Below are 114,768 nucleotides of genomic sequence, written 5' to 3'. Positions count from 1 at the left end.
TTGCCAAGTAGCAAAGGCCGGGGGAAACCACGCCGCAAAGAGCAGGCACCGGCTATATGCCGGGCGACCCTGGCAGAAGTTAGCAGTTGATCTGGTGGGACCGATGCCAGAGACAGACCGGGGGAATAAGTGGATCCTCATAATTAGTGATCACTTTTCCAGATGGCAAAATGCCATAGCGATTCCGGATGCAACTGCCCCGGTAGTAGCCGCGACCCTGGATGAAAGGGTGTTCTGCTATTTTGGCCTACCAGAGGAGTTGCATTCGGACCAAGGGGCCCAGTTTGAGTCCAAGCTCATGAGCGAGTTAAGTGGGCTATGGAACGTCAGCAAGACGCGGACCACCCCGTACCACCCCCAAGGGAATGGGACCGTAGAGAGAAATAACAGGAGCCTAGGGGACTCTTTGAGAGCTCTACTTCTCTACCGAGGACCGACCGAATGGGATCTGTTGCTACCCCAAATCATGAGGGCATTCTGAGGCATTCCGCCACGGGAGAAACCGCCAATTTTATGATGATGGGTAGGGAGCTACGATTGCCCGACCAACTCTCCGAACCGGCTGCCACGGACAGCCAGGCCATACAGCCCTACGTTTTGAAATTGGCCAATCGACTGGAAGAGACGTACGAGATCCTTCGGGAATGACAGATGAAGGTCAGGATCGAGGATGAGGAGGAGCCACCACTGTTTGAGGTGGGGGATCTGGTATGGCTGGTAAATAAGAGGCGAAGAAGGGGTGAGAACCCCAAGCTGCAGCCCAAATATGTAGGGTCGTATACAATCACCAAATGCCACACCAACAATACCTACTAAGTGGAGAGACAGGGTCAGGTGTCCGTGCAGAACGAAGAACGCCTGAAGCCGTATTTTGCGTGCCCAGAAGCAGATGGTAGGGCCCCGGCCACCAAGGAGCCTGCTCGACGACCCAATATGCGGGGGGGGGGCCTACCGGAAATAGGAGAAGGAGGGAAGAGCTGATGGAGCTGCCGCCCACCATAGAGTTCCGCGAAAGAGAAACTCTTCCCCAACCACCCCTGCAGCGCGGAGACATAGACCTTCTCCCCGCCACGATTAATAAGGAGATGCTCCAGAGACGGGTGCTGGAGGCCCTGACGGAAGGAGAAAGCCCTCTTCCAGTAGACAGCGGTATTAGGGGAGAGCACGACGACGCCCCTGACCCAACAGATCCCTCGGAAATAGAGCGGATGACCCAGAACACGAGTCCGACCCAATAGCCCCCATTGAACCTACAAGGCCAGGTTCGATAGGAGATGAGATGGGGGAGACATCAACATCAGGGCCCCAGGTCATCAGAGGACCCAAGCGAGTGGATCCCGACACCCTCCATTGACTCTAGACCGGTTCCGGCCGGGGGAGAGACTCAGTTGGAGCCGGAACTAGCCAGTACAGAGAGGCCCGTGGAAATCAGGAGAGACGGAAGACCCCGACGAACAACAGGACCGCCCGTACGGTATGGGCAAGCAGTGTGCCACCAGATTGATCCCGAGAATGGAGGCCTGGGCAACTCACGGCTTTCTGAAGAGGTTAGGAGCAACATAGCGGCCAAAGAGAGATACGAGGCGCTAAGAATCCGGGTGGGAGAAATAGAGAGGCTGCTCGAGGGAGGAAGTATTAGCCTCGACAAGGAAGGAAAATTACAATACCAAACGCTGAAGGACTCGATGGTGGAGTTAGAAAACGCGTTGACCACCAAAAGCCAAACCACAAGGGAGATAAAAGAAGAACAAAAGATCCTGGAAGAGGGGCGAAGATCACGGAGGCCGGGGAAATCTCGGAAATAGAGAGACTTTCCGGCCAGGTACGATCTGGGCCGGGGAACACCGGCGACGGAGCTGACCGGGGTCAAGGACGAGATTCCACCGGAAACATGCCACCATTACCCGCATTCAAACTTAGCGCTGCTCATGGACAGTACCTTCGCACTTCACTCCGAGATAGTCAACTGCCTCAGCCAGTCCGCAATTATCTCAGCCACATGGATAATAGAAGCATAACCCACGAGGACAAAGAATTACAGCAATTGTTGGCCGAAATCGATGGCATATTGGAAGAGAAAAGAGCCTACGCAGCCGGAGAAGGCGGAGAACCATGAACCGGAAATCGCTTTAGCCAATACGAGTAGGCCCCCTTCTACTCCACCTCTCTTAATTGTTAACCCCGGGTTGAACAATTGGGGGAGGGGGAGAGTGTGGAGGACTGGACAAACGTATTAACTATGCTCTTATCCTTAGATATCAATGTTCTTTATTACAACCTTATGTGTGCTTTTCTATTATACCCTATTATGTAACACTGCATATCTAGGCCTGCCTCACAGGCCTGCCGCAACACAATTAGGTGTTATGTAATCATTATGTAAGTGGGCGGAGTAAGACCCATATATAAGGAGGAGGCGCAAGCCACCTCATTGGGATAATTATTGCGAGCTTGATGCTGTTTGACACTGTGTTATATGTATTCATGATTATATATAATAAATAGACTAAATTCACTCACACGGACTGATCACGTTTATGCCTGCCTGGGTGGTTTAGTCAGGACCATTCTACCAGAACTGATCTAGCTTCAAGTAAGGACTGCTTGGGAGATACCTAAGGAAGGCTAGGGGTTAGCTACGCTACAACTGGACCTGATCAGAAATGCGATAGCATTAGAGATCAGGCCCTACAGTAAGCTAGCCCGGGACCTAGAATAGCCAAGATAAGGTCTCAGAGAGCAGGCTGTGTTAGCGTCACAAGTGAGCCTGAAATTGGGGCAACCAGCCGCGGCCTGATCAGACCACTAGGTGTGTCAGGCAGGCCGACGAGGGGAAGGCCCAGAGTTCAGGCTGCACCGGCTTGTTAGGAAAGTAAGGCTGGCTCAGCTACCGGGGCCAGACCTTTACAATATGTATAATACAGTTCTGTAAAATATGGAATAAACTACTGCAACAACTAAACGAAAATTAAACACAGTTGTAATAGAGGATAATCAAAATAATGCAAACAAGGAAATGCAGGCATTAGTGTAATCAAATGATTAAACTTATACATACACGTCACAAAAAATGTGTAAAAGGAGATTCGTATACTACTGAATATTGAGCCAAGGTGCATCAGAGTTTCTTAGAACTAAATCAGATTAAAAATAACAGCACAACAACAGCTACAGATAAATATTACAGTGATTAAATTGTTACTGGCCTTTAAAAAGTACTACTTTAGCATTTTATGCTACAAAGATGCACCTTCAGTTTGAATGTAGGATTTTAGCATAATGATGCTGTCGGAGATCATAAACCGACTGAAAAAGGTTTTTCATCAATGACGCAGTGGTTGGATATGCCATCTGCCGTGTCCGTAAGGTGTTTCCCAAGGCAAAGCACATCACTACATCCTACACTACTGATAACATACACCACACAATGAAGCGGATCTGGCTTTGCATTAATACGAAAGTATCGACCTGCAACTAGCATGATCCTTTGGACACCGTTTGATGAACGCACCAATCCTCCATTGTTTTGTAGCTCGAGTAAAGTATAGAGATCTCGGTACTGGACACTTGACTTAGTGGTAACCAGCGACTGACAGCCAATATCACGACAGCACTTTAGTTAGCTTTTGCACAATGTAGCCAGCTATATAGACTAAACTGTTACCTACAACAGAAATTTGACATCTGAAATCATTGTGAGCTCTACAAACTGATCAACTTCTTGAGTAGCCGGCATGATGAGAATCTCGTTTTGAGCAGTAACATTACCTGTCTTACCAGCATCTGATTTTGCACCACATATGCTGATAAGTTTGCGAAAGGTAGCCTTAAACTGAGTAACAGTAGGATTATTGTTCCAACCACCTAAACAAAAGCATCAATTATAACAATTACATAAAATTAGCAAAAATGAATGTCTTATTCACATAAACATAGTACCCTTAAAATACAACAATACAACTAATAAAATAAGCGAAAATAAAACAGGTCAAAATGCTACCATATCGCTATGTAAAATGAAAATGTGGCAATTTTAACTGAAAGTCATTCACACACATCTTAGACATAAAGCTTAATGGAAATTCCTTAATCAAGCATGACTCAAAAATGGATTGCATCCATGAGATTATTTCAATAGAAATGACAACAAACCAATTGCAGAAATACTGCAAAGATGTACTAACCATTGCCACAGATTCATAACTAGAGAAATTCACATCAACAACTTCTGAACTGCAGACATATTCATAAGCACGTGCTGTGGCAGCAGTCACTGTTTTGCGTGCTGTTTGAGGTTTCTGAGTTTTTTTTAGATATATATACTTTAAGTTGAACAACCTTGCAGCACTGTGCTTGACAATATTGTTTTGAATTCAATCATTGAAAAGCACCATTCAACATTGAAAAATATTACCTTTAAAATCACTTCAGTCGAACATTTTAACCTGTTCTGTCAAAACATGGATCATTGAAATGTTCGTTGCAGATATGTGCCCAAGGATCAGGCTTATTCACTCTTCTGCGGTTGCGATACCATGCTGTAAATAACGAGAGTACTCAGTTGCTTTGTTTGGAAATCTAAAAATTAAAATTAAACTGTAGTAGTTAGTTAGCAACAGTAGTAATAACAATAGTATTATTACTCTTATCTCCTCACTGCTAGCTATATCCAGGTACAACAATAAATAATATTATAGGCACTACAAACATTTTTTTTAAATACAGTCAAACATGAATAACTCGAACTTCACGGGACCGAGCGAAGGTGTTCGAATTATCAGAGCGTCCAAGTCATAGAGTTATCTCCCCCTAGAGTGATAACTACACGAGCGTTTCCGGTGCCAACAAGGAACGTTTAGGCCACGCCTCTTTTTTGTGCTAGTCAGTCGTAGTGATTGACTAGATCAATAACATCAGCCATGAGAAGGGTTAAACAAGGATCATGAATTCCAGTTGAGATAGTAATTAATGCTCAGATTAAAGAAATGATGATTATAGTTTATTACTCTAATATATGCTTATTATTTAAAGCAATTCAATACCTACCAGGGATTGCTAAACATATTATGGAAATGTTTACTTTTTCATTTCCATAAACATAAATATTTCCATAATTTTAGGGAAATGGATATGGAAATTTTATTTTACAAGTATGGAAATGGTATGAAAATGAAAATAATATGGAAATGAATTATGGAAATGCTATGGAAATGGAATTAATATGGAAATGAATTATGGAACTTTTATGGAAATGGAAATAATATGGAAATGAATTATGGAAATGGAAATAATATGGAAATGGAAATAATATGGATATGAATTATGGAAATGGAATTAATATGGAAATGAATTATGGAAATGGAAATAATATGGAAATGGAAATAATATGGAAATGAATTATGGAAATGGAATTAATATGGAAATGAATTATGGAAATGGAAATAACATGGAAATGGAAATAATATGGAAATGAATTATGGAAATGAATTATGGAAATGGAAATAATATGGAAATGAATTATGAAAATGGAAATTGTGACATACACGTAATCCCTGATACCTACATGACTTGCCAAGGCACTGAATAGATAGTGAGTGAAAGTGAAGGTAATGCAAGCAGTTACTCATAGATAAGATAGATAGTCATACTGGGGTTGTATTACATTGGTGTGATGGGAAGCTAATCAACTGCCATCAACTATGAGCTGTACTACCCGGTGTTGCCTGAGTAATAAAAAAGTCTTTGGACAGAAAATTTCTTTTTTATATAACATTTACTATTCTAACTTTTAAACTTCATATCATAAGAAAATATTTTTAAGCAGTTTAAATGAATTAAGAGGAAAAAGAAAACAACTCTAAAGGTTTGCAAGCTTTTTCAAACAACTACAACTTTTAAATTTAATATTATGAAAGAAGTGTTTTGTTGAAATAAATTAGGAAAAAAATAAAACTGTAAATGTGTTTAAATGTAAAATAATTAGCAAGTAATGGCTAAATATAATCTGTTTAGCTATGATTACAATGAAAAATTATTTAATAAATAAGGTAATAAAAAAGTATATTTTATTTTTATATAATTATAGTTAGTAGAATTAAATATTTATTTATTTATTAATTTATTTTTATTTAATATATAACAACATTTGCCACTTTAACTTTCAAACAACATATTATGAAAAGTGTTTTGTGTAATTGAAATAAATGAAGAGAAGAGAGAAAATAAAAACAACTGTAAATGTTTTCAAGCTTATTCAAACAACTACCACTTTTAAATTTCATATCATGAAAGAAGTTTTTTGTTGAAATGAGTTAGGAAGAAAAATGAAACTGCAAATGTGTTTAAATGTAAATTAATTAGCAAGTAATGCTAATCATAATCTGTTTAGCTATGATTACAATAAAAAATTATTGTAATCATAGCTAATTTTTATTACTTTATTTAATAAATAAAGTAATAAAAAGTCTATTTTATTTTTAAATAGTTATAATTTAGTATAATTAAGTATAATTTATTTTTATCTAACATATAACAACATTTGCCAATTTAACTTTCAAACTTTTTGCTTGCTTACATCAAGCAAAGATGTCCACTAACTAGTGGACATTTTTGCTTCAAGCTAGTCTATGTATATGATTGATATGTATTGAAATCTAAGATTACATGCAAGGGCTGTTTGTGAACTGAGGTGACAATGAATCACTCTATCACCATACAATGTCAATACTTTCAGTTGATGGCAGTCGATTAGCTTCCCATCACACCAATGTAATACAACCCCAGTATGACTATCTATCTTATCTATGAATAACCAATGGTATACAGCCCCTCATGTGTGGGGGCTGTATATCATTGGAGTAACTGATTGCATTAACTCACTTACTTAACACCATCTATTCAGTGCCTTTTCAATGCATGTAGGTATTGAATTGCTTTAAATAATAAGCATATATTAGAGTAATAAACTATAATCATCATTTCTTTAATATGAGCAATAATTACTATCTTAACTGGAAATTTATGATCATTCTCATGGCTGACGTTATTGTTCTGTCGATCACTACGATTGACGAGCACAAAAAAGGGGCGTGGCCTAAACGCTCCTTGTTGGCACCGGAAACGCTAGTGTTGTTGAATGCACAGTTATCACTCTAGGGGGAGATAACTCTATGGTCCAAGTTATCAGAGCACTGTCACAAGTCCATGTATTTACTAATTTATTAGTAAATACATGTACATATACAAACTATAATATAAATCAAAAGCACAAATGGCTTGTTTCAAATTAAATGCTTCTAATGTAAAGTTTAAAACGTTTTTATCAAAAAGTATAGATTTTTCTATCACTTGAGATTGGTTTGTTGTTTGAGGTGATGTTATTGCCAGGACGTTTTTAGATGGACATTGGCAAAACTTGATCGTTGTTGAAATGCTCAAAATAAAAGACATCTTTTTCTTTTGAGTGTTTTACCCACGATCAATTTTGCCGATTTTTCTTGAAGTTTATGCAAAGATTATCTCACTTTACCTTGCTTCCGAAGGGCGATCGCTAAGCGGATGTTTGGTATAAATCAAATTTCACCAAACCTTTAGAAAAGTCATTGAAAAAAATATTTTGCCGATGGTGGTAATAACGGCGCTTATGAATTACGAAAAGTTGAGGTTTACCTCTATGGCTTGGAATAAAGTGATTTTCTAAAGCAATAACAACCATTTCGGTAGCCGTTGGGAAAAAACAGTTCGAGTTAACAGTGTTGAATTCGAGTTATCTATAGCAATTTATCATTACGTGGGAACGGACCAAAGAAACCGTTCGAAATAATCATGTGTTTGAGCTATCCGTGGGCGAGTTATCCATGTTTGACTGTATAAATATTTAGAAATAACCTTTAGTAGTTGCAAAACATTAATATAATAAAAAATTCCAAATTTAAATAATAGAAAACCTTCGTTCTGAAGGAAGAAAATTTCACTAGCTTATAAATTTATCTAATTACCGACAACATACAGTCACACTCGTACACTCAGTAGTGACACTGATCGACTCTCACTCACCCGGTGACTAGTGTAGTAGAACTAACTAGTGGCAGTACTAACTAGTAGTAGCACAACTAATAGTAGTCGTAGACTTTAACAATAGTAATAGAACTAGTAGTAGAACTCACTTGTGAAATGTCATGCCCAGACCTTACAACCCAAGAGTGGGCAATGCGTGAGATTCGGTTTTGGGGCAATTGATGTATCAATGATAGTATACATAAATTTGTGGAAATTGGGGCAAAAATCTCACACATTTTCATTTTTTCTTTGGGGTGATTGCGTGAGTCTCACGCCTAATGCATGAGTGTTGGCAGGTATGGTCATGCCCTTTCCTTTGAAAGTCCATTCCAGACCTGCCAACCCTGGAGTGGGGAAAGGAGTGAGAGTCTATTTTAGGGGCAATGAAAACACGAGGATTTGATAAGTGGGGCAAATTTTCATAGCGTATAAAAACACGACAGCAAAAGATAATATAACTCCATATGGAAATCACATGTCGTGGAGGTGGAGGTTATTGATAGATGAGACAGCCACAAATATGTTTATACATAGTTGTTTATTAGTAGCAAGTATATGATTACTATGTTTATACATAGTTGTTTATTAGTAGCAAGTATATGATGACTATGTTTATACATACATGTAGTTGTTTATTAGTAGCAAGTATATGATTACTATGTTTATACATAGTTGTTTATTAGTAGCAAGTATATGATTACTATGTTTATACATAGTTGTTTATTAGTAGCAAGTATATGATGACTATGTTTATACATACATGTAGTTGTTTATTAGTAGCAAGTATATGATTACTATGTTTATACATAGTTGTTTATTAGTAGCAAGTATATGATTACTATGTTTATACATACATGTAGTTGTTTATTAGTAGCAAGTATATGATTACTATGTTTATACATAGTTGTTTATTAGTAGCAAGTATATGATTACTATGTTTATACATACATGTAGTTGTTTATTAGTAGCAAGTATATGATTAATCCTAACTCTCTGAACCTGTCTACATTTATAATGAGATGAGATAGTATTATACACTAGAGTATGAGTATAGTAGTATAATAGTATGATAGATTATTTATAATGAGATGAGATAGTATTATACACTAGGGTATGAGTATAGTAGTATAATAGTATGATAGATTATTTCAACAAACTAAGGCGAGTAGCTGCCTTCGCCTTTTTGAGTAATGTTTCCGATGGACTGAAATCCACTGGAAGGATTGGCACACTTAACAATCATAATGTTGTTGAGCGTGGTGTCCTTTTTCATGGATTTCCTTTGGTCTGTAAGTGCTTGCCCTATTAAATTAAAGACCCTTTCTGCAATCGCATTAGAATGAGGTATAAGGCACATTGACAAGGCAAGCTGGCTGAGAAGCTGGAACTTACCTTGTTCAATGTGCCCTACCTCATTCTAATAGGCAACAGGATCATATTGATCTGCAATAATATTATCTTTTCTTGATGAGAATAACAGCACATCATCTTGGAGAACATCAAGTTACTCATCAGTATAATTGAAGATCTTTCTATACCTAAAATTAACCAAGAAACTCACCATCAGGATTTGAAGGATGACCAATTTACTGAAGTGATTATAGGTGGTGAAATCAATCAAATCAATTGCAATATAAATAACCTTGTTGTGCATTCCATTACGCATTCCATTATGCCATCCACTGAGTGTATTTCCTGCGGGTCTAACCATTGGAGGCATCTTAAAAAGTCATCATCGGGTGGCAAGTGTGTGAGCAGGTAATTAATGACGCCGTCTATGTAAACTCTGATGCTTGCATAAAATTTATCTGCAGCCCTCTCGCTGACCTCACCAGAGGATATGAGTTGCCTCAAGAGATGCTTGGTGGCCATTCCAATACCAAGAGTAGAATCTAAGTATAAAACGTGAAGTCATGATATGCTTGGAGAAGGCTATTTGAATGCAGAGCTCCAATAAATTTGTGCCGTAATACAAGACAAACATTTTACTTCCAAGGAAAACGTATACTACATATTCAAACATATACTATATGTATATACTAAATATACTACAATTTAAAGTGAAGCTATCTATTTGACATAGGTTATCTGGTAGGTGAATTAGATTGTCCAAATCCAAACCAACTAGCTCTGATGCTTCTAAATTCATGATATTATAAGCCCTTCCTAAACAAATCCTAAGCACCAAATCTCCACAGTCTCTAAGAAGGTGGTGGATCCTGGGTTTGTTGGCTTGAAGTTCTCTGTTTTACATAATTTAGATGTCAAGGAGTGTAAGGCCATTAACCTAACTTCCGTCATAGGGTCTTGAAAGGCTTTCTTCTTAATTCTCTTAGTAGTGACATCTTGAAGATCTGTAAACCAGATTAGAAAAAATAACTGATAAATTACATGAATTAGGTGAATAGAAGGTATTCATGGTTATTGTGTAAATCCATGTCAACATGTATCATACTGACAGACTTCACAATTTTTTAATCTTCTAAGCCGACAAATCCTTGTGTCTAAATTATACATATAATACAATTAATGTGGATTAAAAGGCCTGCTGTATTGATTGCTTAGTTATAACATTGTTGAGTTTGGTTCTTGTAATGTTGTTTTCTGCATACCAGTTGAGGCAAAGTAGCTGACCAGTGCCTTGTATTGTCTCAGCATCCTCTCTATAACTTTGTTTAGTAATAGTCTGGTCTATACGTGTAGAATCAGGGCACGATACTCGATCTCAACAAACTCACAGAAATCAGCTAAAGCCCGCTTTCTTATTGCGGAGTTATTAAAGTGTGAATACATGTTGGACAGCAAACTCTCTACATCAAAATTCATCTTCTGTATAAAACAGATTATTAGCATGACCTTACTGAGTCAAAGAGAGCATTTATTGCTATTTCTACTCTTTGAAAACAGCTAAAGCTGCAATAATACTAAATAAATAACCTGTCTGCAACCATGATAATAGTCAGCTCCAGCTTGTGGTCCAAATGCTCAAAAGTCTTGATATACATGTGTATATATATATATATATAATTATTATTATATTATAGATATATATATATATATTGGTATGGTCCATTCCTGCGTTTTTTGCAGTTCATAGAATAGCAATAGCACTGTGCACCCACCGTGACCTACACCCTTCTTCTGTCTCTTACATAAATTATTAGTAGTAATCTCAGTAGTCTGTTCCTTTGATTTAGCGGTGTATTCGTGATCTTCCATAGCTGTTAAATCTGAAATTTCAAGATTTTTTATAGTAAAACCCAATTTTATGATCATACTTACCATACAGTTACTATATGCTTAATTGTTCGAATTTAGCTTTTGGCGGACAAAAAAAGCTTTCCTTGACCCATCCTTATCCGCTTCCGACTACGCAAGCTCAGTTTTGTGAGTCAACTTGCACGCAGAGAGAAGGCAACTCCTGTTGGGAGAAAGGGTGGGTCTATAGTAACTGTATGGTAAGTATGATCATAAAATTGGAATTTACTATAAAAAATCTTGAATTTTATTTCACATACTTCCATACAGTTACTATATGCTTAATAGAATCCCACAGACACAGGTGGCTAGGCAGGAGTTGTCTTGTACGGCATTCAGTAAGCGGATTAAAATGTAAGGGTCAATGGAGGGGATAGTAAAGGATATCACCCCGAACCCTTTTCTTCATAAGGCGTGATAGGAGGGGAAAACTTCTCACCCAAGGAATTTATCTACTCGTAGAGTGTCTGGTAGTATGCACAAGAGGACCCAATCATCATGGTAGGGGTTTTGGGTATAAAGCGATAAGGGTGTAGATTAGAGCTTCAACACTTTATTAACAACCACCAGTGACTTAAATTGGGACAGGTCCCACGATATATCTCTTTTAGAGTGCCCCAGAAAGGACCACTTGCTTGACCATAGGCCAGTGGCTAAAATTTCATCAACATTATTATCATCTGAAATGAACATAGAGGCAGCTATAGCCCTAACCTAATGGGCATTGGTTTCTGGTAGAGAAGTCATATCTAAAACTTTATAAGTGTCTCTAATAGCACAACAAATCCATCTTGACGCAGAATCTTGAGTGATGGGTTTATGAGGTCTGATATAAGACAGAAACAGATTACCATTATTGTCACATAAATCATTAGTGACTGTCAGGTATTCTAGTAATGTCAGATAAGGACACAGGTCTGGATTTCCTGGGTTAGCTTTAACGAGGATTTTCAGTTCTGGATCGCTTGCCTTCCGTGTCTTGGCCATAAAGCCGCGATTAACTCTGAGTTGGATGGTATCTTCAGAGATATTGATGGACTCTCTAGTGAGGGCATGGATCTCTGATCTCCTCCTCCCAGTGCTCAGGGCTAGAAGAAACACACATTTCAGGGATAGCGACTTGAAAAATAATACAAGTTATAACTTGTTTTGTCAGCACCAAGTTAATACAAGAGTTGTAACAAGCTGATAGAAAGCAACAAGCACGCAGGATTAGTGTGTAGTGTGTACAACAAGCGTTGTAACATACTGATAGAAAGCAGCAAGCAAGCAGGATTAGTCAGTAAGGCAACTAGAATTACCTCAAATCTGTGCTTGACTTAGAGAGGTGGTGGAGGATGACCACCTCTCTAAGTTAAGAGAGGTGGCCATCCTCTACCAAAGTGGGATCACTACCAAAGTGATCCCACATTGGTAGTTATCTTCTGATGGTCTTATGAGGGCAAGCGGCAAAGCCTTTCAGCATCTCCCTGATTATGTCCTCGATCCCTGTTGGGAAAGATCTACCTAGAGAATTGACCAGTGCCGCCTTGTAGCCTTTAATTGTACTCACTGACAGCTTTCTCTCCTCTAGCAGATAGAGAAGGAAGTCAGTTACGTCATAGATAGTGGGCTCAAGCAGATTTCTCTCCTCTATAAAGCTCTCAATCGATCTGATGGCTGCATCTGTATCACCCTGTTGCAAAAGCGCAACAGAGCTGCCAAGGACCCAATCTGAATGGCTAGCAACAAGCATCAACTGCCTTGTAAGGGTCTCCATCTCCTCGATATATTTGCATGGAATGAGGGCTTTGTTAGATGCCTTACCCAGAAGTGCAGCGTCGTCATCAATGCGGCTGTAAGATGATTTGAGAGTGTACCCCTGTACTTGGTAGTTGATACATGGAACCCTTTTATTCTGGGATATTTTGATGTGAAGGCTTATTTCTGGTGTTTAACCTCTTCTATGGCTGAAGTCATGACCTGAGACAAGGGCAGACTATAGTCTGTATCGTCATCATCTTGTGGTCTGTCTTGAGATAGCATCTGTTCGACGATAGTCTTGGCTCTACGAGAACAGAAAATGTTGTTATGTACTCATAAATATGTATTCATCTAGATATATATCATGTATATCTATAAGACAATGTAACTACTATACCTATCATGATATCAACATGGAAAATAACCAATATCAACTAGATATACATAGAAGCTACCATACCTCTTTACTTTGTGATTTGGAGGGGGTAGTATGGAATCCGGGAGTACTTCAAAGATCTTCTTTTTCAGCTCCCTCAAGGACATGTCTTTGCCATCTTCCCCCGTCCCGTTCTCATCATCAATGGTTACTGGTTGAGGCTGGTCTTCTTTTTCTTGATTGTCTGTCAAAGAGAAGATAAGGACCTGACATATTTGATAACAACAAAGTAACGACCCCCTTCTCAAGTTTCAAGACACAGCGGTACGGAAACTTGATCCAGGAGAGCCCTGACAACCCATTATAAACAGAGACCTTTCAGTTAGGTATTTCTGATATAACAGATATGCCACCGATAGCTCTTAAGGAGGCTTAATCATGTGCTCCGAGCTAAAAAGGGTGAGACAAGGAGATTCTGACCTGGGTATCCTCCTTCCGAAAGGACAGGGCGAAGGTTAGGTCGGGTGCAAATCAACTGAGTCAAGTCAAGGTAAGAGATTGTCAATTTCGGAGTATAAAAGAACTCGTCCATCGACTACCCCTTGACAGAAAGGCAAGGGGTATGCTGTCCCTCTCGAGGAGGGACAAACATGATACGTACCTGCTATTTTCAGAGCTGGAAACTGAAGAGAGAGAATTCTGTGAAACAGTGCATGCTCCAACTTCAGTTAAAGAACAAAAACTGAGCTTGCGTAGTCGGAAGCGGATAAGGATGGGTCAAGGAAAGCTTTTTTTGTCTGCCAAAAGCTAAATTCGAACAATTAAGCATATAGTAACTGGATGGAAGTATGTGAATTAAAATAGATTTCTTTCTCACATTGAACACAATGAAATTAACTCAAACGCTAACCGAACATGGTGTCGGCCGGATTTCCGTACTCGTGATTGACCTCTGCCATTCGGTCAGATCTAAAAAAGATAACGATTTGTGAGTTTCTAGCCCACAGTTCCTAACTCGGTTTGAAAACTGTGTTGGCGATTATATGTGATCAGTAGTACCATGGATGTAAGAAAATGGTTTTGTAAAGCTTTTAAAGGAAACATTTGGCATCAGTGTTAAACGTCCTGCTCTAGCGGGCAATATTTGTTTCTTTTTTGCATTTCTAAAACAAGCGGCATCGTGGGGCCAGCACCGTGCTGCATGCTTGCAGTCAAAACTCTTCTTGAAAATTAAGAATGATTACTGGCATTAAAGAATGGTTACTGGTGTTTTGCTGGTGCTGGAAATGCCGAGATATATTCTAGATACTAGAAATATAAGGTATATATATAAAAGAGTGATGAAAACATAATACATTGAAAAAATACCAAAAAGGTTTACTGCTCTTAATAAAATGTTACGCTGCTAAAATAGATCCTAGACATATGTTTTATAAGCAACTATGTTCTTGATGACAGTTTGTGTTGCAACAGTGTCTTCTAGTGCAGTCTGTTAAATTTCTAATTGTAATTTTTCTTCGAAATATTCGACTAAGTTTTAGATTTTATTTCACTTATTTTAGGTGGTAGATGTTGGCATGAAACTGGCGATTTCCAAGTCGAAATCAACAATCAAGGTATGTCTTTCTGAGGTTGGGATCTAAAGTTGATGTGACATGATGCTGCCAAAATATCTCTATTACATTTAATCAGCGGTAAAAGTTCATCATGGAATTCATTTTATCATAATTTTTGTTACATCAACTGTAAGCTACTAAGCGAAGATTACGCAGTACCAGACTGCCAGCCGTGACACTCCGAAACCTCCCCTTATGTCACCCTTACTCCACCTGTACGTTTTACTAGAAAACACCGTAGTGCCAGACTACACCAGTAGGTTTGGTTTACTCACGAGTCCCCAAGACTCGGACAGACTCTTATTAATCCTTTCTAGTATGACTCAACACACGACGAGCACAGAGTCACAAGCTACACGAATGGAGCTCGGATTCCCAATGACAACATGGCCGTTTTTTTGCTCGTCCAGTGGCACATGCCCACGAGCCCTTCCGAGCTACCGTCGGGCACCACGTGACTACTAACTCACATTTCCTTCAGCTTTTAAGAAGCTACCAGCTATCCCTCATAGTCATCCAAATACCGGGGACGCCGTCGCTCCCGCTGCGACCGCCTGAGCATTGACGGTTGAAGCTCAGGCTCACCAGGATCTAAATCCCCGGATGGAGCCCCAGCAGTCTGAGGCTCACCATCCATGTTTTGAACTTCATCCTCGGCAGTCTGAGGACCGTCCTCCACATCCCCCTCCGAGACCTCAGCTACCTCACAGGGATGCAGCTGAGGCAGTGGGGGAGCAACAGAACTGCGTAATCTATCTAGATTAAGCTGGCCGTCTTCGGCCAGTTCACGGACTACGGTCAGTGCCAAACCACCGCTTGCGGACATCCCTCACATGCCTCGGCATGCCATCCACGCACATGTTGTGCTTGGAAACGACTCCGGTTATCACTCCCGGTGCCCACTGCTTAGTGCACAATGGAGTCGAAGGTTTTACCCACATCTCATCGCCGACAGCAAATTTGTCTTGACTGACCTCATCTAACACGCGTAGATTGACGTCAAAAGGCACTCGCCATGAATATCGATACAGATTATTCGAGGGTACCAAACCCCCATCTGTACCCTTCTCTGTACCCCATCTGTACTCCGAGGCGTGACGTTATACCAAAACGTCGCCTCCTCGGGGCTAATTCTTCCTCTCTCGGCAATCCTCTTGATTGTCCGGTGATTCCTCTCGACGATTCCGTTGCCACTCGGAGCCTAAGCGGCACAAAATCTCAGAGAAATCCCCCACTCGTCAGCAAACTGCGCAACAGTTGCTGACCTAAACGCCATTGAATGGTCCATTAACAATTCGTCACACAGCCCTCGCTCAATTACGACCGTGCATAACTGAGCCACGATGTGCGCTGCCGTTTCACTTGGCAAGCGGCGCCAGATAGCGAAACGTGACGGCCTGCAATCAACCATGGACAGGAACACATGGCCGCCATAGTGAGTCACGTCTATGGCCACCCGGCACCAGTTCCCCTCGACATCCAAGCTGCCTGTTTCTACGAGGTTCTGACCTCTCGGAGCCAGGTCAACGCGCTGACAGGCCTCACAGCCAGCCAGCTCGCGTTTGACCTGCTCCCGTGTCAAGTCACTGTGTACTTGCTGAGCAAGGTACAGTGTTCTTTCGACACCCAGATAATGAGGCAAATGAGCTGCTCACACAGCATCCCCGAGGCTCTTGCCGGTGAAGATGGCAGCAGCCATGCTCTTGGCCTCGCCTCCACTCATTCCTCGATGCTCAAGCTACTTCTTGGGCACCTAGTCATTCTATCCGCCTTGTTCTCCACATTAGGTACAAGACGCATAGTGACCGATAAGTCGTACTCGGTGATCGTGTCCCGGATCACCCCCAGCCGACACTTCATCAGCATCTCTGCAGCACCTTTCTTGCAAACACGATTGCGCCCGTCAATTGTATTTGACATCCAATTGACAACTGTGAGAGAGTCATCCGCCAAGGTGAAAGTTTTGAACCCCCACGCGATAGCCAGGTTAACACCTCGTCCCACAGCTTCCAGCTTGGCAACATTGATGTGTGAATGGTCTGACTCCTTCCTCAGTCACGACGCATCTTCACAATGCTGCCATCAACCTCAACTGCCACACCGAGACTCAGAGAGCTTGCATCTGTCCACACAATGACCGGACCGTTCGGTCTTACGTGCCACGGACCCCTAACAGGGTCCTCCTGACATACTCTCGTGTAAAGCTCACTAACCAGCGAGCTGACCTCCTTTTCAACAGGGGCATCCCAGGCTCCGTTGCATTCCAGCGGCTTCAAGAAGCTGCAATAGGGCCGCAACCACCTAGCCACTGAGTAATGACCGACAAATCAGCCACAAAACGAGAAAAGCTCTCTCTTAAGCCTGGTTTCCATATGACAGCGCAATGATCGTGCGCGGCGTGATGATTGTGCGCAATGCATTGCGTCAGGTGCGATGCAGTGTTTCATAGCGCCCGCGTAGGCGTCATGCTTTTAGGAAAATGTGGGGTTTTCCAGCTAAACGTTTTCGCTTTCGTCATTTCCGATTTACTCTTTCGTATGGGAGACAGAATTCTTCGCGATATAAACATCATGGCGACACGCAGGCGAAGGCTTCTACTTTTGCTGTACCTCAGGAGAATGATGTGCCGTAAAATCAACGCACTCAGAAGAATGCCCAGGAAACATGCATTTTGAATACGTGGTTCACTCAAAAAAAGGAAACAGCTTGGCCAGTACCATACTCTTTTTAAAGAGTTGAGGGAAGGAGATCGGGAAACCTTTTTCAGGTGAGTTGCGTGCGTCAGTCAGTACGTGTGTGTTTTCTTCTTTTTCATACACGCACGTAATAATAATAATGGTAATAATCACATTATCAATGCTGACGTACATACATACTCTAGTATCAGTTAAAAATCTGCGATGTGCTCATTGTTGCTTATCATCGTTGCTCAATTTGAAGATATATGAGGATGACACCTGAGCGATTTGACCACCTGCTCAGCTGTGTCTCACCATATATGAAAGCAAGATTCTGCCAGAGTCGTGAAGCTATCTCCCACGAGGAACACTTAGCAATTAAACTTCGATACCTTGCAACTAGTAAGCTGGAACATGATGCCTTTGATGTATTTGTATTTTATATTTATGTATTTCACTGCGGCCTAACAGACTACAATCGACAAATCTCGGCCATTTCGTGCAAAATTGGATTTAGTAGACCTGATTGTCCAGGCTTGTGTTTGCCTCCATAACTACCTGATGCTCACCGATAATGCTAGCTACAAGCCAACAGGTTTCATTGATAGCTACAGCAATACGGGCGACTTGATCGAAGGCGATTGGAGAAAAGGAGTAACAGAGGGTGGTGGTGCCTTAGGCAGACTCAGACCATGACCCCTCAACCATACATATACTGCAAAGGAGATCAGGGAATGCCTCACAAGATATGTCAACTCGCCAGAAGCAGCACTTCCATGGCAAGTACAGCTTGTCACAAGCACTGGGAAGCGGCAACATGGTGATACTGTGCAATGAGTTCATATTTCTTGTTCACTTAATTCAATCTGCGTGTAAAGTTATTTTTTATTCTATATGTTTCTGAACTATCGTGTGACACTATATTATGATGTAAAACAAGTTGAAACAATACACCACAATGAATTCATCACAATACACAAAGTCACCACACTCAGACTAACTCTATTAGGATGTATATACATATTTATATATGTGTGTGTGTGTATATGTATATGTACATATATATATTTATATGTACATATATATATGTACATATATTTATATATATAGTTATATGTACATACATACATGTATATATATATATATATATATATATACATATATATATATATATATGCATAAACTATAAATTCCTAAGAATTATAAACTAGTATTACTAAAATTAGAGTGCTCAACAATATATTGGAGCAGCTATATACTAATAAATTATTTAAAAGCAATACTTATCTCTTTTTCTCAGCTACTGTCAGTTTCATGACTTTCTCATTCATCAGGCTGTGTTGAATGAGCATGTTGAATGAGCAAATGTTTCAACACAGCCTGATGAATGAGAAAGTCATGAAACTGTCAGTAACTGAGAAAAAGAGATGAGTATTGCTTTTAAATAATTTATATGTATATATATACATATGTATATTATCACACATAAGCATTATATAGAAGCTCTAATATTATATATATGCTTCTAAAGCATTTGAATGAACTGGCTGGTTTCTCTACTCCACTGCTGCTGCTCTTGCTGTTGGTACGTAGGCTCCGACCACTCAGCGTCATCCAAAATTCTCAGGGTGTCGAGTTGTGCACAGCTTTTCACTCGTCCTTTGAGACGTCGAAGCTTTGGCACAATGCTCATAGCAAACAATTTATCCTCATCTTCCTCATCATCTGGTTTTTCAAGAGCCTTCAGGATTTGTTTATCAATCTACAACAATGAACCTCAAATAATACATAAGAAACATAAACAAATAATAAACATATAAAATAAATAAGAAACATAGATTAATGAGTACAATTTAGCAGTAACAGATATTTCAATATGGACTACCTCATCTGCCTCACTCTCCAACTTGCTACCCTTTGACCATGGTTGTTTTCTAGTAAAGGTATCTTTAGGTTTAGCAACTGGACCAGATGACGGAACAGGTGATGGAGCTGATGATTTGAACAGGTGATGGAGTAGATGATGGAACAGGTGATGAAGTGGAGGATGGGTGAGGGGATAGAATAGGTGATGGAGCAGGTGACTCAGATTGTGCTGAAGATGTCACAACTCGTCTTTGTTTAATGTGTGTGAAGAGCCATCGATATTGCTCATACTCAGAATCTTCACATATATCTTTTAGTTCAGACCCAGAAGGCCCTGCTCTTGCTCCGACATATCTATAGAAAAGAAAATAGTAACAAGTTACCACAACCATACTTCAAATACATATACTTTTATTTTACTACATTCACTAACACACTTAGCTTATACACTTCCCTACCGTACGTGAACGCCTTATTTATTATTAGTATTACCAAATAAAAATACATATACACAAGTGAAAATGAAAATAATTATTTTGAATCATTATCACGCTTTTTTCGCATCGATATTGTTGTCAACAATTCCTAGTAATCACCCAGCATACCCTGTGCTAGTGTAAACATATCAGAGTTCATGTCATCATCTTTCACTACGAAATTTTAATAATTTTCTTGGTCTCACTTTCCAATCCTCGTTCGGAACGAACGACAGCACTTCTGGCACATTGCCACCGATAATTTCATTCTCTCTGCCACTTTGTTCCACGCATTTAATTTTAGTCTTGGGTTTCGAAAGCACTGGCTAGCTTTATCGTATATAGCCGGATATTCTCGAATTATTGAGAGCGGTTCAGATGTATTAATTACTGCCCCGCTTTTTTCTCCAATGTCTACGCTTTCCTTCTCCATTTTTACTGCTGCGTATTCCGCCATGCTGATTTCTCGTAACCAATAACACTCCACCGTTTGCATTATGGGATAAGTTGAAAAGGTCGCGCGGTGTATTGCGGGATATCTCATCGCACGCACCCATCGCAAGGATCCATTCCGTTGGATCCTTGCGATCAGCGTGGGCACATCGCGCGATCGTCGTGCGTTGACGTTTCCATATCACAACTGGCCTACGCACGACGCCGTGCGCCTTGTTGCGCGCCTTGCGCTGGCATATGGAAACTAGGCTTTAATCAGCCCAGCTGGCTTATGATGTATTTCGGAGAGTGCAGTTCCCCTCGACATTTGCAAATGTCCACAAGTATTTCCCTTCAGAGTGAGGCAGTCTGAAGGGAACAACCGACAACCCGGCCCAACAACTGACCTCAGTCAAGGCCCTCCAGCTCTTTCTTCGCCAGTCCATACTTAGCAAGGTGCTTCCTCAGCTCCTTCACGCCAAACACAGACTCCTGCACTACTATATCGCCGATATAGTGGTCAGTCCCTTGTCCGACCCGCTTGTCGAGCGAGAGAACCTTGCCTAGGATTTTGGTCATGATCCTAGGTGCACACGAAAGCCCAAAGCCTAAACATGTCAGCGCATAAGGGACCCCCTTATACTTTACGACCTGGTATTTCCACAGGTCCTTCGAAACATGGATCTGTAGGTACGCGGACTTGAGGTCGACTACCCCAAGTTCGCCATGCAACTGTCTCCACTTCCAGATTTTCTCGCCGCACACAGCGACCGCGTCACTTCCCGTGTGACTCTTGACATACGCGTTCAGTTCACGGTAGTCCATGACTGATCGCACTTTGTCCATCGTTGGTTGAAACACAGCCAAAAGGGGGATAATACCCTCAATGGGCCGCCTCCACCTTTTCAACCAACCTTTTGAGATACAGCTCTCAATCTCAGCACAGTACCGCTCATGCAAGTTAGGTGCCCGAGTACACTTGTACTCCGCGACCCGGGTCTGCAATCCTTTCGGAGATTCGCAAGCAGTCAACCCCAAGATTGCACAACTTGTACATAACAAGTGCCGTAACGCCGAAACAGTGTCCCTGTACACCGACGACCACCCGACACTGACCCTTCACATGAGTCGCCTTACCATCCGCTGTCAACAGCGGGTGGCTCGGCCTAAGTCGGGTTGAGCCTGTCAACACCTGCTGACTTACCAGCGTCCTCTCGCTTCCAGTGTCAACCAGACACTGAAAACCGCGACCATTCAGAATTGCTCAAACGACCGGCATACGACTGCTCGTCGTAGGCGCGCCAGTCGCCCCGGACAGCCAAGGACTGTCCCGCAGTACATTCTTACTGCTTGCATGTGACCTCCAGCCTCCCCCTGTTACGCCAACGCCACCTCGGGTCCCCCTGATGTTATGGGACCCCTCGTAAGCCTGGCTTACACGGTGTCCATATGAGAGGATGCGGCGCCCCGAGTTGCATCCTCCTGATGAAAACCCGGCTCATCCTCTGTGAGCCCTGCCGCCACCCCAGGCGGTGGCCGTACAGGACAGTCCCGTACAAAGTGCTCCATGCCACAGCACCGGAAACACCCGATCCTCTTGCCAGAAGAGGTCTTTTTCGCCCCGTACCAGACGAAGTCCGCTTAATACGTGGGCAGTCCTTCACCCGGTGTGGACTCCCACATCGAAAGCAACTATATTTGCTTTGCGGCTGCTTGCTAGAAGCAGCCTCAAACTGCTTGCCAGAAGCAGTCGCTGGCCGGTTACCAGAATTGGCCGCTGAGCTAATTGTTGAGGGGTGACCCTCAATAGCTCCCCGGGAAACCAACTTTCCCCTCACTCGGTTCAGCACCGAACCAAAATCAGCAGTATACGCCTGATCGTGCGTAACTGCTCACTCGTAGACTGACTCGGGCAGCCCTTCATAGAACTTGGTTCTAAGCACCATGTCTTCCAGCACCACCCCCAGTCTACCGCCAAGCCGCTCCAAACGGTCCAGGTACACGTCAACTGTCTCCCCGGATTTGAGTCGACAGCTGACAAAGCGATGCCATGCCTGGACGCCATGGCATACTCGGCAGTCAGCACTGCCTTCAGGACATCCCACCGGGATGCCTCGCTACCCTCATGCGTCCATGCACTCTGGCAGCAGTGCCAGTGAGCATGTACGCAATCAGCGTGCATGAAGCAATGTGCTCCAACTCACAGTCGCTCGTACTGCGAGAGCCATGTGGTTACCTCAACCACACCATCACCGGTAAATGGCTGCATCTGCCGGCTCAGCCTTTCTAGAATAGGCCCTCGTGCCTGGTTCATCAGATTCGCTAAAAAGCGGCATCTAGAACCAGCGGCACCGTTCCAGCGCTCGCGGCGCCCTCGGTCGGCTGACCACCTCCGCCGTTGGTAGATTGCTCAGCCTTTTGGCTGCTCCTGGGCTCACTCATGGCCCGCTCGTGCTCACCTCAGCCCAGCTGAGTGGCACCACTTAACAAAAAGGCAAAAAATACAATATATAAGCCAAAATAGCTTGTAAGCTACTAAGCAAAGATTACGCAGTACCAGACTGCCAGCCGGGACACTCCAAAACCCCCCCTTATGTCACCCTTACTCCACCTGTACGTTTTACCAGAAAACACCGTAGTGCCAGACTAAACCAGTAGGTTTGATTTACTCACGAGTCACCAAAACTCAAACAGACTCTTATTAATCCTTTCTAGTATGACTCAACACACGACGAGCACAGAGTCACAATCTACGCAAACGGAGCTCGGATTCCCAATAACAACATGGCCATTTTTTGCTCGTTCGGTGGCGCATGCCCATGAACCCTTCCGAGCTACCGTCGGGCACCACGTGACTACTAACTCACATCAACAAAATATATATTTTATAAACTTAATATGCAACGCTTGACGAAGCAGAAAAGATCTTGCCATATTGTAATATTCGTTAACTTTTTTTTATCTTTATCAAATGTTTATTTTCAGTTTCATGCTCTACTAATCCATGATAGTCTCACTAATGCATTAGACTAGCCTGTTGACATTGTTATAGTATCAACACATGATTCTGAGCGAAGTCACTACTCCGTAATGGTTAGTATTCTTATGCTGCACTTTTATACTAAAAGACTATGTCAAGATATTAATTTTGAGAACAATTAGTGTTGCATGGCTGTGCATAGTTATTATAATTGTTTTAAAAATTTAAAACAGCACATCTTTTATATAGCGTGTAACTTGATTAAGATAATTGTTTTGTAGGCACAGGAATACTTGCTCTGCATGTATCTATAACATGCAACTTGCATTAGCTTGCATAGCTTTATATTAGAGCTGCACAATGATCGCGTTAATTAAACGATAAACGTGACCAATACAAATAAACGATTAACTGAGTTGGGTCAATTAATCTTCAATTAAAATGCAACCGAGGTCATGATCTTGATGTGTTTCCTTTCCTTTCCTTACCATACGTCAGGAATACTAACGTAGCGGGTTACTACCATTTAATTTACTAGCAAATAAATATTATGACATGCAACACTTGCTAACCAATAAATTAAACCACAATTATTTTGCACTGATTATGAAAACACAGTGAGCCGCTAACATTAAACTTGTTTATGCAATACAATGCACAAGCGCCGTGCTGATCTAGCCGTAAGCGGCCATGCTGTTAGATGTTTGAACATTTTTCTAGGTAATAGCAACAAAAGTGATTTCAGTATTATTTACTATCTTACAGTTTGTTTTTGTTTATTTTTAAAAACTTTTTAAAGTAAATTATACATGCATTTTCATTTTTCAAAAGAATCACAATCATATTTCAGCTTCAGAATATTAGTAATATAAGATTGACACTTTATTGGAACATGAAAGCAGAAAAATGTCTTCCACCCTAGATAGCGCATTTCTGTAAGTTGTTGGAAGCGTAAACAAGAAAGCGGTGTGCAGTATATGCCAGAAAGAATTTGCTTACCACCACAGCACATCATCATTAAGATATATTTTAACTAATTCTCATCCTACCGCGCGGAATTCATCACCAGCTGTCGCAGACAATAACTAATACTACTGACTACTGGCACTACTTTCCCCTGTGAGCCGCTATTCTCTAAAGCTGGCAATATTGTATGTAGGACGTGGGCATCTTTTTATTCAGATAATGTGAATAAACTGTGCTGCCTCAACTCTTGGCTGACTTAATTATAGACTTTCATAGACAGTTTTCATACTCATAATAATTATTACATTGTAAATTATGTACATTGTACATAACATGTACTACTGCTAACAATTGTTTAAAATATAGTTATTCTATATGTAGCTGTCTTATTTTTTTGAGAATGCAGGTTTTTGCTAGATTAATTCTAAGATTAATCGAAGATTAACTGGTTCAGACAAGTTATTAATCACGATCAATTTTTATAATCGTTGTGCAGCTCTACTTTATATACAAGTTGTATATGGTACTCTGTTTGCAGCTGGTAGATAGGAAACTTAGGAAAATTCATTTAATGGACTCTCTTTCTCACAAAGGACAACAGACCATTGGAAAAAGGTGAGCATGAAATACTTCACTAGGTTTGTCGGTAAATCTTACAAAAAGCAGCAGTTATTGCCTTTGCATTCTAGCATAAATGGTTTAATCTAAGAACTCACTGTTAGCAACAATATTTGCAGGAAGCTTGTTTTTGTTGATGAGAGGTTTGCTGATTATGCTGTGACAGATAGTGAGATGGCGGCTATGCAACAGAAGGATTGTGTAAGCTGTGGACTGTATGTTATCAAGGTGAGTGACACTCTCACTCGTAGAGGTCTCAAAACTTCAACAATTATCAGTAGGAAACATCTGGTTGGATTATTTATCTACACATTAACTATTACTAAGGAACCTAGTCCTATTCTGTCAATTTTCACTGTTAACCACAATGTTTTTTCAGCAAAATTAGTGTGATTCCTTGTAGGGGGTTATGCAATAATCTTGTACTTTCTAGATATTCGGCACATTTTTTGTTGTTGTAAACTTATTAAAGAATAATTCTAAGAATCTCTATTTTCTATAATGTTATTATTATTTTCAGCATGCGCAACGATATGTTGAATCGTTTGATCTAGAAAATAGAAAATATGGTGATATGTCTTTAAATCCTTCCACATACCGAAAAGAATTATTGGCACGTATAAAGGTATGTGAAACAATAATTATTCCCAGCAGATTTAGCACATCTGTATATCTTGCAAATATATGTTAAAATACTTCCTCACTTATTTAGTTTAATTTTCTTAACCTGAACTAACAACTTTTTAATATTTTTGCATTGAATTTTGTTTTTAACCAGTTGTCTGTATTTATGTTAGGAAGATGGTCGAGCATTGGCGGATATCAAGCTCTCTATTGAAGCAGGTAGGTTGAAGATGTAAGCCACATACAGGCTAACAAGTTTTATATTTGTATCATGTTATTACATAAAAATTATTTACTGTGTTCACCAATCTAGAGCATGAGAATACTATTCTGATATCTTTAAATAGTATAGTGTTGGTATCTACAGACATTACCAGCTTTATATATATCTAATGCATGTTCTTAACCCTTTGGCTACGGTGCGCTTACGGCCGGGAAAATACCAGCGTTTGGAGGCAATCACTAGGGCGAATTGAGCCTTCGACATGACTGCATAAAAACTGCAGTAACTTACATCATAATTCTGGTAGTTACTGTTAGCAATATAACGAGGATATTTCTGCACAGCACCAAGCTGCTACAATGACACACCAACCTCCCCTTTGCCACCAGCCTTCACCACCACGGTGATACACGCCCACAGCAGAATGCTGTCACCGATCTCACGGCAGTACAAATCTGCCAACCCGTAGGCAACCAAATCAGCAGCCTCACTGCTACCCAATGGACTCTCAAGTCCGATCTCCACAGCGCAAATTACTTGTCAGTAGAAGCACGGCAATGCAGATGATCAGCTCACTTGCTCTCCACTGAGCCTTCGGCCAAGCATCTGTTTAACGCCTGCTTATACAGCGAGAGCTGTTAGTCCCCCAGCTTTTCCTTGCTTTAAGCTGGCGGTTTTCGTGAGAAGCCAGCTTTTCTATAGCCCTGGCTTCCCAGGATAGCCAGCCCTTGCATTACCAGCTAATCACTGAAAAGCCTCGAATATTTACATAATATCCCACAGTTACATAAATAAGTATGCATAGGAAAGCTGAGAAATTTCTCTACAAGCTGATAATTTTTCTATGCAAATAGCTTGCAAATGCTTTCCAGCAAGTCTCAATTTGTTGAAGCTATTAATTTTTTTATACGCCATTTTCGATTGTATTTTCCTAATTGATAAAGGTAATTGACAATGTTGTATAAATAATACTTGCACGGATTCATAGGTTCTCAACAATTTGCAAGAGAAATTGGTCGTCAAAGAGCATTGAAAGTGGAGTTATGAGCTCCGATGCATTGCGGGAGCGCCACTCGAAATTCTCAGTGCATGACCACAAAGACCAACGAAAAATGGAGGCCTGACAATGTCGCCTAAACTTCGCTATAACTTATATGCAAATTGGGATAGAGCTATAAATGAATATGCATATGAAAGCTTAGAAATTTCTCAACAGGCAGCCATTTATTCCCTGCAAATCGTTCCTGCAAATTTATTCGTCTGTGAATATTTCTATCAACATTGTGATGTGTCGAAGTTGCCAATTTTCTATCATAAAACATCGATATCAAATACATTTTTGGAAGCAATAACTCTGTGAAAATGGTTTATGATCAGCATCTGCACGGTGTCATATGTTTGCAAGAGTTTGCAAAGAAACTGGTTGTCCAAGTCGTCCTTTCCAAGCCAGCAAGCTTTCATCTACAGATATGAATTTACCACGCAGCGAAACAAAATATAACCAGTCGCATATCATGGCAAAAGCTCTAACTTGAAAAATTTATTGCTAGCAAGCTATTCAAAATTGTCAGCAAAATGCACAGTAGAAAGTAAACTTGCTTCTATTTGTCTTTCTATTTTTAGTTTGATTAAAAATCAGCGTAGATAATAAAAGATTGTGGACCAGTAGGACAACAGAGTAGGCTTTTTGAAAATACTTATATGCAAAACTAAATAAGTAACTCGCCAAATATCTTTACCATCAACAGGCTCCGAAGCATCGCAATGTTTTGGAGGCATATTTATTCGTTTCGTTAAATATAACAGTTATAATGGCCGATGTTATAAAAAGCTTTAAATATTAAAAATACTTGACTGTTTAAAAATTCGAACTTACTCCTGCCAAGCTGTCAGCAGAATGTAATTTTTTTGGTGTCAAGTCAGCTCCTCTTTGAAATCCGTGTAGTTTGCATCATATTATGTAATGTATTATGTAACACCCTCTTTGTCATGTAGCTAGAACTAATCCCTCAAGCCAGCATTAATGAGAATACATGCATAGTGTCAAGGTGTACATTTTGTGATTGCTCTAATAAACCACAAGCTATTTCGGCTCGAAACTTCACTAGAAATGTCAGTGAAGGTATCCGAGCTTATCAAGACATGAGGATGGTAAAAGCGGTGACTTCAGTGTCTGGGTGGACAAGCTAGAGTTAGTGGCCAAGCTTCAAAGTGGACGATCTCACAACCTTCTTACCATTATTCTTGTCAGGAGCAGCATTTGCCGTGTATAAACATTTAGAAGATGATATCAAGGAAGACTACCCTAAACTAAAGGCAGCTTTGTTGACAGCTTTTAGTGTAGACAGGTTCAGTGCTTATATTCAGCTGCAAAACCGAGCTTTAAGAGATGGTGAAGCTGTAGATGTATATCTGGCAGATCTCAAACGTTTAACAACTTTGATGGGACAATCAGAACCTGACCCATTGCTTAAATGTGCATTCATGGCAGGATTACCTACAGAAGTGGCTACACAACTAAAATCTATTGCTTCTGTAGAAGACATGGGTCTTTTGGAGTTAGTGAACAGGGCCCGCATGATGATAACTGCAGGAAATGGCGAAACGACCTCATGTGCTGCTGAGAAAAGGAGGCAGCATTGGCAGCGCCGTGAGGTCAGGTGCTACCGGTGTAATAAACTTGGTCACATCCAGAAAAACTGTTTTCAGATGCAGGGAAATGCCAGTGGGGAAGTGTATGCACCGGCTCTTCCCCCAATGTAAAAAATTCGGTGCTACCCTTTGTTTATGTATGGATAAAAGGCACAAAAATAAAAGCATTGGTGGATAGTGGATGTGAGCAATCAATTATACAACAACAGTGGGAACAGCAGTTAGGATTGCTGCCGAAAGGTCCTCAGCGACAAATAATGATGTTAAATGGACATATCACTACATGCAAGGGTGAGACAACTCTTGATATAGAACTGGATCACTCTTGTAAAATTACAGTTCAGTGTATGATTGCTCCGAAGCTAGTAAGCGGTTGCCAGATGATACTGGGAATGGATGGCATTGCAAAGCTAGGCGGGGTATCTATAGATAAAAATAGAGGTGTACTCTTTGGAGCAAGACAGTTAAGAACAGTTGGCGTGATGCTATGTAACAAAGCTAGTCCTGTCAGTCATAATGATGACCAGCAGCCGCCGATAGTTATAGATGATAGAGACTTTAAAGCACAATTTGATGGTCACAAGTGGACAGTTGCTTGGAAGTGGTTAAGTAGAGAGCCTATATTGTCCAATACATGTGGAGAATACGCTATAAATGATGCCGTCAGAGAAGAATATGAAAAACAGGTTATGCAATGGATAGAAAACGGATGGCTGCAGCCACACCGAGAAGCGCTTCATGGACCTGTAACTGGCATTATTCCATTGTTGGCAGCTACACAACCTAATAAAGAGACAAAGGTACGACCTGTAATGGATTATAGCAGAGAACTGAATGGGTATGTCAGCAGTCATCCTGGTTTGGACACCGCAGTATGCCAAGACAAACTCCGCAAGTGGCGTAAGTTAGGCAGTGATGCTTGCATGTTAGACTTAAAGAAAGCATATTTACAACTGCATGTGGATGGTAGTTTGCAGAGATTTCAAGCTGTTATGTTCCATGGAACATTGTATGTCATGACTAGACTAGGTTTTGGTCTCAATGCAGCGCCTAAGATTATGTCAAAAATATTGTCAACAGTGTTGCCACTTGGTCCTACGGTTGCTGCTGGTACTGATCATTATATCGATGATATTTTAGTAAATAAGTCAGTAGTGCCAGTCGAAGTTGTGCGCAGCCATTTGTTAAAGTTTGGTCTAGTCACAAAAGAGCCTGTCGATTTACGTGAAGCGCGTGTTCTAGGGCTTCGCGTGACAATCAGTAAAAAAGGTACATGTACATGGCAACGTGACTCAGCTGTGCCAACAGTAGAAAGCATTCGTACAAAAAGAGATTTGTTTTCTGTGTGTGGTAAACTGATTGGTCACTACCCAGTAGCTGGCTGGCTACGAGTCGCATGCAGCTACATGAAGCGGTGTGCTGCTGATGGCAAGTGGGATGATGCAATAGCAAAAGAAGTGCAGCATATGTTAGATGAAACACTAAATAGGGTAACAAGACATGACCCAGTGCAAGGCAAATGGTCTGTGAATAGAGATGAGTGTTGCAAGGTCTGGTGTGATGCGAGCTCTATAGCTATTGGTGTGTGCATAGAAATGGAAGGTAGCATCGTAGAAGATGCATCATGGCTAAGGAAAATTGATGACAGTATGCATATAAATGTAGCTGAACTTGAAGCCGTACTTAAAGGATTAAATCTTGCAATAAAGTTGGGAGTAAAACAAGCTACGATTGTCACTGACTCATTATCAGTGTATAACTGGGTTAATTCCATTATCACAGAAAGCCATCGCCCCAAAGTCAGTGGATTTTCAGAAATGATAGTCAAAAGGCGGTTTGGGGTTATTGCGCAATTGGTAGAAGAATATGGCATCACTCTACAAATGTCCTTGGTCAAGTCAGCGGACAATCGTGCTGACGTTTTAACGAGGGTGAACAAAAAGTGGCTGAAACCACTAGTATCATGTGTGGGCATAGCAGCGGAGGAAGTTTCAAGTATTGATGAAGAAATGTATAACATGCATCAAGTTCACCATTTAGGAGTTGACAAGATGAGTTACTTAGCTAATCAGAGGTTTGGTGACAGAGCCTCAAAAGATGTGATTGAAAGGGTTGTGAAAGAGTGTCAAATCTGCAAACAAATTGATCCTTCACCTGTGAGATGGGAGAGAGGAAATTTGGAAGTCGAAAAGGTGTGGCATAGACTTGCTGTTGACATCACACATGTGGGCCGAATACCTTATTTGACCATCTTGGATTGCGGCCCTAGCAGATTTGCAATATGGTTAAAACTGAGAGATGAGACAGCCAACTCTGTAATAGCACAGTTGGTACGCATATTTGAGGAGCGGGGTCCCCCACAAGAGTTGCTTTCTGACAACGGTCCATGCTTCAGAAGCGCAGTTGTCTAGCATCCTAAAAACATGGAACGTAAATCATTTGTTAAGTTGCGCTTACAGGCCATCTGGTAATGGCATTGTCGAACGTAACCATAGGACAATTAAAAGAATGACTGCGCGTTCAGGAAATGAGGTTAACAGAATGGTATTTTGGTACAACAATACCCCAAACAGGCGAGGTATTGTACCTTCGCAAATGCTATACTCCTACGCAGTAAGAAATCCTGACGTCGTTGCAGAGCCACAAAGATTTTCACGTGGAGCGTTAAGAAACCCGTACAAAATTGGTGACGCAGTATATGTTAAGCCAGTGCATGCTAAATGTACTACTGTATGGGCAAAAGGAACAGTAACTGCGTTGGTATCTGATGTAGTCTTAGAGGTTGATGGCACAAACAGGCACATTTCAGAAATACGGTTAGCTGATTGTAATGACGAGGATACGGGCAGTGATAGGGTGTTAAGTGACGATGCTGTGGAAGTTGAATTTGATAATCTCAACATCTGTAAAAATGACAATAGTTCCGTAGACTCAGATACTGAGAGTGACAGTGATCATGACAACGAAAATACTGCAGTGGGCAATACCAGACCAATTAGAGACAGGCGACCTCCAGAAAGATATGGAGAATTTTATGAACACTAGAGCCATGTTTGGGTTGTGACGATTTGTATTGTCAGTTCAGATATACATGTATGTTATGCTAGTATGTAATCTATTAATATTTTCTGATTACCCTGGTTGTGATTTATAAATCAAGGGGTGATGTAGTTTGCATCATATTATGTAATGTATTATGTAACACCCTCTTTGTCATGTAGCTAGAACTAATCCCTCAAGCCAGCATTAATGAGAATACATGCATAGTGTCAAGGTGTACATTTTGTGATTGCTCTAATAAACCACAATCTGTAAATACTCCCGGTTTTATCGCCGGCCGTTTCACTCTCACTTTCGCAATTCAATTCACCCTGTTGATTTTATTTTTTACTTTCACCGTCTACCCCACATTCTTCTGACCTGATATCCTTTTCTTCACTTCCAAACCAGTCGATGTCTTCCTCTAAACAAACTTTTTTAGCAGAGCTTGAACAACCGCGTGCGTTCATGATGAATAGATTTCTATAAAACATCACATCTTTGCAAAGTGTATTGCTTGCACATGCATATTAGGGACTATTTATAATCTCAAAACAGTATTACAAAGCTAGCGGAAATTGATCAAATTACTCATATTAATGCTGTTTTTTTAATAAATAATATATTTTTAAAAAAGGTCTATCGAAGGCCGAATTATTTCGGGATCCATACGCTGAGACAATACTAGTATTCCGAGATGTTACAGATTTTGTAAACAAAGGGTTAACTAGATCAAAACTTTGTGAAGTAGTCTGTAACGTTTTCTATTTATTTATTTGTGTAATAGCCAAGGAAGAATTCACCAGAGAAGGAGCAGTGAAGTGTTTCATGACAACAGAAGATCATGAAGTTACTAACTGGAATGGCAAGGAGCTTACAGAAAACCCTGTGGAATTTCCTGCTGTCTCACTAGATGCTCAGCTTATGTATTATAAAATCAAGTACCTGAAGCGCTATAAAACACACCATACTAGTTATGGTGTATTTAACACAGGTGTCCTTTAGTGGGATATTGCCGAGGCTGGGCCGTAGTCTACACACACAAAAAAACAACAAAGGCCCACGTAGTTATGAGCAAAAACAAAAGTATCCACCCAAATATCTCACCAATCCGATAAGCAGCACACACAAAAACTAAACCAATCGACAGAGCCAACCATCATATCAACATATTCCAAGTTTCAAGTTTCTCAAAACTTGTCCCAAAGTCCCTATTAATTTGAGACTGTCCAATTGCTGTTTTAGAAATGGTCACCGCTAGCCTAGCCTAACGTCCTAATTCAACATCTCAGTAACTATCGGGGCATTGCTGAATGCTCCCGGACTTTTTGATTCCCTCTTTTAGCAATGCCCCGATAGTTATGAGATGTTGAATCAGGACGCAATTAGGTTACACTAGCGGCGACCATTTCTAAAACAGCAATCGGACAGTCTCAAATTAGTAGGGACTTTGAGACAAGTTTTGAGAAACCATAAGGTGAGTTGTGCAAGACATGACTTGAAACTTGAAATATGTTGACATGAGGGGTGGCTCTGTTGATTGGTTTAGTTTTTGTGTGTGCTGCTTATCGGATTGGGGAGATTTTTGGGTGGATACTTTTGTTGTTGCTCATAACTACGTGGACCTTTGTTGTTTTTTTTGTGTGTGTAGACTACGGCCTGGCTTCAGCAATATCCTGCTAAAGGACACCTGTAGTATTTAATGTAGTTCCAGCCGAAGATTATGAACATTGTCGACAGGAGCATATATCTGGAATGTATGATGGTATTCAGATGGTAAATGAGACCATTTTATATTATCTTAAAGAGAGTAGCTCTGACTATCAGGTCATTAGTCGGCAACTTATTAGACTGAGTCCAGCTGTACCAGAAGCTTACGAGTCATGGTGTAAGAAGTTGACTCCAGAAGATGACAATAGGAGGCCATCTCCAACATATTATGGTATGGAAAAATCCATTACGCATAGCTAAACATATTCTTCCTGTTATGCTTTCCAATGTACACATGTATGCGGATAACACACCGGACTATTATAGTGTATTACCTGTTATTTGATGCCCTGATCCAGTAGTAACTACTGTTTTATTAACATTTATGTTGCATACATTTATATAGTTTAGCCATCCTGTATTTCTAGTCAGTTTGTTTGCATTAGTGGAATATGCATCAAGGCAGTGTGTACTCAGCTGTACTCAGTGTGTACTTTATACAATTTTGCAACTTGGTGTATTCAACTTTTTCAATGGTTTTTCTATTTGTTACATATTATATTTCGTTGAGAGATGCTATGTAAATATGAACAATATATAACCTTTACATACAACATACAATGATAATACCTTCTCATAACTCTAAGCTTGAGTTTGTATGAAGTCATAAAACTTTAATGTAGCCAGGCAAATACTCACTGTTCAAGTCCATGAAGTTGAAATAAGATAACTGTTTTGTAGCTAGGCTAATATTTGCTGAAAAATCAGGTTCCAATATGTATTTAATAAAAATATAACCGCTTTGTAGCTGGGCTAATAATTGCTGAAAAGTCAGGTTCCAATATTTATTTAATAGAAATATAACTGTTTGGTAGCTGGTAAAACGTGTTTGGGTTAATGGCTGCTTACTATCTAAAGGCTGACCAACAGGATTTTGAACATTACCCTTCGGACAGTATTTTGGGGGCCATGTTTTGTCACCAAGCAGGAAACCAAAAAGCCACGCCTGCGTGACTCTTATATTTGTATTTGGTGTGGCCAAAAGCAAAACAATAGCACGTGCGTAGCACCGGTAAAACCAATACCATGAAGTCTGTGACTACGCATGTGGACATACAGCTAAAACATGTAACATCCCCTCTTTTCTAAAACAAAAAAAACATACAGATTGTCCCAATCGCATTAAAGCTAAAGCACCAAACCAAAGTGACTAAACCTAATAAACCATGGTAATATAACTCAAAATAGAGTCTATAAGAGACAAACACTATCTCAGTATCTTAATGACTAACTTTGATCATAGTCATTCAGCCAAGCTGGTTCTCGACAAACTCGGAGAGGGCGGTTCTGCAGAGCCATGTTCTCTGCAACCTCACATGGCTGCCTAACCGGATCAGGCTGGTTGTTGTCTAGAACTTGTAATTTTGGCCGAAGATCACGTCGATTTCTCCTAAACATTTCACCATCACACACTACTGCATACGACCTATCTGAAAGCGTCTTGTGCACTTGAGCCTCTTTCCAGCTTCTCTGGTGTGCTCGATAATCCCGCAACATCACTGGTTCACCAATTTTTAAAGGTGATAAATTTTTAGACGACTTGTTGCACTGTGTTGTGGTTCGTTGCCTCTTAGCTCGCTTCTCTTCAGAACTGAGCTGCTCTGCTCTTGACAACTTCACCTTGGCATCAGAAGGAAGTGTGGAACGAGTTGACCTGCCGAGAAGACGCTCTATGGGACTGGTGGTCATGTTCTCTGTTGTAGTGTTACGGAATTCTAGCAATGCTAACTCTGGGTCAGCACATCTCCTCAGAATTCTTTTGGCTATTTTCACAGCAGACTCTACTTTGCCATTAGATTGAGGGTAGTGCAGGCTGCTTGTAGTGTGAGTGAAACACCATTCTTTGGCAAAATGAACAAACTGTTGAGATGTAAACTGGGGACCGTTATCACTCTGGACTTGCACTGGAATACCCCATCTGACAAAGATCTTCTTCAGTGCTGTGATCACATCACAAGTGTCCTGACTGCTTATACGTTCATGCTCCCAATAATCAGAGGTGTAGTCTACAGCCATAACATAATGTTTCCTTTGCTGTTCAAACAGATCAACCCCTACTTTGTTCCATACCTTGAGTGGGACGTTATGGGCCTAGTATTCTTCTCTGGGTTGTTTTGGGACATCTTTCAAGCAGACCAAACATGCTTGACAATGTTTGGTAAGTTCCTCAGCCATTCCTTTCCAATACACAGACCGTCTTGCGCGGCGGAGTGTGGCTTGCACTCCTTGGTGACTGGCAACTAGTTTGTCTAACATACTTCTTTGAAGAACTCTAGGCACCAATACACGCAGTCCTTTAAATATGAGTCCTTTTTCTACTGCTAGCTCATCTCGAAATGACCAGTACTTCTTCATTGGTTCCTGAACTGCACTTGGATCATTAGGCCAGCCTTCCAACACCCATCTCATCAACATTTGCAACTCTTGATCTTGTTCTGTAGCAGCTTGTAGATCTTCATAGATCTGGTCTGGCAATGCCATATTACAGGGAACCTCGCACACAGCAAAGACATGCGACCTCTCTGGTGTCCCGGAAGGCTTCTCCATATAGCTATGTCGAGAAAGGAAGTCTGCTGAGAGCTGCTCCTTACTAGGTTTACAAACCAGCTTAACTCCCGCATATCTCTGGAGAGAGAGTAACATTGACTGCATACGATGAGGAGCCTTAAATACTGGTTTTTTGGGGATGGAGACTAAGGGCTTATGATCTGTGTGAACGGTGACATCCGAGTGGCCGAAAACATACTGGTCCAACCTTGACAGAGCATAAACCACTGCTAACATTTCCAACTCGATAGGGGCATAGTTTGTCTCACTAGCCGTCAGAGATCTAGAAATATAAGTAAGTGGATTTCCTCCCTGAAGTAGCGTAGCTCCCAAGCTTGCTGTAGAAGCATCAGTTTGAACAACTATCGGGGCATTTGTGTCAAAGAACTGGAGTGTCTCAGCATTAGTCAAACTTTTCTTAATCATCATAAAAGCATCTTGTTAACTCGACTCCCAAACAAACTTTGTACCTTTCTTTGTCTGTAACAACCTACGAAGAGGTTCTGCCTCAGCTGATAAGTTTGGAATAAACTTGGCCATATATGACACATGACCTAAAAACCTCTTTACTGCCTCAGCCGAAGTTGGTGGTTGCATTTTCTGAATAGCCTTTATCTTTCGTGGATCCGGTTTTAGACCTTTGGATGTCAGGATATGACCTATATATGGAAGATCTGAGTGAAGAAATTTGCATTTGTCTTTGTTTAGCTTAAGGCCAGACATCCTAGCCTTTTCAAGTAACTTCCTGAGATTTCTGTTATGATCCTGCCGATCTTTTCCGAATACTAGTATGTCGTCTGCAACCACAGCTATTCCTTCCAATCCCTCTAACGCATTTGCTAGCCTTCTTTGGAAACCTTCAGGGGCCGAAGAAATTCCGAATGGCATTCTAACATACTTGTAGCGTGATTCCAGAGTCCAAAAAGTGGTGAGATCTGTCGACTCTTCTGCTAACTTGACTTGCTGAAACCACTCTTTGCATCACAGAGAGAAAAACATGTCGCAGCATTCAGCTGTGGGAGTATGTCTTCTAAAGTTGGCATTTCCACATGATTGCGTAGAATTGCTCGGTTTAAGTTCTGGGGGTCAATACATATCCTAATGTCTCCGTTTGGTTTCCTGATAGGAATCATATGACTAATCCATGCTGTTGGCATGTCAACTTTCTCAATAATTCCTTGTTTCTCAAGTGACCTGATCTCCTTCTCTACTTCTGCTTTCATTGTCAATGGCACCTTTCGTGGGCGAACTTGCACTGGCCTTACTGACGACTCCAACTCAATGCGATATTCTCCTGGCAGCTCACCCAAACCACCAAATACATCCTCATACTCAAGCAGCATACCTTGAATATCTGTATCGGATACAAAATTCACTGGCTCAGACAAATGTAAGAGCTCCATTTCCAAGCAAGCAACACCTGATAGTAAACTATGTTGGCGACTTTTCATCACAAGAAAACGTAGCTTTATCTCTTTACCCCCTTGGTCCTTCACTTTCAGGTAGCACCATCCATGTGGCGTGCAAGATGTTTGATCATACATGTTGAGTGTAGTATCAGTCTTTTGTAGCTTAGGACTGCCTAGTGCGCAGTAATCATTGACTGTGAGAATGTTACAGGTCGCACCTGTATCAAGTTGAAACTCAATTTGTCGGGTGACAGCAGGAGATGATAATGTCAGTGTTGACAACAGCTTCCTATCTTTCATGGTGATGGATATACTGTTGCTATATTCTTCGTCTGTAGAATAATTCAGCAGTTGCGCTTGATGTACCAATTCCTTCTTTTTAGTTCCATCCTGAAAGTTCTGACTGCGAACCGTACAACACCGTGCATAATGATTCATCTTCAAACATTTGTGGCACTTCTGACCATAGGCTGGACATGAATGAGGGGGGTGTACTCCACTACACCTATTGCAATTGGCTGCAGAAGCAGTAGGTTTTGGCTGGCTTTTCCTGGGCTTTGGCTCATTTCTTTTATACAAGCTCAATGCATTAACATCTTCCACCACCGTGCCCTCTATTGCTTTAAGATCTCTTGCTGCCGCTTCAATTGACCGACACAATCCTAAAGCTTCTTCCAGTTTGATGTTTGGTGTCTCAAACATTCTACGCTTCATTTTGTCACTTTCTACACCAAGTATCAAAGCTTGCAGAACCATGCGATTATACATAGCGCCAAAGTCACAGTCTCGAGCAATCCTATGCAGCTCTGTAATGAACTCGTCTATAGTCATGCTGCCCTGTTTAGTTGTCAAAAGCTGATGAGTCATTGCAACTGTGTTAACCCTGGGAGCACAAAACTCTGCGAATTTCTTACATACTTGCTTATAGACCATTTTACTGGCCTCACTAGACCATGAAAAAGAATCATATATGTTTAAACCCCTAGGACCAATGGTTCGGAGAAGCAGTGCTACCTTTACAGCATCAGCACAGTCACTCTTCTCTGTTGCAACCAGAAATAAATCGAAGTTTCTCTTGAACCTCTTCCATTGTTCTGGCAAATCACCACCTTCCTTCAGTGGTTCGGGGCATAAAAACTTTTCCATTTTGACTGACAGTGTTAAAATTTCTACAAGAAAACTACCAATGTGACTAGTAAAACTATTATGCCAACTCCAGTTCTAAAATTTGTTAACATAATATTCTCACTGCCAGCGTCAAATACCACTATTGTAATAGTTAAAAATGTCGACTCACTCAATAATAAAATACAATACACAATCTAATTAATACTGAAACACAATAACACATTACACAACACAGTAACAAACAAAATTCGTGTGGGAATGGGCTTTAGGTAGCTTGCTGTTATAAGTTGTGATAATTACCTAAATGTTGTCTGGTTAGTTGATGATGAAACCTAATGGCTGGCCAGCCCTAAACTATCTAGATGATGTCAATCGTTAAAGATTAAAGTTACAGTCGTAATTTATTTAGCGTTCTAGCATTTCATCAGATCCTCAGGAAGTGCTGTTCTTGGTTGCATCATGGGAAGGTCTTGTAGCATCATGGGAAGAAGGGTAGACAACTCTTATCCAGACTGATTATCAATTACTAATTAATAAAGATATAATAACTCTAACAATATACAACATCCTTCCTTTCCTCGGAAGTTTAGATCCAAAACATAAAGTCTTTAAACGATTAACAATTAATACAAAGAACATATATACAGTTAAAGTAGCAGCTGGGACAGCTGCTAATACATTTTGTAGGAGTCGTACTTTGAAGGAAGCTTGCCACGATTGCTACGTGCACTTGTTCGTTGCGTTGACTTTGGAGTGTCTTGCTTCTTCGGTGTGCTACCGGGAGCTAAGTCTTGTGATTCATCAGGAATAGCTCGTTCATTCATGGTTGTCATTTCATCTGTTTCATCGGGTATACTTTGGACTGGCTTGATATGGGTTCTAGTTCTACGAAGGTGTGATGTGCCAGTGTCTACCATATAAGACCGTGGATGTGGTGTTTTACTTAAAACTTGTCCTCTGCTCCATTCATTTTCGTCATCTGTTCTGATGACTACCTCTTCTCCTTTATGTAAAGGAAGCAAGTCTCTAGCCTGTCTATCACTGCTTAACTTTTGACTTCTTTGTCTCTCTGATAGCAAGGGATATGCGTCAGGAATCAATGGTTTTAAGGTCCTTCTAGTGTAAGGCAATGGACCGCGAATACATCTGTTAAAGAGCATTTCAGATGGACTGAAAGGTAGACCTTGGACTGGAGTTTGTCGGTAGGCTAACAATGATTGATAAATGTCCGACTTAGATTCATCAGCAGCTGCCTTTTTCAAGAACTGCTTAACTGTTTGAACGTATCTTTCGGCCATACCGTTGGATTTGGGATAACGTGGACTAGAAGTTGTAATGTTAAAGCCCCATTCGGATGCAAACTGACGTAGAGCCATACTACCAAAAGGCATGTTGTCTGCAACTACATCAATAGGTACCCCATGAACAGCAAATATACTTTTTAATGCTAGTGTGACATCTTTGGCAGTCTTCCCTTTGATGATCCTTAGTTCTGGATAATGAGAATAAAAGTCCACCACTAGTAAGTAGCTGTTGTTTTTAAACTCTAGTATGTCCATTCCAACTTTATTCCATGGTAACTTAGGTACTTCATGTGGTAGCAACGGCATTTTCTGTTGTCTATTAGAAAATCTCAGGCATATAGGACACTCAGCTACAAGTTGCTTAATCTGTTGATTCATGCCAGGCCAGTACATGCTTTGTTTCGCTCTCTCGATGCATTTATCCATTCCCAAGTGTCCTGAGTGAAGCTTCGTGAGGTATGGGCGTTGCTGAGACTTAGGGATCACTAGACGCTCACCTCTGTAAATCAATCCATCACTGAGATATAACTCATCACGTACACCCCAATATGGCTGTAACTCAATTGGAACCTGTTTTTTTACAGCCCAACACCAACCACTTAGAATTGCCGATGTTAGGAGTTTCATGGTATCATCCATGGCATAATGCATCTTTATTTCTTCTTTGGCGGACTCTTCTAACTGAAGTGAGTGAATCATGACAACATCATCTTCAATGTTATCGCTGATGCCCTCGAGATATGCCCGTGACAGAGTGTCAGCTAAGTATAGATATTTGCCAGGCACGTAGTGGATCTTTTCAACTCTGTATCTTTGTAATCTTACAAGAAGTCTCTGTAGTCTAGGTGATGCTTTGCAAAGTGGTTTCTGAACAATGGAGACCAGAGGTTGGTGATCTGTCTGAACATCAATTCTACGTCCATAAGTATAAGTGTTAAATTTTTCACACCCATATACTATAGCTAGCAACTCTTTATCAATTTGTGGATAGCCCTCTTCAGTCTTAGTTAGAGCCCGTGAGGCATAAGCTACTGGTTGATTCGCTTGAAGCAAAACTGCTCCTAGACCACCCTGAGAAGCATCAACTTGCAAAACAATGTCTTTTTCTGTGTCAAAATACTTCAGAACTGGTTCATTAGTTAGAACAGCTTTTATTTTAGTCATAGCCTCTTCTTGTTGATTGCCCCATACCCATAGAGTGTCTTTCTTTAGTAGGTCTCTAATTGGTTGAGTTTCCTTTGATATATTTGGAATATATCCTCTCAGAAAATTAAGTGATCCCATGAGCCTTTGAATTCCTTGTCGGTCTACTGGGTTTGGCATCTGCTTGATTGCTCTGACCTTTTCTGGATCAGGTTTTAGCCCATGCTTGGACACAATGTGGCCCAAATAGTTAACTTCCGACTGATTATGTTGAATTTTGTCCTTGTTAAATTTAATGTTGTTCTCTCTTGCCCGTTGTAGCAATCTTCTGAGTTTTCTATCATGATCTTCTTGGTCTGTACCAGCAATAATCAAGTCATCAAAATAGATGCAAACATCAAGGTCACCAAATACTTCTTCGACTCTCTTTTCAAATACCTCTGCACTAGAGTTAATCCCAAAGGGTAGACGCTTGTAGCAGTACCTGCCAAATGGCGTATTGAAAGTTGTAAGTAGCTGTGATTGGCGATCGAGTGGAACATGCCAGTATCCTGCTTTCATGTCTACAATGGTGAAAACAGATTTTCCTGTGAACTTGAATGATATGTTTTCTAGCGTTGGAATATGATGATGCTCACGAAGAATCGCTTTATTTAACTCTTTTGGATCTAGACATATTCTGACACTGCCATCTCGTTTCTCTACCACCACCATACTGTTTACCCATGGTGTTGGTTGGTCAACTTTGGCAATTATGTCATTGGCTTCCATTTTGTCTAGCTCAGCTTTCACTTTGTCTACCATACTCAGAGGTATGCGTCTTGCTCTGTTGATAACTGGTTTCACTTCAGAATTTACCCTAATAGTATGTTCTTTTTCGAGACAGCTCATTCCCTGAAAACAATCTGCATACTCCTCTAAAATGGCTTGATTGTTAACACTGTCAATTCTCTTGACTATATTCAGTTCCACACATGCTTGAAGGCCTAATATTGGTACAACATCCTCGTCAACGAGCTCAAATACGAGTTCATCTTCTGTTTTGTCAGTATTTAGCTTTAGCGTGGTTTTGCCAGCATTTGGTAGGACATCATTGGAATATGTTATAAGTCTTGCAGTGCTTTTTTGTATGATAGCCTTCAGATCTTTGGCATACTTCAATGGTAAAACATTTGCCTGTGCACCAGTATCTACTTTAAAAAGGATTTGTTTTGAAACAGAATCATGTGAAAGTTTGTATGATTTATACCATCCTTTTTTCGAATCCCTATCGTTGGCTATCATTCCAATGAATAGGTCACTAACCCCAATATCCGATCTTTTTACCGTGACTGAATTTACTTCCTTCTTGGTACCAGTACACTTTTTTCTAAAATGATTTTTCAAGCCACATTTATTGCATGTCTCTCCATAGGCAGGACATTTCCCTTTAAAGTGGTCGTAACCACAAAATTTGCAGTCAATAATTTTCCTAGGCGCTGGTATAGGAGGTCCTTTACTTGTTCCGTTGCTTCTGTTTACAACTGCCACCACTTTTTCACTAGCCATTTCAGCTAACTGATTTTTTGTGACTTCTGATGCTCGGATCATATCAATGGCATTGTTCAGGTTTACGTCTCTATTTTGCAACAATTTTTCCTTGAGCCTCTGATCTTTTATTCCAAACACACAGCGTACTAATATCATCATGTCTCGTTGCTCAGCAAATTCACATTTATTAGCTTGAGTTTTTAGCCTTTTAACAAACATATCAATAGGTTCACCTTCGGTTTGAGTCAAAGACATAAAAACATACCATTCATACAGTAGGTTTCTCCTCGGGTTGAAGTAACCTTCAAATTTTGCCAAGACATCAGGAAGGCGAGTCCTAACTTCAGGTGGCTCTGCCTCCTCATCAAATTCAAATTGATCTAATATTTCCACAGCATCTTCGCCAATGCAATGTCGTAGTATAGCTATTTGTCTCCTCCATATTGCATTATTTGCCGGCGGCCAAGCCCCATTTTCATCAGCAGGCCCAGCAATGAGGTTTATTGCATCCAAATAATTTTCAAAATTCCTCCTCCATTTCCTCCAGTTTTCCGCCAAATTTCCATCCATGCACAGCTCAGCCGGTGAGGTTAATCCAAAACCATCCATAGCAACACACAAGCAGTACACAGAAATTGGAAAACAAATAAGAAGCAGGCCTAATCAGCTGATATTCAAAATATATTACTTGGCTGGGTTCTCATCAATCAGCAAATCTTGATGTATTTTGCTGCCACCATGTTATAAGTTGTGATAATTACCTAAATGTTGTCTGGTTAGTTGATGATGAAACCTAATGGCTGGCCAGCCCTAAACTATCTAGATGATGTCAATCGTTAAAGATTAAAGTTACAGTCGTAATTTATTTAGCGTTCTAGCATTTCATCAGATCCTCAGGAAGTGCTGTTCTTGGTTGCATCATGGGAAGGTCTTGTAGCATCATGGGAAGAAGGGTAGACAACTCTTATCCAGACTGATTATCAATTACTAATTAATAAAGATATAATAACTCTAACAATATACAACACTTGCCGAGTGACTCCCCAACGTAAACTTATTAAATCAATTTATTTTAAACACAACCCAATTTCGTTAACATAAAATCAATCAAAATAACTCAGGGCACCATAAAACGTGTTTGGGTTATGGCTGCTTACTATCTAAAGGCTGACCAACAGGATTTCGAACATTACCCTTCGGACTGTATTTTGGGGGCCATGTTTTGTCACCAAGCAGGAAACCAAAAAGCCGCGCCCGCGTGACTCTTATATTTGTATTTGGTGTGGCCAAAAGCAAAACAATAGCATCGGTAAAACCAATACCACGAAGTCTGTGACTACGCACGTGAACATACAGCTACGACATGTAACAGCTGGGCTAATAATTGCTGATAAGTCAGGTTCTAATCTGTATTGTAATTAGAAGAAAAAGTATAACCGTTTTGTGGGCAAGCTAAAACCTGCTGTAGTCATATAAAATAACTGCTTTGCAATGTAGTACATACGCAATAGTTTGTAATAATATTATCAATGTACAAGCTCTATTCAAGAGTATAGTAAAAACCATTTACAACAACAGCCTACTACAACTACGCAGTACAACTAGCATTAGCAGTTTCGTAGTTCCGTAGAAACGACCTTGTCAACGTGCAGTTATATTGTAGGCGCCAAAATTTATTTATGTGTACATTCCGCAACCGAGTGAGGAATTGCGGCTAGATACTCACAAATCGTTATCATTTTTAGATCTGACCCTGCCATTCCAGTGGTTTTGAGTTCAATGGGCTATCATTGCGTTGCTATGCGTTGTCTCGTTCATTCAACTTCATTGAACTAAAAACCCTATTTTTAGTTCAATGGTTTTAAGTTCAATGGTCTCGTTTTATAATTTAGACTGTGATCTATCGAAGTCGTAACATTGCACTCGTTAAGATATTAGCGAGGCTTACATATATTTAGTTCGTGCCATACATCTTCCTCTTTGTACCAGCTTATCGCCATCCTTTCTGAAGAGGCAATTACTCTAAAATAGAAATTCAATAAGTATTAAATTTTATAACAGTTTATTCAAACTTTCGACGAACGCATTATCCCGTATGGTGATCGTGCGAGTTCGTTAAATTATACGCCTGATGTTCTTAACGTTAAAAAACACTGGGCTTGATTAGTAAACTTTTTGAATAGATAGCTTTTCAAATAGATCGGCTTTTTGAATAGATAGCTAATTTACTCTTTAATCTTTCAGTGAGGCAAATATTTTTTTACAATTTTAAGTTTGTATGACACGACCTTGTGATCGTGTTTTAAGATGCCTGTCGTTGCTACACCTAGCCATATATGACAATGTTATGCACAACTAATCCGAGTCCACGCACAACATCAGTGTTGAAATTGCTTATCATAGTATTCTATTTTGACTATGTTTAGCTTGTGCACTTTTGCTTAGCTTGTGAGAACTAATTTGATTATTACAGGGTCATGGACCAATGAAGGTGTCGCTTACAACTTTTATCGTATTTTCTAGGTTAATCAGCCACGCTGATTCCGATTTTGTACTCAAAATAAAGATTGCTCCACTAACCTTCGAAGTCATTTAGGCTTTATTAAAGCGTTTCAATATCCGTTTCGAAAACAACGCAATCGGCATTACAAGCTCCGCCCACAGACCTGCCAACCCAAGAGTGGGGCAATGCGTGAGATTTGGTTTTGGGGCAATTGATGTATCAATGATAGTATATATAAAATTGTGAAAATTGGGGCAAAAATCTCACGCATTTCTCACGCTTTTTCATTTTTTCTATGGGGTGATTGCGTGAGTCTCACGCCTAATGCGTGAAAGTTGGCAGGTATGTCCGCCCATAAACATGTGACGAAACCTAGCTTTTTCAGGAACGGAAGTTAGGAATGTTTAGTCCTATTTAGAAGAATAGAGGTGTGTGTGTGTTAAAACCCATTATTATTTAAATCCAGCCTGTAAAATAATCGCAGTCTTTTATGAAAGGTATATAAACTATTTAAAATTGCTCGTAGCTTGTTACTGTAAGGGAACACCGAACAAGAATTACGATCTGTATTTACGACATCACGGGCGGAGGAGATCAAGAACAAAAGAAGGAAGAGGATGTTTCCGGTGCAAGAAGATCGGCTGGAGAGAAGGGAGGACCGGAGGCTACGACGTGAGCGAGGTTAGTCTGGGCGCGGCTCATGGAAGAGGAGCAACTGACGTACGGATACTCAAGTAAGATCATATCGCTTCATATGGTGTCAGAATATATCGAACCTACAGGCGTAATCGTGTAAAACATTGCTGTTTGTGTAACGGTATTTTACAACGGGGAGCTCGTGACAAGGCACAGATTCTCTGGAAGCTGTTGCGTTGAGGCATAAGGATCGGATATTTGCTGAGATATCGCAGGAGTAGGCGTAATTTGTGTGGAGGAAAATTTCTCAGTTTTTGCCACCCTGACTCTTAAAGACAATATAGTTTTTAACAATAATTTTGTCACTTTCATATTTTGGTGTTACCTAATTTGTTCCCTGTTAAGCACGATCCATCGTATCTTCTTGATTGCGGCATGCTGCCAGTGAAAAAGTATAGAATATGTCTGCTAGTGTGTCTGCTAGGAAATTGGGCTTAGATTTTTCCTCGGGCAACCTGGTTACCGCATGGAAAGTTTTTAAAGAGCAGTTTAATATATATGTCATTGTGAAGAAACTAAGAGAGCTCACTGTAGACGAACAGATCGGTCACATGCTTATGGCCATGGGTAGTGACTCGGTACCAGTATATATTCAGTTCACCTTCGTGCCATATGACGATGACAAAAAGAAAACCCTGGCCAACTGCATCAAATTTTTTGATGCGCATTTTGAGCCTGTTAAAAATGTGATTTTTGAGCGCTCAGTGTTTAATAAGATAACTCAGCAACCTGGCCAATCTCTGCACCAGTTTATAATTAAACTCCAAGTACAGAGTGAAAATTGTGACTACGGTGATATGCGAGATGACTTGGTAAGGGATAAAATAGTGGTGGGAGTGCGTGACATCGAGCCTCGCAAGTACCTGATTGACGTGCCTGATCTCACACTCATGTTTTGCATTCAAAAGGCGAAGCAATATGTATCAATTCAGGAGCATGTAGCTGCGATGGCGTCTACATCTGGTGCTCTGGGACCCGGTAAAGAAGAGTATGCTGGGAATGTAGACTCGGTACAGCAATACAAACCCAAATCGTCTAAACAAATGACTGCCACTGAGGAAAACAAGAGCAGTAACGCAAAGGACAAGCCTTTGCGTTACTGGGCTCTGCACCTCGACTAGCTACGCTATTGTGCACGTGGGCCCTCATCATTAAATATAGATTGATTTTTCTATTATGTCTTTTTGATTCTTTGATGAAAGTACAAACAAACAAAGCCATGCTCAAAATGTTGAAAATGGAAACATTTTGGTGGTTGTTGCTCGGCAGAAAAGTCAAGCTGCAACAAATGCAAGAGAAAAGGTCAGTGGGCAAAAATGTGCAAAGGAGCCCAGCAAGTATCTGCACTGGAGGAGAATGACGATGGAGTAGATAGTTTGTTTCTAGGAAGTTACCGACGACTAAGCCGCATAAACCACATTGACACCATTGACACCATCTCGGAAACATCCCCTTCCTTCTTTTGTCCTTGATCTCCTCCGCCCGTGATGTCGTAAATACAGATCGTAATTCCTGTTCGGTATTCCCTTACAGTTACATGATGTTTAAATAGGCTAGACGCCAAGAAAAATGAGCTCAAAAAGAGCGGTTTTATCACAAGCTGGCGATGTTATCGCGCTTTTTTAAATATGCAATGTTAAATAGCTAATCTACCTTTCAGAAAAGACTGAGATTATTTTTAAGGCTGAATTTAGATATTAATGGATTTTAAAACACCCATCTCTATTATTCTAAATCGGTCTAATCATCCCTACGTAACTTCTGTTCCTAACGTATTTATGGGCGGAGCTTGTTGTTCCGATCGTGTTGTTTTTGAGACCGATTTTAAAACGCTGTAAAAAAGTTTTCATTACTCTGAAAGTTAGTGGACTAATCTTTATTTTGAGTACAAAATCGGAATCAGCCTGTCTGACTTACCTAGTAAATACGATAAAAGTTGTACGTGACAGTTATGATTTAAACTATTGTAAGCAATACTGATATTTCCCTGTAACAGTTATTTCTTTTATTTTTCAAGTCAAGCAATTAAAATACAATGTACACAACTAATAAAATTCTAAACAATGATATTAATCACAAAAATTTAGACTAGCTAATGAAAGATACATCCTTACTCAAACGTTCGTCCATGTTTGTTTGCTCAGTCCGGAAGCTTGCGAGTTGTCACAGTCAAACGAGAGTCATGACAGTCCATAGGTAGAGAATTTTGGCAGGTGGTTGGGAAAAGAGACTAGAATAGACTCCACAGGCAGGAGCGAGAGGTTCCTCATCGGACAAAGGGAGAGCGCCTCAGCAGGCCCTCGGGAAAGGGATTGAGTCATTGCAGCTGGCCTCTTTTATAGATGTCTAGCATGTGTGAAGGCTAGCCTGTGGGAGTAGGTTGAGTGTTAAGGTTCAGTGTTTTATGTCATATGTGAGAAGATGTCTTGTTTGCATAAGCTGTGCACGTGATGTAGACATGTAGGGTTGAGCCCATGACTTACTCCTGTTATCTAGGTTGTGTTTGACAGAGAATTGCAGATCTGGATATGTATAATCATTTGATTCATCTCTAAGGTTTGTTTGATTCCAATGTTTTTTGATGATTTTCTGGCGGCGGTTGGTAGATTTAGTTGCTTTCACATCTCTGGCAGTTTCTCTAGCTGGTGTAGACGTAATTTTTATGACTGATTCCTCCTATTTATAAGTTTCTAGTTTGCTTTTGACATTTTCTATATATTGGATCTTTTGGCGTCTTGGTGCTTGTATGTATTATATGCTTATCTTGTGGTCTGGTTGCATTCCCTGTTGGTATGATGTTTTTATGATATTTCCATACAACAACAACATACAGTGGTGGGCGAAGTAAACTAGACCCCTTTATTGAAAAACTGAAATTCTCATTGTCACTCATAGTGAATGTAGTTGAAAGCTATAAGTTATATATTACATTAACCCTTAATTTAGGATGACTTTAAATATGTAACCCAAACTGTTGTGAAATTATGTTTTTGAATGATGAGGTAGACTAAACTCTAAGCATTTAATTTTTAATGGTTGAAAATAAGTATTATTTTCAATGGAAATTAATAATTAAGATTATAAGTGTACCACATGCATTATTTGCCTATTTCAAGCCATGTACATTACTATCTTCTGGGCGTAACCAGAGTGAAGAATGAGTTATATATTATTATATATTCGATATATAATTTATAATATAGTATTTTGAATTGTATATACATATATGCATATTTCAGTGTTTGTCTTTTTGTTAAACCCTATGTCCAGCTATAACAATTGAAATCTAGCAGTAAAAAATTCGCATGCCATTTGATTTGATCTCGGCACCTCCCTATTTAGAGACGTTGAACTTAACCATTAAGCCCCCGAAGAATTCATACAATGAATTTTGGGCAAATCAATATTCAATGGATTTGCCCAAAGAATATGGATTTGCCCAAAATCTTTGGGCAAATCCATTTTCTTTGCCCGAGGAACATGGATTTGCCCAAAGAATATGGATTTTGGGCAAATCCATATTCTTTGGGCAAAGAATATAGATTTGCCCAAAAATACATATTCTTTACCCAAAGAATATGGATTTTTATCCATATTCTTTGGGCAAATAGTCCTTTGCCCAAAGAATATAGATTCTGTGGGCAAAGGACTATTTGCTCAAAGAATCCATACAATGGATTCTTTGGGCAAATAGTCATTACATTGGATAAGATACTTACGCTTGAAGCGCTTGCTTGGGGTTAATAACTAGCACTGTTGACTGTTACACGTAACGATTGTTAATCTGGCCCAAAACACTGATATTGTTTTAGAAAATTTTTTGGTAAATATCTAGCTTTCCAGGTAAGTTACTCAAATTCATTAGGTAACTCATCTATTACCCGTGCAATGCCGAGCATTTGGCTGGTATACATCTATAGATGTATCTAAGCGTTTGTTTGTTGGTCTGTCATATGACCAGTTATAGCAGCGATAAAACACGCAAGCTTGCTAGCATTAGGATTAAAACAAACCGCTTTGCACTGAAATTGAACTGGAAACACCGGTTTTGAAGACCGGCCTGCTAACCGCCACGCCACATTTCCATCTCGCCATACTATGAATTATTGTAGACATGCTTATTAAACTTTCTGATCTTTTATAGTGCACAGGACTGCCTGTGTACGGGAGAAAAATATGTGTCCAGACTCTCCCACAATGATATAAATATATGTATACTAGCTGTGCCCTCCGGCGTTGCCTGGGTATTAAAAATCAGCTTATAAACAATGAGAAGTGATGAGATTTGCTTACCACTTGCTGGCAGGCAACTCTCCTGCAAGTGGCAGACCATTGCCAAGTGGCCTGGCACATTGTCAATGGAAAATTCTACTAACCTAGTTAGTAAGCTTCTAATAATGGTACTCCATGACATTGCGTCAGCATTGTTGTCTAGCTGCAGTTATTCTAATTATAGCTATAGCCAGAATGCAGACAGACATACAACATACGGACATACTTTGAAAAATATATATATAGATATAGCATAAGCTGGCTAAAAATTGTATGTGCTGTGCTACCTTAAAGAGAAACTCACAGAAAGATTTACTTGATTTTATCAGAACGTATCGATATTGATAGTTGATATTGATGGTTGAGGTGATCTGATTGCCAGGATGGTTCATCATTAAAATAGATAAACCTTGATCGTGATTCAAATACCAAAATTCAAGAATCAAATCAACAAAACGGGAGCGCAGTAAAGATGCTCATATCAAGCAAAAGTGCGATTAAATATAGTTTAAATTAATAAACGCCGCAACTTTTAAAACGATTAAAATATATACAATTTGATTTTCATTAAAACTCTCAGATTCAGGTGAAATTGTGATTGTCTATAGTCGCACTTTGGCAAAGAGACAGTATAGTCGCACTTTGGCAAGGAGACAGTAAGAATAGAGACAGGTAACGCTGTAACTTGAACGCAAAAGCCGATATCAATAGCAATCAAGACAGGCAGCCGCATAATTAGTGACATTTCGGCATGTGTATTTCGTTTGAGCGTTTTAACCGCGCTCATGTTTTGTCGATTTTAATCTACAAACATCCTGGCAGGCAGACCACCTCAAACAGAAAAAAGCTTAAACGATCAAAAATACTGATAATATCGGATAAAATCTACTACAATTTGGTGTAAGTTCATCTTTAAAAAGTAAAGCTATAAAGTTAGGATTAGGAATATACTCTATTGCTTACTAACAGTCTCCATGTGCTGATTAGGAATATACTCTATTGCTTACTAACAGTCTTCGTGTACTGATTAGGAATATACTCTATTGCTTGCTAACAGTCTTCGTGTACTGATTAGGAATATACTCTATTGCTTACTAACAGTCTCCGTGTGCTGATTAGGAATATACTCTATTGCTTCCTAACAGTCTCCGTGTGCTGATTAGGAATATACTCTATTGCTTACTAACAGTCTTCGTGTACTGATCAGGAATATACTCTTTTGCTTCCTAACAGTCTTCGTGTACTGATTAGGAATATACTCTATTGCTTACTAACAGTCTCCGTGTACTGATTAGGAATATACTCTATTGCTTATTAACAGTCTTCGGGTACCGATTAGGAATATACTCTATTGCTTATTAACAGTCTTCGGGTACCGATTAGGAATATACTCTATTGCTTATTAACAGTCTCCGTGTACTGATTAGGAATATACTCTATTGGTTACTAACAGTCTCCATGTACTGACTAGGAATATACTCTATTGCTTACTAACAGTCTTCGTGTACTGATTAGGAATATACCCTATTGCTTACTAACAGTCTTGGTGTACTGATTAGGAATATACTCTATGGCTTACTAACAGTCTTCGTGTACTGATTAGGAATATACTCTATTGCTTACTAACAGTCTTCATGTACTGATTAGGAATATACTCTCTTGCTTACTAACAGTCTCCGTGTACTGATTAGGAATATACTCTATTGCTTCCTAACAGTCTTCGTGTACTGATTAGGAATATACTCTATTGCTTCCTAACAGTCTTCGTGTACTGATTAGGAATATGCTCTATTGCTTACTAACGGTCTTCGTGTACTGATTAGGAATATACTCTATTGCTTACTAACAGTCTTCGTGTACTGATCAGGAATATACTCTATTGCTTACTAACAGTCTCCGTGTGCTGATTAGGAATATACTCTATTGCTTACTAACAGTCTCCGTGTACTGATTAGGAATATACTCTATTGCTTACTAACAGTCTTCGTGTACTGATTAGGAATATACTCTATTGGTTACTAACAGTCTTCGTGTACTGATTAGGAATATACTCTATTGCTTATTAACAGTCTTCGTGTACGGATTAGGAATATACTCTATTGCTTACTAACAGTTTTCGGGTACCGATTAGGGATATACTCTATTGCTTACTAACAGTCTTCGTGTATTGATTAGGAATATACTCTATTGCTTACTAACAGTCTTCGTGTACTGATCAGGAATATACTCTATTGCTTCCTAACAGTCTTCATGTCCTGATTAGGAATATATTCTATTGCTTACTAACAGGCTTGGTGTCCTTTCACAACAGCATAGTGCTAAGCAAATAATTTATAGTTGATTGTTTAGGTTTATTGTCATTGACTGAAATCTCTATCGATTGACTTTTAACTCTATTCACTCGCAGTGGCTTGTATGTAGCTGCAAATCTGATTTTAACTAAGTAGAAATCGTAGCAAGATGTCTATGCAGTAGTGAGCGGTCACGTTAGTCATTCAACATCAATTGCCATTGCTCTCCACTTCTCCAATCGGCATGTAACTATGGTCTTCTATATTCATAGCAGGTGCTTGCGTTCATAGGTGCACATCAGTTGGCTTTCCATTTACCGAACTTTCATCTCCACAGGTCTGTGCTGATGCGGTTGCCTGCCATGAGAGTCTAAAGGAGAGCTTTGTGTAGAGCTTTAGGAAGAACTCGTTCATGTGGAAGTGGCATGAGGATTACACTGTTTGTGGTCTTGTGGGTCTTCGGTTTGTATTCTAATTATTTTATATTTCTTTACTCAAGAGATCAGACCATAATGTTAATATGTCAGACCATAATGTCAATATGTCAGACCGTAATGTTAATATGTCAGACCATAATGTTAATATGTCAGACCATAATGTTAATATGTCAGACCATATTGTTAATATGTCAGACCGTAATGTCAATATGTCAGACCATATTGTTAATATGTCAGACCATAATGTTAATATGTCAGACCATAATGTTAATAGGTCAGACCATAATGTTAATATGTCAGACCATAATGTCAATATGTCAAACCATAATGTTAATATGTCAGGCCATAATGTTGATATGTCAGACCATAATGTTAATATGTCAGACCATAATGTCAATATGTCAGCCCATAATCTTAATATTTCAGAACATAATGTATAATATTTTTTCATAGAACCTTTTCGTAAGACATTACATTCCGAAATCTTACTGCTATTGGTATGCATGTTAAACATTGTAAACATTTGAACAAAGTTTACTTTCACCTGACCTTGGGTTATCCTCACCTGTTGTTGTTTGCTAGCTGGATTCTATATATGCTCTCTGGTCAGTCAGCTCATCATCCTCAAGTCCTCGCAGCAGTATGTTGTGTGAGTTGGTTTGAGTTCGCCATTGCCGCTTTTTCAATGAAGTTCACCTGCCCTCCCATTACAGCAATGCTTTATATAATATATTTTTCAATTGAATGTATGAAAAATAGTCTGTTGTTACCATCATCATGATCATCGATGATGCTAAGATCTCTAATACCAACAAAAGTGCAGCGGGAAGTAAAATCCATGGAACTGTTAAATAACAAAATAATACGCAGAGCAAAAGTTCTCTATTAGTTTCGACTACTTGAAAAATAGCTTTCATGCATTACCTAAGGGGACCTAATGCTCTGAATAGAAAGCAAGCTCTTACTGAGTGAATGGCGTACTGCCTCAGTTACTCAATATGCATTACTAAAGCTCAAGTATTTTGTACGCTTAGCTTACTGAATGCGTTTAAAAGCATTGTTACACAAACAATGGCTCTGTGACCATAGCTGAACATGCCTGAGTCCACTGGTAAGGCAACTGACTCTGTGACCATAGCTGAACATGTCCAGTGCACTGGTAAGGCAACTGGCTCTGTGACCATAGCTGAACATGTCTGAGTCCACTGGTAAGGCAACTGGCTCTGTGACCATAGCTGAACATGCCTGAGTCCACTGGTAAGGCAACTGGCTCTGTGACCATAGCTGAACATGTCCAGTGCACTGGCAGGGAAACCTCAACGACTGAAAGAGATGCCGTTGCAGGAATCAATTTAAGGTTGGATGTCATTCCTGTCGCAACCAGCAGCCTTTTTCCGGAATTGAACCTCAACCTGTTGTTCACAGCTCAGCCGTTCTAGACGACAGCTACTCTCTTCACTTACACATGAGTTAGTAATAAGTAAGGTTGTTCTTCCTGTTGCCCAGGTGTTAAAGGAGGGAGTGCTGCATCAGTTGTTCACAGCTCAGCCGTTCTAGACGACAGCTACTCTCTTCACTTACACATGAGTTAGTAATAAATAAGGTTGTTCTTCCTGTTGCCCAGGTGTTAAAGGAGGGAGTGCTGCATCAGCAAAAATAGACATACTAAACCCTAGCCCAATCATTGAATATAATAATGGCCGAAAAACCTATGAGGCTGTAAGAATGGAAGAAATAGAATTTGCAGCAGATTTTTCTAATGCTGTTCCGATGCCAGAGGTCAGTTATCTTAGAGCGTTTTTTCTAAAATATTCCTAGTGATGCTCCTAGTAGATATTAGCAGATATTAGTACATAGTAAATATTTCTAGTAGATTCCTCAGATACCTAGATCTGTACCTTTGAAGGCCATTAATAGGTTACCACTTTGGCTAGTTAGCTCTAGAATAACTTGCCACTCTCCTTCATATTCTATTACTATCGCTCTTTTACTTCTCATTGTCACATGTCCTTATAGCTATTGTCTTCAAATTGCTCACTTGTTAATGATTTCTTTCAGCAAGTCCCTCCCATTTGACACCCTTTCATTACTCTCAATAGACAATTAGGCTATTTCCCCGAACTCCTACCACTGTTGTATATTCTCCTAGTTATTCACTTTCACTGATCTCCTACTACTGTTGTATATTCTCCTAGTTATTCACATTCCCTGATCTCCTACTACTGTTGTATATTCTCTTAGTTATTCACTTTCACTTATCTCCTACTACTGTTGTATATTCTCCTAGTTATTTACTTTCACTTATCTCCTACTACTGTTGTATATTCTCCTAGTTATTCACTTTCACTGATCTCTTACTACTGTTGTATATTCTCCCAGTTATTTACTTTCACTTATCTACTACTGTTGTATATTCTCCTAATTATTTACTTTCACTTATCTCCTACTAGTGTTGTATATTCTCCTAGTTATTTACTTTCACTTATCTCCTACTACTGTTGTATATTCTCCTAGTTATTCACATTCCCTTATCTTCTACTACTGTTGTATATTCTCCTAGTTATTCACTTTCCCTGATCTCCTACTACTGTTGTGTATTCTCCTAGTTATTTACTTTCACTTATCTCCTACTACTGTTGTATATTCTCCTAGTTATTCACATTCCCTGATCTCCTTCTACTGTTGTATATTCTCCTAGTTATTCACACTCCCTGATCTCCTTCTACTGTTGTATATTCTCCTAGTTATTTTCTTTCACTGATCTCCTACTACTGTTGTGTATTCTCCTAGTTATTCACTTTCACTTATCTCCTACTACTGTTGTATATTCTCCTAGTTATTTACTTTCACTGATCTTTTACTATTGTAAATCCTCCTAGTTATTTACTTTCACTGATCTCATACTACTGTTGTATATTCTCCTAGTTGTTTACTTTCACTGATCTCCTACTACTGTTGTATATTCTCCTAGTTATTCACTTTCACTGATCTCTTACTACTGTTGTATATTCTCCTAGTTATTCACTTTCACTGATCTCTTACTACTGTTGTATATTCTCCTAGTTATTTACTTTCACTTATCTCCTACTACTGTTGTATATTCTCCTAGTTATTCACTTTCACTTATCTCCTACTACTGTTGTATATTCTCCTAGTTATTTTCTTTCACTGATCTCCTAGTACTGTTGTATATTCTCCTAGTTATTCACTTTCACTTATCTCCAACTACTAGGTATTTACTTTCCTTGGTCTCTCACTCGGTTATACTTTTTCGTAGTTACTCATTTCCTCTGTTCATTTTCTTTGCAACTAGCAACTAGCATTTATACTAGCAACTAGCATTTATACTAGCAACTAGCATTTATACTAGCAACTAGCATTTATACTTGCAACTTTGCAACTAGCATTTATACTTGCTAAGTTCAAGCTGTCCTGTTCAAGTATGCTGCAAATTTACCCTTCAGTTTATTGTTAACTTTCTCATAAGCTTTTCATTGCTCGTTATGACTCTCCTAAAAATGTTCACGTTTCATCAGTCTACAATTGTCATGAACAATCACCGTTCTTTTTCCGCCATAATTCGTTCAGAGCACATACTTGTTGCGTAGCTAAACGTATAAAAGCTGAGGTTGTGGATTATCTTGTTTTGTTACTGTATGTTTCGAAGACAAGTATACATTCGCAGTAGGTGTTACTATAACGCAATTAATTCTGCAGGCGAGTGTTCACAACGTAGGGATATTGTGCTATACAATTAGTAAAGTATGTGTAATTTGTGTAATCCATTCCAAGATCGTTTCAAACTCCTCAAGTGGCCCTTCAAATAGGAAACTAACCTTAACTTTTGATTGTAATCGCTGTAAGCTAACTGTCGTGCCATTGGTTTGATTTACAGCTTTTCTCTCTCTTCCTTCTTTCTTTCATTTGCTTTAGGGTTCAATATTACGGTAATTTTAAGTTAAATCGAGGAGAAGGCATACTTTTAATGTCAATTCAACTCAATTTATTTTCATGTTTGATTTATACAGCAAGGTCTGTATTTATCTGCCATAGACAGCAAGGTCTATGTCTATCCACCATAGACAGCAAGGTCTATGTCTATCCACCATAGACAGCAAGGTCTATGTCTATCCACTATAGACAGCAAGGCCTATTGTGGATAGCGAAAATTTTAAGCTATTGTTTATGTCTAAAATAATGTAAAACAAAAATGTATATTTATTACCATATGAGACGCGCTAGTCTGTTTATTCATTTTTCCCTGAAGCCACGGTTAGAGACTAAGATAAAAGGTTGATTTAATCGAGACTCCAATTGACAACATTCGGAATGGTAGTCCAACACTCTAACACTTGTGCGAATTCACCGCCTTCAAGTCTCCCTGGATAATTGCACAGCTTCGTCTTTTTGCCAGCACACTAAACCACGATAGTACTAGTATATAAAATAGCATTAGCCCTATACATAATTTTCTCTTTTTAAGCGTTCTGTCTAGCATTAAAACACAATATTAATAGCTCAACGATATCTCTCAGGTTTAGGGTATAAGTACTATGTAGATTTCACTTACTTTTGTAGATAGCAGGGTACAAGCTTTTGTCAGCCTACAGAGATAGCTTTGAGCTTATTGGTACAAGTTGCATCATGTACCCCTTTTTCGAGTTTTTCCTGAGATGCTGATAGGGTGGACGTAGCGAATTCAAATGCTGAACTAAAAATCGCTTGCGTTTTAAGAAGGTTTTGTTTTACAGGAAGATCTGCGGATCTCATTTATTCGTCTACTGCACTCTGAGGAGGAACCTGTGCCAAATAGTTCATTAACTTGCGACAGCAACCCTTGTCAGCTAAACATATCTGTCACGGCGAATGAGCATGCTGAGAGCAAGTTCACATTTAGGGGCTTGGATAAGAGTGGTGATCCAGTTGTTGACAGTTCATTCCATGTGACAGTGGGAGAAGGTGAAGCTTTTATTTTCCCTCATTCAAGTGTTGTTTAGTCGTAGATCTAGTATAGATGTGTAGATGGAGCAGTAGTATAGTTGGCAATCTAGTGACTGACGGACACTACAGACTGACAGACTACAAAAAGTATCTTCACTACCTTGAATTGCGTTAAAAACTTGTAGATCTTTCAACATTCATTGGTTTATTAGCAAGGCAAAAGGTTCTAAAGGTGAGTTGGTAGGCTAAAGGGAAAATTACACGAAATTCCAGTAGATTTCATCTGAGAGTATCAGTATGTTTCTATCATTTGAAATTGTTTTTAATGTTTGAAGTGATCCCACTGCCAGGAAGCTTCAAGATCAAAATCGACAAAACTAGATCGCGGTTGAGACACTCTGAAAATTAAATGTGCCGAACTGACTCCATTACTTGTGTGGCTGCCTGTATTTTTCATTATTGATATTATTGATATTATTGATATTGCCTATTACGTTGAAGTTGCAGCTTTATGTCTCTATTCTGTCTGTCTCGGTCTCTTAGTCGAAGGGCAACTCTACACATTATAATCAGACTGTTTTTGAATCTGAGCGTTTTTATTTGATAAGCACTGACAAGTGCTAGTTAGTCAGACAAGCGGTTAGCCAGATAAGATATAGTACAGTGAGACAATGTAATGGTTCGTCAGAGAAGATATAATACAGTGAGACAGTGTAAGGATTAGTCAGATAAGATATAGTACAGTGAGACAGTGTAAGGGTTCGTCAGAGAAGGGTTCGTCAGTGAGATGATGTAAGGGTTAGTCAGATAAGATATAATACAGTGAGACAGTGTAAGGGTTAGTCAGATAAGATATAGTACAATGAGACAATGTAAGGGTTAGTCAGATAAGATATGGTACAGTGAGACAATGTAAGGGTTAGTCAGATAAGATATAGTACAGTGAAACAATGTAAGGGTTAGTCAGATAAGATATAGTACAGTGAGACAGTGTAAGGGTTCGTCAGAGAAGGGTTCGTCAGTGAGATGATGTAAGGGTTAGTCAGATAAGATATAATACAGTGAGACAGTGTAAGGGTTAGTCAGATAAGATATAGTACAATGAGACAATGTAAGGGTTAGTCAGATAAGATATGGTACAGTGAGACAATGTAAGGGTTAGTCAGATAAGATATAGTACAATGAGACAATGTAAGGGTTAGTCAGATAAGATATGGTACAGTGAGACAATGTAAGGGTTAGTCAGATAAGATATAGTACAGTGAGACAATGTAAGGGTTAGTCAGATAAGATATAGTACAATGAGACAATGTAAGGGTTAGTCAGATAAGATATAGTACAGTGAGACAATGTAAGGGTTAGTCAGATAAGATATAGTACAGTGAGACAGTGTAAGGGTTAATCAGATAAGATATAGTACAGTGAGACAGTGTAAGGGTTAGTCAGATAAGATATAGTACAGTGAGATGATGTAAAGGTTAGTCAGATAGGATATAGTACAGTGAGATGATGTAAGTGTTAGTCAGATACGATATAATACAGTGAGACAATGTACAGGTTAGTCAGATAAGATATAGTACAGTGAGACAGTGTAAGGGTTAGTCAGATAAGATATAGTACAGTGAGACAGTGTAAGGGTTAGTCAGATAAGATATAGTACAGTGAGATGATGCAAAGGTTAGTCAGATAGGATATAGTACAGTGAGATGATGTAAGTGTTAGTCAGATACGATATAATACAGTGAGACAATGTACAGGTTAGTCAGATAAGATATAGTACAGTGAGACAATGTAAGGGTTAGTCAGATAGGATATAATACAATGAGACAATGTAAGGGTTCGTCAGATAAGATATAGTACAGTGAGACAGTGTAAGGGTTAGTCAGATAAGATATAGTACAGTGAGATGATGTAAGGGTTAGTCAGATAGGATATTGTACAATGAGACAATGTAAAGGTTAGTCAGATAAGATATAATACAGTGAGACAGTGTAAGGGTTAGTCAGATAGGATATAGTACAATGAGACAATGTAAGGGCTAGTCAGATAATATATAATACAGTGAGACAATGTAAGGGCTAGTCAGATAAGTTATAGTACAGTGAGACAAATAAGGGTTAGTCAGATAAGATATAGTACAGTGAGACAATGTAAGGGTTAGTCAGATAAGATATAGTACAGTGAGATGATGTAAAGGTTAGTCAGATAAGATATAGTACAATGAGACAATGTAAGGGTTAGTCAGATAAGATATAGTACAGTGAGATGATGTAAAGGTTAGTCAGATAAGATATAGTACAGTGAGACAGTGTAAGGGTTAGTCAGATAAGATATAGTACAGTGAGACAATGTAAACACAAGGCATGCTCTGGTCAGTATCCTACAGTTTGCTATGCCAAACAATCTGCACATGTTGTGTTGTAGCTAAGTCATTGGAATGGTTGTGCAATGCAGACTGCTATCGCCATGATACTGGCAACCTCCTGATAGCCCCTCGCACCACAGGCTATCCTACTCCCCACCTCTATCAGCTTTACAGTCAGGGTGATGAGCTCATTGCCAATTTAAAAGTTAACAGTGTTAATGGTGAGTTATTATGCACTGGATGTGTATGAAGATGTCAAGGGCAAATGCAATTTTCAGCGTGAGTGTGTGTGTTTGCTTGTGTGCGCATGTGAGTGTATGTGTGTGTATGCGCATGTGGGCACCTGTGTATGCGAGCGTGTATGTGTGCATGTGTACACACATGCGCGTGCATGCATGTTTCAATGTTTACATGCGTGTGCGCTCGCGCGTGTGAATTAACATGCGCGTGTGTACAGGTGTGTTTAGATAGCCTATGTACACATATTTATATAACTGTGTGTACATTTGTATACAGCTCTGTGCTCATATTTATACAACTCTGTGCACATTTGTATACAGCTGTGTGCACATATTTATATAACTTTGTGTACATTTCTATACAGCTGTGTGCACATATTTGTATAACTGTGTGTACATTTGTATACAGCTGTGTGCACATATTTATATAACTGTGTGTACATTTGTATACAAATGTGTGCACATATTTATATAACTGTGTGTACATTTGTATACAGCTGTGTGCTCACTGTGTGTACATTTATATAAAGAGCTGTGTGCACATATTTATACAACTGTGTGTACATTTGTATACAGCTGTGTGCACATATTTATATGACTGTGTGCATGAGTCTATTCTAAATTTCGGCGTATAAGTTGAAGATCTGACACCAAAATTTAAGCTTAAAAATCCATCCTTGACGTATATGGGGATCGCGTTTTTCACAACTTGAATTCTAGTAAAATTCAACTCCAAATAAACCATTGCAAATTAAAATTACACGATTTGACATATAGGGATTTATTCATAAAATAGTAAAATACTAGTAATCCTACTCAACATGAGACAGATTAGCCTGTCTTGACAAACTGTTGTTTTTGCGGAGTTGTTCCCCCGTCGAGCGGGTGAGCAATAACTATATATAGCTAGGTGTGTGCACATAGCTATATATAGTTGTGTTCACATATTTACATGGCTGCATGCATCTACATGTATCTATATAGCGGTATGCACATTTCTATATAGCGGTGTATACATATCCATATATAGTGCACCCTTAGAATACAATTTTAATCCGTTCCAGAGTTGGTGCCATATGGTGAAAAAATTGTATGTAGAGGTATAGAACCCATAGCAATTATATAATGCAAACATCCCCTAGTAAAAATCGGTCAAAATTTTATATAAATGTTGTACATATTACAAACCAACATAGTAGTATGCTAACCTTAGTAACCTTAGTAACTATAGTTACCTACAGTAACCTTATTGTATTTAGTGGTTATGATGTGCAATAAAATGTAACATTACAATGTACCGTAGGAGTTCTTACCTTCAAGACATATGTGCGAATAACATCAACTTTGAATTTATTTTAAATACGATTAGTTTACTAAACACACACACTTAAAACTAAGCTTCAGTATGTACATGTATTTTGAACTATTTTACTAAATTTCAACTTTTTAGCGCTAAAATTTTATCACTTATCAGTTTTGGTCTTCGCTTTTCCTATAACTTTTAGCGGGCCTGTTTAAAACCTTTTTTAATCCAATTCAGCAAAAGAGCCCGAATGATGCTGTTTTTGTAATTTTTATTAGCAAGTAAGAGAAGCTGCCCGACCTTCTATTTGAAAAGACTGCTACTCCAACTTTGTTACTGTTTTAAAGGGAAAATGCACAGTATTACAGTTTTGTGCACGAGAATTGCTGAACTCAGAAAGATCGATCATCGTGTCTCTTTTAGGCGTTGTGAAAATATTTTCGGCGAGCAGCATTTTGCAGTCTTTGTTATTTTGACGTATGTAATAAGTATGTATGTAAGTCAACCGATTGCCAACTTTGAACTCGGGCGAAAATTTTGTTGAATTTGTATGGTCAAAAAATATTCATATGGTGTGGTGAAAAAATCATCATGTTCCACTTTGTAAGGTGGAAAAATCGTATATCAAGGTAATCGTATCCTGAAGGTGCACTGTAGCTGGGTTCACATATCCATATAGCTGGGTGCACATATCTATATAGCTATGTACACACAGCTATATAGCCGTGTACACACATATATATATATATATATATATATATATATATATATATATATAGCAGTATATATATATATATATAAATTGTTTCCTCAGCCCGGTTAACCCGTATGAGGGGTAATTTCTACTTAAACTTAGTCTCCTACCAGAGACTTGGGAGTTTGAGCACTCGCTTCAAGATCTTAGCTGTTCCCAATAGCGCAATTTTCTGCAACTCACCTGAGTTGATTGCTGTCGGTATTTGGGCAAGCCACATTTTATGCGCCGGTGTTATTGCGCCCAGTGCCCCAATGACTATTGGGATTACAGTTGTTCTTACATCCCAGCATTTTTCAATTTCTTCTCCAAGATGGAGATATTTCTCTACCTTTTCTTTTTCTTTGCCGGCTATATTGTAGTCATTAGGTACTGCTATATCTATTATAGTAGCCCTCTTGTTCTCCTTGTCCACCACCACTATATCTGGTTGGTTTGCTAGAACATGCTTGTCAGTCCGGATGTAGAAGTCCCAGAGGATCTTAGCGCGGTCATTTTCATTGACCTTACCAGGAGCTTCCCACCAGTGTTGTGGTTTATTAAGGCCATACTCATCACATAAACTTCTATACATAACACCTGCGACATGATTATGCCGCTCAGTGTATGCGTTTTCTGCTAGCTGCTTGCATCCACTGATGATGTGTTGGCTGGTCTCAGGTGCATCTTTGCACAGTCTGCATCTAGGATCATCTCTAGTGTGATAGATTTTTGTTTGGAGTTGCCTTGTTGGGAGCACTTGCTCCTGGGCTGCCATGATTAGCGGCTCTGTTTGGCTGTTAGGTTTCCTTTGTTCAGCTACATATATGTCTGGTGAAGATCACCATCCTTAGATATTTTTCAGTGGTGAGCACCATGAAGAGGTTTCATGTACCAGTCAATTTCCTCATCATCAGGGCGAAGCTCCATTGTCAGAGCAGCCGATTGAAATTCAGCTAGCAACTTATCTGAAGTGGCCATTGAGGGTGCATAGGCTTTAATGCTTTGTTCTTCCTCTTTCACTGTCTGATGTACACTTTGAGTCCCCTACCGCCATCTTTCCTATTGAGATACAATCTAGTAGTATCAGATTTTGGGTGGAGTGCTCCATGCATGGTCAGCAGTTTACGAGTTGTTATATATGTTTCCTTGATGGCTTTCTCAGTCCACTTTATTATTCCTGCTGGATATCTTATTACTGGCATTGCGTAGGTATTTATTGCCATGACTTGGTTCTTGGCATTGAGCTGGCTCCGTAGGACCTTCTGAAGGCGCTTCTTATGTTCGGTAATGGCTTTGTGACGTACCTCGGCTTCGTGGTTGATGTTGCTTTGCATAATCCCCAAGTACTTGTACCCTTCTTCTATATCTTTGATGTTACCATTTGGCATTCTTAGGCCATCTGTGAGCATAGAATGGTCTTTCCTAAGAATTAGCCTTCCACATTTCTCAATACCGAAGGTCATTCCGATGACCTTGCTGTATACCTGAGTGAGGTGTATTATCGAATCAATGTCCCTTTCTTTGTTAGCGTACAGCTTAATGTCATCCATGTAGAAGAGGTGGTTAATCTTGGTGCCTCTCTTAAACTGGTACCCATATTGAGTCTTCTCCAGCATATTGCTTAGAGGGTTTAGGCATATGCAGAAGAGCAGCGGTGATAAGGAGTCACCTTGATAGATCCCTCGTTTAATTTTTACACTCGCCAGCTTTTCGCCATTAGCCTCCAGTTCCGTCTTCCATTTGGTCATTGACATCTTGATGAATGCCACAAGATCAGGGTGAACATTGTACATACTGCGGCACTCAAGTATCCAACTATGGGGAATTGAGTCATAGGCCTTTTTGTAGTCAATCCAAGCCATGGCAAGGTTGGTATGCCTTCTCCTGCGGTCTTGACAGACAGTCCAATCCACCAGTAACTGATGTTTGGCTCCTCGGGTGTTGCGCCCAATTCCTTTCTGAGCACTGGTCATGTAGTGACTCATGTGCTCTTCCAGTTTGTCTGCAACTATTTCTGAGAGCAGTTTCCATGTGCTGGGCAAGCACGTTATTGGTCGATAGTTTTTGGGAATCGGCCCCTGCTTTGGATCTTTTATCAGAAGTACAGTTCGTCCTTTGGTCAGCCATTCCGGATGGTCACCTTGTTCTATTAGGCATTCCATCTGCTTAGCCATTCTAGTGTGAAGTGATGTCAATTTCTTCAACCAGAAGGCTTGAATCATGTCATGGCCAGGTGCTGCCCAGTTCTTCATACGCTGCACTCTGCACTTGATGTCCACTTCGCTGATGGTGAGTCCTTGCTGAGCCACAGTGTGTTGGTGGCTGTCTTTAAGCCTCTTCAGCCAATTTGCAGTGGTATTATGAGTAGCCTCTTTCTCCCAGATTTCCTTCCAGAACTTTGTAGTGCTGGATTGGGGAGGATCTGACATTGCCCTCTGCAGTTCACCCTTGAACTGGGAATACACTCTAGATGGATTATTGATGAACAGTTTGTTCATTCACTTGTTATTTCGCTCTTTGGTGTACCGCTTCAGTCATGCCGAGAGTGCTACTAGCTGCTGTTTGGCAGATTCTAGAGCTTCTATGGTGGCTTCCCTTTTTTAACGCTCCAAACTGTGGTTAGATCTCTCACTGAGCCTACTAACTTTCTTGCGCAAGTCCTTGATCTTATTTTGTAGCCTCAGCTGCCAGGATAGAATGGCTTGAAGCCTTGCTGGCAGTGGCTTAATACCCATCTCCTCCAAGATGATGGTTGCTGTACTGTAGATTAGGGCATTAGTCTCACTGATTGATCCAGTTGAGATCGACTCCAGTGCCAAGTTCATGTCTTCCAACAGCTTCTTATGTATGGCCTTGCTAATTCTCTGTAGTGGTACCCTGCTTCCATAATCATTAGTAGCTGGCATATTGTTGATGATATTTACTGCAAGCTCTTTCACCCTTGGGTCAAGGTCAAAGTGCATGTCTTCTTCAACCCCTGAGTCAACACAAGATTGTGTATGTGTGACAGGGTGTGTTGATATGCACTCCTCGTTAGTCGAGATTACTTGGGTGAACTGTTCCCTAATTTCATCTGCCTCAAGTTCCGATATGAGGTGCCGCTTGATTATGTATATCTGTATATATACATAATCAAGCGTATATATATATATATATAAATTGATTTCTCACTCCGGTTAACCCGTATAGGTGGTAGTTTCTGCTCTAAGTCGAGTCTCCTACCAGAAACCTGGGAGTTTGAGCACTCGCCTCAAGATCTTAGCTGTTCCCAGTAGCACACTTTTCTGCAACTCACCTGAGTTGATTGCTGTCGGTATTTGGGCAAGCCACATTTTATGCGCCAGTGTTATTGCGCCCAGTGCCCCAATGACTACTGGGATTACAGTTGTTCTTACATCCCGGCATTTTTCAATCTCTTCTCCAAGAGGGAGATATTTCTCTACCTTTTCTTTTTCTTTGCATATGTATATATATATATATATATATATCTGTGTACACATATCTTTACAGCAAAGTTTTTTTCTGTAAGGAAAAATAATGTCAACATTGATGAGTGCCTCCAAAATCTCCACTACCGCCTTCTCTACAACCGTCTCTACAACCTTCTTTACCACCTTGTCTACCACCTTCTCTACCACCTTCTCTACCACCTTCTCTACCACCTTCTCTACACCTTGTCTACGACCTTCCCTACAACTTTCTCTACAACCTTCTCTACCGCCTTCTCTACAATCTTCTCTACAACCTTCTCTACCACCTTCTCTACAACCTTCTCTACAACCTTGTCTACAACCTTCTCTACTGCCTTCTCTACAACCGTCTCTACAACCTTCTCTACAACCTTGTCTACCATCTTGTCTACCACCTTCTCTACAACCGTCTCTACCGCCTTCTCTACTGCTTTCTCTACTGCCGTCTCTACAACCTTCTCTACTGCCTTCTCTATCACTTTCTCGACCCAACATACAGTTTTTTTACAAATTCGTAACCGTAGCTTTTCTTGTTCATAGGTCATGGTGATTTAGACTATACACGAATTTTCCATTTCTAAACAAAATTCGCAATACTTGAATGATTAGAGTGATTTTTTATGCAGTGTGGCATCATCCAATAGGTTTATTTCTGTTTGTTAAGAAGTCATGTAGAAGTAATAATGGTCAAGGTCTATCCTAGTTCATGCAGTAAATATACACCTATCCTTAACCACTTTTCTTAACCGCTATTCTTGACCGCTATTCTTGGCCCCTATTCTTGACCGCTATTCTTAACCGCTATTCTTAACCGCTATTCTTGGCCCCTATTCTTGACCGCTATTTTTGACTGTTATTCTTGACCGCTATTCTTGACCGCTGTTCATGACCGCTATTATTGACCACTATTATTGACCGCTATTCTTAACCGCTATCCTTGACCGCTATTCTTGACCGCTATTTATAGTCGTTATTCATAGCCGCTATTCATAGCCGCTATTCTTGACCGCTATTCTTAACCGCTATTCTTAACCGATATTCTTCGAGATCAGTTCTTGCTGTTTCAGCTAACCTTGTCAACAATCACTTATTTTTAGTGCAAAATGATCTTATGACAAATCATTGAAGATCATTGTACAAAACTGTAGATTTTTATATCCCAAATACAGAGCTGCATTCGGGATGTTTACTTATTATTATTATTTTATCCCACGACCGAAGCGATTGTTTGGGATCTTTATGTTGAATGCATATGTGCACACAACTCACAAAAATTATTCATGAACGGCGGTCCCAAACCCTTGTGTCCAAATCTCATCAACAAATTTAACCATTTTTTTATGGAGTCGTTTAAGTATAATAACAATACAAAACAGATATAAACCTATTTAAATATGTTACCAAGTCTTTGAAGTTTGTAGACAATATTTTAAAACTAACCCATCTGATCGGATTATACATAAATAGACAAATTAGTTTGACCTAAAATCGCCATTAAAATTTTGACAAGCCTTTTTTAATCAAAATTAAGACCGGCCAATGAAACGCCGATAAGGCCGTGCGACAGAGAGTAGAACCATTAAGTTGTGCGCATTTCACGAGAAAAACGTGCACATTTCACCAGTCGATGGCATTGCTTAATTGCCGAAGGTTTCTTTAACTAACGTAGAAGTACTGAAAAGTAATGGTTTTTTTGCCTATTTCAAAGTAACTGACATTTTGGACACTTATAATGAGTACTTTGGTATTCCAACTGATGCCCAAAGCACTGAAAGTAAAGGAAATGGCGATGATATTTTTCTAACGATTCTTATAAGATTACTACAGTATTTAATTATAAGAATAATTATTAGATTTTATAAGATTTAATTATAAGAATAATCATTCGAATTTACAAAATCGAAGTATATAGTGACCGATGTTGGGCAGTATGTTAATGTTATTATTTTTTCTAAATGATTTTGTTGAACAGATTTTCTAAATATCTAGATAAATATCCCAACTTGTTGAATGTGTAGATCAGTTCAACCTGAGTACTACTGACTATAGACCTGGAGAAGTTCTGACTTTAGTCGTCAGCAATCGATTGGGCAATAGTATATCTATGTATGTGGAGACAACTGAAGCACCCACCTCCACAATAGCTGTCACCACTACACGCAACGGTAAGGCACTTTCCAATTTTTTTATGCGCAACGCAGTTTTATCAAAATTCAATTGAGGCAGTCATTCAAAGATCAGCAATTACATAGTATGCTAATATGAGTTGTATGGCTACAGTTCCTCATAGTTTTATTATTTCAGTTGAAGTGATAATAGCAATTGCAATCATGCTTTTTATTCTATTTTGTCCAGGCCCTAAGTACTGGCTGTCATTAGGCTGTCATGTATCTCGTCGGTGCAAATTGAACAGTAGATCTTTGGTGTAGGATTATCATGGCTTAAAATGAGAAGTAGCAGTGCGTGCATTGATGGCTGGTTGGTATCTCAGCAGCATATAAGGTCTCCTAGGAAAGATTTTTATACAGCCATATACACTCTAATATGCTCAGTTTTTTAGAATAAACTTACAAACTGAGGAAATTTATTTCCGCTCTATCGCTAGCATATACAGGCATTTATGATGACTTGCCTCAATTCTCTTGCTACCCAATTAATTTTCTACGGGCCATAATTAAATACTGAGTAAAACATAATATTTGACAAAACAAGTTATATATAGCGCATATAATAGCTATACATAGTGCATATAATCTATATATATATATATACATTTCGCAAAGAACGTCTGCTTTCTGTTTTTGGTATGTCCAGCTCTAGCTATTAAAATTTTGGATTAAAAATCCCACTATGTTGGACTTGAACTCGCGGAGATCGCAATCGCAGATTGACAATTCAACGCTGTTACCACGAGACTACGGAAGCTCGTACAATTTCTCACTCTTTATACATAACGTATACAATGTATATGTTACAACATATACTATACAATATATACACTATACACAGGTATACATATGTACGCTATAGGCTACAATGTATACGGAAAACAATGTATACTATACATCGGTTTCCGTTTCACACCAAAATGATTACAACTCTATGAACACTTTTAGCTCTATGAAATACGATACTTTCTTGTCCTCATTGTACTAGGGCTAATTTGTCCTCATTGTACTAGGGCTAATTTGTCCTCATTGTACTAGGGCTAATTTGTCCTCATTGTACTAGGGCTAATTTGTTTTCGGCAAAAAATGTCAACAATGGATTCTCTCGAAATTAAAATTTTGCGATAAATTTTTATTAACTATTAATTTAATTATTCACTCTATGAAACTCGATGTTCTTTTGCATTTTTGTGAAGTTCTATTTTCAGGTTTTCGTAAGGTTCAATTGTTAACTCTGTGGTGAAGGTTAATACTTTTCACACGGACAATTGTATTATCTCGAGTAGAAAGGCCTCTAGATTCTCTCACCATTTGGTCAGACAAAGACACTACGGTATCTCATTTTTACATATCGTCGTACCAGTATTGTCGCATTCAGAGTTTTGATGGATAGCTTCTAGTGTAACAGTAACGTTTTTATACACCACACACTTCTATGCAAGAATTTTTATTATTAAATCAACATGTTCAAAATTCTTATTTTGTTTTCTCAGTTCGTATTAATTGTATCATTACCGAATCATCTTTTATTGTAATCGTAGCAAAACAGACTTCATTTAGTTATTACTTGCTAAGTATTTCACATTTACATTTAAACCCTTTATAGCCGTTTTAATTTTTTATTCATTTGATCTCCACGAAACATTTTCCTCGTTATATGAAGTTTAAAAGTTACAGTTGTTTGACAAAGTTTGAAAACCTTCGCAGTTGTTTTTATTTTTCTCTTAATATATTTCAACTACACAAAACATTTCTCTCATGATATGTAGTTTGAAAGTCAGAATGACAAGTTTTGTTATATATTAAATGCAAATACAGTTTCTGCTCAAAGAATTTTTGATTATCCCGGCAACGCCGGGTTTTACAGCTAGTAGTTATATATAGCGCATGTAATAGTTATATATAGCGCATATAGTAGTTATATATAGCATATAATAATTACATGTATATATATCATTTGTAATAATTATATGTAGCATATAATAGTTATATATAGCATATAATAGTTGTTTATATAGCATATAATAGTTATATATAGCATACTAGAAATTCCACTGTCATACAGCCCACAACCAAAGTGATATTGGAAAAAAGAAAGGGTACTGATGGTTGAGAAATGCAATATTAGCAGTCAAATGGCAATGCAGTGCAATAGGATAATTGCAATGGTAGCTGTAATGTACTGGGTGTGGGTGTTATTATATACAACAAACAGCAATAATGAAAGGAAAAGATTATATGTTTATATCTCTCCCCCTGCAATAGGAGAAATGCAATATTGGCCAATATTAGAAGTAAAATGCACTGATATTATTAGAATAACCAATATTATTAATATAGTAATAATATAAAACCAATGCACAATTTTGTTTACATTTTAAAACGTCATAGCTAACAATATCAAGAAGTGATATTTATATAGATTTTTAGAAAATCTATTTAAAAAAGTGTTTGGTCATGACAAACAGCAATAATGAAAGGAAAATATTATGTTTATATCTCTCCTCCTGCAATAGGAAAAATGCAATATTAAAATAAAATGCACTGATATTATTAGAATAACCAATATTATTAATCTAGTAATACAGTAATAATAGAAAACCAATGAACAATTCTGTTTACATTTAAAAACGTCATAGCTAACAATATCAAGAAGTATCAAAAAGAATATCCAAACTTAGTAATAGTAATACAGTAATAATAGAAAACCAATGCACATGTTTGTTTACATTTCAAAACGTCATAGCTAACAATATCAAGAAGTATCAAGAAGAATATCCAAACTTATAATTAAATATCGTAATCCCATAAGAATCGTTAGAAAAAATATCATCGTCATTTCCTTTACTTACACTGCACTTGGACATCAGTTAGAATACCAAAGTACTCAAATGTGTCAAAAATGTCAGCTACTTTTAAATCGGAAAAAATGAAACGATTTCAGTACTCCTACAATAATTACAGAAACCTTCGGCAATTCGACAATGCTATAGACTGGTGAAATGTGCACGTTATTTTTTCGTGAAATGCGCACGACTTAATCGTTCTATTGTCTGTCACTCGGCGTTTCAATTTTCGGTCTTAACTTTGATAAAAGTGAGGCTTAGCAAGTTTTAATAACCATTTTCGTTCAAATAAATCTGTCTATTTGTGTATAATCCGATCAGATGGGTAAGTTTTAAGATAATGTCGACGGTTTACAAAGACTTGGTAACATATTTAAATAGGCTTATATGTGTTTTGTATCGTTATTATACTTTAACGACTCTACAAACGATGGTTAAATTTGTTGATGAAATTTTGAGACAAGGGTTCATCTCATTGTTGATGAATAATTTTCGGGAGTTGTGTGCACATGTGTATTTATCATAAGTCTCCCAACCAATCGCTTCGCTCGTGTTTGGTCGTGGGATAATAGTTATATATAGCATATAATAGTTATATATATAGCATATATACGTCAGTATTATATATATATAGCATATAATAGCTATATATAGCAGAAAATAGTTATATATAACATATACACGACATCAATAGTTATATATAGCGCATATAATAGTTATATATAGCATATAATAGTCATATATAGCATACAATAGTGATATATAGCATATAGTAGTTATATATAGCATGTCGTAGTTATATATATAGCATATAGTAATATATAGAAATCATACAGGAGTTGCTCTGATAATATTGGTAAAATGTTCTGCTAAAGTACTCACACCGTGAAACATAGAATATGTCTTTGAAATATTCGTACTAAAAGCCGGTATTAAATGTATAGTATTTAACTATGTCAATTTTAATTTAAAAATTTCAATTAATTTATACTGCTGATCATTTTGTTATTGCATGCATTTCACGAAGTTTATTAGTGTTTTATATAGTTTCATTTATTGCTTGGTTAATAAAGATAAACCTTTCTATGACTGTAGAAATTAGATGAATCATACGTGCCGTGATGTCTTGCTGTCACACATTCCCAAGTACAATTGCAACAATTTAGATATCATTGTTTTCCTTTTTTTCGTATAGTTTATTTCGACAATGAAATGCTTGCAACTCGAGTCTAATTTTACTCAAACTATTTCTAATAGAAAGCAAGTTGGCAGTCCCAATTTTTCGTTACCTTAACCACATTTGAAAATCCTCCTAGGTTCAACACAGATGGTTTTGAGGGATTCCATTGATAGACTGATTAGCTATGATTAGTTATGATTAGCTATAATTAGCTATGATTAGCTATGATTAGTTATGATTAGCTATGATTAGTTATGATTAGCTATGATTAGTTATGATTAGCTATGATTAGCTATGATTGACCAACTAGAAATGTTAATTTTAGCGCTTAGCTAAAATTTTAATGTTTACTTTAAAATTGAAAAATTATATGTTTAATTTTTGTATGTTAATGATAAAAAACTTTATTACTGCGCTGTTTTTCTTTGTAGCTCTAGTAGCTCTCTTTCTAGCTCTTCTGTCTAGTAACTTTAATGCTGGTTCAGACAATGTGTAATATATTTGTATTTTTGAATAAATAGCATCTGTGCATATTTTACAGTCAGTGGAATAAATAGCATCTGTGCATATTTTACAGTCAGTTGAATAAATAGCATCCGTGCATATTTTACAGTCAGTTGAATAAAGTGGAAAAAGCTAGGACAAGTTAGTACCTGTTAGAAAATCATATATACTAAAGAACGCACACGTTTATTTAATATAAACTATTGAAGGGACAAAAGGAAAGTTGTGTTGAAGTTGTCTCCGACTAAACGTGTTAAATGTGCAACTAGAGAGATTGAATATCGATACACTTAAATCAGCACTTTCTGCCAATCGAGCGTATCATTTATTTGTTAGCAGTGTAAAAAGCATTGCTAATGGCTTCCTCACTAAAGTAAGGACACATTTACATGATAACTCTAGAGCACCTACCATATTACTACCATATTACTACCGTATTATTACCATATTATTACCATATTACTACCATATTTTTACCATATTTCTACTGTATTACTACCATATTACCACCATATTACTACCATATTACTACCGTATTACTACCGTATTTCTACCGTATTACTACCGTATTATTATCATATTTCTACCATACAACCACCATATTACTACCATATTACTACTATATTACTACCATATTGCTACCATATTACTACCATTTACCACCATATTACTACCATATTACCACCATATTACTACCATATTACTACCGTATTATTACCGTATTATTATCATATTTCTATCATACAACCACCATATTACTACCATATTACTACCATATTACTACCATATTACTACCATATTACCACCATATTACTACCATATTACTACCATATTACTACTGGTGACAGAAGACAACTCCATCATACGTCTGTAATTTTGTCTGTTATTTCTCAGTTTAAGCTAAGAAGATGGTAAGGCTGCTTCTAGGTATTGTGTGCATTTAGCTACATTGCCCTAGCATGATTGCTATGGTTTGGAAATTCGAGCGATTTTTGTTTGCTTGTTTTAGCGTTGCATCACTCTGACAGCATGACATAATCACGTGAGACATTCATCTGGTTTATTTATTATGAACAGCTGTTCATTTCTTATCTTTTTCTGCACAGTTGTGGTTTAGTTCAAACAATTTTACCTGTTGCCAATATCCCATGTAGAGATTGATCTCTCCTACTCACCGTATCATGTTGTGATTTCCCGAATCTAGTGCACTCCGTGGTCTGCTCTCCAGCACTCGTTATTAACTGCACCTTTGACAAAAAAGACTTTATCGTTTCAGATCGTGTGACCCTGACAGAGGCATTATCTGCTCAAGGTAGGCGGTGGTAGTAAAGCCATATGGTTCACAGATGTTTGCGACATTTCTCATGCAATTTTCAATTATTTTAAACCCCACTTTTTATCCATCAATAGTTTTATTATCACACCATGGGGGAACTTTTTTACTTATATGTTTGCCTGATACATCTTTGCTTATTCCCGCGGAATTTTTAAATACCACTATTTTTTGCAAGTTCAGATTTGAGGCATTCTTTAGCGAGAAGGAATTTTGAGAAAGTCAAGTTAATGCAAACTTTGATGGACATCAGTAAAAATTCATGCTGCAGATTATGCATGTTCATCAGTGGCAATAATTGTTCGTTATTATTAACGGTGTATTGAAACATATTCTTTATCTAAGTACCACGCGTTGATGACACTTAAAAATAACATCTTTGATGGTGTTGAATATCGCGAGAGTGAAAGTTTGATTCTTGCAATTTTGATTATTTCATGATTACTACTATTTTTATATTAGTCAAGTTTATTACAGTCGTACAAGCTTCTAAAGTTTACCCCAGTCATAGCTCTACTTACAAACCTCTAAAGTTTACTACAGTCATACCTCTACTTACGAACCTCTCAAGTTTACTGCAGTCATACCTCTACTTACAAACCTCTAAAGTTTACTACAGTCATACCTCTACTTACGAACCTCCCAAGTTTACTACAGTCATACCTCTACTTACGAACCTCCAAAGTTCACTACAGTCATACCTCTACTTACGAACCTCCCAAGTTTACTACAGTCATACCTCTACTTACGAGCCTCTCAAGATTACTACAGTCATACCTCTACTTATTAACCTCTCAAGTTTAGTACAGTCGTACCTCTACTTATTAACCTCTCAAGTTTAGTACAGTCGTACCTCTACTTACGAACCTCTCAAGTTTACTGCAGTCATACCTCTACTTACAAACCTCTAAAGTTTACTACAGTCATACCTCTACTTACGAACCTCCCAAGTTTACTACAGTCATACCTCTACTTACGAACCTCCAAAGTTCACTACAGTCATACCTCTACTTACGAACCTCCCAAGTTTACTACAGTCATACCTCTACTTACGAACCTCTCAAGATTACTACAGTCATACCTCTACTTATTAACCTCTCAAGTTTAGTACAGTCGTACCTCTACTTATTAACCTCTCAAGTTTAGTACAGTCGTACCTCTACTTACGAACCTCTCAAGTTTACTGCAGTCATACCTCTACTTACAAACCTCTAAAGTTTACTACAGTCATACCTCTACTTACGAACCTCTCAAGTTTACTGCAGTCATACCTCTACTTACAAACCTCTAAAGTTTACTACAGTCATACCTCTACTTACGAACCTCCCAAGTTTACTACAGTCATACCTCTACTTACGAACCTCCAAAGTTCACTACAGTCATACCTCTACTTACGAACCTCCCAAGTTTACTACAGTCATACCTCTACTTACGAACCTCTCAAGATTACTACAGTCATACCTCTACTTATTAACCTCTCAAGTTTAGTACAGTCGTACCTCTACTTATTAACCTCTCAAGTTTAGTACAGTCGTACCTCTACTTACGAACCTCTCAAGTTTACTGCAGTCATACCTCTACTTACAAACCTCTAAAGTTTACTACAGTCATACCTCTACTTACGAACCTCTCAAGTTTACTGCAGTCATACCTCTACTTACAAACCTCTAAAGTTTACTACAGTCATACCTCTACTTACGAACCTCCAAAGTTTACTACAGTCATACCTCTACTTACGAACCTCCCAAGTTTACTACAGTCATACCTCTACTTACGAACCTCTCAAGATTACTACAGTCATACCTCTACTTATTAACCTCTCAAGTTTAGTACAGTCGTACCTCTACTTACGAACCTCTCAAGTTTAGTACAGTCATACCTCTACTTACGAACCTCTCAAGATTACTACAGTCATACCTCTACTTATTAACCTCTAAAGTTTACTACAGTCATACCTCTACTTATTAACCTCTCAAGTTTAGTACAGTCATACCTCTACTTGCAAACCTTTCAAGTTTAGTACAGTCATACCTCTACTTGCAAACCTCTCAAGTTTAGTACAGTTGTACCTCTACTTATTAACCGCTCAAGTTTAGTGTAGTCATACCTCTACTTACGAACCTCTCAGAATGGATTTTCTAGTGTATGATGTAAAATCGTGAGCAAATGTTTGACACAACCTCCGAAGTAATTTCCGACAGTGTCCAAAGCTTTTCAAAACATTACAATTTTGTAAATCAGTAGATGTGTGCACAGTTCTTCATGCAATTTGGTTTAACGATATTAAAGAGTGATTCATGCTTCTTTTTAAGTTTTAAAATTATGAATTTTGAGAAGGCTATTGCAAGTGGTAGTGATGGTAGACAAAGAAGGAATATCATGTTTCTTTGAAATCAAAGCGATAGACAATCTGTAGTGAAGCATGAAAATAATTCATTTAGATAAATCCTTTAAAAAAATCTCTCAGACCTCCTAGTATAGCACCATCTCTGAGACCATATAGTATAGTATCATATCTGAGACCATCTGGTTTAGTACCATATCTGAGACCATATATAGTATAGTACCATATCTGAGACCATATATAGTATAGTACCATATCTGAGACCATATAGTATAGTACCATATCTGAGACCATATAGTATAGTATCATATCTGAGACCATATAGTATAGTATCATATCTGAGACCATCTGGTTTAGTACCATCTCTGAGACCATATAATATAGTACCATATCTGAGACCATATAGTATAGTACTATATCTGAGGCCATATAGTATAGTACCGTCTCTGAGACCATATAGTATAGTACCATATCTGAGACCATATAGTATAGTACCATATCTGAGACCATATAGTATAGTACTTCTTTTGAAGAAAAATACAGGGGAAGAAAAGACAAAAGCGTAAAATGAGTGAAAGTGGAAAGACTAATAACTAAACATAACTAATGACTGTGATAACTAAACATAAAATAGGAAAATATAAATTATGATTTGAAGTTCACGTAATCCATTTAAGACTAGTATTATAACTCTATCATCACCTACTCCACAATATTTTGTTATATCTGTAGAACTACGGGCACCTCCCTTTAAAACTTAAATTTGAAGGATGATAAAAAGCCTCTAGTTTATTGAATATAATTTAGTGTTTTTATTGCGGTATATGAATCTTTAAAGTCTGATGGAGATGATAAAGCTTTTTAAGTACGGTTCAAATTAAATAAGTTTGCGCTGACTTACGAGTCTTTTGACATGCAGAAAAATTCATTGCTCAGATTAACTTCGAATGTTGGATTTGACAGTTTTTTGCAGTTTCTTCTCTCTGTTTTATTTGTTATCAAAGTACAGTGGTGATCATAATAATGGGACCGCCTGTAATTCCATAATAATCTTTTTCATTTTTTGCATAAACTCCTTTTCCCTATAATTTCAGACTATACATATTATACATATTTGAAAAGCAAATTTTCTAGATATTGTCTACCATCAAAGGTGCACTCTAGTAATACAATCTGTTTAATGGGCACGCACTATATCCTATTAGGTCAGTCTAGTCTTATGGTGTCATACTAAATACTAGGATGCTAGAAATGCTCCAAAGGAACTCTAAAATACAACCAATTCACTTTTAAAGCTATGTTCTAAAATTATGTTAAATTAAATTGCGTTTTTACAAATTAAACAAAGTTGTTTTATATTTTTGTACGGCTTTACGCCAAAGATGGGATATTGTACCAAAATCAAACTGATAAAGCAAATATTAGTTAGTTGTACATAATATTCTTATCCAATCCATTCATTCTGAACTTTCCATTGATGTGCATACTGTCATAATTCACATAATACCGACAGAACAATATATGAATTAACAACAAAAAGTGTGTTTATTTCAAATGGTCCCGTAATTGCGATCACCGCTGTAGTTAATAGTGCTAGTAATCATGACCTTTATGTTTCTGTCTGAGGACTCAATTGTTGCATCTTCCAGTTATCAGTGGTATCATTATAGCCACTGGTTAGCATCGTCTGAGCTGACTAAACAGTTTTTAAGCATTGTGGGACGATTTCAGGTAAGTAATGCTTTCAATTGCTGGTAGCCGCTGCCAATCGCTTGCTCATTAAAATAAAAACTCTTCTTTATTTTCAATTGATTGTTATACAGACCATCAGCTGCTTACACGTATCTCTGGCTAACCCAGTAATGGTCATGGCTAGTATTACTCAATAATTGTACTAAATCGTTTAATTGATTGGGTACAAAACTAAATCTTAGCTGTATTACCTGTCACAGCAATAAACAATGATTATAACCTTGTGCAACTGTCACTACTGAAGGGTTAGAGTGAGTAGTTAAGGGTGCTTAATGTTCTTTCTTTACCTACTGCTCGGTGTTACTCAATTCTGTCAGCAGTGCTTCTTACATCCCTCGTACATTTCACAACTTTCTACAATTCTATTATACAATCTATGTTAAAAAGTCTCATTTGTTCTTTGATAAACCGGAGACAAAACATGCAGCAGTTATTCAGAAAAGGCAGCTATGTTATTAAAAAATGTGATGTAATTAATTAGTAAAAAAGGAAAAACCCAAATTCATTTGTATTGCTATTCCTCGAAGTTATGGGTATTGTTATTTTTGTTAAATTGTCTCAAGCTACTGATTTTGAAAATTTTTCAAATTATCAATTACTAGTTGATTGAGAATACTCTACTGCTTGTTGAGTGAGAATGTTCTACTACTTGTTGAGTGAGAATATTCTATTACTTGTTGAGTGAGAATACTCTACTACTTATTGAGTGAGAATATTCTAATACTTGTTGAGTGAGAATACTCTACTACTTGTTGAGTGAGAATACTCTACTACTTGTTGAGTGAGAATACTCTACTACTTGTTGAGTGAGAATATTCTACTACTTGTCGAGTGAGAATATTCTACTACTTGTCGAGTGAGAATATTCTACTACTTGTCGAGTGAGAATATTCTACTACTTGTTGAGTGAGAATATTTACTACTTGTTGAGTGAGAATATTCTACTACTTGTTGAGTGAGAATACTCTACTACTTGTTGAGTGAGAATACTCTACTACTTGTTGAGTGAGAATACTCTACTACTTGTTGAGTGAGAATACTCTACTACTTGTCGAGTGAGAATATTCTACTACTTGTTGAGTGAGAATATTTACTACTTGTTGAGTGAGAATACTCTACTACTTGCTGAGTGAGAATATTCTACATTTTGTTGAGTGAGAACGTTTTACTACTTGTTGAGTGAGAATTTTCTACTACTTGTTGAGTGAGAATATTCTACTACTTGTTGAGTGAGAATATTCTACTACTTGCTGAGTGAGAATATTCTACTACTTGCTGAGTGAGATTATTCTACTACTTGTTGAGTGAGAATACTCTACTACTTGTTGAGTGAGAATATTCTACTACTTGTTGAGTGAGAATATTCTACTACTTGCTGAGTGAGAATATTCTACTACTTGTTGAGTGAGAATGTTTTACTACTTGTTGAGTGAGAATATTCTACTACTTGTTGAGTGAGAATACTCTACTACTTGTTGAGTGAGAATACTCTACTACTTGTCGAGTGAGACTACTCTACTACTTGTTGAGTGAGCTTATCCTATCCTTTTTGCTAGCGCCGGCAAAGTTTGTTATTTTTTGACCAACCCACAAAGAAAATTATGCTTGTCTTGACCAAAAATCTTGCCCAGTTTCATTGACATAATTGTAAAATAATTAACAAAATCAAGCAAACATCTGTGAGCCTCTCTATTCTTACCATATTTATACTGAACCTGCTTTTCCTTTGCAGAGGTCAGATGATATAGCCAATGTTGGTTGATTTGCACATATGTCATGGGACGGCTCATCCTTTTTTCATCATTCCAGTTCCCCACATTTGCATATAATATCCCTAAATGTTATTAATAGATAGTTATTCAAATTTTTATTATAGTTTTTCTTTATTATAGCTATTATAATTATGATAATTGTTCATATTGTATTCAAATTAATTATTGTATAATTATATTATAATTGTGTAATTATAATGTATTTAAATTAATTTATTTATTCGTTTTGAAGTAATCGTTTTCACACGTTTTAAAAACTGCTTGACCAATGTTTTTCTCTGACAAACATAATGAGATCTATATTGTTTCCTTATAATTTTTGCAGATAACGTTGCTAAAATCGTCATTCCATTAGTTGCTGTAGTCAGCATAATCATCATCGTGGTTGCGTTGGTGATAGTGATGAAAAAGCTTAAAAGTTTATGGAAATGGTGCTCAGGAGGTGCAACACAGACCACCCCAGCAGGTAGATAGTTCTTTCGTGTTATTAATGGTGTCTACATAATACTCAGAAATGTTTTGCGTATTGTAGTTGCTCCAACTTCAGCCTGCTTGCAAGTGTGAGAACTGCACATTGTGTTCACCAGTTTTGGCAATGGTAGCTTTAGACCAATTTGTCAGGTTAGGACGCTGCTTATAAGAATCGCTTAGCTTGTTGAAAGGTTTTTTCTTCAACCTATCACCTTCACAAGACACTACTTGTAACTTGTACCCTTATTAGTATCTCTTTACAGTTAACTTTTTGAGTCTATACAGTATGTTCTCTGGTTAAAGCTCTCCTATGCAGTATGTTATCTGGTTGAAGCTCTCCTATGTGGTATGTTATCTGGTTAAAGCTCTCCTATGCTGTATGTTATCGGGTCAAAGCTCTCCTATGTGGTATGCTATCTGGTTAAAGCTCTCCTATGCAGTATGTTATCTGGTTGAAGCTCTCCTATGCAGTAAGTTATCTGGTTAAAGCTCTCCTATACAGTATGTTATCTGGTTAAAGCTCTCCTAAGTGGTACGTTATCTGGTTAAAGCTCTCCTATGCAGTATGTTATCTGGATAAAGCTCTCCTATGCAGTATGTTATCTGGGTAAAGCTCTCCTATGCAGTATGTTATCTGGTTAAAGCTCTCCTATGCAGTATGTTATCTGGATAAAGCTCTCCTATACAGTATGTTATCTGGTTAAAGCTCTCCTAAGTGGTACGTTATCTGGTTAAAGCTCTCCTATGCAGTATGTTATCTGGATAAAGCTCTCCTATGCAGTATGTTATCTGGTTAAAGCTCTCCTTTGCAGTATGTTATCTGGTTGAAGCTCTCCTATGCAGTATGTTATCTGGTTAAAGCTCTCTTATGCAGTATGTTATCTGGTTGAAGCTCTCCTATGCAGTATGTGATCTGGTTAAAGCTCTCCTATGCAGTATGTTATCTGGTTGAAGCTCTCCTATGCAGTATGTTATCTGGTTAAAGCTCTCCTTTGCAGTATGTTATCTGGTTGAAGCTCTCCTATGCAGTATGTTATCTGGTTAAAGCTCTCTTATGCAGTATGTTATCTGGTTAAAGCTCTCCTATGCAGTATGTGATCTGGTTAAAGCTCTCCTATGCAGTATGTTATCTGGTTGAAGCTCTCCTATGTGGTATGTTATCTGGTTAAAGCTCTCCTATGCAGTATGTTATCTGATTAATGCTCTCCTATGCAGTATGTGATCTGGTTAAAGCTCTCCTATGCAGTATGTTATCTGGTTGAAGCTCTCCTATGCAGTATGTTCTCTGGTTAAAGCTCTCCTATGCAGTATGTTATCTGATTAATGCTCTCCTATGCAGTATGTTATCTGGTTAAAGCTCTCCTATGTGGTATGTTATCTGGTTAAAGCTCTCCTATGCACTATGTTATCCGGTTAAAGCTCTCCTATGCAAAATGTTATTTAGTTAATGCTCTCCAGTGTTTATGTTATCTGTTTAAAGTTGTATAAAATGACATGATTCATAATTGTGAGCCATGAAAGAAAATACGAAAATGACAGGTTTTTGTTTAGCGACTCCCGTAACTTTTCAAATTGAATAAGTTTCACCTAATTTACCATATTTGAAAACAAGAGTTGTAAACAAACACCAGCACCCGCTACTGTTGATGGTAGTTTATATTACTCTAGATAGGTGACACCAACATGTATTACTGTTGATGGTAGTTTATATTACTCTAGATAGGAAACACCAACATGTGTTACTGTTGGTAGTAGTTTATATTACTCTAGATAGGAGACACCAACATGTGTTACTGTTGATAGTAGTTTATATTACTCTAGATAGGAAACACCAACATGTGTTACTGTTGACGGTAGTTTATATTACTCTAGATAGGAAACACCAACACGTATCACTGTTGATAGTAGTTTATATTACTGTAGATAGGAAACACCAACATGTGTTACTGTTGGTAGTAGTTCATATTGCGCTAGATAGGAGACACCAACATGTGTTACTGTTGGTAGTAGTTCGTATTGCGCTAGATAGGAGACACCAACATGTGTTACTGTTGATGGTAGTTTATATTACTCTAGATAGGAGACACCAACATGTGTTACTGTTGGTAGTAGTTCGTATTGCGCTAGATAGGAGACACCAACATGTGTTACCGTTGATGGTAGTTTATATTACTCTAGATAGGAGACACCAACATGTGTTACTGTTGATGGTCGTTTATATTACTCTAGATAGGATAAACCAACATGTGTTACTGTTGATATTAGTTTATATTACTGTAGATAGGAAACACCAACATGTGTTACTGTCGGTAGTAGTTCATATTGCGCTAGATAGGAGACACCAACATGTGTTACTGTTGATGGTAGTTTATATTACTCTAGATAGGAGACACCTACATGTGTTACTGTTGATAGTAGTTTATATTACTCTAGATAGGAGACACCAACATGTGTTACTGTTGGTAGTAGTTCATATTGCGCTAGATAGGAGACACCAACATGTGTTACTGTTGATGGTAGTTTATATTACTCTAGATAGGAGACACCAACATGTGTTACTGTTGGTAGTAGTTCGTATTGCGCTAGATAGGAGACACCAACATGTGTTACCGTTGATGGTAGTTTATATTACTCTAGATAGGAGACACCAACATGTGTTACTGTTGATGGTCGTTTATATTACTCTAGATAGGATAAACCAACATGTGTTACTGTTGATATTAGTTTATATTACTGTAGATAGGAAACACCAACATGTGTTACTGTCGGTAGTAGTTCATATTGCGCTAGATAGGAGACACCAACATGTGTTACTGTTGATGGTAGTTTATATTACTCTAGATAGGAGACACCAACATGTGTTACTGTTGACGGTAGGTTATATTACTTACTTTACTGTAGATATATGTAGATATGTTAATCATGTAATGGCTACCATTCGTCTCCCTTAGCAACATTTTCTCCCATGTCACATTGCAGATTCATCAAATGATGAAGAGAGTAGATCACTCAGACCTGATGATCAGAATATTCATGGTCCATCTTTCCAGGTGCACTGCCATGTAACCATTCAACCAGCGGAGCAACATGATAGCTTGGAGACGAGTGTGATTCCCGGTGCACATGCCCCACCTTCCCTTAGCAGTTCTCGTCAGAGCACTATTTCTTGTGATACCGAGGTCGGGCAGTCACTCTGTCACGATGGTGCAGCCGCCGAGGAAACCGAGCATCAGATGGAAGAGTTGAAGGCTGAGGAAAGAGACCCTTGCCATGTTGACCACACTGCAGACAGCAGTGATCTGGAAATGGATGGAGCGTACGCGACGCCAGTTCAAGAATCTCAAGGATCACATTGTTCGCTGGCAAAAGATCCTTTATCTGATCACTGACAGCCATCCAAGCCTTTTTAAATAACTCCTTAAACGTTCTTTTTGTAATCATTTGCTACAAACCCTATTCGCAAGACTCCTTTATCTCATAGCGTATACACCTTTTCATATTTTTATGGTTGGCAGCAGTGTTAATGAGTTAATAGTGATTTATTACTGTTATAAACTTTTTCATTGATGTTCCCGCGTTCATCTATACTGTAGAAAATCCATACATTACATCCATAGTGTAAATATTATACCTCGCTCACAATTCATTATTGTCACATTGACAAGAAACAATGAAAGTTGAAGACAATGAAATTATACATAATTCATATAGTGATATTGATAAGTTGAATATCTCATGTTTCGCCACTATAACTTGAACATCTCATGTTTCGCCACTATAAGTTGAACATCTCATGTTTCGCCACTATAAGTTGAACATCTCTTGTTTCGCCACTATAAGTTGAACATCTCATGTTTCGCCACTATAAGTTGAACATCTCATGTTTCGCCACTATAAGTTGAACATCTCATGTTTCGCCACTATAAGTTGAACATCTCATGTTTCGCCACTATAAGTTGAACATCTCATGTTTCGCCACTATAAGTTGAACATCTCATGTTTCGCCACTATAAGTTGAACATCTCATGTTTCGCCACTATAAGTTGAACATCTCATGTTTCACCACTATAAGTTGAATATCTCATGTTTCGCCACTATAACTTGAACATCTCATGTTTCGCCACTATAAGTTGAACATCTCATGTTTCGCCACTATAAGTTGAACATCTCTTGTTTCGCCACTATAAGTTGAACATCTCATGTTTCGCCACTATAAGTTGAACATCTCATGTTTCGCCACTATAAGTTGAACATCTCATGTTTCGCCACTATAAGTTGAACATCTCACGTTTCACCACTATAAGTTGAACATCTCATGTTTCGCCACTATAAGTTGAACATCTCACGTTTCACCACTATAAGTTGAACATCTCATGTTTCGCCACTATAAGTTGAACATTTGGTGTCGTCTATTCAATTCTTTAGATATGCTTCTATTACAGGTGCATTTTACCATAAACTTGGTCATTAATTTTCGGTTCGTAGAAATCTTTATCAAAATTGTTTAATTAAAAGTAGGCTTTGAAAAACATAAGCTTTGCTTTTTTATAACAGACTGGGTCAGGCCCGTATTTCTTGGGGCGGCTGGGCGGCTGACCCGCCTCAACTTTTTAGGGATTTTTGGCAGCTAAGTACTGCGGTCAAACTAGGATAACTCGCCCTCGGATAAAATGTCAAATTTTATCAAGAACACTTGGTTAACTCAAACGGATTTGTTTGGTCCGTTCCCACGCAATGATAAATTGCTTTAGATAACTCGACCTCAACAGCATTAACTCGAACAGTTATTTGCCCAATGGCTACGGGAACTGTTTTTATCGCTGTAGAGTATCACTTTATTCCAAGCCATATAGATAAACGTCAATTTTTAATAGTTATTGGGCGTCATTATTATCATCATCAGCAAAATATTCTTGTTAACAACTTTTATAACGGTTTGCAAAAGGTCAAGTTTTAACAAACATCTACTTGGCAATCGCCCCACGAAAGCGTAGAAACCTTAGGATGAACTTAAAATAAAATCGGCAAAATTTATTTTTGTTGAAACGCTCAAAAGAAAAAGATGTATTTTTCTGAGCGTTTCAACTGCAGTCAAGTTTAACCTATTTTGATGTGAAAACGTCCTGGCAGTCACATCACCTAAAACAAACAAATCTCAAATAATAGAAAAAATGTTTATACTTTCCGATAAATGTTTTTTAAACTTTACATGAGATGCCCGGTTGAGGCCCTTCATAATAGAAACTTTGGAGGGGGGCTGACACGGCCCCTCCAAACCCCCAGATGCTCATAACTCGTCGCCTAACATTAGCCGCCCCAACTTGCTTAGCCCTCCCAAATTGCAACCAGGGAATACAGGCCTGTATAGCGGTTATCAGCTAGTTCATCACGGTTATCAGCTAGTTCATAGCGGTTATCAGCTAGTTCATCACGGTTATCAGCTAGTTCATAGCGGTTATCAGCTAGTTCATAGCGGTTATCAGCTAGTTCATAGCGGTTATCAGCTAGTTCATAGCGGTTATCAGCTAGTTCATAGCGGTTATCAGCTAGTTCATAGCGGTTATCAGCTAGTTCATAGCGGTTATCAGCTAGTTCATAGCGGTTATCAGCTAGTTCATAGCGGTTATCAGCTAGTTCATAGCGGTTATCAGCTAGTTCATAGCGGTTATCAGCTAGTTCATAGCGGTTATCAGCTAGTTCATAGCGGTTATCAGCTAGTTCATAGCGGTTATCAGCTAGTTCATAGCGGTTATCAGCTAGTTCATAGCGGTTATCAGCTAGTTCATAGCGGTTATCAGCTAGTTCATAGCGGTTATCAGCTAGTTCATAGCGGTTATCAGCTAGTTCATAGCGGTTATCAGCTAGTTCATAGCGGTTATCAGCTAGTTCATAGCGGTTATCAGCTAGTTCATAGCGGTTATCAGCTAGTTCATAGCGGTTATCAGCTAGTTCATAGCGGTTATCAGCTAGTTCATAGCGGTTATCAGCTAGAGGCAGGAATTAATTTTGGAAAGACTCTGCATGTTAAAGTTACATTCATCTTGTTTGCGTGGCTTCATTTGGTTTTAGAAGACTGTCATCTTCATCAGATGTATAAAAAAATTATATTCTTAAATTACTTAAAGGAATGCCATGAAAGCAATCTAGGAGTTCTTGTTTTACGAACAAATAAATACAGCTTTTTATGCATAAAACATAATTTTTTGGCAGCATTTTCAGCTGCCCGAAAATGTGTAAAATAGTTTGATCTTTCAACAGAGTTTTTTCCTACAGTGACTACTCTTCAAATTCAAGGCGTGAATAGCTTTAACGAATAGAAATGGTATTTTCAACATACTCTCTGAGTAGGAGATATTTCTCCACATTTATTTTTTCTTCAGTGTCTGTTGTAGTCATTGAGCACCGTTTTATCTATTATATAGATAATTCGCTTCTTGCTCTTTTTGTCCACTACCATGTTACACGAATATCTAATATATATATGTATACACTGGTATATATATATACACTAGTATATATATATAGCTAGTATATATACGTATATATATGTATATATATATACTAGCTGCATTACTCATTCACGGGAACAGATTCACAAACAGCAAGAGGTCTTTTGAGAGTTGTCTTTCTTACTGTCAAACAACTCCAAATATGCAGTCTACTGAAACTGTCGCCCTGATCAGACCATGCATACACATGCAGTCATACATGTCAATAAGTTTGGGCAGAACAATGGAAATCTGCAATGTGTTTTACAGCTAGATGCGTGTAAAATCTAGTAAATTTTCTAGATTCATGCGTCTAAAGTCATCCATCCGTTCATACCTGTCTTTATTTGCAGTTGACTATCACACATTTTTGTCGCTGAGTCCCCGACTTGGTCGACCAGTCTTTACCCGTGGAGCAGTTGACAATCGCGTGCTTTCGCTCGCCTTGCAATCAATCGCCTCGCAATCAATCGCCTCCCGCTCGCAATCAATTGCCTTGCAATCAATCGCCTCGTGATCAATCACCTCACATTTGCCTCGCACTTGCTCTGCAATCAATTGCTTTGCAATCAATCGCTTCGCACTTGCATCAGAATCAATCGCCTTGCATTCCTCTCGCCATCAATTGCGTTGCAATAAATCGCTTAGCACTCGCTAACTCGTTCATCTGCTGCGCCTGGAGACTCCCGCCGCACTCGGGGCAAAAACCCGAACCGCTAGCTGCATTACCCGTCCATGGGAACAAACTCACGCACAGCAAGAGGTGTATTGAGAGTTTTCTGTCATACTGTAAAACAACTCCAAATATGCAGTCTACTGAAATTGTTGGCCTGATCAGACTATGCATACCCATATGCAGTCATACATGGCAATAGCGTTGGGGAGAACAATGAAAATCCGCAATTTTTTTGACAGCTAGTCTACAATGCATCAGTCTCGAAGCACTCAAATTGGAGTTGTCCTATTTTCTACTGAGGACTGATAACGAATTTAACATTGCTAGGCAAACTGAAGTTTTTCAAACTGGCAGTATTGAAAAATTTCTTTTTAAAAAAAAGAAATTCTACAATACATTTTGTAGAATTTCACCAGCATTTATTGAAGGAAGACTTCTACATGCTTAAAACACTAATCAGGGCTCACCAGTTCTTCGTCTATAGCCTGTGTTTTGACACAGTATATACAAACAGTGCAACAGTAATGTGGTTGTGTTAATAAAAGTTACTATCAGCACAATTTACACGTATAACACCACAGACAGTATGCTTTCAAGGCAGATACAGTATTAGCACCTTACAATAATGTTATCTGCATGTGCATAATATGTAGGTATAGCAGAACATGAAGGAAATAGCATGACACAACGATAACATAACGTTAATTTAATACAAGCATAACATAGGAATAAAACAATGTTAATGCAATGCAACACTTGCAGATGAACAAAAAATTTTATTTTTCTTTTGGATGTATAAACAAACAGCTTTTGGCTTGTGCCTACTCTGGAGCAGGCAACGCACAGCTGTCCAAGCAGCTGCTGTAGTTAGTGCCTTTTGCTGTTGTCGCCGCTGCGTCTGCTCTGAAAATTCAGCTTGCCGAGCAACTGATGTAGCTGGGTTGGCTCAGCAGTCTCTGCACTTTTAGCAGCTGCAGCATCTATTGTGGCTTGCTCTCGACTTAGCTGTGTTTGACCAACAGTTTTTGCTTTTCTAGCAGCTGCAGTAGCAGTTCTGTTTTGTTGCAAACGTAGCCATGTTTGCTCAGCAGTTGCTGCACTTCTAGCGGCTGCAGTAGCTATTCTGGCCTGTTCTAGTCGTAGCCATGTTTGCTCAACAGTTTCTGCTCGTCTAGTTGATGCTTTGCAAATTCGGTCACTTTTTCTACGCGAATAAATCTGTTCTTGCATTTTGGCAGTAGGCTTTTTAGGGGCATTGTAATGCTTCAAGAGGTGAGCGTTTTAATTGGTAAAACCTCTGGTTTTTAGATTATTCGAGGGATATTTTCAATTTGGAGCGTTTCTAAAAGTGAATGAGATGGTGTGCTTTTTTGTAATATACGCTGCTTTCTTTCTTCACACCGTCGCCTATTGAAACACTCGGAGTACCCGTGCAAGTTCTGTAGTAGCTCTAGTTCTGTAGTACTCGTAGCTGAAAAAAAGAGTAAAAGTAATTCAGATGCGGAAGGAAATGAACACGTTTACTATCACGAACAATGGCAAATCCAATGGTTTTATGTAGTGGATGTGTGGCAATTTATAGAAAATACAACATTGAATGAGAAGAATGAAAAATGAAATAGATTTTCCGAAATAGATTTCACCATACGACCGAATCGAACAAAAAGAGGAAAGACCGCTCTATAATTTATTTACTACTCATATTAATTCAGTTCGCCTCGTACGACTAAATCGAGGAAAGACCACTCTATAAAGTGGACTAGCACACACAAATATACAGAGAGATTCTTTGTCGTTTATTTAGTAGATGTAAGTTGGTAAAACAGACTATTAGTTTAAATAAAACACTTTATTACTAGTAATTTCGTGCTTGCTGAGAGCAATCTTCAGATAGAATGTTTTTACCAGTATTGGTTATTATATACATAGCTAAAACTATTACAATTCACCAGTGTTGGTTATTATATACATACAGTGTTGGACAAAAGTTTGGACTCATCCTTACATTTCTCAAGGGTGTTCAATTTATCATATACAGATCAATTTTAATCCTATCGAGGCCATTTTTGATTCAAAATGATGCAGAACTCTCACTGATTACACAATGCATATTACATAATCCCACGACCAAACAGAGCAAAGCGATTGGTTGGGAGATTTATGATAAATGCACATGTGCACACAACTCCCGAAAATTATTCATCAACAATGAGACGAACCCTTGTATCAAAATTTCATCAACAAATTTAATAATCGTTTTGTAGAGTCGTTAAAGTACAATAACGATACAAAACACATACAAACCTATTTAAATATGTTACCAAGTCTTTGTAAACCGTCGTTATTATCTTAAAACTTACCCATCTAATCGGATTATACACAAATTGACAGATTTATTTGGACGAAAATCATTATTAAAACTTGCTAAGACTCACTTTTATAAAAGTTGAGACCGAAAATTAAAACGCCGAGCGACAAAGAATAGAACGATTAAGTCGTGCGCATTTCACGAAAAAATAACGTGCACTTGTCACCAGTCTATAGCATTGTCGAATTGACGAAGGTTTCGGTAATTAACATAGGAGTACTGAAATCGTTTCATTTTTGCCGATTTTAAATTAACCGACATTTCAGACCCATTTGAGTACTTTGGTATTCTAACTGAAGTCCAACACAGTGTAAGTAAAGGAAATGACGACGATATTTTTTTCTAACGATTTTTATGAGATTACGATATTTAATTATAAGTTTGGATATTCTTCTTGATACTTTTTGATATTGTTAGCTATGACGTTTTGAAATGTAAACAAAATTGTGCATTGGTTTTCTATCATTACTGTATTACTATATTAATAATATTGGTTATTCTAATAATATCAGTGTATTTTACTTCTAATATTGCATTTCTCCTATTGCAGAGGGAGAGATATAGACATATTATCTTTTCCTTTCATTATTGCTGTTTGTCATGACCAAACACTTTTTTAAATAGATTTTCTAAAAATCTATATAAATATCACTTCTTGATATTGTTAGCTATGACTTTTTTAAATATAAACAAAATTGTGCATTGGTTTTATATTACTACTATAGTAATAATGTTGGTTATTGTAATAATATCAGTGCATTTTACTTCTAATATTGGCCAATATTGCATTTCTCCTATTGCAGGGGAGAGATATAAACATATATTCTTTTCTTTCATTATTGCTGTTTGTTGTATATAATAACACCCAGTACATTACAGCTACCATTGCAGTTATCCTATTGCACTGCATTGCCATTTGACTGCTAATATTGCATTTCTCAACCATCAGTGCCCTTCCTTTTTTCCAATATCACTTTGGTCTTGGGCTGTATGACAGTGGAATTTCTAGTGATATACATATTACATAATATGATTAAAGTATTAAGGAATTAAATGAATAATTTATCCAATTTCTCGCCGAAATCGGCTGTATTAAGCACACCATGATGCCGAAATCCAATCATGATGAGATTTTTCTTTCTAATGTTTATGGAATTTGAGAAATGTTTGGCATTTTAACAAAGAATGTGCAACAGACAAAGCCTTCCATAGCATATAAAAGTTGCATCAAACAGTGGACTTCTCATACACTAACTTTTAATACTTTATAGACTACATGTACACATCATGCCCGCCATGCATTCTGAAGATAAGCAAGGAGTTATTCTGCACTTGCACAAATAAGATGTCCGCCAAAAAGATAGCGCAAGAAGTTGGATACAGTGAGAAAGGTGTAAAATCAACTGTGAAGCGCTGAAATGAGACCAAAAACCTTAAAGCGTGTTCCAGACCCGTAAGACCTCAAAAATCATCTGAGCGCTATGACAGAACACTTGTCAGGCTGTCTCTTGCTGATCGTCATAAAACCAGCAAGGAAGTGGCTAATAACTGAAAGGAGAATACAGGTGTTGTTGACTCTAAAACAGTCAGAAGGAGACTTTTGGCCACTGGTCTTAGGGAATGCAAAGCAAAGAGAAAACCTTTGCTGACATAAAACCATCAAAGAAGAGTTTGGAGTGGGCTAAGTTGCACCTGTTCTGAGCGCATGCTCAGTAGAAGAGTGTTTCGTTTTCTGATGAATCAACGTTCACTACACAGAACTATGCGGGTAACGACTTTGTGCTCCGAAGACCAGGAGATGAGTACCGACCAGAATGTATCCTTCCAACAATCAAGCACCCAACTTCAGTGATGGTTTGGGATACATGAGTGCATCAGGAGTACAATTGAAAGTTTGTGATGGTATGATGAATGGAGCAAAATACATTTCAGTGTTGGAAGATAGCGTGCTAAAAAGTGCTTGAGACATTACCGATGGGGAATTGTTGTGGTTCCAAGATGACAATGCGCCCTGTCACCGAGCAAAAAAGTCAAAGAATGGATAGAAAACAACAGAGTGTGCTCCATCAGCTGGCCTGCACAGAGTCCACATTTAAGCCCATAGAAAAACGATGACAGAGGATTGGGACAATTATCAGCAAAGAAAACCCTTCAAGTAAAAGAGAGCTGATAGAAAAGATAGCGGGAGCCCGGAACCATGTCATCACTGTAGAAGAATTGGACAAACTTGTTAGAAGCATGCAAAAACAATGCCAAATGGTTGTCAAAGCCAAAGGCGGTGCTATTAAATACTAAACTCTTTCAAAACAACCCCAACGGCCCTTTTCAGGGCCACCAACCTATAAAAGAGTTAATTTTCAATTTTATCTTTGTCACGTACAAAGTTTTTGATCAACATTACTGTTGCAAAACCCAAGTCAGAATAGAAGTTTTTCATCGATGACATGTATGATTGCGGAAATCCTTCCTGATCACCTTTGATATGTTTATAATAAAATTGAAACCTATTTCATTGTATAGCCAGCATAATTCTGAACAGTTTCATGGTTTGAAGAAAATTAAAGCCAATAATCTCTAATACATTTGGAAAGTAGTCAATAATGCTGCAGCTAATGTAGTGACTTTGTAGCTGGGAGATTATGGTCATTAAAGGCTTTTTAGAGATATCAGGTTTTCAAGTTTGACAATGAAAATAAGTTCATTACATTTGTTTAACAATGCTAGATGTAGCCTGTATGTAAAACTGGATGTAAAACTTTTCTTTTAGACACAAAGCAGAGTTCTTAGAGTTGTTACCGAGTTAGCCGGATTGCTTTAGTTCAGTTCATAGAATAGTAGGTGTTGGCGTGTTTCAATCGCCATGTGTTTACTGAACTTGTTGGCATCCCTTTTGTCTTGTTGTGTGAACGACTTTTTATAGTTGTTATAGCATGCTTTGAATGTAGTGTCTATAAGGTCAATGTAGTTTCTCTAAGGTCAATGTAGTTTTTATAGGGACAATGGAGTTTCTATAAGGTCAATGTAGTTTCTATAAGGTCAATGTAGTTTTTATAGGAACAATGGAGTTTCTATAAGGTCAACTTAGTTTCTATAAGGTCAATGTAGTTTCTGTAAACCCAATGTAGTTTCTATAAGGCCAATATAGTGTCTATAAGGCCAATGTAGCTTCTATAAGGCCAATGTAGTTTCTATAAGGTCAATGTAGTTTCTAAAAGGCCAATGTAGTTTCTATAAGGTCAATGTAGTTTCTATGAGGCCAATGTAGCTTCTATAAGATCAATGTAGTTTCTATAAGGCCAATGTAGTTTCTATTGGGCCAATGTAGTTTCTATAAAGTCAATGTAGTTTCTGTAAGGCCAATGTAGTTTCTATAAGGCCAATGTAGTTTTTATAAAGCCAATTTAGTTTCTGTAAGGCCAATGTAGTTTCTATAAGGTCAATGTAGTTTCTGTAAGCCCAATGTAGTTTCTATAAGGCCAATGTAGCTTCTATAAGATCAATGTAGTTTCTATAAGGCCAATGTAGTTTCTATTGGGCCAATGTAGTTTCTGTAAGGCCAATGTAGTTTCTATAAGGCCAATGCAGCTTCTATAAGGTCAATGTAGTTTCTATAAGGTCAATTTAGTTTCTACAAGGTCAATGTAGTTTCTATAAGGCCAATGTAATTTCTATAAGGCCAATGTAGCTTCTATAAGGTCAATTTAGTTTCTAAAAAGCCAATGTAGTTTCTATAAGGTCAATGTAGTTTCTATGAGGCCAATGTAGTTTCTATAAGGCCAATTTAGTTTCTAAAAAGCCAATGTAGTTTCTATAAGGTCAATGTAGTTTCTATGAGGCCAATGTAGTTTCTATAAGGCCAATGTAGCTTCTATAAGGTCAATGTAGTTTCTATAAGGTCAATTTAGTTTCTACAAGGTCAATGTAGTTTCTATAAGGCCAATGTAATTTCTATAAGGCCAATGTAGCTTCTATAAGGTCAATTTAGTTTCTAAAAAGCCAATGTAGTTTCTATAAGGTCAATGTAGTTTCTATGAGGCCAATGTAGTTTCTATAAGGCCAATTTAGTTTCTAAAAAGCCAATGTAGTTTCTATAAGGTCAATGTAGTTTCTATGAGGCCAATGTAGTTTCTATAAGGCCAATGTAGCTTCTGTAAGGCCAATGTAGTTTCTATAAGGCCAATGTAGTTTCTGTAAGGCCAATGTAGCTTCTATAAGGTCAATGTAGTTTATGTAAGGCCAATGTAGTTTCTATAAGGCCAATGTAGTTTCTATAAGGCCAATGTAGTTTCTATAAGGCCAATGTAGTTTCTGTAAGGCCAATGTAGCTTCTATAAGGTCAATGTAGTTTATGTAAGGCCAATGTAGTTTCCATAAGGCCAATATAGTTTCTGTAAGGCCAATGTAGTTTCTATAAGGTCAATGTAGCTTCTATAAGGTCAATGTAGTTTCTGTAAGGCCAATGTAGTTTCTATAAGGCCAATGTAGTTTCTATAAGGCCAATGTAGTTTCTATAGGGCCAATGTAGTTTCTGTAAGGCCAATGTAGTTTATATAAGGCCAATGTAGTTTCCATAAGGCCAATGTAGTTTCTGTAAGGCCAATGTAGCTTCTATAAGGTCAATGTAGTTTATGTAAGGCCAATGTAGTTTCCATAAGGTCAATGTAGTTTCTATAAGGCCAATGTAGTTTCTATGAGGTCAATGTAGTTTCCATAAGGCCAATTTAGTTTCTATAAGGCCAATGTAGTTTCTGTAAGGCCAATGTAGCTTCTATAAGGTCAATGTAGTTTATGTAAGGCCAATGTAGTTTCCATAAGGCCAATATAGTTTCTGTAAGGCCAATGTAGTTTCTATAAGGTCAATGTAGCTTCTATAAGGTCAATGTAGTTTCTGTAAGGCCAATGTAGTTTCTATAAGGCCAATGTAGTTTCTATAAGGCCAATGTAGTTTCTATAGGGCCAATGTAGTTTCTGTAAGGCCAATGTAGTTTATATAAGGCCAATGTAGTTTCCATAAGGCCAATGTAGTTTCTGTAAGGCCAATGTAGCTTCTATAAGGTCAATGTAGTTTATGTAAGGCCAATGTAGTTTCCATAAGGTCAATGTAGTTTCTATAAGGCCAATGTAGTTTCTATGAGGTCAATGTAGTTTCCATAAGGCCAATTTAGTTTCTATAAGGCCAATGTAGTTTCTATAGGGCCAATGTAGTTTCTGTAAGGCCAATGTAGTTTCTATAAGGCCAATGTAGTTTCTATAAGGCCAATGTAGTTTCTGTAAGGCCAATGTAGTTTCTATAAGGCCAATGTAGTTTCTATAAGGCCAATGTAGTTTCTATAAGGCCAATGTAGTTTCTATAAGGTCAATGTAGTTTATATAAGGCCAATGTAGTTTCTGTAAGGCCAATGTAGTTTCTATAAGGCCAATGTAGTTTCTATAAGGCCAATGTAGTTTCTATAAGGCCAATGTAGTTTCTATAAGGCCAATGTAGTTTCTGTAAGGCCAATGTAGTTTCTGTAAGGCCAATGTAGTTTCTATAAGGCCAATGTAGTTTCTGTAAGGCCAATGTAGTTTCTATAAGGCCAATGTAGTTTCTATAAGGCCAATGTAGTTTCTATAAGGCCAATGTAGTTTCTATAAGGTCAATGTAGTTTCTGTAAGGCCAACTTAGCTTCTATAAGGTCAATTTAGTTTCTAAAAAGCCAATGTAGTTTCTATAAGGTCAATGTAGTTGCTATAAGGCCAATGTAGTTTCCATAAGGTCAATGTAGTTTCTATAAGGTCAATGTAGTTTATATAAGGCCAATGTAGTTTCTGTAAGGCCAATGTAGTTTCTATAAGGCCAATGTAGTTTCTATAAGGCCAATGTAGTTTCTATAAGGCCAATGTAGTTTCTATAAGGCCAATGTAGTTTCTGTAAGGCCAATGTAGCTTCTATAAGGTCAATGTAGTTTATGTAAGGCCAATGTAGTTTCCATAAGGCCAATATAGTTTCTGTAAGGCCAATGTAGTTTCTATAAGGCCAATGTAGTTTCTGTAAGGCCAATGTAGTTTCTGTAAGGCCAATGTAGTTTCTATAAGGCCAATGTAGTTTCTGTAAGGCCAATGTAGTTTCTATAAGGCCAATGTAGTTTCTATAAGGCCAATGTAGTTTCTGTAAGGCCAATGTAGTTTCTATAAGGCCAATGTAGTCTCTATAAGGCCAATGTAGTTTATATAAGGCCAATGTAGTTTCTATAAGGTCAATGTAGTTTCTGTAAGGCCAACTTAGCTTCTATAAGGTCAATTTAGTTTCTAAAAAGCCAATGTAGTTTCTATAAGGTCAATGTAGTTGCTATAAGGCCAATGTAGTTTCCATAAGGTCAATGTAGTTTCTATAAGGTCAATGTAGTTTATATAAGGCCAATGTAGTTTCCGTAAGGCCAATGTAGTTTCTATAAGGCCAATGTAGTTTCTATAAGGCCAATGTAGTTTCTATAAGGCCAATGTAGTTTCTATAAGGCCAATGTAGTTTCTGTAAGGCCAATGTAGCTTCTATAAGGTCAATGTAGTTTATGTAAGGCCAATGTAGTTTCCATAAGGCCAATATAGTTTCTATAAGGCCAATGTAGTTTCTATAAGGCCAATGTAGTTTCTGTAAGGCCAATGTAGCTTCTATAAGGTCAATGTAGTTTCTGTAAGGCCAATGTAGTTTCCATAAGGCCAATATAGTTTCTGTAAGGCCAATGTAGTTTCCATAAGGTCAATGTAGTTTCTATAAGGTCAATGTAGTTTCTATAAGGTCAATGTAGTTTCTATAAGGCCAATGTAGTTTCTGTAAGGCCAATGTAGCTTCTATAAGGTCAATGTAGTTTATGTAAGGCCAATGTAGTTTCCATAAGGCCAATATAGTTTCTATAAGGCCAATGTAGTTTCTATAAGGCCAATGTAGTTTCTGTAAGGCCAATGTAGTTTCTATAAGGTCAATGTAGTTTATATAAGGCCAATGTAGTTTCTGTAAGGCCAATGTAGTTTCTATAAGGCCAATGTAGTTTCTATAAGGCCAATGTAGTTTCTATAAGGCCAATGTAGTTTCTATAAGGCCAATGTAGTTTCTGTAAGGCCAATGTAGCTTCTATAAGGTCAATGTAGTTTATGTAAGGCCAATGTAGTTTCCATAAGGCCAATATAGTTTCTGTAAGGCCAATGTAGTTTCTATAAGGCCAATGTAGTTTCTGTAAGGCCAATGTAGTTTCTGTAAGGCCAATGTAGTTTCTATAAGGCCAATGTAGTTTCTGTAAGGCCAATGTAGTTTCTATAAGGCCAATGTAGTTTCTATAAGGCCAATGTAGTTTCTGTAAGGCCAATGTAGTTTCTATAAGGCCAATGTAGTCTCTATAAGGCCAATGTAGTTTATATAAGGCCAATGTAGTTTCTATAAGGTCAATGTAGTTTCTGTAAGGCCAACTTAGCTTCTATAAGGTCAATTTAGTTTCTAAAAAGCCAATGTAGTTTCTATAAGGTCAATGTAGTTGCTATAAGGCCAATGTAGTTTCCATAAGGTCAATGTAGTTTCTATAAGGTCAATGTAGTTTATATAAGGCCAATGTAGTTTCTGTAAGGCCAATGTAGTTTCTATAAGGCCAATGTAGTTTCTATAAGGCCAATGTAGTTTCTATAAGGCCAATGTAGTTTCTATAAGGCCAATGTAGTTTCTGTAAGGCCAATGTAGCTTCTATAAGGTCAATGTAGTTTATGTAAGGCCAATGTAGTTTCCATAAGGCCAATATAGTTTCTATAAGGCCAATGTAGTTTCTATAAGGCCAATGTAGTTTCTGTAAGGCCAATGTAGCTTCTATAAGGTCAATGTAGTTTCTGTAAGGCCAATGTAGTTTCCATAAGGCCAATATAGTTTCTGTAAGGCCAATGTAGTTTCCATAAGGTCAATGTAGTTTCTATAAGGTCAATGTAGTTTCTATAAGGTCAATGTAGTTTCTATAAGGCCAATGTAGTTTCTGTAAGGCCAATGTAGCTTCTATAAGGTCAATGTAGTTTATGTAAGGCCAATGTAGTTTCCATAAGGCCAATATAGTTTCTATAAGGCCAATGTAGTTTCTATAAGGCCAATGTAGTTTCTGTAAGGCCAATGTAGTTTCTATAAGGTCAATGTAGTTTCTATAAGGCCAATGTAGTTTCTATAAGGCCAATGTAGTTTCTGTAAGGCCAATGTAGTTTCTATAAGGCCAATGTAGTTTATATAAGGCCAATGTAGTTTCTGTAAGGCCAATGTAGTTTCTATAAGGCCAATGTAGTTTCTGTAAGGCCAATGTAGTTTCTATAAGGTCAATGTAGTTTCTATAAGGCCAATGTAGTTTCTATAAGGCCAATGTAGTTTCTGTAAGGCCAATGTAGCTTCTATAAGGTCAATGTAGTTTCTGTAAGGCCAATGTAGTTTCCATAAGGTCAATATAGTTTCTGTAAGGCCAATGTAGTTTCCATAAGGTCAATGTAGTTTCTATAAGGTCAATGTAGTTTCTATAAGGTCAATGTAGTTTCTATGAGGCCAACTTTGTTTCTATAAGGCCAATGTAGTGTATTTTGGGGTGTGAGTGTAGCGCGTAGTTGACTTTTAAATTGAACAGAATTTGGCTGGTGTTTTTCTTTCAATGCCTTATTTAAACTTAAAATTTCTTTCAAAATCGAGAGACTTGCCAACAATTTGGAAAAATTCCAATAAGCAAGCTTGACCTTAATTAATGACCTTAGTAACTACGGTCAAACTAAGGCTTAGTTTGACGTTGTGCTGCTCACAGTGCACATGTATTTGACACAAGGACACAATCACTTATCAACTACTGCACCACGTGTGAAAGAAAAAAAATCTGGTAAGATTCTTTGTACAAGAATGATTACATATATGCTCACACTATAATTGTTTCTTATTATCACTCATGCAATGCCTTAGTTGCTTTTCTGTAAAGAAGTCATATAATCATGCATCTACTAGTAGTAGATCAAATAAAAATATTAATACAGTCACAGATTATTATTATTGTACAAACATATACTAGGTCATTTGTAATATTTTTCATTCGCCGGTTTATTTTCGGAACTATCAATTAGTGCAGGATGTCAAAGGCAAAGAAATGAACCTCCAATAAGAGTTACTTGGATTATGGGTTTTCATATATCATGAAAAACGGTCTTCAGCTTCCACAATCAATGTGTGATATGCCTGAAAACTTTCTCAAATGACTCCATGGAACCATTTCAGTTGAAGTAACACTTGCAAAAAGTCCATCCCACACTAGCTGAGAACAACCGGGATTACTTTCAGTCCAAAGAGTGGCAAGTAAAGCGAAATAAACTTGCTGCAACTGGAGATCTTTATGCTCATAGTAATGCACTTACCCTACAGGATGAAAATATTCGTTGGTCATAAAAATTCGCGATTTCGCGAACAGTAAATCCCGCGAATTATTAAATTCAGTGAATAATTAGTTCTATTTTTAATCACAAGAGAGAATAACTACTGCATCAAATTGAAAATTGGTCGCTAGCCTAGTTTTTAATGTAAATACTAAACATAATTGAGTTCCAAAACATTTTTAAAATCATTTTCTGAGCTTTGAGCTAACACCATTGGCAATGCATCACATTTATTTACAAAATTATTCGAGGTTGTCACAAGATATGCAGAATGGCGTCATCGCGAAAATAGCCGCGAGGCAGAAGTGCTAAACGTAGCCGTGTTCCAAAACTGCTTTAAAATCATCGTCAGGCTTCGAGCTTTATTGCCATTGCGTCAAACTTTACAAATTTATTCAAGGTTTTTACAAGTTATTCGGCATGGCTTCAGCATAGAAAAAAAGCTCTCCTTGTCTTTTTACATTAGAATCAACTCCATCAATCTCTAATACCGAAGTCAAGGACGATCATGTTTCTGATCTGGGCATTATGGTATGTATTTGATTTGCAGTGCAGATACGTTTTCCATAATTAACTGCATTAGTTAATTCTTTTGTTTAAAAACTGATCGCTTTCATTAAATACTTCAGCTATTGTTTTTTTACTTCCTCAACACTCGTTAATATTTTTTCGTTTTTGTGTTTACTGCAGATTGAGAATGAAACAACCTACTCCGATTACGAAAACTAGAGAAAAGTAGTAACATTCATCAAGACAGGAATATTGGCAGAGAGGCAACCAGTCAACCCCTTCATCGACAACAACTCCTTGATATCGCTGTAGCAAACATGATTAAATTATATATTTCATTTCATGTATAGATATATTATAATTTATTACAAACTTGAGTGTACAAATAAAATATTTCCAATACAAATAAATATTTATAAATGATGAATGGAGTAAATATAAACAGTTTAGTCTATATGGCGGTTGTCTAGCAATAAAATTAAACTGATACTCTTGATATGTGAATAATAGCGTGTAATGGTGCTTTCTGACTAGTTATTTTAGTAATAGCAGCTCTGTGCTGTCACGGTCTTGGGTAGGTGTTGAAGGCGATTCTCTCGCTACTACATGGCTGGTAAGGAAGTTATCATCAGAACTCTTCTTGTGGCTTACTATTGCAAAGTTCTGCCGGTCGGCCAAAGATTTGTGCTCGTAAAGGCGTTTTTGTTCCTTTTTTAAAAACAGATATATTCTTCTCATAAGTAGCTGCGGTCACTTCAACCTCAATTTCCAAACCTCCCTGAATGGTTAGTGATCTTCTAAGAATGACATCTACCACCCTTGCAATAATTGTTCTTCGGTGTATGATGAAAAATCTCTCTCTTTCACTAAAACAAATAATGAAGCAGTAGGGATGGAAAAAATTAGTATTGCGTTTTACCGAAGAACCAAAGTAAAATTCAACTAATTTAGTAAATGTAAAAAACTCATTACTTACCACAAATTGTTGGCTTATCAAAGGCCTCCAAAGCGATGAATGTTCGTGAAAACCTCTAGACGCAGCAAAAATTGTTTACCGTAGAATAGCATGATCGCCTCGCAGTTGTAAGCTAAATATAAACCGGAACACGCGATGTGCGCAAGTGTAGGAATAACTATTACTAGCCGCAATAGAGTTAACTTTTCCTAGAGAGTGGCAGTTTTCAGCCGCGAATAAATTCATCCGCGAATATGCATGAAAAGACAATTTTCGCGAAATATAACTCCGCGAATAAATTCATCCTGTAGGGTATTACAGCTTCATACACTGTTTCCTACCGTATTGCTCAGTGTAAAAAGCCACATACAATAGGAGAGACCCTGATCAAGCCTGCTAGACTGAGCATCAATAGTGCTTGGAAAATCAGCTGAGCAAAAGTTTCAAGACCTCCCACTATCCAACAACACTGTGAAGCGACGCATTGATGATATGGCTGCAGATATTGAGGAGAAAGTAGTTGCTAAGATTAAAGCATTCTCATTTTGGGCCATGCAACTTGAAGAGTCAACTGATGTTGCCAGTCTTTCCCAGCTATTGGTGTATAGTAGATATGTGCATGGCACATCCATTGAAGAGGAGTTTCTGTTTTGTCAGCCCTTGCCCTTGAACAACCTCGAAAAGAGATGTGTTGAAAGTACATGTAGTTGAAAATTTCCTTGAATAGGCCAAGTTAGGTTGGGAGAAGCTAATAAGTGTATTCACTGATGAAGCACCTGCTATGCTAGGATGTAGATCAGGCTTTGTAAAACAGATCAAGCAGAAAAACCATGATACAGAAGGAGTGCACTGCTTCATTCACTGTGAAGCATTGGCATCAAAAACTTTTTCCGCATGTGTTGAAATCGAACTTGGATGTGAGCATAAAAGTTGTGAATTACATCAAAGCATCAGCACTAAATACCAGATTATTTTCAGCACTCTGTTCTGAAAGTGATGTCATGTTTACATCTTTGTTATTTCATACCGAAGTGAGGTGATTGTCCAAAGGAAACATGTTAGGCAGGCTCTTCGAGCTACGATCTGAGGTTATGAAATTTCTTAAAAGTAAAGGCCAGCATGAACTTTTAGCAGCCATGAAAGCTGATAACTATGTACTTGAGACTGCATACCTGGTTGATACATTTGCCTCGCTAAACAAGTTGAACTTAAAGTTACAAGGGAGCAATCATCATTATCATCAAACAATCATCATCATCATCAAAGCTTGGTGATCCGCGTAAGCTTTGGCAAGCTTTGAATGTGAAAAATAAGAAACCTCAAAGCTGTGACACTTGTTTGTCAGCTTCAGAACTTAACTCACATTTTGTGTCTATTGCAAGTAAACTTTCAAATTCAATTTTACCATCATCCAACCCTTATTTGTCTTGTCAAAACACCTTGTCTTGAGTTGAAGACCACATTTAATGAGTTTCCAAAATTTACTCCTCATGATATTGTAAAATATATCAGTAACATTCCTAATTCCAAAGCCTCAGGCATAGACAATATTTCGGTAAAAATGATAAAAGCAACTCTTCCATTCCTTGTACCTATTATCACTGATATGTTTAACAGAATATTGATTGATGGCTATTTTCCATTACTCCATTATATAATAAAATGGCTAAAAGCAAATAAAAGGTTGGGAACCACTGGTTTATGCAATAGAATATATATATATATATATATATATATATAAACTTTGAGTAAAATTTCCACACAGAGTGCTCGATATTATAAAATAGAGCCTGTTATACAGAAACGAAAGTTTAAAACTTATTGTTATGAAACTCAGAGCATGAAACTATTAGTAATAAAAGTGTTTTAACCCTAAGTTTTAAACTTTCGTTTCTGTATATATATATATATCTATATTTCGCACAAATATATATATTTGAATACATGTTTTCAATGCGTGTGCATTACAGAGGACAGCACGCAAAAGACTGCCGACGATCTCTGGCTTTCTTGGCTCATCTGACCTCCTTATATACGCTTCTTCATTTGCTTGGCTTTGTTTCGTTCACTCTTAGCTGGTCCTGCCTATGTGACTCGGCTCCAGTATATAAGTCAGAATGTGGCTGGTTTAACAAAACTGAGTTTTTTGTACTTGATAGCTAAGATGACCTGTTGACTTAATTCCGTTAGCTGAGCTGGCTATTACCGATTGCTCAGCCTGTAAGGCATGCCACTAATTTGTGACCTTCCAGCTGGACCGCTCGCTTGGTGTTCATGCCTGGCTGGCTGCCACTACAGATAGTTATTATGTGCCCATCTCTTCCTTCATTGTATGTTGTTCAGTGAGTCGCTTTCTCATGTCATGTAATAATGCTTTGTGAGTTATCTTCTCTCACAATATAATAAAGAATGACAGTTACAGTGTCACATGCAAATAATGATGACGATTCTCTATGGACCATTTATTCCTCCATGATGTTACTTGCCATCGTTTGTGATATTGACATCTGAGGTAACAGGAGGTATTATACTACACCTATAGATCAGGGATGTCTAAAGCAAACCCACTGAAAGGTTTTGACTTTGCTGAGCCAGGTAAGTTTTATGAATAGCTGAGAACCTTTAGCTTGTTACGATTAGTTTCTAAGCTGGGTAAAGAAGACGGTGAGCTACAAGTGGCCAGCTTGATATATATTACTGTTAGAGAAGCAGAGACAATATTCGATAGTTTTTTTTCAGCTAAAACTGATGACAAGAGGACATATGGCATTGTCAGTAACAAGTTTGTGGGCTATCTTGCTCCCAAGTAAAATCTTATTCATTTAAGATCGTTGTTTCGTTCTAGATCTCAAAGTTCACAGGAATCCAGCAGTTAGCATATTTGCGAGCTGTACAAACTTGGTGAGCATGCAGTTTCACAACAAAGATGCACAAATCAGAGACCACTTGATGGTAGGACTGATTGATAAAGGATTTAACAGAGACTACAACTGGGAGCTGACCTTGCATTGGACAAGGCCAGAGTCGTATAGCTTCACAGAGTCTCGCGACCAAAACCGGAAACTAAGACGCTTTTTCCAAACAAACCCGATTGACATACTGATCTCTAATTAAATATTCATACCTTGCTCTCAATACCTCTCTTTTTTGCATTTAATTACTTTTTTACAAAAGATTAATGGTAGCTTCTTGTAGGGAATTCTGTCCTCTTCAAATGGTGTAGAATATAATAATCAATTTCAGAACAATTGCCAATGGGAGTAATTTTTGTTGGTTAATGTTGCAGCCTCTCCATTATAACTTATATAAAATTAGTGGACATGGCCTGTTTGTTTGGAAATGAAGGAGCTCTCATACAGGTTTTCGGTAGTCGCGGGACTCTGCGAAGCTATATGGCTCTGGAAAAGGCTATAACGCTGATTAAACAAACAGAAAAAATTAAATTTGAAATGAGCAGACACGATGTAGCCTCGGTACAACAGCAACAGACAGCTTGTGCTGAAGATATGACCAGCAAATCCAGACGAAACCGCTGCAATACTCATTATGGTAGTGGAAGCGAGTTTAATGATAATAGAGCCGCTGAAAGATATAGGCGATGTAGAAGCACTCATCTATCGAGACCTTGCCTTGCATATGACTGTGAGTGTCATAAATGTCATTGGAAAGGGCATTGGCAAAAATTTTGCTTTATTAAACAGGCATCAGAGGACGCAATCAGAAGCTTATCTTCAGCCACGTAATAAACTTATATTGTTTTTGCCTGGTTTTAGTCTGAATAGTGCTAATACAACAATGAATGTGTTGGGTTTTTGTAATGTTGATGTCTTATGTAAGGACAAGTTTTACTGTTTAAAAACATATGGTGCAAAATGCCACAGTAATTTGTTATCCAGATCAGCTACAATCAATATGCAATAGTTAACCTCTATTGAATAATTGGGTGTAGTTAAAGATGTTATAGCTAATATCAAAATTGTTCCAATTGAGACCAGTTCCACTTCTATCATTGTCCCAAGTAAATGATGCACTTGATCACATGTTTGAAAACAATGTTATTACGCCCGTAACTAAACCTGAGTACTAAAGCTTGTACTCAATATTAGTACAAGCTTTGAGGAATTAGCGACTAAATTTAGAGGTGCAAAGCTGTTCTTGACTTTGGACCCTAAATCTGGATATCATCAGATCAAATTAGATAATGAATCTCAAAAACAGACTGCATTTATAATTCAGAGGTAGCTTTTGCTTTAACAGTTAACCATTTGGTATTACCAATGCAAGCGAGATATTTTATGGAATCATTGAGTCATTGCTGAAAGGCATAGATGGAGTTGTTTTTTATCAAGAAAACATTGCAGTTTTTGGCAAATCGATGAAAGCGCATGACTCTAGACCCCACCATGTGCTCAGCATTTTCATGAAGTCGGGTCTAGAACTAAACAAAGTCAATTATCAATATCATAAAGCACTAGTAAAGTTTCTAGAACACATATTTGACAGCAATAGTTTGTCTGTAGACCACGATAGAGTTAAGGCTATAGAGAGTTAAGCTAGACCTACAGATGGGACCTACAGATGCAACCCAAAGATGCGACACACGGATGCTACCCACAGATGCGACCTACAGATGCGACCCACAGATGTTACCCACAGATGCGACCCGCAGATGCGACCCGCAGATGCTACCCGCAGATGCGACCCACAGATGCGATCCACAGATGCTACCCACAGATGTGACCCACAGATGCGACTAGCTTGCGTAGAGTATTAGGTGATATCAACTATTAGCGAAAATTTGTACCAAACCTGTCAACTCTAACTTCTCCATTGAATGGAACTTTTTGAAAGGATGCTACATAGATATGGAACCCTACTGGAGAATTTGCTATGGCTGAAATTGTCAAAAAAATTGGCATTGGGTTTATAAACATTAAGACACTATGATTATAGGGAAACTGTTACGTTCAAATTATTATTAGCTATTTTATTGTTCTTAACAAAAGCGTAACTTTTTTCTCAGCAGTTAAATCATTTTACATGCCAGACCTTTTAACTTTATGGTATCAAAGTATTAATGACTAAACAAAAACATTACATGTAGTATTTATATGTTTTTAGTTTAAAATATTGAAGGTGGTTTGTGGCTCTCACTGCATTCTTTCCTGCGGAAAACGGGTCTAAATGACTCTTCGAATGGAAAACGTTGCAGACCCCTGATCTAGGTGATCTGGTGTGTTGTGTTAAAGATAAATTAGTTTTCTTTCTGCAAATAATGATATCATCATTTGATGCAGTGACTTTTGGGTTCTGCCAAGTTGGTCCACACATTCTATTAAAAACTTATAGAGTGGTTTACTGTATCTGACGTGGCTTATATATCTCATCGTGTCTCAATGTGTATATCAGGTGTCCTCCGCTATCTAATCGGAATTATCTCATCACGGTGTATATCAGGTGTCCTCCGCTATCTAATCAGAGTTATCTCATCACGAGTTTGATATTCTCTTCTTTTTGAGTGTGTTGTGATTAAATTTATTAATACAGTGCTGTCGGCCACTAACTTTTTCGAATTCTAGCTCAGCCACTACACCAAACAGCACCATCAGCAGCGCACCCAGAGCTCTCACATCCGTTTCATATTTGTGTGTTTCCTGACTAAACCGCGCCTCTTCACAGGTTTATCTTGGGTAAAATCTAGTTTCTATCCAACCACTCCTGCGGTTGCGGTATACGGTATAAACAGCAGATAGAATTTCTGTTCCTATCCTAAAAGTCACGCAACAACCCACTCAGTTGATATAGAAAATATAGCCAAAAGTGAGTGCGATGTAACAGTATTTATACAGTGCACCTTCAAGATACGATGTTGATCCGTTCAAGAGTTGGCATCGTATGGTGAAAAATTCATATGCAGGGGTATAGAGACCATTGTAATTATACAAAGCAAACATCTTTTGATAAAAATTGTCAGTTTTATAAAAATGTATACATAATAAAAATTAGTAAGAGAATAGTATTGTAACTTTAGTAACTAGAGTTACCTACAAAAATTGTATTGGATTTAGTGTATTTCAATAGTTATGATCCGCAATAAAATGCAACATTATAATGTGTGTACCAAATGCAGTACGTATGGTAAAGAGTTCTTACCAAATGCAGTACGTATGGTAAAGAGTTCTTACCAAATGCAGTACGTACGGTAAAGAGTTACCTTCAAGATGTACATCGAACATAAACTTTGAATTCATTTCAAATAAGTTAACTTAAACTTAATTAAACTTAAGATTTAGAATGTATTTTTCCCTATTTTACTGAATTTTAACTTTTTATCACTAAAATTTTATTACTTATTAGTTTCTGTCTTCACTTTCACTATAAAATTTAGCGAATCTGGTTAAAACCTTTTTCAACCAAATTCGACAAAGAAAGGCAGAGTGATGCAGTTATTGAAAGCAACATTTGGCACACTTGACCATTTAATAGCCATCGAGAAGAAAATTGAAATTTTGTTCACTATACAAGACGTACCTTTAGTACATGTAGCGAGTAGAGCAAAGACGTACCTTTAGTACATGTAGCGAGTAGAGCAAAGACGTACCTTTAGTACATGTAGCGAGTAGAGCAAAGATGTACCTTTAGTACATGTAGCGAGTAGAGCAAAGACGTACCTTTAGTACATGTAGCGAGTAGAGCAAAGACGTACCTTTAGTACATGTAGCGAGTAGAGCAAAGACGTACCTTTAGTACATGTAGCGAGTAGAGCAAAGACGTACCTTTAGTACATGTAGCGAGTAGAGCAAAGACGTACCTTTAGTACATGTAGCGAGTAGAGCAAAGACGTACCTTTAGTACATGTAGCGAGTAGAGCAAAGACGTACCTTTAGTACATGTAGCGAGTAGAGCAAAGACGTACCTTTAGTACATGTAGCGAGTAGAGCAAAGACGTACCTTTAGTACATGTAGCGAGTAGAGCAAAGACGTATCAATGCTAATTATGTTACCGTACACTTTAAAATAAACCTTATACGTAATTAAATGGAATTTTTTTAGCAGGCAAAAAGAAAATGTCCAGTCCTGTCGAAGGGCTGTCAAAGGAATCGCAACTCTAATTTTTCTTCTGGTTTCAAAAGAAAGTTTACCATTTTTTAGTTCACTAAGCAAAAATGGCCAGGAAGACACAGCTTTCCTGTTGGTGCAAAAAGTGCTCTAAGAAAACCAGCGAACTTGGTGCAATGTAGAAGATAGCTTACTTGATCACTTATTGAGGATGATACTTGCTGATACTGTAAATGCTGGTGCAATGCAGAAAATTGCTAGCTAGCTAACGCTTGTAAAAAGATTCAGAGAAGGTCATAGTTTGTCTTGGATGAAATCTGCACAAGAGTCAATGTAACCATACATACAGAAGTTTGTTTGTATTTATAGCCTAAAGGATAGGGCTTTAAAAAAGAGACAAAAAGGCACAACAGAGATCTAGCACCTAACTGAGTAGATACGTATGAAGCTTGAAGGAGAACAACATTGACTTTGATATAACATGGAGAATTGTTAAAAAGGCAACATCATTTAACTGTTCAGCTATGACATGTAACCTGTGCTTGTGGGATAAGTTTTACATCATCTGAATGCCTGAGTTGGCTACATTGAACAGGCGAAATGATCTGTCATCTACATGCAGACATCTAGACAAATTCTTTTTATGCAATCACAAGACATAAACTGTAGTAGGACCTCCTTAGACATAGAGTCCTTACCTGTAGTAAGGGCTCTATGTCTAAGAGTCCGTACTAGACATAGAGTCCTTACCTGTAGTAAAGGCTCTATGTCTAAGAGTCCACACTAGACATAGAGTCCTTACCTGTAGTAAGGGCTCTATGTCTAAGAGTCCATACTAGACATAGAGTCCTTACCTGTAGTAAGGGCTCTATGTCTAAGAGTCCATACTAGACATAGAGTCCTTTCCTGTAGTAAGGGCTCTATGTCTAAGAGTCCATACTAGACGTAGAGTCCTTACCTGTAGTAAGGGCTCTATGTTTAAGAGTCCGTACTAGACATAGAGTCCTTACCTGTAGTAAGGGCTCTATGTTTAAGAGTCCATACTAGACATAGAGTCCTTACCTGTAGTAAGGGCTCTATGTCTAAGAGTCCATACTAGACATAGAGTCCTTACCTGTAGTAAGGGCTCTGTGTCTAAGAGTCCATACTAGACATAGAGTCCTTACCTGTAGTAAGGGCTCTGTGTCTAAGAGTCCATACTAGACATAGAGTCCTTACCTGTAGTAAGGGCTCTATGTTTAAGAGTCCATACTAGACATAGAGTCCTTACCTGTAGTAAGGGCTCTGTGTCTAAGAGTCCATACTAGACATAGAGTCCTTACCTGTAGTAAGGGCTCTATGTTATATAACTAATTATAAATGCGCAATAATAATTACATTAAATTGTTCATTAAATTATTAATCAGCAGTTTCATCTAGGATATAATGCGAACTTTATAAGTATATTAATTCAAATTTGATGATTAATGCAGTTGTACCTACAAATAATTTATTAAATCAATTATTAATGTAGTTTAATCAAATGTTTATTTGATAATTTAGTGAGTAATTCAGCTTTTATAAAAAGTTAATTCACTAATTCAAGCATGAATGCGCTTATTTGACAAACGAGTTTGGTAATTTAATGCAAAAATCAAATTAGTCACTATTTTATCAATTAATTTAATATTAATGCAACTATTTGCCAATCTAATGTGATAATACAATGCATAATTTAGTTTCTAAAAAAATTCATTATTTGAATTATTAATGCAATTATTTTGACACATCTTAGGTGACTCATTCAAGCCAAACCCTAACCTTGTCATCCCATACAACTGACCATTGAATCGAACAGCTTGAAACCGTTGTAGTGAACTGTCCACATGAAGTTGTTGGTATGCCTTTTTCAGATCTTACATACATACATTGTCCCCTAATGTTCTCCACTGTCTCAGTTTGTCTTGACATATAGCTACGTCATTTCCAGGATTGCTGTTCACATGCTTGTTTAACTCCATGCTATAGTCCATAACTGGTCTCACCTTTCTACCTTTGTTTGACTGAAAGACTGCCATCAGTGGAATTATGCCACTTACGTTGCCATGAATCTTCACATCATGTGACTCCAGCCAACCATTAGAGATCCACTGCTCAATCTCACAGCTGTATTGTTCTTTATAATCTGTGTTTATAGCATACTCAGCGCATTGATTTTTCAACTCTGGTTCGGGGCTTTTCCATTTCCATACTACCGTCCACTTAGTTCCATCAAATACAATTTTAAAGTCAGTATCTTTGATAGTCAAACAGTCTGTCTCAGGCTTTTTCAACTCGGAGTTATCTTCATATAACATAGCAACCACAGGTTGTGATGCACATCCAAATGGTACCCTGTCTCTTGCACGTATTGTCACACCTTTAAGTTTGTAGATTCCGTCTACACCAAGAATCAACCCGCACCCACATACTAACTCAGGTACTACCAAGCAACGTAACTGAATAGTGTCACAATGGTCTATAGCTACAGTGACGTCAGCTTCTCCACAGCATTGGGTGCTATTTCCATTTAGCATCTTTACTGTCCTTTGTTGCCCTCTTATGCTAAGACCTAATTTACGAACAACACTTACTGAAATTACCGACTGCTCACATCCACTATCAATTAGGGTTTTAATGGACAGTCTATGAAGCCTCACAAATATAATTGGCAGCGTCGCCTCTAGTGTTGGTTGTTAGGAAGAGCATGTGACGCTGAGGCTCCCCCATTCTCATTTCTCTACTGCTCCTTAGCTGTCCAGTTTTTGCTTATATGACCGATGTTATTGCGGTTGTAACCACAAGTTGGCTTACTAGAAAAACTTTTTTTCTCTGTAGGACAATGTCTTGAAATATGTCCAAAACCTGAGCAAGCATAGCATTGAACACCCTTTGCTTGTTCATTACGTGTGTCATGTGTAGCAGCACCACATACATAAGATGACGCACCTGAATTTGAAGAAAAAATTGCTCGAGCTCTAGTTGCAATTTCCCTTAACCCCATCTATTCTACGACAGCCGTAGCTTTAAGCTGGCATGCTACCTCTGATGGCAGCCCTGACACAAAAGCGCATTTGAGAAGCGGTTCTGGATTATTCTGTCCCATAGATTCTACAAGCCTTCTCAAATCTGCTAGGTAAATGTCTACTGTTTCATTATCTTGCAAGGCTCGCTTACGTAGTTGACTGTAGGCACTGTATAAATTTATGCTGAATGCCGTCAGTAGTTCTTTCTTCAACTTAACATAGTCACCCTTCACATCCTCAGACAGCTGCTCATACAAAGCAAATGCTGAGCCATTTAAGAATAACGGTATAAATGTTTTAAGATCTTCTACTTTTTGTAGTTTAGCCACCAGTTCTAGTTTGCTGATCCAAGTGCCGAACTCTCCACTGATATTATTGTTCTCGTGAGATTTGATTAAATCAGATAGTTTTACTGCCATTGTTTCTTATAGCCAAAATAGCTTGTAATAAGTACTTTTATCCTTGTATAGTGCACCAGCTAACTCGACAGCAAGACTGCTTGTATTCGAATAACACAATAATAGGTATGAAATAATGAATGACATAACCACTAGGTAATAAACACAGAGACAGCAATCCATGGGACAGCAACACTTGTACACAGAAATGAGTAATAGTATTACACACAGTACACAAGAGTAAATGATATAGGCTTATAAAATAATACATGCACGCATAGGTTACTATATATACATAGACTACAGATATCAACAGATTCACCATGTTTTACTCTGTTGTGTTGTAGGTGCAAAATATGTGGGAATGTGATTACAAGCTCTTAAAAGCTCAAAAATGAACAGTTAATCGCAGTCACACGAGACCGCCGTAGTTTGGATTCTCTTTCCAAAACGGCTCAAATATGACATAGCTGTGGTAGATGGTTTCTGTTTACACTTTTGTGCAACCCTATTCGTTGAAATATTTTCACAAATATACTTCACGCAATCAATAAAACCATGTCTATTGTTCTTACGCGTCTGTTTTATCGTCATTGTAATGCTGTCACTTTTACCAGTGATATCTTATAACTTGCCGTAAAAACTCATTTAATTTTTTAACCTTACCTCGAAGGAGTACATATCATTGTCTGATAATCATGACGAGCCTGTTGGTCAGCTGTGATAATCAAAAAGTGCTGCAAAAATTATTTTCGACGCATCGGGTCACATGATCAGAGTACGACTTGACGATTAGTTCAGGCCGAAACAAAACTGTAAAGTAGCGAGCATCTATATTTGATATGGGGTCTTCAGTAAAGCCCGAAGTGTTTGTCATAAACTAGTGCTACGATAAACTTAAATGGAAATTTTTTATTGGCCTCTCAATTCACATGAGAACATCACATGGCAAGACAATAACCAAACTGTCATGGCTATGTCAGAGAAATAAACGAATTCCAATCTACGGCGGCTTTTCGTTTTTGAGTTTTTAAGAGCTTGTAATCACATTTCTACATATTTGGCACCTACATCACAACAGAGTAAGACATGGTGAATCTTTTAATACCAAATAACTGTAATGTGAATTTTGTTGCAAGTCAACCTGTAAAGTATTTACAGTGAATGTCTTTCAGGAGAATGTAACTCCAGATTAGGGAAGTCAACTCAATGGATATAAAACATCCCTTTCAAAATAAGAATCAATTGATCATTATTAGCTTATTATTGGCTTATTCTGCCACTGAGCATCATAATTGTTATGTTGCTGCTTATTTTAACACTAGTTATGTATGTTATAGCTGAAGTGAAGCAAAGTGGCTTTCTTTATATTTACACCAGCCATTGGATAGTTGGAAAGGATGTGTCCGACATCAGTTCTTGAAGAAAACATGAGAGCCTACTTTTCGGGAAACCATAAACTACTATGCCCAATAATGACAACCATGCTTGCAAAAATGAAATTTATTTATCTTCAACATATCAGACTACCCAAAGGATACCACGTGTCAACTACCTTAGGACACTTATATTTCGCTAGTATTTAGTTTCGTGAGTAGCACACAGAGTAAAATTTTACTGCAACTTAATTTCGCAGCTCTGACGAGTACGAAAATATAGTGATGTGAAAATAAATGCAGTGGAACAAACATAATTAGATTCCTCAGGTTCAGTTCACCGCAGGCCTGTATTCACTAGTTGCAAGTTGGGGTGGCTAATGTTAGGCAACTAGTTATGAACACCTGGGGTATTGAGGGGGCGGTGTAAGCCCCCAACAGGTTTTTCTTATGTAGGGCCTCAGCCGGGCCTCTCGTGTGAAGTCTTAAAAAAGTTTATTGGAAAGTATCAACATTTTTCTATTTTTGAGATTTGTTTTGTTTTAGGTGATGGGACTGACAAAACGTTTTTAAATTAAAATAGGCAAAACTTGACCGCAGTTAAAATGCTCAGAAATAATACATCTTTTTCTTTTGAGGGTTTTAACAAAGATCAATTTTGCCGATTTTATTTTAAGTTCATACGCAGGTTTCCACGCTTTCGATGGGACATGGCCAAGCGGATGTTTAGCAAAACTTGATATTTTGCAAACCTTTATAAAGGTCGTTAACAAGAATATTTAGCCACTGATGATGATAATAATGATGCCTAAGAACTACAAAAAGTTGATGTTTGTCTCTATGGCTTCGAATAAAGTGATATTCTACAGCGATAAAAACCGTCTCCATAGCCGTTGGGCAAATAACTTTTCGAATAAACGATGTTAATGTCAAGTTATCTGAAGCAATTTATCATTGCGTGAGAATGGACCAAACAAATCCGTTTGAGTTAACTTTGTGTTTGAGATGAAATGTTACATTTTGTCCGAGGGCGAGTTATCCGAGTTCAACTTTACTTAGACGCGGAAAGTTCCTAAAAAGTTGGGACGGCTCAGCCGGCCAGCTGCCCCAGGGAATATGGGCCTGGTTCACTGATAAGAAAAAAATTTCAATTTGGGACTAGTTTGTAATTGTAAACAGCAGGTAGAAATGTGTGGGCGAGGTCGATAATGCAATTTGATCGCTTGCTGCCATTTGTTTCTTGGACTATCAATGAACAAAGCTATTTAACTTCGCGTTTTCGCTCATTCGTTATGATAGTTTAGTTTCGCGCATGACATTTTCGCGAGAGGAGGACTTCGCGAAAACGCGAAAGTTAGATGAGGCGAATACATAAGTGTCCTAGAGTAGACAAGAAAATCACGAATTTCTGCACTTCGTCATAATATATACATTTAATTATATACCTATAAGATTCATCATAGCATTTAGGATATACAACCGCAATATACAACAATCGCATACACAATTGAAGGGTAGATGAGAATGGAATAGCCATCCAACGCTGTAAAGAGCCTATATGGAGTAGAAGAAAACCTCCATGCACACATCTAACCTACAACGAAAGAATGAGTATATTTTCTTGAAAGTCAGCGTGGACTAGCCACTCTCAAGTAGATTCTGCGTACAAGTTGCTCATACTGAATGAGTAACAGCTCTCTGCACAAGAAACGGGCTAGTTGATCAGTATGGCTTATTATTATTCAAGCTCTACAAGCATGAAAAGTCTGAACAATCAAGAGCATCAAGCTTGATTGTACAGTTCAATACAATCAAGGACAATGCTGAAATGATTATACAATAATAAACGACCAAACAGTTGCGCTTGGAAATGTACGACTGTAAATGATGTTCATATGCACTCAGCTGTGCAGAGGTTAATTAATGTTATCATATTGTTTTTCTTTAAAGTGATTTGGAACACTTCTTTGCTTCTTCACTCCATCTGTCATTCATTCTTTGCTTTCTGTCGTAAGACCTTTCACTCGGGCAACTCTGCATCACAGTTGCCTATGCAGCGAGTTTTATGCGCTAGACCATTGACTTTCCGTGCAAGCCTGTGTATTGCTGGACTAATCACAGGAAGGGCTTCGCAATCTATCACAAACAAGATTTGTATCACTTTTATTTCTATCACATTTCTCATACCTCTATTTTATGCTAATTTTTAGTTTTTATTCAATTTTAATATGTTTGAATCATTTTGATTTTTTCGTGTGACCGCTGGTTAGCTTATTAGTTCGTGCTCCATATGCAGCGCTATGGCAAGTTTTATACAAGAACTAGCTGCATTACCCGTGTTCGGGAACAGATTCACGTAAAGCAATAGTTTTATTGAGAGTTGTCTTTCATACTGTAAAACAACTCCAAATATGCAATCTACTGAAGTTTTGT

The 114,768-nt window shown here is 38.2% G+C and overlaps 6 protein-coding genes across 10 annotated transcripts; 3 read left to right on the top strand and 3 right to left on the bottom strand.

Annotated features, from left to right (window-relative positions):
* Positions 1–10,335: 10,335 nt before the first annotated feature.
* On the bottom strand, positions 10,336–16,218 carry LOC137405974 (uncharacterized). Of its 4 annotated transcripts, none has more exons than XR_010979826.1 (4): positions 14,097–16,218; positions 13,520–13,679; positions 12,618–13,363; positions 11,874–12,404 (listed from the first exon to the last, which is right to left on the bottom strand). XR_010979826.1 is itself a non-coding variant. In XM_068092462.1 (3 exons), exon 1 carries the CDS (start codon positions 15,875–15,877, stop codon positions 15,551–15,553), a length of 327 nt encoding a protein of 108 aa, XP_067948563.1. In that variant the 5' UTR covers positions 15,878–16,218; the 3' UTR covers positions 10,336–10,412; positions 11,181–11,288; positions 14,346–15,550. The 4 variants fall into 4 exon arrangements, 2 of the variants coding, with proteins under 2 accessions (XP_067948563.1, XP_067948562.1); XR_010979827.1 differs by having other exon boundaries at positions 13,520–14,242; positions 14,346–16,218; XM_068092462.1 differs by lacking the exons at positions 11,874–12,404; positions 12,618–13,363; positions 13,520–13,679 and adding exons at positions 10,336–10,412; positions 11,181–11,288 and having other exon boundaries at positions 14,346–16,218.
* Positions 16,219–28,958: 12,740 nt separating this feature from the next.
* Positions 28,959–30,977, top strand: LOC137406944 (uncharacterized). The gene has a single exon (XM_068093545.1). The coding sequence runs from the start codon at positions 28,959–28,961 to the stop codon at positions 30,975–30,977; it is 2,019 nt and encodes a 672-aa protein (XP_067949646.1).
* Positions 30,978–34,602: 3,625 nt separating this feature from the next.
* LOC137406943 (uncharacterized) lies at positions 34,603–35,391 on the bottom strand. Its single transcript, XM_068093544.1, has one exon. It carries the CDS (start codon positions 35,389–35,391, stop codon positions 34,603–34,605), a length of 789 nt encoding a protein of 262 aa, XP_067949645.1.
* Positions 35,392–44,458: 9,067 nt separating this feature from the next.
* Positions 44,459–83,739, top strand: LOC137406027 (uncharacterized). Of its 2 annotated transcripts, XM_068092539.1 has the most exons (9): positions 44,460–44,478; positions 52,536–52,660; positions 54,260–54,414; positions 57,387–57,594; positions 60,001–60,162; positions 67,708–67,854; positions 73,664–73,699; positions 79,914–80,054; positions 83,039–83,739. In XM_068092539.1, exons 2-9 carry the CDS (start codon positions 52,624–52,626, stop codon positions 83,446–83,448), a joined length of 1,296 nt encoding a protein of 431 aa, XP_067948640.1. In that variant the 5' UTR covers positions 44,460–44,478; positions 52,536–52,623; the 3' UTR covers positions 83,449–83,739. The 2 variants fall into 2 exon arrangements, with proteins under 2 accessions (XP_067948641.1, XP_067948640.1); XM_068092540.1 differs by lacking the exon at positions 67,708–67,854 and having other exon boundaries at positions 44,459–44,478.
* On the top strand, positions 81,751–83,010 carry LOC137406111 (uncharacterized; the record flags this gene model as incomplete). The annotated part of the gene is made up of 2 exons (XM_068092642.1): positions 81,751–81,956; positions 82,854–83,010. Coding segments are annotated over 2 exons (363 nt in total), but the record flags the coding sequence as incomplete, so codon positions are not given.
* A 1,645-nt stretch (positions 83,740–85,384) lies between the features above and the next one.
* On the bottom strand, positions 85,385–86,915 carry LOC137406942 (tropomyosin alpha-1 chain-like). The gene is made up of 2 exons (XM_068093542.1): positions 86,885–86,915; positions 85,385–86,046 (listed from the first exon to the last, which is right to left on the bottom strand). The coding sequence occupies exons 1-2, from the start codon at positions 86,913–86,915 to the stop codon at positions 85,385–85,387; spliced, it is 693 nt and encodes a 230-aa protein (XP_067949643.1).
* Positions 86,916–114,768: the final 27,853 nt, after the last annotated feature.

Source organism: Watersipora subatra, chromosome 10, assembly GCF_963576615.1.
Source record: "Watersipora subatra chromosome 10, tzWatSuba1.1, whole genome shotgun sequence".
Classification (NCBI taxonomy): domain Eukaryota; kingdom Metazoa; phylum Bryozoa; class Gymnolaemata; order Cheilostomatida; family Watersiporidae; genus Watersipora; species Watersipora subatra.
The sequence above is the reverse complement of the archived record's forward strand: the minus strand, read 5'-3'. Positions and strand labels throughout refer to the sequence as shown.

Coding starts and splice junctions, on each gene's coding strand:
- LOC137405974 (XM_068092462.1), bottom strand. CDS start 15,877: ATGTCCGCAAGCGGTGGTTTGGCACTGACCGTAGTCCGTGAACTGGCC.
- LOC137406944 (XM_068093545.1), top strand. CDS start 28,959: ATGGATGGCATTGCAAAGCTAGGCGGGGTATCTATAGATAAAAATAGA.
- LOC137406943 (XM_068093544.1), bottom strand. CDS start 35,391: ATGGCTGTAGACTACACCTCTGATTATTGGGAGCATGAACGTATAAGC.
- LOC137406027 (XM_068092539.1), top strand. CDS start 52,624: ATGAGGATTACACTGTTTGTGGTCTTGTGGGTCTTCG. Junction 57,595..60,000: donor CCATGTGACAGTGGGAGAAG/GTGAAGCTTTTA, acceptor GTTGTGTTGTAG/CTAAGTCATTGGAATGGTTG. Junction 73,700..79,913: donor AGAGGCATTATCTGCTCAAG/GTAGGCGGTGGT, acceptor TAATTTTTGCAG/ATAACGTTGCTAAAATCGTC.
- LOC137406942 (XM_068093542.1), bottom strand. CDS start 86,915: ATGTGTGATAGTCAACTGCAAATAAAGACAG. Junction 86,047..86,884: donor TCAACTGCAAATAAAGACAG/GTATGAACGGAT, acceptor TCCTGCCTCTAG/CTGATAACCGCTATGAACTA.